Source organism: Pleurodeles waltl, chromosome 7, assembly GCF_031143425.1.
Source record: "Pleurodeles waltl isolate 20211129_DDA chromosome 7, aPleWal1.hap1.20221129, whole genome shotgun sequence".
Taxonomy (NCBI): Eukaryota; Metazoa; Chordata; class Amphibia; order Caudata; family Salamandridae; genus Pleurodeles; species Pleurodeles waltl.
In genome coordinates, this window is record NC_090446.1 from 1002073286 (window position 1) to 1002217464 (window position 144179).

A 144179-nucleotide genomic window follows, 5' to 3' on the forward strand; every position below is an offset into this window, starting at 1 on the left:
CCCGCAGTGCGAAGGGGATGCCTTGACTGGGGGCTGCACCGCGCCATGCCTGGGACCAGTGGAGGAGTGAGTATAGGCCATTGGCGTGGCCCACGGCCGAGGGCTGTGAACGTGGTGCGGTGCGCCACCTGCGGGGATCGTGGGGAGGTCTTTGCTGCGCTCGAGAGCTCCCCCCTTCAGCTTGAATTGTATCTGGCACTGGGGCTAAATGTGCCGAGGAAGGGGGTGATCCAGCTGCCTAGAAGACCCTGTGGTTGGAAAGGGTGCACGTCTCGAGTCACCACGCGGAGTACATAATACCGGCTCATGGGGCCGGGTCTGGATGTGAAGCGCGTGCCTTGCGCCACAAAAGAAGCGGACTGTGGCTTATGTCCTCGCCACTTACGGTGATGGGGGGGCAATAAATTGGATAGATCGCACTTGACAGGGCAGGGTCCATGTGTGCTAAAGGCACAGAGGGACCCTGGGGGCCCCCCCTGATTCCTCTGTGACAGCTATCTTAGTGGCGCACACACAGAAATTTGATAACATCCTTAACGCAGTAGAGAGTATAAAATCCACTTTGGAACCTAAAATTGATGCTCTGCATATTGATGTGGGCCACTTGCGTGAGGAACATAAGAAACTGAAGGACCGAGTTACAACCACTGAAAGCACAATATCGGAATTGTGCCCCTCTCTGGCGAACGCCACCAAGCACATCAATGACTTACAGAAAGAGGTTCTGCATTTGCACCAATGTCTCGAGGACCTGGAGGGAAGGTCCCGCTGCAACAATATTCGTGTCGTGGGTCTCCCAGAGCAGGAGGGGGGCCATAACATGGACCTATAAATGGAGCAGTGGCTGTCCCAGACAGTCCTGCAAGGGAAACATTCGTCTTTTTTCTCAGTAGAGAGAGCGCATAGGGTCCCTGGTAGACCCCCTCTGGCCGCCCCCCCCGTTCAGTGGTGATTCGACTCTTTAATTATAGGGACAGAGACCACATCCTGCAGAGAGCTCACGCTGGTGGACCCTGGAGAATCAATAATGCACAGGTACACCTTTACCCTGACTATACTCTTGAGGTGCAACGTAAACGTTCCTCTTTTCTTGCGGTAAAGCACACGCTGAGAGAGCATAACATTAGATACGCGCTGCAATTCCTAGCGACTCTCCAAATTATAACAGACACTAACAAGATATTCTGTGCCACACCGGAGGAGCCCTAGACATGGCAAGAAAGCAGCAGCATGGCTCCAGTGCCATTGTCATTACCCCCTCAACCAAGGAGGCCCAGATCAAGAGGGAGCCTCTTTGGGAGAGCCCGGCGTACTCGCACTGCCCCTACCATGGAGCAAGCTACCATGGAACGGGAGCAGGCATGCGCAGAGGTGGAAATGAGAGTGGGCTCTCCTGCATCGTCGGTGGGAAGTGTGGAGCAGCAGGATGCTAGATGAGGAACAGCTTAGGGCGGCCCTGGGCGGGGTCCCGAAGGTGATGCCACAGACCGCAGAGGACGTGCTATAGATCATGCGGTGCCTAGGTGGCATGGTTCTCACTGTTCAGAACTCGCACAGTATATTTGGAAGGCTCGTAAATGTCAGCTTCACTAAGGGCTGTGAGAGGCTAATGTGTTGTTTTTCCTTATCAATAGTACTACAAGTGCCTGTAATTTGTCTGTACTGCATTTGCCCACCCCCCCTTTTACACCTTGGTGTATTCATAAATGAACAATAATGTTTTCGTTGGGTAGCAGCATTTCAGTGCTATTGGCTGACCATCAGTTTTTGACTCAGCCGGGGAAGAGTTGTTCCATGTTATGTTTACACTTTCTTCATGGGTTTATTTGTTGGGTTTCTGGCTGGGATTGCATGGGTGTGCGGCACGAGTTCTGGGCTGCGTGGGGGGGACTGTGGCCGGGGCGATATATGGTGGGGTGGTATCTGGCATCCTGAGTTGCTTGTATGCATAGCCGCACCTACTGGACACTTCTTATAATATTAACTCCCATTTAAATGACACAGTACTCTTTTATAACATGGAATATTAGGGGACTGGAGGGCTTTATCAAGCGACACAGGGTCTACCAATTCCTGTGTCACCACAAGGTACATGTAGCTCTGCTTCAGGAGACACACCTCACAGCACCAGACCTGGGACACGTGTGAAAGCATTGGGGGACACACTGATTGGGACCACATATTCCAGATATGCCAGGGGTGCTTTGATATGGATGGCCCCGGGGTACCATTGTTGATACAAAAAACTCTGATAGACCCAGATGGGCGTTTCGTCATATTAGAGGGGTCACTATACGAATCACCAATCTCATTAGTTTCACTATACGCCCCCATGTCTGTCCATGTCACTTCTCCTTAATCCGGCGGCACCATGTTACTGGGGAGGTGATTTTAATGGCATGCCTTGCATCGAATTGGACAGATCTCGCCCTCCGGTGCGGGGAGCCCAGTCAGTTGCGCTCGCACACCAGTTGCGCTTGTGGGCCAGAAATAATCAACTGCACGAACTGTGGTCTAATCTGCACCCTACCGACCGGGTGTACTAGTTTTACTCTAGCCTACACGCCCTACACACTTGGATCGATTTGGTTTACTGCAACCCTGAAGCATTGCTAAAGGTTGCCAGCGCGGAGTACCTTGGGCGTGCCTTATCCGACCATTTGCCCTTTCAGGTAGGGATACAATGGAGCCGCAGTCCCCCGGGTATACCAACTTGGAGACTGCCTTTTACGGTATTATATGACACAGTTTACAGGGAGAGCTTGAGAAGGCATATTGAGTCTTACTACGAACTTAATGAGAACACTGCTTCGGACATGGGGATCGAATGGGACGCCTTTAAGGTGGTACTGAGAGGCCATGCGATTAAAACAAATTATGGGATGGCGCTGCTCTTGCGTCAGGAGCTCCAGGACCTAGAATTTATAGTTGCAACATTACGAGCAGCTTCTACCTATGGTTCCCGGAGAAGTCACATCACTGGCGAAAGTACGGATCGCCCATAGACAGACACTGGACAGATTGGCCCAGCTAAATTACAGCGACTACCAAGCTCACAAACATGCAGAGGGAGACAAAGGGGGCAAGCTGTTGGCGTGGCTGCTTCGGTCGGAGTGTGCCCAGACACCAATTACAGCACTACGGGGCAGAAATGGTCAACTACTGAACACACAGCAGGATATCAATGCAGCATTTTATGAATATTATTCTTCTCTTTACGTAGCCTCAGAGTCGGGGGAGTGCGCTGTGGCGGATGAGTTTCTGAGTCCCCTCTATATGCCAAGAGTGTCCCCTGCAGATAGGGAGGCATTAGAGGCTCCTTTGCAGCTTTCATCAAGGGCATGGCCCAGGGGTAGACACCCGGCACTAATGGTTGGACGATCTAATTTTATGCCACATATCAGGTAATGGTGGCCCCTAAACTGTTGAGAATGTATAATGCAGCATCCGCTAAGGGGATCCTCCCGGCCTCTCTGAGGGAAACGACGCTGGTGGTACTCCCCAAGCCAGGCAGGGACCCCTTACTACTGAGATCCTATTATCCGCTATCATTGCTCAATTCTGATTACAAGATCCTAAGTCGTATACTAGCAGATAAACTTATGCCCGTAAACTTTGGCCTAGTTCACTCTGACCAGAACGGATTCATCCCGAGCAGAAGCACCTTCCTTAACCTCCGCCTACTGTTTTCCATTATGGACTGGGCGAGTGTGAAGCGGGGGGATAATGTAGTGGCCTCATTGGACATAGAAAAAGCATTCGACACACTGGGGTGGGCCTATTTACTGAAGGTCCTACAAACAATGGGCTTTTGGCCTAGCTTCATGATGTCTCAGTGTCCTTTCCTCGGGATCTGCACGTTGCTGATCAAAAGGCCCACCTCCCGGCATCACCAACTCAGAAAGCTATTATAGCACAGAGTTATGATGAAGCCAGGTGGGGGAAGGGAATTAGGGTAAGGAACTGCAGGGAGAGAGACCTGAAAAGAAAAGGTTAGAACAAATATGCATATACTCATTCATAGCAGTATAACTCATCAATAGACTCTTGACTAAAGGCGTCTCCGTGATATCAGATTGAGACCTCTTTTGAAGTGAGGGCAAAGCCCCTTCTTTGAATCATGGAACAAGAACAAACTACAACCTCAGAACCAAGAGATGGCAAGAGCTTTGGACTGTGATCATACTCTGAATATCAATCCTGAAACAACTATGCATTCATAACATAAACTTTTGATCATAGCCTAGAAATTCTCAAAGACTTAAATATGCTTTCCACATATTATGCTTTCCAAAAAACAATGAAACTATAATTTGCTTATCTCCAAAAATGCTTTCACATTTACAACTATAGGCCTGAAAGTTTTACTCATTGAACTTGAAGCGCTTTATTCGTTGGGCAGAAGCACCTTGTTTATTGTTCATGAAGCGCTTTGATTATTATACATGAAATGCTTTGTTCCTTATGCCAGAAAGCGCTTTCACTTGTCATATCTGAAGTGCTACGCTCATTATGCTAAGGGGTTCTTTACTCATGTGGCCTGAATCACTTTGATTGTTGTGCCAAGGACGTTTTACGCATGTGGACTGAAGCACTTTGATTGCTGTGCCAAGGGTGCTTTCCTCATGTGGACTGAAGCGCTTTGATTGCCGGGTCAAGGGTGCTTTACTCAAGTGGACTAAAGCGCTTTGATTGCTGTGCCTACTGCGCTTTACTCATGCGGACTGAAGCGATTTGATTGCCGTGCCAAGGGCGCTTTACTCATGCGGACTGAATCGCTTTGATTGCCGTGTCAAGGGCGCTTTACTCATGCAGACTGAAGCGCTTTGATTGTTGTGCCAAGGGCGCTTTACTTATGTGGACTGAAGCGCTTTGATTGCCGTGCCAAGGGAGCTTTACTTATGTGGACTGAAGCACTTTGATTGTCGTGCCAAAGGCGATTTACTTGTATGGACTGAATCGCTTTGATTGTCGTGCCAAGGGAGCTTTACTTATGTGGACTGAAACGCTATGATTGCTGTGCCAAAGGCGCTTTACATGTTTATCCTGAAACGCTTTGCTCGTGGTGCTAAGGGGCGCTTTACTTCTGTGCTCCGAAGCACTTTGATCGTCGCGCCAAGGCTGCTTTACTCTGAAAACTGAAAATGCTTTGCTCGTTGTGCTAAGGGGCGCTTTACCTTTTGGAAGTAACAACTCCCTTCAAGATTGGGCTCATCAAGCCTTACCGCTACGAGTACGACCTACTCATATCTGAATTCACCATGGAAACAAGGATACTCCGATTTGCCGTCAATCTGCCATGCAGGAAATCTGCTCTTCTTCAGAGGAACCCCCACGAGGTCTGACTGCATCAAAGTCTTCAAAATAGTGAGCAACGTGCTTGGGTGTGGCTGGGCTTTATAGGCCTGCCACACCCCAAGATAGCTGCCGCCTCTAAAAACATGGGAATTGTAGTCCCTTCATAGAATAGCACTGATAAATGCATCTTGTCCACCAATGTCCTGACCCTGCAGCTCCATGAGCTTTACTACAGGGCAGACGACGCTGATCGCCACTTTTGGAACAAGAGGGGATGAGAAGTGGTGTGCATAAAGTGCCACAAATCTGCGCAACAGAGTTTCAGGCGGGACCTGGACCGTGCACAGCCTTATTTCTGAGAGATGAAATGGATAACTCTGCTATATCAGACACCATTAGCCCGGGTGAAGACGGGTGCTATGATCTCTAAACCCTTCGACATTGGGTGTGAAACACGTCAGGGCTGCCCCTTGTCCCCACTTCTATTCGCACTAGCAATGGAATCCTTGGCACAAGCCCTGAGAATGATAGTGTGCATGGAGGGGGTATGGCATGTTGTCTCGCTCTACACGGATGATGCGCTGGTGTACCTTCGCAATCCTGCCGCGGTTGTGCATCAGCTGATGGCGTTACTGCAAGGATTTGGCAGGGCATCCGGCCTTAGAGTTAATTGGACAAAGTCCTGCTTCTTCCATCTTACGCCTCTGACTATGGCTCAAAGCGTACAATTGCCCAACACCTCTCTGTCGTGGGAGTGTGACACCATCAAATACCTCGGAGTCAGGATATACCACGAGGAAAAGGATTTAATAGATGCAAATATAGGCAAAGTACTGGCAGGAGTGAGAACGTCGTTACAATTTTGGACCTCCCTCCGTCTCTCCCCAATGGGTAGACTAGCCATCTCTAAGGTGCTGGTCTTTCCACAACTGTTGTACCACTTACCGGCTCTCCCATTTTACCTCTCACGGAAATGGTTCACAGAGATGCGTTCTCTTCTTACTACATCGATATGGGGCAAAGGTAGAAACCGGGTAGCATCGTTTAAGCTCTATGCACCTACGTCGGAGGGTGGACTGGGGGCCCCAAATTTTAAGCACTATTATATGGCGGCCCAACTCCAATGGCCTATGCGCTGTTGGCAGGGCATAACCTGCACGAATTATCCACCACGTGCCAAACAGGAAGCACAGTTAGACTCTTAAGCTGGTTAATGTCACCAAACCCTGTTAAGTCTATCGGTGATAGTAATTTATTAATGAGAATTACCAGGAAATGCTGGTTCGGTTTCACGCATAAATCAAGACAAGAATTTCCATATGTGCCACAATTATCGCTGTGGGATTGGCCAGGGTACGCTAATTCTCTGCACAATCCGCCGATGAGGGTTTGTGAGGATGCGGGTATAGTGGAGTGGGGACATCTCTTTGAAGATCACATGCTGGTCCCCTTCAATAGCTTAGTGAACGATTTCAGTGTGTCACCGGGCACTTTCATGGCATACGCGGCGTTGACGAGACAAGCGACAGTCTACTGGGACACTATGCCCAGGGAACCTGATATATCGCTATTGTTTCAGACGCTGCTGACACATGGGGGTCGAGAGGAAGGCGATTACAAACATTTACAGAGCCCTACATATGGAGGATAGATGTCCCTTGACATTTCTCCGAACATATTGGGAGGAAGCACCCTGAGGGGAACTCACAGATGCACAATGGGGGCAGGCCCTCATGGTCCCGAAAATTAGCTCTGTGAATGCCCATTATAAGTACATTCAGTGCTGGAAGTCTGCCTCGGCCCCCCCAGTGTTGCGATGGCTTGCCGACCTAAGCAATGGAGTCCTTGCAGAACAACGATCATTAATGTTGCAGCATGCCCAGGTGGGCCCCCTTCCCAGCCCCCCAGATTGGACAGCACTTCTTGAGGGTGTTGAGAGCCTACTCGGTCCACAGCCAGCTGAGGGGGATGTCAGTTGAGGTGGGGGGTTTTCTCCCCACCTCTGGGCCCACGCCCGTCCCCTACCCCCCACCCACTGGCCACCTGTACTAGGACCTCCTAGGTTCCCCGTCCGCTGGGCCGGTTCGAGCCCTGAATGCTTTTTCTTTTTCTGCCGCACCCCAATTGCACACCTAGTTAATTGTAGTTTTGTTATGCTTTGGGTTATTTTATTTTTGGTTGTAATATGGAATAAGTACATTATCCAGTGTTATCTAAAAGATATATCAGTGAAGGAATCCAATTGGTATACACTTGTCAATTTGATATGTCTGGCTTTATTACAATGGATATCAAATGTAACGCAATATGTGACATTTCCCATGTACATTCATTGATATGTTGCAGCTGAACAATTGATCTAATGTACAGTTTTACACTTGGTAATGACTTATAAAGTTCAAAATAAAGAAATATGGAATAAAAAAAATGCAGGTGGCTACCATTATGCCAGAGATTGGAACAGCTAGGCCACGAATACCTACTACATGTCAAAGATATGCCTCTATGAGCTGATTGAAAAGCAAAATTCCAAAATAAACTAAGTGTCACCATTATTATGCGAGGGCTACACTTTCACTCTGGCTGCTGCAGTTCTATACTGTTCTAACTCCACTTTGCTGGCACTCTTTTCCTCTTGGTGGAATGTTCACACACACCGAATTGGGACTGGTAAAGTGACGCCCAAAACATAATCAATCTCCATGTGACTTTCCTGGATTAAAAGTGTGCTCATGATTTATGATGCAGTTTACATAAGTGACACAAAGGGAAATATTTATGATGCCCCTAGCTTCACTTTGCTCCACATGTGCGTCATTTTTTCACGCAAATGTAAAGTTAAGGTGCCATTTCCCATGCACCATATTTACATTGCATTGCGCCACTTTGTAAACTCTTGCACCACATTATACCTGCGCCAGGCAAAATGTATGCAAAGGGGGCGTTCCCACATAGGAAAATCCAGAAAAATGGCATAGTGAAATTTACTAGTTTTAACTGCGCCATTTTGAGTGTCATTATTCATGCCTGCCTAAGACAGGCATTAAGATGACACTCCCATTGAAAACACTGGGCCTCTCTGTGCTTTGCTGCATTAGTAGACTTCTGTAATATGCCCTGATTCTCTGAACAATGTGCTGGGTCAGACTTCATTTCTGAAAGCTACTTCTTGGATGGTTGGGAGCTACTACTAGGTCCCGAGCTACTCATTGGAAACTCAGCATACCACTCCTGTTAGGCACAGACCACTATTTATGAGAATTTTCCATTTTAAAGCAGTGTAAGGTAGTTATGTCTATAACCTGGACTGGTAGAGTCCTTAGAAGGAATAGTGAACCCTAGTACACAGTTAATAATGATGCATGAATTAGGTTATGTTGGTGAAATAGAGCCACTGTAATTAATGTCACTTTCCACATTCTCTAAAAAAAGATACTGTTTAAAGCATATCTTTGGCACTTTCTGACCAAAATTAACTGAATTAAAAAAAACTGAAACCGTTCTTGAATTTCATAGTGTTTGAGCATGGGAAGTTTGAAGGACTTTAGTAAAGAGCTGCAGAATTAAAAACACATATTTTGTGGTGGAACAGCACTTTTATGACAAACGTAATAGTAAAGCAATGGCAGTGGAAAAGAGCAAGTGAAATATTGTGCAGGGCTCGTCCTTTTATACATGCAAGCCCCATGTACACAACAGCTGCCCCATGCCTGGAACTAGACAAGTCTGATGGTTGGGTGGGTGGATTTGTTCTGCCCCAACTAGAATTAAGCCCACCGCTCCTCTTTTCTTCTGATCAGTATCCCTCCCACAAGATAGAGGATTGCCACATCCACCTGCGTCAGCATAAACCATCTTAGGAAAGACAGCAGAGCAGAATGCCCACACACTTGGGCTCCAAGAGTGGGACAAATGCTCCACTGGAGAGGGAGCACTAGGACAGTTTCTCACACTAGCTTAGGCTAGGCACCAGAGGAGGATAAGTACTGGCCTGCTTAGACAGTGGTTTGCTCAATGTTTGGTCGCAGAGAAGCTCATGTGTATTATTAGCGCGTCAAACCTCAATAAGTGTACTTACAAGGGGACGTAAATAGGTCGCTGAACCTTTTGACTCCCTCGTCTGTCGAGTGACTGAACCATCCCCAACGAGCTCATATCCGGTCTCAGTTACACTTTGTGCTTCTTCCGGCCCTGAGACTTGTCTCACTGTTGTTGGTACTCTCAACAACGCTTTTTCATGTTCCAGTGGACATGCCACTTTCTTCCTGTGACTGCTGTGAAACCAGTTCGGGATCCCAGCACACTTCACAGCTGTAGTAGTCGTCAGGACCGGTTGGTATGGTCCCTTCCAACGAGGCTCCAATCACATCTTTCTCACATGCTTTCGGATGACAACCCAGTCCCCAGGTCTCAGGTTGTGCCCTGGGTCATGGATTGGTGGCAGTGCGGTAGCCTCCACCTGCTGAGAAAAAGAGTGGACTACCTCAGCCAGACCCTTGCAGTAATCCAACACCATATCATCTGTAATGTTGAAAAGTGCATTTGCTTGCACTGCTGGTAACCTCATTGCTCTGCCCATGAGGATCTTATGAGGCGACAGTCCTGTCTTCCTGTCAGGTGTGTTTCTGATTGACATCAACACTACAGGCAACACATCGGGCCATTTCAAATTCGTAGCTGCACACATCATTGCAACTCTTGAATTCAGGGTACCGTTCATCTGCTCCACTAGTCCTGATGCTTCAGGGCGGTAACTACAATGCAACTTCTGATCAATGTTCAATGCTGCACACAGTAATTTAATTACTTCGTTATTGAAGTGACTTCCCCTATCTGATTCTAAAGAGATCAGAAACTCAAAACGGGGTATCAGTTCCCTAATCAGTAGTTTCGCTACTGTGGGGCTATCATTTCTTCGTGTAGGGCACGCTTCAACCCAGTGACTAAAGATGCATACAATCACCAACATATATCTCAAACCTCCACACACAGGCATCTCAATGAAATCCATTTGCATTCTGCTGAATGAACCACCTGCCCTTCCAATGTGGCTCAAGTTAACCACTGTTCCTTTCCCCACGTTTAACTATTGGCAATTGACACAACAATGGCAAACTGCTTCAGCAACTTGTCTAAACTTTGGGCTGAACCAATCATGCTTGAACAGACGTACCATGGCATCCCTTCCAATATGTGCTTGACCATGATAGTACCTTGCCATTTGAGACAACAGGCTGTTTGCAAAAAAACAATTGACCCTCCTCAGAAACCCACAATTCATCTTGTCTTTGAACACATTTCAGTTTGCTCCATGAACGCTTTTCCTCCTTGTCTACATTATTCTGCAAAGATTTTAATTCTTCCAAAGTGTCAGTTACTTTCAATGCATAGCTTGCACAAGTTTTGTCTTCTTCAGGTAACAGTTCCCATTTGTCTTTGAACGATATACAGTACAGTTCAATGCGCAAACCTTGCAACTTGATCTGCATATCTATTTCCCAATGACACATAGTCCTGCGACTTCAGATGTGCAGCGGATTTCACCAAGGCAATCTTTTCAGGCATTTGAATTGCATATAATAGTTCTTTGATTCTGTCACCAATTTTTAGTGGTGAACCAGAAGAGGTCAGGAAACATTTCTGTGACCATAATTGACCAAACTCATGAACTATTCCAAATCAGAACTGGCTATCCATATAGATAGTAACTCTCTGTTGAGCAGAAACATGGCACGCTCTAATAAGGGCGACCAGTTATGCTACCTAGGCAGATTATAGTCCTCGAAGCCAGGAAGCTTCCCAGGTACCTGTAATGGTGCACACAGCATATCCTGCTCTCAGTGTCCCTGTATTGTCTCTTAGACAAGAACCATCAACAAAAATAATTTGGTCATTTTCTTCCAATAGGGTATCTCTAATGTCAGGTCTCGGTTTTGTGCACAACTCAGTTACTTCGATACAGTCATGTTCAGCATCTTCCTTTTTTTCAATTTCAGCATTTTCACTCCGAAGTAAGGTTGCCAGGTTCAGCACTGTACACCTTTTCAATGTTACATTAGGTGACCCCAAAATATTCGTTTCATATCTAGCCAACCTCGCACCAGTCAAGTACTGGGTTTTCGTCCTTGTCAGTAAAATCTCAATAGAGTGAGGGACCATTACAATCAGGGGATATCCCATCACCATGCCTTTGTACTATGAAAGACTTTGACCAACTGTGGCAACTGCACGCAAACAACCTGGTAAGGCTGCTGCAACTGGGTCCAAAGTAGCTGAAAAATATGTTATTGGGTGATGAGTGCTTCCATGGACCTGCATCACAACAGATAATGAACATGTATCACGCTCATGACAAAACAATGTGAAAGGCTTTGTGTAGTCAGGCATACCCAACGCTGGAGCTCTGCACAAACTCTCAGCTCAGTGAATGCTCTCATTTCATCCTGGTCTAACACTATGGGATCGGTGCCCTCCTTATGAGTCAGCTTCTGCAATGCTCTTGAAATGACTGAAACATTTGGGATCCATTTACGACAATAGCCCACCATTCCCATGAACATCCTGACATCTCTTTGTGAGGTTGGGGGACTTATCTGCAATAGCGTTGTAATCCTTTCTCTGGAAATCTTCCTCGACCCTTTCTCAATCTGGTGACCCAAATACTTCACTATTTTCTGACAGTACTGCAACTTCAGTGGAGACACTTTATGACCATTCTTTCCCAAATGGTTCAACAGGGCAATCGTATCATACTTCCACTCGTTCCTTGTTTCGGATGCAATCATTAAGTCATCAATGTATTGCACCAAAGTCGATGACTCCAAATTCTTTTTCAAGATCTGATTGAATAAGGAAGGTGACTCTGAATACCCTTGAGGTATTCTGTGCCAGCAATAGACTGGATCCAGGAATTTGAAACAGAAGAGAAACTGTCCATCCACATGAAGAGACACAGAGAATAACGCTTGTGACAAATTAATGACCGTGAACCACTTTACATCACATGGAATCTGCAACAGTATCACAGCTGGATTGGGCACTACGGGACAACATTTGACCACAATCTCATTTATTTTTCTCAAATCCTGAACAATCCGAACCTTCTCACAGGGCTTCTTCAGACCCATTATTGGTGAGTTACATGGACTGCTCAACATTTCCTTCAGAACCTCTTGCTTCACAAAATCTGCAATTATCTGAGCCACTTTCATCAGAACATCTTGTGGAATGTGGTACTGCAGAAGTTGGGGAAGAACTGTATTCGGTTTTATGGTAACTTTGACTGGCTCCACCCCTTTAACTAGAACTACTTTTTTCCTGTCAAATACCACAACTTCTCTTGCACTGTTCTCTGTAAATCAGGATGGAGCTCTTTCACTGTGAACATGGGGAAAAACTCAATCAAACGGTACTCCTCATATGTATTTTCACACTCTATTTCTGGGGCTTGGTCTTCCTCATCATCACTATTTGTCTAAATCTCAAGCCTGTCATTTGAGTAAGTAATCAAACATTTTGCCTTATGCAGCAAGTCTCTTCCTAGTATGGATGCCGGACTTGAATCACAAGCTACAAACTTATGCAATCCCTGAAAATTGCCAAATCTCAATTTGAACTGGATCTGTAATCGGGTTTGTCAAATACTGGTTTGCTGCCTCCCAACCTGTACTGTTCTACCTGAAAGGGCAAAATTTGGAACCTCTGCACTTCACACTGTAGAGCGTGTAACTCCCGTGTCCACCAAGAATGAAACTCTGTGACCCATAACCTTTCCCCTCACATAGGGTCCTCTCTGATCTACTTCTAAAGAAGCCGCAAGCACACATGGCTCCTCATCTGAACTTTCACTCGTCCATTAACCATTTATTCCATCCTCACTGTGTAAGGGGAATTGGTGCACTGTGTTACTACTTCTGTTTTGTCTCTGACCTGTGACCTGTTGAGAAAGCATCATCTGTTGCTGCTCCATCGGGGCTTGAGGTATTTGCATTTGCTGTTTAGGTACCATGGGAACCTGCTGCTGCATCGGCTGCAATTGGGACACTTGTTCACAGGGCATTTGCACCTGCTGCATGGGTTGAAAATTCTGCATTTGATTCACATTATTCTGAAAATTTGAATTAGGATCCCTTAGTCTCTGTCCTCATACATTCTGGAATGAATTGATGTCATGATTCTGCTGAACAACACCTTCCTGCACCATCATCGGACACTCCCGTTGCCAATGTCCCCCGGCTCCGCAAATGTGTCACAGCAATAGCTCCTTCATTTCCTACATATCATTCTGAACCACCACAGTTTTCAAATCCGGAGCACAATTCATTTCACCTCTGCGACCTCTACCTCTCATTTGTGGCTGAAACATGACATTTCCCTGATGCTGTGGCATCAGCTTCACAAAATTCCCTTGCACTCCCGATTGAGCTGCTTTAATCTTTATCACCATTTCATTCTCTTTCAAGTTTTTCTGCTTCAGTTCAATCTTGTCACTACAGAATTTTGCATACTGCAACACCTCATCAATCATCTTCGATTGCCAGCAAATCACATGGCTCCTAATCATCTGGCTAATTTCAGGTCTCAGGCATTCCACAAATCTGAAAACAAAATGTAGCATGTCTTTTGCCTCAATTGTTTCTGTACCATTGTAATGCTTGAATTCCTGCAACAATCTCTCATAATACGCATGTATCGACTCCTTCACTTCCTGAGCTGCCCTGTCAATCCTCTGCCTCAATATTCTTGGATGAAATCCTCAATTTCAGGAACTCAATCACCTTATAGTAATAATTCATTACTTCAGGTGACGGTGCACCTGTACTCTTGTCTCTTTCTGGTTTACTTGTTGGCCAGTCTACACTCCTTTTACACTTGACCCTCAAGTCAGCTGGAACCACTATCTCTAGTAAGGTGTTCAACTACTCCCACAAACACTTCGCAAGTTTCACAAACCTGTCTGTCTGCCATACCACTCTACTGGCGTTTCTCTCAATTTTGGATAATCATTTGTAAATGATAGAATGTCACTTCTTCTCCAAGGGGTGTGAACAAAATTTCCCCCCTGGAATCTCCCTCATTGGTAAAATCTTTACTGGATCTTTCTCCTGCTGCACATTTTCAGTCAGCTCCAAAGAATCTAAACCAGACAAATTACAACTTATAACTAAGGTGGTCATTCTGACCCTGGCGGTCTTTGACCGCCAGGGCGGAGGACCGCGGGAGCACCGCCGACAGGCCGGCGGTGCTCCAATGGGGATTCCGACCGCGGCGGTAAAGCCGCGGTCGGACCGGCACCACTGGCGGGCTCCCGCCAGTGTACCGCCGCCCCATTGAATCCTCCACGGCGGCGCAGCTTGCTGCACCGCCGCGGGGATTCCGACCCCCCCTACCGCCATCCAGATCCCGGCGGTCGGACCGCCGGGATCCGGATGGCGGTAGGGGGGGTCGCGGGGCCCCTGGGGGCCCCTGCAGTGCCCATGCCACTGGCATGGGCATTGCAGGGGCCCCCATAAGAGGGCCCCTACATGTATTTCGAAATACGCGACGGGTGCAACTGCACCCGTCGCACAGCTTCCACTCCGCCGGCTCGATTCCGAGCCGGCTTCATCGTGGAAGCCTCTTTCCCGCTGGGCTGGCGGGCGGTCTGAAGGCGACCGCCCGCCAGCCCAGCGGGAAAGTCAGAATGACCGCCGCGGTCTTTCGACCGCGGAACGGTAATCTGACGGCGGGACTTTGGCGGGCGGCCTCCGCCGCCCGCCAAGGTCAGAATGAGGGCCTAAGTGTCTCATACACTTTCCAATATACTCCAGAGTCTTAGACCACACAGGGACCGTACATCAACAACCACGTGGACAATTTTTGACCACAATGCGCCACACACATGTGAAGTTCGGCAAATTCCCTACTCTCACACTGCGGAGTATGCACACTCCTACTAAAACTTCATTTGATTTACGCAAACTCCCTAAGATCCTCACAAACCTCACAATTCACCTGCAATTTGCATAAACATAGGTAAGCGGGACCTATTTCACTCACTCTATCACTAGAATGTCGGGAACATTCTCAACAACCTTTAGCAGGATCCAGGATCTGGGAAAGTCATTTCTAGGCTTAAGCGAACATCATTTTCTCTCCAAATATCATTATTAAAAAACAAAATCCAAATCTCAATAATGATGGATTTTTTAAAGGACCAACTTCAAACTGCTACCATAAACGGGGGCACCTGTCCATCAGTCTCTTACCATAATGGTTAACACCTGTCACTCGGCTATGGCAAGCTCTACAATAACTGTTAGCGCGTCAAACCTTAATAAGTATACTTAAAAGGGGACGCAAATAGGTCAATGAACCTTTTCACTCGCAATTAAAAAGTTCTTACCATAGCTCCAGTACGTCATCAATAATCAATACATAATAATCATCAATCATTAATAATCAATACAATCAATTACCGATGGGGTCAGTAATTGTCACGCACCATGACCTTTCAGCCATGAACAACCACACCTTTATCAAAAGTTTAGTAAGTTTATTTCCCTATATTAACAATGCTAAGGTCATGTAGCTTAATCTGAAGATCAAATGAAATACATACTGGTTGTCCAAAGCGGAGGAAGAAACGCAATCTAATCAAAGCTTGGATTACGACACATTCTAAGGTTACAGTACAAATCAATAGCAGAGTCAACTGCGACCAGGTTATAACATACATGAAGTTCAGCAAAATAATTCATCAGGCATTAGTCCCTGTGATTGTCAGTCATTTATGAAGGCCCTTAACTAACGTTAGATTAGCATCAGCATGTTGGTCTTCATGCAAAACAATTTAGTAACACAAAAATGGAAACCATCTAACTATGGATCTATCAAAACAGCAAAGTTGGTACCTAGAAAGAAAAAGCAAAATATGCATAACAGTCACAATTTATCATTGTATACCTATCCTCAGTATGGGTCAGAAAAGCAGAATAAGCCTTCGTCCTCAGATCATCAGTCAATCAGCAAATCATCAGGCTCTCAGTCAGTGAATATGAGCCCAATGAATATCTCTCAAAATCGGAATAAGTCTCTCAAAGTCTGCATCATCATCTTCTCAAGTCTGAATCTTTTCCCCTCTGTGGCGTTGTTATATCAAAGTCACCTAAACTATCCCCTAATTCCCTGTTGGTCAGTTAATCGTATGTTCATGCTTTGTCCAATAATATTTCTATGTCAAATCTATAAATTCTAATATTTCACCATTCACATACAGTTGATTGGTCCACTTTATGATGTTCTCATCATTCGGCTTGTGAGGTAACAATATTGTTGCAGCTTCCACTCCAGTCAGTATCTTCATTGTTCTTGTCCTGGGAAAGTCTGTCTCACACACATTACACATAAAATGTTACACCAGCGAGAACATCATCTCCTAGCAGTCGGTTCTCAGAAAGACATCTGTTAAGCACTTTTAACAAGACAATGTACAATTCACAGTTGAATTTACTCTGTCAGCATTTTCATTAAACGCTAAGAAATACAGCTTCTGCATGAGGCCTGACAAAATAGGTCAAGACACTCGCTAAATTAAGGCCTACAATTAATAAAGCTAAAGCATACTTCATAACCCTTAATATGACCTATTACTGCATTAGCCTAGTATACATTTGATATTTCATAAGTATTAATCATTAATTAGTACATTTCGTGAACATTGGTGGCCATTCTTCGATGTCACGTTTTCAAATGTGTGTGTTATTTTTCTACATTATTTCATTTTCTACATAAACTCATTATCCAAAATACATAAACATTCATTAATAAACTTTGTTAAAGACACCTGCGCAAACAGTATCAGCAGCTGGTAAGAAGACAAAGTAAAATTCAGAAAAGGAATCTCTGCAAGTTTTCATTCTCCATTAGAACTGGAAAAACCTTTGGAAGCTTTTGCACTCCTTTCCCATGCATGATGAACATGAAGCTCAGTTGTTGCTCCCAATGCGTACCATGCAACCGGAAAACCTGTAGTGAGAACGGTAGATTCTGAGATACAGACCTCGGCAAAGACACCTTTCAATACAAATACTGTGAACTGGCCCAGGAATTTGCTAACTGATCCAACTAAGAGTCCACTGATGGAAAGGACTTTGGTGTCCCGACTATGAAAAAATGCATGTGCATGCTTTTTCATGTCTCTAAAACGTGGGCTATAACATATCTTCTCTCCTTGTTTTTCAGATGTAAGCACACATAGTTATACTATTTGGCCAAATTGACAGTCAGATTGCATTTTTTTTACCCCATGAGCATCTACATCTATTACAATTGACAAGTTGCATATATCTACTGGGCTCCCTGTGAGATTTTGCATTTACTCAAACACAATACTAGCAACAAAATGCGGCAATAAATTAAAGTTAAGAAGAAAGCCGGACAACTTAAATTTTTTGATGCAAAATCAATGGCACTCACGTTCACTGACTGAAGTATACCATTTAATATTGCAGACTCATCACATTTGTGTGGTTTTATCCTAATGATCTTCCTTACAGAATCACAGTCAACTGCTGGAAGGCCACTATACTAAAGAGACCATTGTGATTCGCAAGGAAGAAATGTTGAAAAAGGCATCCTTGCTTCCTTTTGAATTTCAAGGCTATGCATCAACGCTTTGTGACCACAAACCTGGTTGCAAATCGGTGATATGGAACTGACATCTCACAGGGCGTGGTATTCATTCACAAAGTGGAATCTGTCTGTGATGGACACTTTCCTCTTTGTGAGTGCAAATGTCAGCACTGATGGGTCTTTGGGACTGTTGCAGATCTCAACAATGTCCATTCACTTCATCCGAAATTGCAACTCTTGCCCCTTTAAGAGTTAGGGTCTGCCATGTTGGCATTCTGCAAATACGAATGCAAGGATGAAGTTCTATGGTCCCACAAGTCCCTTCGCACCTGCATTTTCAGGCACTCGGAAAGATTTACTATAAGGAATCATCCTTATTAATATTAAAAGAGCAGATAATGAGTATTTTCTACCTCATGCCATCTAAACATCGTTATAAATTAACATATCCGTCGGAGCTCAAAAATATTCTCAGGTTATATTGCAAACACTGTGCAAAATTTGCACCACTGTTGCAACTGGAGAATGGTACAACCATCGGGCTCTAATTTAATTTCCTGTCTCGCTTATTCTAGTCCTAATTTAGTATTACACTACGATCTTTATGTATTTAAAGGATCGTTGGGCTAGGGTTGTGGCCTGTGTGCAAAACAAACTGACAATTGAAGAGCAAAGTCATTGTTTTTATTGCTAATAACTTTGAATTCCAACGAGGAAATGGCACAAACCTTGCACAACAAAATTGCTCCATTATATTTGAAGCTGGAAAGAATAACGTGATACAAATGATTATTTTTTCATTGATGTTTCCTGAGGGATTTACTTGAAAGTGAGAATTGAAAAGGCCACATTCCAACGGGTACTGCATTAACTAGTGTGGGGGGGGGGGGGGTGGAGTTACTGAGTATATACATGGCCTGCGACCATGAGTAAAGGGAACTATAATGGTCCTAGACTATGGCAGTAAGACAAAATCTGTTCTCGCTCTGAGTGGCATAGATACTGTTTAGCAAGGAATAGTTCATGGATGTAAGGGCACAAGGTACTACTGTACTATTATGTGCCCAGTGTCTGCTGGGCATGAACATAGCGATACGATATGCAGAGTTTAAAAGACATTCGCACAGGTGATGCTCACAGGGGTCAGGCTACCAAGTACATGACATGCCTGACACTACTGTATTCCCTATTCTCAGTGTCTATTTGGCATTGCCACTAAGCATGCCCAACAAGTACTGTGATTGGGTTACAAGGCATGCAGCATGAAGGAATCCCACATACTGTGTATAGTCGCTGCCGTTGCTAGAAACTAGGCAAAGGGTGTGGTAGAATACACCAGTGGTACTGGGTCTAGCGCAAGTACAAATACCACACAACTTGTCAGCGAACATCTTCTATCTATTATGCAGACCCGTTCTCAGTTACAGCACAAACGTCTGAACACACCAAATCTGGCATTAAATTAGAATTTACTCAGTGGAGACGCTTATTGAGGTTTGGTACAAAAATCTATTCAGATGTTTTTGAGATATCTGCCTTACAAAAAGGTGTCAGATGGATTTGAAGATTTAAATTATAGATCTAATTTAACCATTAACCATGGATGCTGCAAACCAGAAACAAAAATATGAATCTGATGAAGGGACAATTTTTCTCTTTATCCAATAGAAGATTTGTGAATCGTGCATGAAGCCACAAACTTGCGCGATTTGAATGACAGACCATAACAGAAATATTTTATGGGATCCTCATTCCATGAATGCCAATACACAAAAGAACTGGAGAAAAGGGTCGGACAACAAGAGATTAGGTGATACACACCATGACTAATGAAGGAAGACGAATAAAACAGAGAAGCAAATTATAGTCTTAGAAAAAAAGAAATGCTCTTTTTTCAATTCAACCAGCGCTCCATTCATCAAATTAGAGATGTACAAACTGCAATTTTAGGTGCAATGGAGCTGCAGAACCAGCACTGAATTCATGGATGCAAACTGAAGAACAAAAGAAGGAAAATGGTAGATATGTTTTGTTATTTATAAAACGTGAAGTTAAATGGACAAAAACGGAGTGCTCTACGGGAGTTCCTTTGGGGATCAGTAGGGGTGGTAGGGAGCATAGAAAGGTGGTAGAGCTAGGAAAAGGATGAGAGGTATGTATGCCTATCTATGGTAGTTTTCCTTGAAGAGGTGACTTCTCAGTTTCTTACTGAATTGCAGGAGAATTGAGGCTGTTCTGATTACGGAGGGGGTGTTTTGATGTCGGAGGTCACTGTGCAACAACAGTGTTGAATGGGAAGTAGGTGCAGAGTCTGGCAATGAACCAAAAAGTTGTGCCCAGCACAGTTGATCAACCTTCCATGCCCTGCTGGCACCATCCAAAAAACAGCTATGCACATGGAATGTGGTCCCCTGAAATATTGAGGCATGGCCATGTGGCCAACCACCCGGGCCCATGGCCAAAGATTGCATGAGCGGTTGAGCACAGACATTGCCACACTAAGTTGGTCTCACAGGTGAGTGGGTGCAGCTGTTGGACCCAGACACCAACTCCTGTTGCACACAACCAAAACTTTTTCTCAACAATGTTGATCACATAAGAGGTTAGAGACAGGGATCAGCCACAGACTTTCACAAAGTGGCTGGTAGAATGCAAGAGTAAAATGTTTGTTGGTGTCACCATCACAAGATGCAAGGAACAAACTGTGTGAGCTATAATGTGTTAGGGAAGGTGCTTCCTGGTGGTGGAAGCTGACCCCCAAAATAGAAAAAACATGTTTTTAGTGTAGGATTCAAGGCATTTGCCATCAATCCAAAAATCCATGTCAGCATGTTAAGTATGCTGAATCCATTGATGCAGTGCCAAATCCTCAGTTCCAGAGAGTGAAAAGGGAACAAACACTTCATCTGGGTGTCATACGCTGAGTCCCAACCCTGCTTTTTTCCACAGTCAGGTGCAGCTCTTTGGCTGCTCTCTTTGTTATTATTCCTGGTTTGTTCCTACTACTAATGTCCTTGATTATTCCATTGCTATAGCTCTTGCCTTTTTCCCACAGTCTACTAGATGTTACCACTTGTTTATGTTCCCTTGATTGATGATTTTCTTGCAGTCTCTAATTCCCTTGAAGTTGCAGTCTCTTGTGTTTTCCTTTTTCTAGAATTCTTGTGCTTTACTTCCTTTTTTTTCCTCCAGTTTTTCCGTGAATGCACTGCTCCTGTCTATTTGCTACAGATATTAGAATCCTTTCTAGTGCTTGTTCTGCATTCCCCACTTGGGCTCTTCTGTCTGGTAAGTGAGCTAAAAATGCTCACCTGTTTATAAGTCTATTTCTATAGAAGGGGTTGACTCCTAGACTCTAGGAGGCAATTCCTGCACCATCCTTTGTCTTGTGTTCATTTAGTTTTAAGTGTCTCAAGTGTGACAATGTGGCATTTCTTTTCTCTTGGGAATAGCCACTGTATTTCCTGTTGGACCCATAACTGATTGTCTTGGGTATGTAAGTACAATCCTTGTTTGTAATGTATGGCACAGATACAGAATCACTTATGCTGCCTACTTTCTATAGGGTGTGCAGGATGACTATCTGCATGAGTAATCTGCACAGAGTCATTGACATTCCTTGTGGCTGTGGGAAGTTATGAGTCTTACGTGTGTGCAACCATAGTATTAACCATGTGTGTTTGTCTATTATTGGTTCTGTTCCCTGCTTGTTCATATAAAGGTTGCTTGCCTTATCTGTCCCGCTCCTGTTCTTTAACTTGCTTGTGTCTGTTCTTTCCTGTGTATGCATTGCCTGCTCCTCTGTATTGGTATACTACTTTCTTAGGTAGCTATTCCTTGACTTTGATGTGTATTTCACCCAGAATCCTTGACATAGGGAGAAACTGAATACATTTAATTCCCATGGTACCTACCAAATTGAACATGTCCATTCACAGGTAATTTGGCAAGATGCGCTGTGGGTTGTCAGCCAGTGGATCCACTAATCATTATTAACAATATAAACACAACTCAAGGTCATCCTTTTGTCAGGTGAATAGCTGCACAATAAATTATTATTTCTAAAACAGTCATACACAGCTATTAGATTGGTGATGTGCTCTCTGCTGCAGAATAAAAATTGGATACAGGTGTGAAAATTAGGAAATGTATCTAATAGAAATATATTGTGAGTAATGTTTTTAATGAGCAAAGGTTTTGTTGGTTCAGAAAATACAACAAGACTGCATATTGTTTGGGTACAAGCTACATAAAAGTAAAATTTAAAACATTTCTATCATTGAAAGGACTTTAAAAGGTCATTGTTTCTTCAACAGTCAATCAACAATGGCTCTCTGTTTGCAAAATGCACTTGTACATTGATATTTTCACATCAGTGCTGGATCCTATTTCATACTGGAGTTCCATATTATGACCCACCTTGGATCAAGATAAGAAAAAAGTGGCACCTACTGCAATACATTGATTGGTATTAAACTTGATAGTTTATGAGATGGTAGAGTTATTAACACATTTTTCCATATGCCAAATACCTACAAACAATACATAAGAGTGGATTAGAGTCATATTGGTGTCTATTATGTCAATATTTGATGTACTTAGCCCTCTTGAGTGGGTTTAAAAGCCCTTAAGAAACTACCCATTGCAATGGATTGAGCCTGCAATTAGTGAACCACATGGCTAGGCCCTGCAGCCATTGTCCTTCCGGACATGCAGAAAACATTGCTGGAAACCAATATCTGTGGTTAGATCCTGCTTGATTATTTTAATGTTTAGAACAGAAGACTGTCACCCGCAGTGTCCCTCAAGGTTCCAAGAATGCAGGTAATTCACCATGCAAACAGTTCCCTATTAAATTCAGCAGCTGTTAAATTCCTTTAAATTTCTACCTAAAAGTGCATTTTTTTATTACGTAGTCCACTACACCCGCCTGCCTAGATATTTCTGTGTTCTACAAGTCTTCTATTTCTTCCTGTAAGATCCGAAATGAAACAGTTCTGTTCCCTCAACCAATAGTGTAGGGTAAAATGAGGTAGTTGAAGAGCCACAACACAAAAAGAAAAACAACTTTGGCTTCCTTGACCCACATCTTTGTTGTAGGTTAGTTTTGCTTTTTGAAAGGGTTTTTATGGTGTATACTCTGTATTCCTGTCTCAAATGTTTATGTTTTAAAGAGGGGTTTCACCCTGTTAACTCTTGAGTAGTCTTTCCAGAAGGTGAGTGCAATGGACTTGGCAGTGATGATGAAAGAATGAAGAGGAGGGACAGGTGCTGCATTCAACGTAGGCAAAATGACTATGTTGATGAAAATTTGCCGACTATCCCAAGAATCTTCAGTGATATTATTATTTTTTGCTTATTTTTGGTGAGTACAAAAAGTGTTCACAATAAAACAACAAAAAATGCAAAATTTGAAGGAAAAACAAAATCATTGCCAAGTAATGGGGAAAATATAATGGAGCTGTAAACAGACCACTGCACTCTTGTCATGGTGAATATCCAGATTTCTAATTTGGTTTTGTGCATTTTCCAGCCATACAAACATGTTGCACTTCATGTAGTAATTCTCATGTTCCTACAATGCTCATCATTCTCTGATGATCACTCTGCAGATTCTCTCTTGGCACACACCATCCTTGTTTTACTAACTTGTCTGAAGTACTGTCAGCTGCTCTTCCAGCTCACAACGGTATGCTTTGTTATACTTTAGTGTGAGATGCTTCCATTATCTAGAAGTGTTAAAGGAATGTCGGCTGTTTACTTTGTTGCAGCTCAACATGCCTTTGCAAAATGTTCTTTCATCAACTTAGTTATTTTGCTTCCATTGGAATGGTAAAAACTTTCAGACAACAGAATTTACAGGTCTTGAAAAAGCAGGATCATGGTTTTACATGTCTCTGATACTGACATGACCATTGGCCTCTACCACAGTAGCTTCTCCTCACTTCAAAGGCACAACAGTGTATAAAAGAAGGACCTCAGACATCACCACTTCATTAAACGTCTGGACATGTGGATACTCTGCCAGGAAGAAGGACTGCTGTGCTGCTACAAGGAATGCCACTCTGCTGGACTGCTGCTTTAAAGGAATGGCTGCCTTGCTGTGCTGATCTGCTCTCTGTTGTCCTCTCTGCCTGGGAAAGAAGAACTGGACCTGAAACTTCATGTTAAACCCACCACCCCGGATCAACTCAAAGGGCAAGTCTGCTGGCCTTCTAATCTGAACCTCAGGGACATGAAAGGCTCCCCAACTGCTCCTGGACCCATCTTCAGTATGTTTTTGACTCCCTAAGTGGTGCCTCTCAGGTCCTTCACCTTTAGTGTGGCCATTGAGCTCTTGAAATCAAGCATTTGGAGTCTTTGTGACTGTGAACAGGCCCGTTCACATTGAAACTGTGGAGTTTGCTCAGAAAATCAGCAAAAGCTGCTGCCATCCTGTTTTTTTATTGTACTGAGGCACCAACAGCATGCGGGGGATCACCAATGTGAAGCTCCAGCCTACCCTTCTGAGAGGCCGGCCTGCTCTTTGCAACATGTCTATTGCTACCTATAACATTCTCCTTGCTCCTCGCAACCCTCTCCAACATGAACACGACTCTTAGCACAAAACATGAGATGGTAAACCTTCAGCATGACTTATCTGGGACTGTATCCAACCCGCGCTGCATTAGGGTCGTCCTGAACTTTTGACTTTGACATTGTCCAGTGCTACCAGATTGCCATGGTTGGTGCTTTATGCTTTTAGGTGCTATACTACAGTTTATTCTTTAAAAAGTCAGAACCCTGCTTCTAATGATTGCATTTTTGCTGTTTTGGTCTTGTTATATTATTAAGTTTTGCTCTATTTTTCTAACCTGTCTGGGATCTGTTTTTCACTGTTTTACTGTTTGAAGTGTTGCACACATACTTTACACATTGTGTCTAAGTTAAGCCTAACTGCTCTCTGCCAAGCTAACAGAGGGCTGAGCACAGGTTAATTTGGGCTTTGCTTGTGCCATACCCTGACTTGGATTGTGGTTGCTGGTTGACTAGAGCTCACACCACAGTCAACCAGTAACCCAATTTCAAACGGAAGGTGTTGTCAGTATCCTAAAACCACTTCCTTTCACCAGTGACTAAATGAAGCCATTCTTCTCTACTAAAAAAGTGATGGAAAAAGTTTCATACTTGCAGCCCAATAATAGATACTTGATTTGAACTAATGAAAGAGTTGCAGTAATTAGAACATGAAAATGTGGGCATCATTGCATACGTAACTGAGGAAGAATTGATTATGGAGCCAATGTTTTCTGTTTAAGAAGGAAAGACTGACTTTAAACCATCCACACGATTTTGTCTGAGCATGCAGAGGGAAGTCATTGGCATTTATTCTGAATTAGTTACACAGCACATCAAAAAATGTTATGTTATTATTTGTGCCAACAGGCCAAATGTGCCACAAAGACATAAACAAGAAATGCAATTCATACAAAAAAGAGAAATAGAAAGGACTGTGTCATAAGAGGGGCAGATAAAGAAGGGAACATTGTTCTTTGGCCAATACAAATGTACATTGGAGAAGCTTATAAACAATTAAATGATATGATATGTTATGTTAGATCAACAAGGGAAGCAGTCAGTGAAGCTAGAATTAATTATTATTGTGAATCAATGAAATTGAGTAATATGGGCTTATTAAGCCAAGATGAATATATATTCCTATGTAAGGTTTACCAGAAGGTATCAGCATTCTACTTGATTCTAAAGATCCACAAAAGAGTCATAAGCCCACAGGGTCGGCCAATAATTTCAACTAATGATGGGATTTTTGAGAATACATCCAAATGTATTGACTATATTCTGCAGTATCATGTAAAAATCTACTTCATATATACCGGACATTGGAGAGTTCTTAAAACATATATTTGATATGTCTTGGGACAATGACTATATGCTGATGACTTTGGATATAACTATGCTAAATGCTAGTGTTTGCATGTACGTGGTTTGGGAGCTGTAAAACTCTTCCTAGGCCTGAATCCATTAAAATTGTTATAGCATAAGCAGATGTTACTTAGTATGATTAAGTGATGCCTCACTAACAATTTATTTATTTTCAATAATTTAGTGTTTCAACAGAAGACAGGTACAACTATGGCTTCTGGTTCACTCCCAGTTATGCTAATTTGCATATGGGCTGGTGGGAGGAGCAGGTGCGTCAGACAAATCACTTAGAAGATTGATCACAACATGTGACAGTGTGTGTCTGATACATAGACAATTTGTTTGTCATTTGGAGGGGGTCTGAGGAGAGTGCAGAAAACTTGAACGAAAGATTAATGACAATATTATTAACATATGGTCGACTAATATGAGAAGCAAATCTGAAGTAAATTGTTTTGGTTTAACAATCTATAAACCAAGAAGGAAATATCCACTCTAAAACATATGGAAACCCTACAGCTTGAAATACTCCATTGCATGCAAATAGGTTTCATCCAGAATGTGTGAAAATAAATATCCCTTATGGGAAACAACTGCATATGATTAGAAACTGCAGTGAGGTAGAGGAACAGAAAGTTGCCCAAGTGGAATTGGGGAAGAGATTTCAGAAAAGGGGGTAATAATTACAAGTAATAGAGGTTGCAAGACATAGAGCCAGCCAACCAAATATGACCTGCTGTTTGTCACTAAAAAGAAAAAGAAAAAAAGCGGACAGATGTGTATCTAAAACTAGGTTTCTAAGCATCTCTTGCAGGCAAGAAATCCAGTTGAGAAGCATAGCATTTCAATAGTGGCATTTGATCAGTCACTACCATATTTTTTGGGAGTTAGTTTCAAGGAGGCCAGGGTTTACATATAGAAGATCTAGATCCATGAGAGATGACTGGGTAAAGTCTAGTTCAGAAATGACAACAAGATTAAGGGCCTGATTTCAGAAAAGTGGCGCTGCACCAAGTGCAGTGCCACTTTTCTTGAGCCCATTAGCGCCCCTCTAACACCACCATGTGTGCACCGTATCTAGGTGGTAGTTAAAAGAACTAGTGTAAAAGTTGTCGATGCTAGTTCGAAGCTTTGCAGGAGTAGCATCACAAATGTTGATGCTAATCCTGCAAAGTCTATTGAGGACCTTTGTATACAGTGGTGTGCCTCCTTTTAAGGCCTGCTCTGAGCAGGTGTTAAAAGTGTAAAAAAAAAAAAATGATGCAAAGAAATCTCTGAGATTTCTTTGTGTCATTTTTTCAGCCTCCAAACGGGGAAACACCCCCTTTGCAAACATTATTTCGGGCATAGGCATCTTCAGCGCAAAGGGTTACGAAGTGGTGCAATGTATGTATTGCTCCACTTTGTAAATTTGGCATGGCAATTTTGGCCTTGTTGGGCCACATTAACGTAAAAGATGGTGCTAATGTGGCACAAGGAGGTGCTAGAGGCTCTTAAATCTGCCCCTAAATTGGTTAAATAAATGTAGAGGCTATATCAAGTGTAGTAAGTGTAAAGCTCCCCTCGCCACTGTGTAAGAAACCTATGAAGATCTTGGGGGCATGTCATTGTAAGACTGATTACGCTGTACATATACTAACTTGCCCTTGTACTTTGGAATATATGAGAAGCACTATCCACCAAGTACGTAAGCATATTTTGTAGCATGTTAGGCAATTAAGAACAAGAACAGGGCATATCCAGTCGCTCGCCATTTCACTTAAGTGCATTTTAGTGATGTTGATAAGCTAATATAATACTATGTAATTGATGTCATGCCCAGACATTACAAAGGTAGCCATAAGGAGAGAGAACTGCATAAACCTGAGTTGAGATACATAATAGAACTGGATAACAAAACCCTAGGGGAACTGGATATAGATGAAAAATTACTTATCTATTTTGCTATACCCCTAGCGTTCATGGATTCTTTTAACTTTGTTGGATGGGCATATGTAGTAAGGTTGTGATACAGTGATTTTAAGAGGTAGAAGCACTGGACTTTAAGTAATTTGGAATGAACTATTTCCCACTTGGGATCAATGTATTTGATATATACTATATAAAAGTCATACTAGTGCTTTAAATTAGTTTTTTACATATTCTTGTCATATCTTCCAATGTGCTTCACTGTAAAAGTATTTCTTACGTGATGTGATGGAACATGTCTGAATTGTTATACTTTACTTCTTTTATAATCTAGCAAAATTACTTGTTTATTTTTTTTATTATTTGCCATTTGCAAATGCATTGTGCACTTTAGTGGTTATAGAAACTGGGTCTGTATGTCGTATGCTTCCTATTTTTATGGCTGGGTTATCATGTAAGCACGTATTTACAAAAATAATTTCATGGCATCCTATGTGTGAATAAGGCCATGTGTGCAGCCAAAAGGCATTGTGACAGCCTTTTTTTTAACCAATAACTCAAATTGTTGTGAGCCTTGGAGCATTGGTGCTTGTTTTGACACACATGGATGGGATTAGTGTGACTGATGTACAGAGGGAGCTGCCTTTTGGTTTTGATGACACCCTCCCACACACTTACACCCTGTCAGGTGCACAACGGAATTTGCAGCCACAATACAAGAAGAAAACACTAATAGAAACTGCACTATTTTATTTGAAGCATGTCACACCTTTTTATACAGTGGAAAAGCTGCTCTCTTTTCCATGTGACAAAATCTGACTAAAGTGATTAGATAGCTTTAGATTTTGAGGATTGACAGTGGCAAGTCTTTGTGCCTGAAATCCACATTTCATGGAAGATAGCACAGGGAGGTGGTGATTTAAAGGATCAATGCCTTCTGAAAACCTTCAATTTGTGCAAAATTAAAGAGAGAAAATTGGTAACAAACCCCTATGTTCTTTCTTCAAAAACCACAACCATGTGATATTATTATTCATGAGAAGAAGCAGAAAATTAGCAGGTCCTAAAGAGAAGCAGGGAAGAGGGAATTCAATTTTTGGACACCAATTTCGGTAAAATATTTGCAAGTATTGATACATCTAAACTTTAATTATTTTACAAAAAGGAATTTTCATTGTTTTGGAATTTTCTTTGAATACCTTTAGCCTTTACCTGGCACAAACAAAGTCTTTCATAAGAAAGGACACCTTCATCTATTCATATCTGTAGATAGCTTCCAGGAACCACAGATCCCAGATGAGAAGTTCCATTCCTGCAACTGCTTGAGATCCAAGGACATCTAATCAGTATCCACAGATACCCTCCTATACAAAGAAAGGTTTTTCTATTGTCTTAAAAAGCTGTAGCCATGACATCCATGGAACCAGAATTTACATTTGTTGACATTTAATGAACCATACATGTCAGTGTTTAGTTTGATTTTTCCTCCCAACAATGTGGGTGGACATTTAAATCTGTAACTCATATTTGGCGTGTGACTATAAATCTGTGATATACGGTTCATGCATTTCTTGGGTGGTTGAATATGAGTCTGCAGTGTAGTCAAAAGGTACTTCTGTTCTCTTCCTAGATAGTGTTTCCCCCTATGGACACCATATATTACATGGAGACACCTGTAGAAGAATGGTAGATGCACCAACTGAACATAAATTGCCTCGACCTATGAAAATGTGTCTGCCACATTCCCTGGCATCTTCCAAATGCAAAATTTGTATTGGGGCAAGATGCAAGTCTATTTCTAGACATATACCAACTATTGCATTATGTATTTTATTTCAATTTTGAAATGTGCAATATGGGCTGCGTTCTCGGTTTACACAGCCACAATTAGTAGAAAATATATTTCATATTAATAGAAGAATGTCTCTTCACAATTCCTAATTCAAATAATGTGCAATGCAGCAAATGACACCGGTGCAGTGAAAAATATTTATTGATGATTCTTTAGTCTGAAGCCCTAACACGGCAAAATCTAATATATTTAGCAAGATAGCCAACTACATTCAAACAATTACAGTCCGCTAATTAACAAGCTATTGCAAACCAATTTTTAGAAAAATAAACTTTTGCAACCCACCTAGCTTTAATGGACATGAGGCAGGAATTTTTTTTATGTACCTAACGCACTGTGAGGTAGTGTACTGTCATTTACCGACAGCATATTTTCCATTGAAATGGTCACTAAATTTGTTCAGACATACGTACATTATATTGCACACAAATGATAATATGTGGAGATTGGGTTTCGGTAACTATTCATCATTTGTGTATCACCTAGTAAAATGTCTTTATTTGTTTTAATCCTATTAAAATCTTTGTTTGCATCACACTTCAGAATTTAAATGAAATGTTCTTCACTTCTGCTTTCCTCTACTGCTGCTGTACGGTTTATTTACGGTGTTACAAAAAATGGCATCCTACAGCCTTTCCTTTAAGGCCCCCCCACCATAGCAATATTATCATATAATTCACTTTGCTTTTCTTTCTCTGACTGCAAAGTGAATGGAGTTTGTAGACACCAATCCCCATGTTACAAAATATGTAGCAATTTGTCAGAAGACATAGCCTGATATTTGATGTCTGCCTTTTAAGCACATCAAACATAACAGGTTAAATGCAAAACTTAAAGGCATCTTTATTTATAGCTTGGACTTTTGTGATCCACCAAAAAACGGCTCGCGACCCACCAGTGGCATTATCTAAAGTTTGTGAAACACTACCCTAGAGTGTTTTGAATATGCATGGTTGTCTTTTTTTTAGTTTTATACAGCATAAACTCGGCCCAAATGTATTGAAGCACTTCACATGAGCTCCAATTACATTACACAAGGTTACATTCATTTTTAAGTTCTGAGATATGTTGAGCCTAGCTGAGACTAAAGTCTGGTTCCCAGCTCATGAGTCTACATCTCTGTTTGTATTGCCACATCTTTTATTTGAAAATAAAATACCTTATTTAAAGTTTGGTGTATGAGATATTCTGTGACAATGTGTCGTATATCTAGCCCACAGTATTACAAGTGCCATAGGCTCTAATACAGTGGACGCAACAATGCCACGTTTGCATACACTCTGACAGAGTTTGGCCCTACTATGATCCTAGCGATCATTGAGGGTCCCAGAACGCCCTGAAAAGGGGACTTTAACAGGGAACGAGACCAGTTCAATTACGATTAAGAAACTCGCAGCTGCAGTACTGACAGATTCATTTTCTACCACATCTGGGAACAAGTAGGGATACGTTAGACTTTAAGCCGCCCTAATTCTGCCTCTTTGAGTTGACAGTTGTTTATCTGAAGGGCCTAGCACTGTAAATAAAGTTTACGGTTCATTAGAAGGGTTTTGGCACAGGCCCCGATGTCGTGGATCCTACACTTACATGCTAAGCTGTGTATACATCATGCCCCGCTGGCGTGTCCATACATCAGCCAAAACATGTATTCCCATGAGAACCCTGCAACTGGCTCGTTCAACATGCAAAAAACCCACGCATGTGCAGCCAGACAGGAGGGCGACATTCTCTATATCGAACATGACCATAGAAACGGGAAAATGATATTAAACCACAAAATAGGAAGTGTAATCAAAGCGAGATTCCAGGTAATTATAATTGTCTTCGGCTATAAAAGGCACTTCTGACCAATACATCGTGTAAACACTGTCACGATAGAGGCACATTCCCCTGCCTTACTGACAGAATAGCTCCAAATATCTATTCACAAGTTCCATGGAAAACTTGGAGGTGTGGAAAGACAACCTAGCAGTGCTGCGAAGGCTGCTTGTTTGCTACACAAATGCCAAACAATAATAACTCCAAATTTGTCACTGTATTATTCAGCAAACAATACCCTTTATCTGCATTTCTAACTAGGGGTGGGGGGGGCGGAGCCTACATAAAGGGTAAAATATGTAGAATGCATGTTTCTATTCTCTTATGATACATTAGATAAGAAAATTCACTTGTCATATACATTAACTAATAATAACCTAACACAATTAGAATGAACACCTTCGTGCAGTGTCATAGTGATAACCAGTGGTGCCCAGTATAAAAGAGGAAATGAGTCAAGTACAGAATATTAGTGGCAACTAATTGCGTGAAGCACTACAGCCTAGTCAAATAGTTGTACTGATTTCAAATACAAGTGTTTTACTTTACGAAAACTACAGAAATAGCTAATAAATGACAGGAATTTACAGTCAAGAAACACTCTAGACTGTTGGAGGAAAACTAGGCTGGGAGGCATTAAATTTATAGTAAGAGTCAACCATGTGCTTGGGCAACATATACTAGGACCAAAAGTGTTATTTCTCTATCCTTTGTTATGACTTAGGAAAGAGGCATACGAATGTGGAAACCAGTAAAGGCTATTTGGTATTGGTGTTTCAAATAAATATTCATTGACCAACCTGCCCAACGTCTAGAGAAGAGGACGTGTTGTGCCCTTGTTTTTTGGGTGTAGGAGGAGTGGAAGAACAGGTGAAGAAAATCAAGTTTAAACCTACCTTCTTTGCTTCGTGGATCATTGCCAAGACACCGGCTCTCTGAAGGAATATGTAAAAGGGCTTCAGTAGGGCCACCAGAACAGATAAAGAATGATTGGCACACATATTGTTGCAATTAAAAGACATCTCTCACTCTTCTCTGAGCTTAACCACCATATCATTATCTCCCTTATTTTAACAGAAGAGTTCATCTCACGTGTCAATTCAAATCATTGTGTATCCTCAACTACCTTTTTGTGTTGAAATGAGTCTTGTGATTTATAATGGGTCAAATGATTTTTAAATATTTTTATCTGAGACCAGGGCCTGGCACGTCCCAAGAAGGCTGCCATTATTTGAAGCTCCTAACTGTGTTCCTGTGTCCTCTGCCAACAGCAACACATGTGAAGGTTGTGAGACCCAGGTGCTTTGTGGCAGTGACAGGTTTGAAGCTCTGTAACCAGAGGTTAAGCTTTGGCATCCAACACCTCCACCATTGTAAAGAACAGTATATAGGGATGAAGTCCACCAATGATGATGAAGGACTTACAAGGGGTGAATGCTTATTGTTGACCTCTTGATCCTAAAAACTGAACCGGTTAAAAAGATTACACCTGTAGAAACACTAACCCAAACTATGGAAATCAGCTGGGGGACCACAATAAAAAATAATAACAGTGGAATGGAGAACTAGGGGCCAGATGTAGCAAAGGTTTTTACCCATTCTGTGTCTATGGGAAAAAGTGTTCGTACATATGGCCCTTGATGTGTGGAGGGCAGAATACAGGCACTGTAATTCTTGATGGTAGCAAGCACTAATGAGATGAAAGAACTGTCAGCCTTCAAACTCAATACACCTGAAACCTTGTTGAAACTTGACTCAAAGTTGAAAGTGCTGGCTATGAAGAAATAATTGGTTGTGGCTGAGGACATCATGAACGAAGCCAATGCATAGATGAAGACCGACCTGAGTAATTTACTTGGTGTGCTGGGGATGAGGTCACCTCATCAATCGGGAGACTATACCTGAAAGCATGAAGGTGCCTCTCCTGGCAGTGGTTGAATGGTAATGATGGTGGTGCATTCACAGGATATGAGAGGTCAGATTATTTGCCTAACCTTGCAGAGGAAAGTGGTGAAAATGGGAGGGGCCCGACCTGAATATGAGTGTGAACTGTTAGAGCTTAAAAGGACTTTGAGGCAAAAATGCAGTCTAGTGGCTTTGGTGGGATTTACAGCCTGTTTATGAGTGGAACATCAGAGAAATAGATATGTTTTTATTCAAGCAGATTCAGCTAGAACTTTCAGGAATGGGTGGCTTCATGATAATGGGTGACTCCTTGACAATGTGACTCTTGATCCAATGGAGCAGTAGTGCTCGAGAGGCCTGGTGGGGACCAGGTTTAGGGTGTTGATGCCAAGAGAGCTCTCTAGGAGGAGGGTGTCATACGTCACCTATCAAGTGTCTTTTCCAACCCATCCACAAACGCACATATTTTGAAGCTGGGCATGGTGTAAGAGGAGCATTAGCAAAGAGATCAGCCATGCATGGATGGTGAGGTTAGCATACCACACCCATGCCTGACTTCTCATTTGTGACACTAGTGAACACAGCCTGCCCCAAGCTACACTGGCGATGAAGAAGTAGGCACAACCAGCTGCCACTCCTGATTACTATGGCCACCTGGCAGTCCATTAGTACGAGTGCACATGGGGTTGGCACATCCCACCTAGGTCCCTGGCCACTGATGAATGTTGCATGCCATGCACAGTTAAGCTGCAGCCCACATGTAGCTCCTTGCACCACATATAGTGCATATGGTGCCTAGGGCCACAAGACTCTACCTGCATCATTTGTGGTGGATACCTGGGGCATAACCAAATCCAAATCCTCCAAGGCATGGGAATGCTGCAATGCACATGTTGATCCCCACATCTACATCTCAACACATGACTTAGCTGCCCCCACAGCACCTCTTGTCCACCACCAAGGTAACACAATGAGCAGCCCCGATGGCAATGCGACTGTGCCCCCCAACACCATAGTGGTAGTTCCACAGGCCACTCACCTGGACCCTCCGGCATGGCCTAAGCTACACCACAGTATTGGAGGATCAAGCAACCACATGCTGATGTTCAGGGAATGGAGTAACCCTGCCATGATAGCGCAGTGCTGGCAGGTGTGGATTGCCAGACTTGATAACTAATTCAAAGCCATGAAAGGAGTGAATGGGGAAACCAAGCATTTCCTCCTCTGTTGTTGTGCAGAAAAAAATATTTGCCACCTCTTCCAGCGGCTTCCTGATACAGGCACAGAAGCCAACTATAATGGTGCCATCCCAGCCCTCAACTGGCACTTTACCCCACAAATGAATCCTGATTTCAAACTATTTAATTTTCATCAAGCCCACCAGGTAGGAGAATCCATCAATATATATATGCCAGACTCAGGGACCTTCCAAGCACCTGTAAAGAGGGTGAACCTCAGAAGGAAGTTAGAGCACAACTCCTAAAAAGCTGCAGATCAGGTGCATTGAGATGACTCATCATCAGGAAACATGGCATCAAACCCGAAGAAATTCTTATGTTCGCTCACTCCTGTGAACTGTGCAATGAGAACAAATGTAACTGGTATTCACTAAATAGAGGATGAAATGCTGAACCACCAAACCCACAAGCCAAGCAAAACTGAACCTGTTGCTGTGACAGCAGGAGATCGCACACCACAAACCACATGCACACCAGCCCCAAGTAACTTACCAAGACACAGAAGTGTGGGCTTGACCAATTCCCACTTCAAGAAAGTCCTACCAAAGACAAAGGGGGTCATTATGATCCCGGTGGACGGCGGTAAAATGCAGAAAAGTACTGCCAACAGGCTGGTGGTACTTTTCCCAATATTAAGACATTGGCACCAGCCAATGTACGACACTGTCCCCCACGGCGGTAAAGACCACCAGGCTGGAGACTTCGCTCTCCAGCCCGGCGGCTGTCACTTGCCCACCTGCGGGATTATGACCCCGCCTACTGCCATAGATTTTGTGGCTCCCTTACCGCCACGAAAACCATGGCGGTAGGCACTATCAGTGACAGGAAATGCCTTCCCTGTCACTGATAGGGGTCTTCCCCGGCCCCCCTCCTCAGATTCCCCCACACCCTCTCCTCTTCCCCAGACCCCCCAACACATACACTCACCTTCATTCACACACGAACACACGCATACACACACTCATACCCACAGTCATCCACGCATCCATACATCCATTCACACACACATACACACACACTGACATACATTCATACACGCACTCATTCACACAACACCACATACAAGCACTCACACATCCATACATGCACACACAGACAACACGCATCACACACCCACATACACACACGCACAGACATACACCCCCACACACACACAACACCTCCCTTCCCCTTACCCGATGTCAGGGGGTCCTCCGGCAGGCGATGGGACATGATACATTCTGCGGCAGTCCACTGGCGTGGCGCTGTTGCTGATAGCAGCGCCACATTACCGCCATCCACCGGCATGGCCGCAGCTGGATTTCCGCCATCCTTCTGACGGAAATTCGTCTGTTGTCATAATACAGCTGATTACTGGTAGCCGTGGCGATGGTCTTTAGGAGGCCGTCACCGTGGCGGTAGGCCGTTTTTACCGCCAATGTCATAATGAGGGTCAAAGTCTGCTCCAGCTGTCAGTGACCCAATCATTTTGCCAGGATCTGCAGATGGGGGAGAAGCCTACCCACTTCACAAGCCTTGTTGACAAAGGGAGTGTGCCAGCAAATTTGTAAAAGAGCTGGGCACTGTAGAGTGAGATGTCCCACCCAAACTCGACGAGCTAGACGTGATTAAAAAACAATAACATATTCCTAATTTCCTGTAGGGATTAGGACTATACACGCCCAGAAAAGTGATGCCTTACCTTCCATCTCCTCTTGGGGGGCACACCAATCCTTCATTGACATGGGAACATCAGTGAATCTCATGAGCTCTTTGCAATTTGCCAAACTCAAGTCGAATTCGTGTCCCTACCTCACCAGGGTGAAAATCTCCACATATGGAGGAACCTTCCTGCTTCTGCCAGCAAATACCTTTGAGTGCACCATTTGGTATGGCAACTCATGCTATCCAGTGAAGTTCTTCATTGCCACACATGGAATTGAAGCCCTCATCAGCTCATTCAGTTCACAACTGCTATACACACACAGACCATGGACTCAGCTACCCAGTTCCCTCATCCCTCACCTCTTCTAAGGACTCACTAATCTATGGGCACCTTTGGGGGAGCATCAACATGCCCATTTGCCCAGTTGCCCTAGGACACCACAGGATTCCATTTCACTTGTGCCCAGATGTGGAAGCTGAACCACAGAAACTGAAAGAACTGAGTATCATCGAAAAAGTGTCAGGTCCAACCCTATCGGTCTCCTTGTTGGTCATTACCAGAAAGCTGAAGTAACCAGGATGCCTACACCTCAGCATCAACGTGAGGCTTCCAAGCAAAGCAACACACAGGGAATGCCACATACCCACAATGGACCATCTCATCAACAAAGTACATGGAGCTCAATGGTTCTCTAGATCTGACCTGAATGTGGAGTACCACAAACTAAAACTGAGCGAAGAGTGTTGCTACATCACAACTTTGTCGGACCAAACAGGTACCACTGCCTTAATTTTGTCATGTTGTCATTGGCTGGGGTTTTTCAAAATGCATCAAGAAGGTCCTGTGGGGACTAGAAGGCTTGCTCATTGTCAGCAACAACATTGTCATCTATGCACCAACCATTGTTGAATGCCAAAAACGATTCACGGCTGCCCTGCAAAGAATCAGTGACACCGGGGTTGACCTTCCACAACAACAAACGTTGCATTTTTTGGATACATATCCTCGGGTGATGGAACCACGGTCAATCCCAACAAGGTCTGATCTCATCCCCACTCCAGCTACAGTGGAAGGCCTGCTGTATGGAGCTAATGAAAGTGTCAAACATCTGAATGTGTGGCATAATGGAGGATACTGCTTTCCAACAAATGAAAAAGACCCTTGTCAGGAATAAGGCCAGGCGCGGTCCAGGTCTCACCCGAAACTCCGCTGCGCAACTCTGCGGAGCTTTATGCCCACCACTTGTCATCCCCTCTTGTTCCAAAGGTGACCATCAGCGTCGTCTGCCCTGTGGCAAAGCTCATAGAGCTGCAGGTTCAGGACATTGGTGGACAAGATGCACTTATCAGTGCTATTCTATGAAGGGACTACAATTCCCATGTTTTTAGAGGCAGCAGCCATCTTGGGGTGTGGCAGGCCTATAAAGCCCAGCCACACCCAAGCACGTTGCTCACTATTTTGAAGACTTCGATGCAGCCAGACCTTGTGGGGGTTTCTCTGGAGAAGAACAGAGTTCCTGAACTGCAGAATGTTGTCTAACCAAAGTATCCTTGTTTCCATGGTGCATTTAAAAACGAGTAGGTCGAATCCAAGTTTGGAGGAAGTCATTACTTCCAAAAGGTAAAGCACCCCTTAGCATAATGGGCAAAGTGTTTCCGTTCACAGATGCAAGCCGCTTTTGTGCATAGCAATTCAAAGCGTTTCCGTTCACAGATATAAAGTGCTTTTGTGCACAGCAATTCAAAGCGTTTCCGTTCACAGATGTAAAGCGCTCTTTTGTGCACAGCAATTCAAAGCGTTTCCATTCACAGATGTAAAGCGCTTTTTTGCACAGCAATTCAAAGCGTTTCAGTTCACAGATATAAAGCGCTCTTTTGCTCAGCAATTCAAAGCGTTTCAGTTCACTGATCTAAAGCGCTTTTGTGAACAGCAATTCAAAGCGTTTCAGTTCACAGATATAAAGCGCTCTTTTGCTCAGCAATTCAAAGCGTTTCAGTTCACTGATCGAAAGCTCTTTTGTGCACAGCAATTCAAAGTGTTTCCGTTCACAGATGTAAAGCGCTTTTTTTCACAACAGTTCAAAGCGCTTCAGTTCACAGATATAAAGCGCTCTGGGCATGACAATTCAGGCACTTCAGGTCACAGATGTAAAGCGCTCTTGGCACAACAATTCAAAGCGTTTCAGTTCACGGATGTAAAGCGCTCTTGACATAGCAATTCAGATGCTTCAGTCCTTAGGTTTAAGGCACTCTTGGCACGGCAATCAAAGCGCCTCAATTCACAGGAGTAAAAGGTTCTTGGCACAACAATCTACGTGATTCAGGCTACTTGAGTAAAAGCGCTTCCTGGTATTATTAAGTAAAGCGCTTCAAGGTCAATGAGTAAAACTTTTTGGCATTTATTTTTGTGAATGTGAAAGTATTTCCGGAGATAAGAAAATCATAGTTTTCATGTGAAAAGCATATTTAATTCTTTGAGATTTTCTAAGTCATGATTGAAGGTTTATGTTGTGAATACTTAGATGTTGCAGGACAGATATTCTGTGTATAATCATAGTTCAAAGTTCTTTCCATCTCTCGATTCTGAGGTCGTAGTTTACTCTTGTTCCATGTATCAAAGAAAAGGCTTTACCCTCATTTCAAAAGAGGTCTGAATCTAATATCTCAGAGATGCATTTAGTCAAGAGTCTATTGATGAGTTACATTTCTATGAATGAGTAAATGCATATTTATTCTAACTTTTACTTTTCAGATCTCTCCCCCTGCTGTTCCCTATCCTAATTCCCTTCCCCCCGAGTGGCTTCATCATAACTCTGTGCTATAATAGCTTTCTGAGTTGGTGACGCCGGAAGGTGGACCTTTTGTTCAGCGACGTGCAGATCCCGAGGAAAGGACACTGTGACCACCCTTTTCCATAACACCTTGATGGCCTACTTCAATTCAGGATATAACTGCACTCATAGTTAATTGAAGTCTCTTTGGGCTTGGCGCTGCCTTAATGCAGCACATCGGACATGAAATGTGAAAGCCCATTGCTTTCGCAAGCAGGGTGCTCACCATGACACAGAAACAATACACCCATATAAACCCACGCCCAATTAAAGGGGCACATGCACACTTTTATATCTATTTGTATGGATAAACCTTAATGGTCACAATAGATCGCAACCCCCTGATTCCCATCTTCACCAGTACAGCACCACATGTCCTTCCGAGAATAGAGAAAGGGGTCGATCAACTTCAGAAATACCAGCAACAAGTGTGGTATAAACCAGGGTGCACTGACCCTGCAGACTACCAATCTAGACACCCATGGAACTGTGGGTCAAAACCATAGTGATGATTACATAGTGTTGGTGGCCTTGGTAAGTTGCCCAAAATCATTGAGGCTATTGGAAATTGCAGATGCTACAAAACAGATCTCTGCCTTAGTAAAGCCTGTGCTGTGGCTGAGTCCAGCAAGTAGAGTGATGTTTTATGTAATGCTAGAAGCGTGATTATGCTGACCAAATGGAACTCTCCACCTTTCATGTGAGGGGGGAACTCAATGTCATGGAAGAGGGTGTTTTCCTAAGGAGACACTGCATTGTAATCCCTTGCAGCCTCTAACAGAGTACCATATGCTTAGCCCAAGCTGAGCACCAAGGGGCAAGCAAAACCAAGGACCGACTCAGACCCAAAGTCTGGTTCCTAAGGATTTTATGTTATGTTATGATATGTTAAATTAATTTGTTATTGCATAGGTATCACCCTGGGACGGGTATCTTGGCATGCCCCAGGTGCCAGAGAGTTTGATAAAAATTAAAACAGTGTTGCCTTGAGCTTTTTCTTGAATCAACAGTATTCCGTGCATGTTTGGATCTCATAGGACAATTTATTTCAGTAATGCGGGCCAAGTATGAGAAGGTTCTACCTCCTGATCTTGATTTTTTATGCAGGGAACCATCAGAAGTACTTTATCACCAGACCTCAAAAACGTCGATGGAATATAAAGAGTGAGCTTCTGGGAGAGGTAATAGAGGCCATTCCTCATGAGAGCTTTATTGGTAGGACAGCAGATTTTAAAGACTACTCCTTTTCTGAATGGCAGCCAATAAAGCGCTTTCAGAAGGGGTACTGATGCTGAGCCAGATGGAAGATTGCAGAGGAGGAGAGCTGATGTGTTTTGCACTACTTGGAGTTCTGCAAGTAATTTCTCATTTGCAGAGGCTAGAAGGGCATTACGATAATCTAGCCTACTGATAATGAGCCCTGGACCAGTGTTTTCCTTGCTGACAATGGTATAAAAGGGAGAGCTTTCCTCAGCAGTCGCAGTATGTGGAAACAGGAGCCTGCCGTTGCTATTGTCTGTTCTTGCATAGTTGGCGTATGGTCCAATCGGACTCCAAAGATTTTTTACTGACTGTTTGGATATGGGCACAGGACCCAGTTCGACCCTTCACCAGTCATCTGACCCAACCTATTGGGCCTTCCCAAACAGCATTATCTCTGTTTGAGCTGTGTTCAGTTGAAGGCAGTTGGAATACATTCAGGCTGAGATTGCTTTAATTCCCAAAATAAAGCACTCTTTGGTTATTACAGGATCTTTATTAAAGGAAATGACCAGCTGCATGTCGTCTGTGTATGACTGAATCACCAAACCATACGCTCTAACGATGTCAGCTAAAGGGGCCACATATATGTTAAAGAGTTTGGGGCTTAGACAAGAACCCTGTGGCACTCCCTTATCTATGAGCATAGTGTGTGATTTAAAAGAACCTTTCACATTGTTTGAGTTCGATTGCTTAATTAGCCTCTGAGACAATTTAAGGCCGTCCCGTGGATTCCACAGTCATGCACTCTTTGTAACAACTTCGTATGAGACACCTTGTCAAAAGCAGCGGATAAGCCTAACAACACGAGCATAGCTGGCAGGTCAGAGTCAATGGATGGTCTGATGTGATCCGTTACAGCCCTAAGGCTGTTTCTGTACTGTGTGAGGAGCGAAATGTGGATTGAGAAGGATCTAAGATCCTATTTTTCTCAAGGTAAGTGATTAGTTGATTACTGATTAGCTGTTCAAGAGTTTTGGTAGCAGATGAAGAAGAGAGATGGGATGAAAAATGGCTAAATTAGAAGCAGCAATGTGCACCTTCTTTTCTATGGGCCTTAATGGTGCTTCTATCAATGCCTGGGGTATTATTCCAGTGATAATTGACTGGTTGAATAAGGAGCATATGGCAGATGCCAGAGCTTCTGCAAGTAGAGCCACAATTCTAGGGGGGCATACATCGGAAGGTCAGCCTGACTTTCGTTTCTTAAGAACTTTTTTGATTTCCGCAGGAGTAACCAAATTGAAATTATATAGGCCTTTGAAGTTGATAGGAGGAGGGAAATTTAAAAAAGACTCAAAGTCCTTGAGGTAGATGTGCTTTGGAAAATTTACATATGTAATTTTCTGATTAAAAAAAGGCTGCTAAGGAGTTACATATATTTTGTGACACTGGCACTTCTGGATTGCAGGCCTGTGGGTTAGTAAATTCCTTCAGGATTTTATAAAGTGTTTTGGGAAAATTATCAGCTAAGTTAATTTGTTGAGTAACAAAGGTTTTGCGGGCTTCTTTAATATTTCTGTGGTAAACATTGACAGCTGATTTGTATGTTGGCTTGTCAATGGGGTTTTTTCTGGAGCTCCAGCAATGTTTTAACTGTATTCTTTCGCTAGGCGCAGTATGTACAGTTTCACGTTGCATGGATCTTGTGCCTGTTTTTTTAACAGTTTTTTTGGGGTGCTATTTGATTCAGGGGTTGAAGTTAAAGCCTTATGAAAGTCATCAAGTGCTTGGTTCAGGTCTAAGACCTCATCAGATAAAGTAAACTTGAACTCCTTAGAGAAGGACTCTACATTAATTTTGTGCCAGTGTCTAGATATGCCTCTACTGACACTATTCAACTTGTCACATCTCCAAGTTTTAGTAATCTGAAAACCGATCAAGTAGTAATCAGTCCAGATGAGTGGTAGTGGAGGTGCACAAGTGAGATCTTAGAAATTGATGAGCATAAGATTTAACATCTGTCTGTCTACTTGGGTTTGACCATTTCTGCTGTATACTCAGTATGTCTAGGTCTGAGAGAGGTTGGGCAAAATCAGAATCTGAAAAGTTCTCTTCATGATAATTGAAATAAGCAAGTAAAAGAAAATTCTGCGAGGTAAGTACGTGGGGAGCAATATATTCTGTTAGTTTCTGAGAAAAGTCTCTTTTTGGGCCAGTGGGTCTGAAAAATAAGGCTCCTTTCCAGCAGACATTCTGAAGGACATCTCTTTTAAAGATACAAATCTCTTTCCAGTCTGAGATAGGTTTGTCTATTAAATTTACCTTAACTGAGTCTTTATAGACAATAGTAATACCGCCTCCTGGCTTACTATCCCCATCAAACCTTAGGATGTGGCAGTTGTCAGGTATGGCTAGATTTATTGCTGGTGGAGAGGAAGAGCTCATCCAAGTTTCCATTAGGAATGTGATCTGGGGTCCTTGAAGAAAGCAGCTCCCAGAGCTCCGTGGCATGCTTGGGTAAGGACCCAATACAGCCTTAGAACCCGCCGTAGCGGGCTCTAGCAGCTATTAAAGGCCCGCTCCCGCGTTAAAGGCTCGAGCCGGTAGAGCCCGCTATGGTGGGTTCTAAGGCTATTAGAACATTCTGCCACTCAGGGCAGAATGTTCTATTAAGTAAAACAAATTCTGCACAAAGCCCAAGGAGATTAAAATCCCCCCGGGCTATGTGAGGCTTTGTTCACAGCTGCTGCTGTGAACAAAGAACACATTGGAATGTTATCTCCGGGCTTTTACCAGCCAGTAAAAGCCCAGAGCACTCCGTTTTCTGCAATGGAGCGCCCAACATTCCAATGTTCTAATATAGCCTTAGAACCCGCCGTAGCGGGCTCTAAGGCTATTAGAACATTCTGCCACTCAGGGCAGAATGTTCTATGAAATAAAACAAATTGCTCACGGAGCCCGAGGGGATGAAAATCCCCTCGGGCTCCGTCAGGCTTTGTTCACAGCTGTTGCTGTGAACAAAGCGAACATTGAAATGTTGGCGCTGCGGGCTTTTACCAGCCAGTGAATGGACAATGGAGTGCTGCGGGCTTTTACTGGCCGGTAAAAGCCCGCAGCGCCAACATTCCAATGTTCGCTTTGTTCACAACAACAGCTGTGAACAAAGCCTCACGGAGCCCGAGGGGATTTTAATCCCCTCGGGCTCCGTGAGCAATTTGTTTTATTTCATAGAACATTCTGCCCTGAGTGGCAGAATGTTCTAATAGCCTTAGAACCCGCCGTAGCGGGCTCTACTGGCTATTAAAGGCCCTTTCCCTTGTTAAATGCCCTCTCCTTCGGCTCGGGCATTTAACAAGGGAGCGGGCCTTTAATAGCGGTAGAGCCCGCTAGGGCGGGTTCTAAGGCTATAATAAAAGGCTATTGATGGCAATAGAGGTTGGCTGGGAATGTGTGTCACAAATTATAGTATTACCAGGATTGAGCCTATAATTAGATTGTAGGAGAGGGAGGGAGTTCTCTACCAGGGTGCTCAAATATGTGAGTCTTAACAAATTATTATTGTTAAAATGATGGATAAGCTAACAAATGAACTGGTAGCACAATGCCCATGGTGCTAGCCACACACCATGTGCAACAGGCCATCTGTAGTATAGTGCCTACATCTTCATAAATAAAAGAAGAATATCTTCAAACTGAGACGTTTATCGTATCTTATATGACAAGACTATACACTACACCAGCTCCTGCCGTTATTGAAGACCCTAGCGAATGGCCTCTGCAGGATGTCAGTGTCAATTTTGGCTCACTCCCTGACAGGCGACAAATGCTGGTGATATAAGACATGTACTCCCCATTCCCAGTTGTGGACATTGTGGCAAGCACAAACTTTGGGCAAGCACAAACTTTGTGCAAGCATGGAAGGCATTAGGCCAAGAATTTGCAATGTTCGGGTCCCTCAAAACCCTGAAGTTAGACAATGACCCACCATTTTAAGGTAGTGACTTTAGGAACCACATGAAATCTCTGCATATCAAGCACAGAAAATCACTCCAGGATGTTCCCAGGCCAATGGGGAAGTGGAAAGACTAATAAGAAACCTTAACAAAGTGATAAGGGTCAGAGACATGGATGTAGAAGAAGTCATCACTGAATTCTTGGAAGCCTATTGCTGAACTCCCCACAGTACAACCCATCGGCGACAGCTTTTATCTTGTTCATTGGGTATGTGACATCATTCCCCATGCCCTTTCATGGACACCTGTGGACGCACAGGCCAGTCAACAAATGGGACAAAACAACACCAGAGCTCTCAACTGGCCAGCCATGACTCCGCCATCTACGTCGAGGGTGCTCATAAATATGGATAGTGCTGGGACAAATTCTGCTTTCGGTTTGATGGCCCAACAAGGTACGACGGTCACTGCGTGGAGAGAAAATTGCATTGCCACAACAAATAAGTCTGCTTTCAAGAAGTGGCATGCCAACGCACCATCTGAAAGGGAGGAAGTGAAGAAACCAACCTTTCATCTAGAACGAAGGCGAGGCCGACTGCGGGAGAGATGACTAGGACGAATGACCAAGCCTCATGAGAAAGACCATCCAGACAGGAGAAAACACTGTTACTGTCACCCCCGGAATCCGGTGACAGACGTACAGCCGAGAGTGCCCAGACAAAAGGCTCCCCATACCACCTCAAGCCCCAGATTCATTGGCCGGTCCGCCTCTGTGACTATGTGAGTAGAGTGACCACTAGGAAATAAAGACTGAGGTGATTGTAGCTAAATGTTTATACTTAATCTACCTATCATGTGGCCGATAACATACACACTCGCACGCAACCTGATGCCAGGGAGTATTACTAAAGAGAAGAGACCGTGGTGCCCAGATGGCAAGGCTGGCGAACCAAACCGGTTTCTTGCCTCTGATCTGCAGCGCTGGTGAACGAGCGCTTAATTTGTAACTAAAAACGTGCCGGTGCTCACGCCCTCCACTTAAACACGCAGCTGCTGCAATGAAATGTGGGAGCACGGAGTACTGAGGCACCTTAATCCTGAAGCCATCTCGGGCCTCTTTAATCCATTTAAAGCCACTTCCTACCCCTTCAGCTCACTCTTGCAGTTTTCTGTTTTCTTCCATTGTTACGGGTTTTCGTTTTTCTCTTCCTCCGCCTTTCCAAATCTGTCTTTTGCTCGCAGAAAATGCTTGCGGCAGAAAACTAAGCGCCTGAGCTAAAAAATAAGTGCCGGTGCTCAGCACCGGAAACAACAAGCACAAATTAAGCACTGTCAGGCCCTATGCTACTGAGGGGATGGGAGGAGAACTACATCTGGAGTTGGCTGGTCCTAGATATGCTATGTGATTATCATTGTTTTCTTTTTGCGTCGCATTGCTATCTATTTATCTTTAAAGGCAGCTGTGAATAATGGAACTGAGTGTATCAGTGTGAAACAGGGTGATGCAGAATATCTGTATTACCAAAATTGCCATATTGGATTTCGTAATTTAAACTAGTTACAGACTGACGATTTTTGGGTAGACAGGGTGGTTTGTGGTTCTTTATGGGACAGAACGTGTAGACAAATGGTGTAAATTGGTATTGCTAATCGTCTTGGGAGATGTAACCAAATGCCTATATTACTCTGTAACTGCTATTTTGGAACAAACAAATAGACTGAAACCCTAATGTTGTTTTCTGTATGATACTATCAAATTACTTTTCTCTTTAATTATGTATTGCACACACGTTTAGGACCATATATAAGCAGCACATCACAATCAGCACATACACACTCAGAAAGCAACTTCGGATCATTAATAGAAAGTTAACATGAACACAGACATATATGATCCCTGGATGAAAATTGAACACATGCACTTTGGTTCATTTATAATGTCGCCGAAGCCTGAATTTATTTTCAATATCATGGTACTTTAGTGCTTACAACGCCTGTAAGGCTCTCAAACTTACACTCCCCGTTTTCAGTATTTTGAATTTACAGGGAATTGTAGAGCACCTTTTTGGAGTTTTTTGTGTTAATTTGTGTAAGTGACATAGGTTTGTAGTGCTTGTCTCTTATCTAAACGTCGCTGACGTCTACCTTTACAACCAACTTTGCAAAGTTAAATACACAAAACAATCAGAACCTTGTTCTTGAACCTAATTAGGCCTGGGGGCAATTCTCGTAAGTTCCTTTGATCAATTTAGGCAAAATTCCAGAAAAATTAATCAAAATAAACCAAAATTACGTAACATGCTTTTTTTTAGCTCGAAATGGATGTGAGGACACATTTTGCGCAAAAAAAATAATCTTAAATCTCATGGAGACGTCAACAACATCAGCTCACGTCATGTTCATCTGCACTGTTTCCTTGCTTCCTTAGTTGGGGGTAATCTATATCGTCTATCACTCAACATCTACATCCAAACTAAAAAATAAATATTACTAATTGCAACTGAAATATATTTGCCATATAATTTTTCAATATATAAATGAAAAGATAAACACTGCCATGACCAAGTCTGATTTACTGCTTTTTACGTGCAATCCAGATGATTGACAGCTAACATTCCATTTAAATCTATCGCGACTCAATCTCTGTTCTTTGATTATCTCTGACAGCCACGGAATACTCACATTGAGCTTATATGTCAACGTAACTGTCAAGATCTGGGCATATTAAAAACACAACTTCTAGACTTTTAAAAAAAAGAGTGAGAAAAAGATTGAGTCACTGTTGTGTTGGGATCAAAGAACATCAGAAAGTCCTTGCAGTGATCATGGGTCACACCATTGGCAAAAAAAACTACAGGGAAAATGTATTCACACTGAGGCAAAGGCTTCTCAAACAGAACTATACAACGTAGTTGAACCCGAGGATACTCAGCCACATACAATCAGTATTAACAGAGTTCCATTGACTCTCAGTAGATGTGAGTACTGGATTGAAAGTCGTCTCCATCAGATGATTTGGGACAAATACTACAATTTTTTTTTAAAAAGCTTGTGTTGATAAAGGACACGAGCTACACAGGTGCATGTATACCCCCCTCTGCTTCCTGCCACTTCAAGCATGAACACAGCTACTTTAATGTTTCAAAACAAGACGTGAATTCTGCTACTCCTCACACACAAAACAAAAACACTTCTGCCTAAGCCACTCCAATAACCTACACTAACATAAAGCTCATGCATTTGTTCCTCAGCTACCTGCCTAAGCTGTTCGATCTCAGGATAAGAACACTATTTTGGCCTATCACACAGACCCCCAGAACAATATTTTTGGGGATTAAAAAGTGAATTATAAATGCCCAGTAGGAACGCCTTATTAATTATTTACTGCTCCATGAAGGAGCACCTACGTAATGCCCTGCGAGGGCTGTTTACATTTCTTTTTAGCTTGGTGATTTCCCTAGAAGAGGTAGGGGCACCTCAAATAGTTTTTTAATGCTGGGGGATGGGGAGGTGCAGGGAGTAAGTCTCCTGGGTCATTAAATCCATGACCCCAGGAGTACTTACCATATTTTTTTAAAACACTCTTCGCTAGAGGTCTATGCTCTTCAGCTGTAGTGAACTGCCTTTTTGTGGTTGTTTTTATAATTGCATTTCGTAGGGTGAAAAATGTTAAAAAGAAAGACTCTGAAAAATATAGTTTTTTGTAAATACTACTTTTGATTCTTTTTTTTAAGCATTTTACAGCCCTCAAAATGAATCATAAAAACAATGTTAGGAGAAAAACTCATAGACTTCTTGATTTTATTTTACTCATTAAACCTTTGTATCAGTGCTGTCTCCTCTCCTCCCTGTTGGTCTTCCCACATGGTTCTTAGCACCCTCCACCACAAGCTATTATGTCCTCATTATTGCTTCCTCTATTCCTCCTTATTGCTTGCCCATCCCCACCCTTTCTCGCTTTACTGCTTAGCCCTTCTCTCCACTCATTTATCCAATAGCTGCTTGTACATATATCTCTGTCAACATGACAGTGTTGAAATAGATCACTGTCTCTGATTATCACTGGGATTTAAAGGTATCATTCGAAGGGGAAATGCTTTTCCTTGTATCTGGAACCCGTGGTGTTCACCGAGATGGAAATCTAAAAGCAAATCTGTGTTATGCAGAAGATGAAATGGCAAAGCATCAGCAAAGGCAGTAGGTTTCAACTATGTGAAATCTTATGGCCTTATCATTTATTTTTTTACATGTTGCATTGCAATTGAGCTGAGGAGCAACATGGCTTAAAGTTAAAAAAAACGCTATGAGGTGGTAACAAAGAAAAGCGCTTTGACTCTGCCAGCAGTGACTGCATCATAATGCGTTTTTTCACTTTGAGATCAACTGCTGTGCAACATGTAAAAAACATTGACTATTCCAATAGATGAGTGCTTTCCTATGGTGTTGAGAAGATGAACATAAAAATAGATGTAGGAAAACACACACCTTTGCACCTTGTAAGGTCTCTCCACCAGTTTAATATGAGATCCAACGTGTGCCCCATAAAACATTACTTCTATAGATGTTCTGAGTCTCGCAAGTTTCACAAATAAATATGCAGGGGACTATCTTAAAAGTGCCATACAAAAACCTTCCCTTCTATTCAGTAAAATACCGTTTGGGATTGGTTCAGCAAGTGCAAACAAATTTAAGTACAGTGTTTTCCTTCTTGATAAGGTTGTCAACCGTCAACATGCTCTTAAATCATGAAAATGTCAGAAAAGCAGTGTTTGCTTAATGTTCTGAAGCAGGCAGAGGACACACATCCCTCTATTTCATAGAAATTAGAGATCGCGCCAAGTGAATGTCAAAACTTTCCAACTTTTTTTTTCTCCAGTTACCAAGTTCGGAAAAATGAATACCTGCAAACAAACCAGCAATGAGTTGCTTGCTTGCATTGCCCTTTTGACCCACTAACCACCATGTCATCTGTGATCGGACAGTTTAATCCAAAACAAGGGAGGACACGTGACCCCCCACTCCAGTGAGCACTTCAGCAAAAAGATGACAAACTTGTTTACCCATAGATGAAATGGGCCCGTTGTAGCGGAAAGTGAAGTAAGTGTTGTATGTAAGAACGGGGAAAATATACTTGCAGTCTTGTCAACTCTGTCAACTAGCAAGGATTGCCCAAGATTCCTGGGAAGACAGTGTTTCGGAACGTGGAAACTTAAAGGCATGTTACGGTCAGAACGATGTATGAACAAAAGGCTGTCCTCTTCAAACTGTCAAACGTTACAAATGACTTTCATATTCATATGTGTTTTGTCGTTAACAGTGCCCTTTTTCATTGCCTTATTTATGTAGGGCTACACATTTCAGGTTTTTTCGTTTGTAGCATATTTTAAAGGACAACAGAAAAGGAAATAAATGAATCACTATTTGAGTTACATTAGTTACAGCGCCATCAAATCTTAAAACATTTTTAAACATTACCGTGGCTGTTGTGGCTTGTAATTTAAAGCTTCCTGGCAAGACTTGAGAACCTTTTGAATTGCTCCTCTTTCTACACATAGTGTGTATGAGGTTGAGTCGTGTTCAATAAACAGATGACCACACTGGCCCTTTGCATTTAACATATTTTAGCATTTTTCCTTGCAATAAGTGCACAGATGCTTAACATTTCCCCGGAAATCCTGGCTTTCAGGGCCCAAAGCTTCTTTCATTTCACTAGTGTTTTTTTCTTCTTTTATGTTTCTGAGGAATGATATGCGGAGGATCTCCAGCTTGCCTTGGACACATCCAGAAACGTACCCATTTTCTTTATTCATATGCACTAATGATTGCCTCACCAAGGACTGCAGGGAACCTGTGGAATGTGGGCTCAAGAAACAGAAATGTGAACTTACAGAGGATGACATTGATGGCATGTAGGAAAGTACCTCTTTTGGCATGGTTACCCCCCCACTTTTTGCCTGATATTGATGCTGACTTGACTGAGAGTGTGCTGGGATCCTACTAACCAGGTCCCAGCGCCAGAGTTCTTTTCCAAAAACTGTAGCATTGCTTTAACAATTGGCACACCCCTGGCACACAGTTAAGTCCCTTGTAAAAGATACTCATGGGACCAAGGGCCCTGTGGCCATGGAAGGTCCCTAGGGGCTGCAGTATGTATTATGCCATCCTGGGGGCACCCCTCACCAAGCACATGCACACTGCCATTGCAGCATGTGTGTGTTGGTGGGGACAAAAAGACAAAGTCGACATGGCACCTCTCTCTGCGTGCCATTCTCACAAACCACTGCCTGTGGCATAGGTAAGTCACCCCTTTAGCAGGCCTTACAGCCCTAAGGCAGGGTGCACTAAACCACAGGTGAGGGCACAGCTGCAGGATCAATATGCCCCTACAGTGTCTAAGTCCATTCTTAGATATTGTAAGTGCAGTGTGGCGATATAAAGTTCATGGGCTGGGAGTTTGTCATTACGAATTCTATGTCAGGACCGGAGGCTCCGATTATGCTTTCTCTTTCTTTACTGACTTAAACAGCAGCCAATCAAATACAAGTAACAGAAAAAACTACATCACCCAGGATACCTAACATCCTGTCACATGGTCCAATCACCATCCATGTCCTCTGCCATGAGTCCTTTGACCTATTAAGTCACTTCCACTTTCTTTGCTGCTTCGCAGCAGATAAATACACGTTTATTTTCTCTCTTATATTATGTAAGATTTATGAGTGTTAAACTGTAAGAAATTGCCTGGTTAAGCGTCGCGATTCAGCGCGCTTTCGTTTTATTTGTTTAAGCGCACTCGCGCTTCGTATTTTTGGCGTTTTGCCAAAAGATTTAGCCCGACTTGTTCGTTGAGCGGGAGCAGGAGCGGACCTGCTCTCAGGCAGTCTCCTTTCTATTTTTGGCGCGCACACGCGCCCGCACGCCTTATCGAGCCGATGTCCTTCCAGTTTTGGAATCGATCGGCTCGTGTGTGCTGCGTGTTCGTCTGTGCCTTCCTCTATAACAAAATCTTGCTCCCTGACGCTCAGCAGTTTAAAAAAGCTGACTGGGTTGTAAAATATCTATCAGGCTGCTGCCTAGAGTGCCTTTCAGGCTGCTCCCTCCACACTTTAATTCAAGGGCTCCTTTTTCCTTACCTGAACCTGGGGATTTTGCACTCCCCTGTTGAATTCCTGTTTTAAAAAAAATTCTCCTCAATATTAACCATGGCTCAATGGGATGAACAAGAAGCCGAGTACTATACAGAGGAGTTGGGCAATCAACTTGAAGTTGATCTGGTGGAAGCCCTTGATACCGGGGTCTAACAATCTGTTAATGATGCTCTAGTGAGAGCTCTGGGCCCAATTTCAGGGCAAATATTTGACTTCACTCGATCACAGGGTTGGACTCAGGGACATCAACCTCAACACGAACCCAAAAAAAGTAAAAGATAAAGCAAAAAATCTGGAATCTGGAGCAGAGGTCAGTGGTGTTCATGCTGACGCTTTCGTGAAACTGCGTAAAAAACGCAGTGGCAAACATAATTACAGTTCGAAAAAAGGAACCACCCTTTCTACCTCTTCATCTGATAAGAATTCCTCCTCTGACAATTCAGATGATTCTGATGCTCCTATACCGAGTAAGAAAAGTAAGAAAGTTCCCCCTCCGCTCCAGGTTTTGCACTTTGATCCTACGGAAATCATTCGCCCCAGGTCCTCCAATTGGGTTCCCCCTCCCGAAGTAGCGCAATATCTTCAAGCCAATTTGCGAAAAAGTTTTGATAAAGAAGTTAGGTCACTCTTGAAAGCAGAGTGTCCCAGACCTGACCTGGAGGGCAAGGTTTCTGATACTCCAGAGATAGACCCCACCATGGTTACCTTCATGAAAAAATTCGCTAAGGATCCCAAAAAAGGTTTAGACCACTCCTGGCGTAGTTGCCAAGACAAACTGTTGGATCTTTCAGGACCTTTGACTAAGATCCTTGAGTTGGCATATGTAGCCAAGGAATCTGGTTCTCCGGTGGACACTGATGTCCTTATCAGATGGGCACAAAGAGCGGCGTGCTTATTAGGAAACTCTAACTGTGCCATTTCAGCAGAACAAAAGAAATCTGTGCTTATGCGCATTGATCCCAAATTATCGGATCTTGCGTCCTCAGAAGCGGGACCTTCGGCTGAAGGACTGCTCTTTGGATCCTCATTTATCAAAGACTTAGCCAAGTTCTGCTCCACTTTTTCTTCCCTTGACAAAGCACAAATGTCACTCAAGAAGGTTTTCAAACGAGGCCTTTTTGGCAGGGCCGGTCGTTACGGGGGACGTATGTCCGGTCGCAGCTCCTTTAACAGTCCCCAAAACTACTACCCGAGAGGCAGAGGTGGCTGGGATGGAGATCAAGACCACACCTTCTACCCCACGCGACCCAGAGGGGGTCGACCCCGCTTCCGCAGGGGTCATTGCAGAGGGCAAAAAGGGGCCATTCAAGACTCAAGTTTCACAGGTGAGCATTATTCATTTTTCTCAGGTAAAACTTGGGGGCAGAGTTGCATCTTGCTTAGCAAATTGGAAATGGATATCCAGGGATCCATGGGTTCTCCAAACAGTAGAGGGATTTCGGCTGGAGTTCATCAGTACTCCCAAACAACTCTCCCGTCCTTTACTGATGTGTTTTTCCCAAGCAAATCAAGATTTTATAGACAAAGAAGTGCAAGCTCTATTAGACAAAGGGGCCGTACAATTTGCTTCCCCTCATCCTTCCGGTTTCCTCAGTCCTATTTTTGTAGTAGACAAGAAAGGAGGAGGTCACCGCTTAGTCTTGAACCTAAAGGAGTTCAACCAGTGGATCCTATACAGACACTTCAAGATGGAGGGTATCCACATGCTAATGGACATCCTGTTAGAAGGTGACTGGATGGCTCACCTGGATCTAAAAGATGCCTATTTGTCGATTCCAATTTTTCTTCCCCACAGGAGATTCCTACAATTCCAGTGGAAGGGTCGGTGCCTGGAGTTCCTGGCACTCCCATTCGGTCTATCGTCAGCCCCTTGGTGTTTCACGAAGCTACTGAGACCAGTGATGGAATGCCTTAGAACCAAGGGAGTCAGATTGATTATATATCTGGAAGATATTCTGCTGATGGCTCAGTCCCCTCAAGTCCTAATCTCGCACTTGGATTGGACCATCAGTCTCCTACAGGATCTAGGTTTCCTGATCAATGTACAGAAGTCATTGTTGAAACCTTCACAGGTATTAGAGTTCCTGGGATTTCAGATAAATTCCACTTTATGCCAACTTCTTCTTCCCTCTCAGAAGATAGGAAACATCAAGAGGGAATTGAGATCGGTTTTAGCCTGCCAGACCGTCTCATTGAGGACTATAGCCAGAGTAGTGGGCTTACTTGCTTCATCTATTCAGGCGATATTTACTGCACACCTACATTATCGAGCACTTCAAAGACTCAAGATTAGACATTTGCAACAGGGTCTGAGTTACTCAGAACTAATCCCTTTGACTGCCGAAGTAAGATCGGAAGTTCAGTGGTGGCTTCATCACATGGAAGCTTGGAATGGAGGGCAATCTTCGGCTCTCGCCCGGAGTTAGTGATAGAATCCGATGCCAGCAGATGGGGTTGGGGAGCTCGTTGCAACTCCCTAGTGACGGGGGGCAGATGGTCAGAATGGGAACAATCCCTTCACATCAATTGCCTGGAACTTCTAGCGGGTTCCTTTGAAATAAAGAGCCTCTCCCCACAGAAAACAGATTGTTGCATACTATTACAGATGGACAATGTATCAGCAGTAAGGTATGTCAACAAATTGAGAGGCACAAAGTCCAGAATCCTGGCGGAGATTGCCAAGGATTTCTGGCATTATTGCCTAACTCAACGATTAGTAGTCATAGCGGAATACCTGCCTGGGGACCAGAATATCATAGCAGACTGGAATTCCAGATACCTATCAGACTCCAGTGACTGGAAACTGGATCCCCTGATTTTTGCTCAGATAGTGAAGGAATGGGGCAATTGCAAGGTGGACCTGTTTGCATCCCGGCTCAATTGTCAAATTCAAAAATTTTACAGTTGGCGTCCAGACCCTTATGCATTAAAGACAGATGCCTTTCTTCAGGACTGGTCCCAATTTCGGGGTTATGCATTTCCTCCATTTCTGATGATTGCCAGAGTTTTGTCTCAAGTGCGGAGACAGAAAACAGAGATTGTTCTGGTGACTCAGTTTTGGAGAGCACAGCCTTGGTTCCCCAGTGCTCATTTAGCCTGTGCCTCTCCTCTTCTGATTCCTCCTCGTCCGAATCTTCTCTTGAGTCCAGAGGGCCTTCAACATCCACTGGTCTTGTCAGGGAAGTTAACTCTTCTAGTCTGGTTCATTTCAGGTCGAGATTGAGTACCCCAGAGGTTTCGCAACAAGCTGAGGAGTACATTTCACAGGCCTGGGCCAGTAGTACACATAAGAGATATGATTCAGCCTGGCGCAGATGGTCTAGTTGGTGTGATGGAAGGGGTGCCAATCCAGTGGAAGTACACATTGGTTTGATTGTTAACTTTCTAGCGGAACTAGCTAGTTCGGGTTTAGCTTATCAGACGATCAACAATTTTAGATCTGCTATTTCAGCAGGACATTCCCAGTTAGAAGGTAAGCCCATTGGAGAACATCCACTAATTTGCAAGCTTTTGAGGGGTATACGTCTTTCAAAACCTCCTCAAGCTAAATGTACTGTGTTATGGGATGTTAGCATTATTTTAAAATTCCTAGATTCTTGGCCTACCAATAGGTATTTGTCTCGCAAGCAACTTTCAGCTAAGTTGACCATGCTTTTATGCCTTATTTCTTGTAAAAGAGTTTCGGACGTCAGAGCCTTAGATTTAGCAGGTAGAACCTTTTCACCAGAAAGAGTCTCCTTTTCGGTGACAAGAAGAACTAAAACAAATTGCAGGTCAGTATCCTATCCAGTTTATACTGAAAATTCGAAATTATGTGTTGTTCAGTGTTTAAAGGATTATGAAGTTGTCACAGAAGAATTTCGACAGGATGTTAAAGGTCAATTGTTAATTGCGTTGCAAAAACCTTTTAAACCAGTTTCCTGAGCTACTTTAGCTAGATGGATGAGATGGCTGATGAGTGAAGCAGGTATTGATACCTCTGTATTTGGGGCCCATTCTGCTAGAGGGGCTATGGCTTCAAAATCATTTGCCTTAGGTTCCCGTTTAGAGGACATTATGAAAGCGGCAGATTGGTCATCAGAAAATACTTTTCGTAAGTTTTATCATAAACCGGTATTAGATGTAGCAAGTGTTGTGATGGAACAGCTTTAAACTAGCATAATCGGAGCCTCCGGTCCTGACATAGAATAAAAAAAAATCTAGCTATCGCGTCAAGAATTTTCAGTTCTATTAAGGACACGGAGGCGAGGATTATCCCTCCCTTATATATACAATAAATATTGAATATCAATTATTGTGCATATTATGATGTATAGTCATTTAACCCTCCCATTTATTGTCAATTATAAGGTTGAGACATGTCTATTTTATTGGGATATTACCTACTTGTTTGTTGTTACAGCTTCTGATTAGAAGAACACCTGAAATTCGTAACCTCTAGGAAGTTTGGTTTTAATGTTCTACCCGGTTGTTTCTCCGGCATGGAGCTATCCAAGATTCGGTTCTTCAGTAAGGAGAAGAAGTTCATGACTCCAGATTTCGGGATGGCGTAAGAAGTTTAGTTTTCAAGTTGATCTTATCTGTTCTGACCAAAGAAAGAGGAAGTGACTTAATAGGTCAAAGGACTCATGGCAGAGGACATGGATGGTGATTGGACCATGTGACAGGATGTTAGGTATCCTGGGTGATGTAGTTTTTTCTGTTACTTGTATTTAATTGGCTGCTGTTTAAGTCAGTAAAGAAAGAGAAAGCATAATCCTCGCCTCCGTGTCCTTAATAGAATTGAAAATTCTTGACGCGATCGCTAGAAATTTGTTTACTCCACAGCTCTACGATGGCTCAACTGAAGTTTGGGAAGTTTAGTATTAAACTTCTCAGCACAATAAACCTACACTGATGCCAGTGTTGGATGTATTGAAAAATGGACCCAGAGGCATCTTAGAGATGTCCTCTGTATTTTAGCCAAACCTCTAGTGCAGGACTGACCGGTCTGTGGCAGCCTGCCACTTCCAGATGAGTTTCTGACCAAAAGGGGTGAGAGCCTTTGAGCTCTCTGTGGCCAGAAACAAGGACTGCACTGGGTGGAGGTGCTTCACACCCTTCCCCCCTACAGGAATTGTAACACCTGGCAGAGAGTCTCAAAATCTCAGGCCTGCCTCTTGTTACAGTGACCCAGGGCACGCCAGTTAGTGGAGGTGCCCACCCACAGAACAAAGCCCCAATTTTGGCAGCAAGTCCAGTGGAAAAATTGGGAAAAACAAGTAGGTCTGACTACTTCAGCTGGGACCACCCCTAAGGTGTCCAGAGCTGAAGTGACCCCCTCCTTGCAGAATTCTCCATCTCGGTTTCGAGGACAGGGACCAATAGGGTTAGGTTTTTGACCCCCTCCCCAATGGAAGTGGACACCGGAACGGTGTAGACCATCTTCAGGGACAGTAGCCATTGGCTAGTGCCCCTTGACCCCTGTAACCCTCCTAAATCCAGTATTTAAGGGCCTTCCAGAACCCTGGTCACCGGTTTCCTGGTGACCTCAAGAAGACAACAAGAAGAAGAACTGCTAAGCTGACCCCGAGTAGAGAAGACTGAAGACACAAACTGATTTGGCCCCAGGTGTATATGCCTGTCTCTAGCTTCTGATGCCCCTTAAAAGCCTCAAGAGGACTGCCTGCACACCAGAGGACCAAGATCCTCTGTGGACAATGACCCTCTCCAAAACAAACCACCAACAAAGGACTCCAGAACAACCCCGGATCCACGAGTCCTGCCCACTCTGCACCCGACACCCACAGCCCATGTCCAGGTGGCCCAATGGACTAGAGCTGGTCCCCAGGTGATTCTGACCTAGTGTCCACCCTAGGTCGACCCCTCCTTTCCCCCACAATGACGCCTGCAGACTAAATCCAGAGGACCCCTCTGCCTGTGAAGGATCCAGACGAAGATACCCAAAGCCAAAATGTACCCTGCACCCACAGCCCCCTGGCATTGGGGAACCCGACAGCTGGTGCAGCAATGTGCAGCAGGCAGCCCTTCTCACTGTCCAGCCTTTGGTTTCTCTGAACCGACCCCCTGGACCAGGCTGCAGCCTACTTGTGACCCCGAGGTCCGCCGTTGGAAAGCATGGGAAACCAGACACTAAGGGGGTCATTCCGACCCTGGCGGAAAAGCCACGGTCATACCGCAGGCCCCTCCACTTTCCCGCCAGGCTTCCGCCTGGCGGGCATAATCCCCAGGGCAGCGGTGCAAGCACCGCTGCCCTGGGGACTATGAGTCCCCGACCGCCAGCCTGTCCATGGCAGTAAACACCGCCATTGAAAGGCTGGCGGTAAGGGGCCTGGGGGTGCCCCTGGGGGCCCCTGCACTGCCCATGCACTTGGCATGGGCAGTGCAGGGGCCCCCAGGCATAGCCCCATCGCGCAGTTCACTGCCCGAATTTCGGGCAGTGAAATGCGCGACGGGTGCTACTGCACCCGCTGCACATCAACATTGCCGCCGGCTCTATTATGAGCCAGCGGCAGTGTTGATGTACCATTTCCACTGGGCCAGCGGACGGTAACGCTGTTACCGTCCGCTGGCCCAGCGGAAATGTTGGAATAGGGAGGCATGAATACCGCCGGCAATGGCGGTATTCTGTCTCCCCCGGCCTCGGCGGTCTGGAGAAAAGACCGCCGACGTCGGAATGACCACCTAAGTTTGCACCCTGCACCCATCCACCCCTCTGCCGCTGAGGGTGTGTGTTTGATGCTGACCTGTGCCCACTCTGTGCTCACCTAAACCCCCCAGGTCTGCCCTCCGAAGACGCAGGTACATACCTGCAAGCAGGCCTGATTCCAAGTGCCCCCAGTCTCCATATGAATCTATTTTAAATCTTGCCTCATCTTTGACCTCTGCACCCGGCCAGCCCCGTGTTGCTGGTGGTGGGTGTTTGGGGTTAACTTGAACCCCCACCTGTAGACATCCTAACCCCCAGAGACTGGAACTGTAAGTCTTTTACTTACCTCAGAACCATACTAACATTTCTTCCCCCAATATCTGTCTCTAAAAAAAAGGCACTCTCAACTTTTCAACCAGATATTTGCTATTTTCTTGAAAACTGTTTACCTTGCCAAATTGAAACAAAGTGGTGTTGATCCATATGTTTGATACTTGCAAATGTACTAACTGGCAAACTGAATCTTGTGGTTCTAGAAATAAAGTAACAAATTACATTTTTGCTATATAAAAACTATTGCCTGGAGTTAGTCATTGAGGGTGTTCTTCCTTTATTGCCTGTGTGTGTACAGCAAATGCTTTGCACTACCCTCTGATAAGCCTAACCGCTTGACCACAATACCACAAAAGAGAACATTAATATTATGTACTTTAGCATCTGTTAAGCCTCTGGGGAACCCCTAGACTCTGTGCACACTATGGAGGTCATTACTTTTTGGTGGTACCAGGACAATGGGCTGGCGGAGAAGACCGCCAAATTATGTACATGGCGGTCTTCCCAACAGAAGACAGCCAAACCACTGCCTGTACCGCCAGTGCAGTCATGCCTCCACGGACAGCAGTAGCCACCTTTAGGCCGGCGGACACCATGGTCCCCATGGACATTTTACGAGGCTGCACACCGCCAAGGTTTCCGCCAAGGTCGCACCACCATGAAAACCCTGGCAGAAACTAACTCCATAAAAGGAGACACTCACCTTCTGGAATACATACCTATCTGGAGCCACCATGGAACCTGAACTGCACGTTCTCCCACTGCTCCTGCTCACACAATGACTCCGGAACCAGCAACGATGACAACAAGAGTGAGTACGCACACCTACCTGACACTGTAAGGATAATCCAAAGTACACAGGGACACACAACATACATATCCGGAACGGCAGGTGATGGCAACACACACACGTAACCACACACCCTTATGCACACACACACACACACACACACACAACCATACTACACACACCACAGCTAACACACACGTACAATACACACACCACCCCGCACACACACAGCACAGACACAGTCCAACACAACAATACACAACATCACCGATTCACACAACTACACCACAACCGCAACAACATGAACGCTACGGCAAGCTAACACATTACACACCTCCACATGACACTACATACATGTAACAACATGTTACAACACCTGACAAGCAATATACACAATCACACAGCCATACAACGAGGCATACGTCGTACCATGCTAACACAACACAGAACACATCTGACATACCCATCGCCACACACACACATGCACATACAACAACCACACAAGGCCACACAACACTACCATTACACATGTCAGCAGAAACAATACACAAATTATCAATATATATGCATGTTACAAACACAAACATATCCTACACACAACACACAGCCATCACAGCTGGGCACACGCCAGGGCCACACTCTCACATGCTGCCCAGACACAAGAACTAGCACAACCAACACATACACACGTCACTCACACACAAACCAAAGCAGGCAACACCAAAACAGCCATGTGGAAAGAAAGGTAGGACAAATATGTTACCATCAAAACAACAACTGGTTGGCCCATCTATAATAAATAGAAATATGAATAAATGTCAATAAATAAAAAACTATGTACAAAGAGAAGCCCATTGGCCAGTCCAAAGTCCAAAGTGCACAAGCCACAAATGGAACTTCTGTGTGCCCCTACATGAATCCTGACTGCTAGATGACATCCACAGGGTAGGGGCATCAAGGGAGCAGGCAGACACCCTTGCGCATGGATGGTTGCCTATTGAGTTGACCCTGTTGACTATTCTTTGCCACAACTCCATTTTTCTGGCTATCAAGGTTCCTGGACCCTTGTTCCAAACAGTTATGACTGACAATTTCATCCACCATGACCCCCAACAGTTCGTCTTTGAACCATGGGAGCTCTTATGGGGACATGGTAGAGGTTGTGTTGAGGGTGGGGGGTTGTTGTGTGTGTAAAGGTGCAGAGTAGGGTGATTGATGGGGTGTCGGTGGTGCATGGTGAGTGATGGATGCTTGTGGTGTGTATGTATGCTCGTTATGTGTATTTTGTATTGGTTATACAGTTGTGTGGTGAGTGCTGAGTAAGATGTATATATGTGCTTATGGTTAAGTGTATTTGCCTGCACTCGGTGTTTGCGTAAAGCAAATTTGTAGCAAAGGATTGTGGGTTTTGGGGCTGAATGTTATATAATGCAGTGAGGAGGTGTGTCTGGTGTGTGTATGTGTGTCAGGTGTGGGTTATCCAATCTGTTCAATGTGGTGGTGTGTTCTGACAGTGGTTGGTTCTGAGCGTGCTGGTTTGCACCACCAATGGGTTTCCATCGTGAAAGAACTGATGTGGTGATTTGTGCCTCGTAATTAGGTGGGTGGAATTCTGTCGGGCTGGCGGTGCTGCTGGTGGAACCGCCTCTTTACCACCCTCCTGTCTCCAGGCGGTGTTGGATTTGTGGCTGTTTTTTGGCGGCCTTCACGGTGTGAATCGTAATACAGCAGTTGGATTGCTGCCAACATGGCAGTCTTTTGGCAGACATCACCACAGCAGTCTTCCGAAGAGACCGCCAAAGTCATAATGAGGCCCCATATCTCATTTTGATATAGTATATATAGAGTCAGCTTCCTACATGGCACTTCTAATTATAATACTCTTAGGATGCAAGGAGCTGGTGGTGAACACTACAAATGGTAGTTTGTTACGCCATGATGATCCTGTTCAGCACGTCTTACAGATATGTTATGTGTTATGATTTTGTTTGCTTTTTTGTGATCTGTACAAAAGTGTTGACCTTTCATAGACCTCTAAGAAAACATTGACGAGCGGCTCCGGTTGGTAAACATGCTGGCCTAGGTGTGCCAGAGAATGGAGGGTCATACTCCAGAGAAGTATGTGACTTTTGTATATTGGCATCTTTACCTAAAAACTCTGTGGATTTGTGTATATGTAAATGTCGAAAATAGGCTGAAATTATATTTCTTCTCTGTCATATTTCTCCATGTATTTTAAAATTTAATTTAATGGTTCATCTATCAATAGGCCTCTTTTTATTATGGTCATTCTTGTCTGAATAAATATATTTTCACTGGTTCAGGCGCATCATTGTTTGTTGTTTTTCCTTGGTCTTTTCTAAGTCATTTCCCTATCAGGATTTTAAGGAAATGACTGACTTGTAGATCACAAGGGCTAAAGTTATGGTTTGCCTTATGAAACCAGAGAGGTCACTTGTTTGGATATTAAAGATGCTTAATGTTTGAGAAGGCGTGCTGATACCTTAGTACGTTGCTTTATCTTATGAGTTGCTTGTAGAAAGCCTTTTGCAAAATGTTAAGCTGTGGTTTTGCTGCATAAAACTTTACCAAGGCACTCATATGCCCAATAGAATAATTATATTTCTCATTCACCTCTCTTACAAATGCTTCTTGTTCACACTTCCATTCCATTGACACCAATAGAGGTGGTTTGTACTACCACAGGCCTGCTAGTTAACCACTCTGAATACCATGTGGTACCTTGCTGTAGTTTGCTAGGTACTAAGGAGTCACAGTAGCTACTTAAATTTGTTTATTACATTTAATTCACTGAAATGTGGCATGAATTAAACATTTAAAGCAAAATTGATTTTGTTGCTTGTGCTTCCTTTTCTTTTTCAGGATCTGATTGATCTCATTGATTTTGAAGCATTCTACCAATCATGCCAGCTTGCATTTTGTTATTCAGGGAGTGACCTTGATCTAAAGGACATGAATATCTCCAGTTTTGGTGTTTTAGGCCTGTCTACTCGTGGTGTTGGTAAGAAACTGTGAGTTGAATGTTGCAATTTGGTTTTGTGAAAAAAGTACCCATCTCTTGATGTAGCGCAGCAATCAGAGCGACTGACTCTTGGGCTGGAGGTCTGGGTTTGAACCTTGGTGTTGGTGCAGCGTCCCGTGATTTTGGGAAAATCACTTAATCTCCCTGTGCCTATGGACAGTGCCTTGAGACCCTCGCAGGTGATAAGCTGTGCTATGTAAATCTACATTTCACATTAATGCCATTCTTGATTAATTGAGCCTGTTTTCATGCTCTTTGTTCCTTGATTTACTCCTTTTTCAAGAACACATAAGAGAGTTGTAACATTCTCTGAATGGGCAAGATGAATTGGATTAGGTGGTGATAATCTCAGCCTGTTGAACACACATATCCTTCTCACACTTCTTTAGAGACTTTGTTTAGCAACTGGATCATTCTATCTTACTAGTGCCCTAAATAATCATCTAGCACTGGGTAGCCACTAGAGTCCTTTCTGAAGCATTTGGTGGTTTTAGGTGCATATTCTTTGCTGTAGTAGGTCAACCTACTTACATACTATGTGCATTCAGACTGCATGTTCTAAGCCAGCTTTGCTGCTTCTGGTTGCTCCCATATGGCATCATGGTCGCTATGTTTAAACAGTGTCTATGAAGAAACAGTTAATTTTCTTTACTCACATATAAGTGCTACTTCAGCTTCCGGTGTTTGTCACTTGGCCGCTGTGCCTTGATCATTCCTAGAGCTGTTAGTCTAATGGAGATGATTTTCTGCGTCTGATGTGACAAGACAGTTTGTGTTCACTATGCTACAGTGCTCCTTGCTTTTGACTTGTCTGTGTTCATCTGCTATTCTGACTGTAGTCAATAAGAAAGACAGAGTTTGCCTCTTAGGTTCTCATATGGGTATTCATGCTTCTTATGTCATGTAGTCTCTGTGGGGGGTTCATATTCCTTGAGATATGAGAAGACAGTATTCCCCAACATTCCATTTATCTGTGTCACTATGCTGGGAAATAAATCCCTGTCTGGACAGCAGAAGTATAATAGCCTTTTGATTTGTTTTTGCATAATTTGAAACATTGCTTTTGTTTTGCTGTGCTGGTGTCTCCTAGTTTTTGTGGTTACTGTAACTTCATTTTCCTTTCATTTTGGTGACGTTTGGTCTCAGTCGGTTTGATATGTTTGTCACTAACTGGTTATCGGACCACAAATTATCAAAGGTGTCCTGTACTGCCCTATGGCTATAATACAGGAAGCATCAGTATATTGGAGCGTTGTTGAAAAATATGCATTTTGTCCTTCTATTTTTTGTTTTATGTCTTCTGGCATCCACTGAAAAATCTTGTTTACTCTAATGCTTTGAAAACAGTACTCGAGGAGGACTGGGGGCGGGAGGGCATTTACAGAGGGATAACATTGTAAATCTGATATAAATTGGTGGATTTCCCATTCCACCACACTTGTGGTTCCCCCTGAGTCATTTCAAGCTTCTAGAGGGTAGGTCCAGGTGAAGACAGATTCCCCATAGACATCTATAAAATCACATCAGAATAGCCCATTGCCATAGTAATTGATCTCGAAGTAGACCTGCTACGCTCTACAAATTATATACCCATTTAACTTCTGAATAGTGATATTAAAATAATGGCAAAAGTCACTGGGAGCAGCTTATGGACTGTAATTACCTTCCTTGTTCATAAAAATCAAGTGATATTTACCTGGGGCGTTCATTGGGAAACCATTTGAGAACTCTCCTACACCTTCTCTGACAGTAGTATGCAGTTGACCAAGGAAAGAGTGGCCATCTCCTTTAATACGAAGAAGGTCTTTGATTGTGTGGAGTGGGGGTATTTATTTAGTCATGAAAAGAATGAGCTTTGGAGCTTACCTCAAAATGATCCAGGAGTTTACATCCTCCCCACAGCCCAGGTTAAAGTAATAATTTCCTTTCTGATCCAACTTTTGTTGGTCGAGGGACTTGGCAGGCCTGCCCCATGTCTCCACTCCTGTTCCTGACTGTCCTGGAACCATCACTGGTTGGTGTACAGAACCACGTTGCAATAAAGGGGATACAAAACCTTGTCAGTTACTAAAACTTATGGTATATGCTGATGACATAGTAATGACTCTATCCTCCCCGTCACCTTTATTCTTGCTCTTCTGACTATGATTACTAGGTTCTCCTCATACTCCGATTATAAAATAAATTGAACTAAGAGTCAAGCCATGCTGATGACATGATCGACGATGGTGGCCTCAATGGGAGGTCTCCACTACAAATAGTTACTGGACAAGATTAAATAGAGTCATGCTAGTCAGTGGTGATATTAACAGGATGGCACTATGGGTTTGACATGCTCCCTCTTGGTACCCCCGCAAAACGTTACTATCAATAGATGGTAAGGTCAAAACTTATGTATGCAGATCCATGAAACCCAGATTAGCTGTGTTCAAACTGTATTCTGACACTACAGCTGAAAGCCTTAGACTACTCCATGGCACATTACAAATATCAACTAATGCATCATTTTCATGATGACCTGGAGACCCCAAACTATGTCATTATCAATCTAACTTAGCAAGCAGTTGCCTCAAGCTCACAGATTCTCTACCAACAGCACCGAAAGTCTAAGGGCCCGATAAGCCAATCATGGGAAAACACAACACAAAGTTTTTACCTGCAGTGTTTTTTTCTACCTTGAAGCCTTTGGTGCTTTTTTCATGAGGGCAGGGGAGTGTCACCCCCCCACCCGCTGCGAGCCGCGTTCAGTGTTAAATATAAAATGGCAATGAGATGATTTAATTGCCATTATATTTTTAACCAAGGTGTGCTGCCAGCTTGCCCCCGAGCTAGGAGGGTGCATCCTCTGCTGCCGATTGCCATCATGGAGGACTGGGATAGACATGGCCAGATGCTTCAAATTGTGCATGTCACTTTGGCTGGCTGCCTTGCGCCAGCCAAAGTGAGATGCACAATATGAAGCTCTCCACCCAGCTGTCCTTGACAGCTGGGTGGAGACCAAACACAGGCCTCTAGAGCCTGAAGGAGCATCAGGCCAACCTGCTCCATCCAATCCTGGCACTGCTCTCATGCTGGTTGACAGTATGAGAACAGCATCTGGATTGGTTAGGGCGTTCTTCATTCCAGTCTTCTGAAGAACAGTGAGGACGATGCGTAGCTAGTGGGTAAGTACAATTTAATTTTATTTCATTGATATAAAATATGTAATGCATGTACTTTAGTGTATGTTTGTTTTATTTTGGAGGGAGGAGTTGTTTGTATTTGGACTTTTGAGGGAGGAATTTTTTAGTATGGAGGGAAAATGTGCTTTTGTTTTTTGGAGGTGGTGGGGCACTTCACTCGCCCCACCACTTTGAAAGGTCACCAGCTGCTCCTGTTTGAAGCCCCACCCTAGTGTAACGCTAATTTGCTGCTTGATGGATCTTTTTTCTACTGGCTATCATGGCTACCAAAGGAATCACACTTATTCAACAACTCTTTGCAGAAGACCATGTAAAACTTTTTCAGGATCTGAGAACTGAATTTGGTCTCACACCATATTTGGAACTATCCACAACTGAAATATATATTTAATAAGACACTGGGACTACAGGTGACAATGCCAGTCTCTTCTCTCAACAACAAACCCTTGGTTCTGTGGGAAGCATACAAAAAGTTAATTTCAGGTCTATACTCCTTACTCACAGAGGAACGATTCTCAAAATACACAGAGGAATTGCTTCACCTCTTCTGGTCAGACAAATACCTATGCTAATGTATTCTTCAGCTATGACCAAGTTGTGTATTTTACTCCTTTGGAAAGGAACATTGCTCCCCTCTCTGACGGACTGGACAAGCGCAATGATCATACTGGTCACATTTGAAAAGATAATATATAAACTGAATGACCAAATGGCAGACTACAATAACACTTGGGATCCCATTCTTCGATAGCCTCTCACAAGGTATTGATAGATAAAGGTGACATCGGTTGATCTTATGTCATGTACTTGATCACTTGAGGCAGGACAGGTCTTGATAGTTCAGACCCTAAAGGCAGTGTGCACCTTGTCTAGCTGACCATCTCTATTCATGCCAGTCCAATGGCTTCATAAACTATTGACAGAGGCCTTTAGCTCATACAATTATAGTCTGATAGTGATGATCAGGGCACTGATGACTATCCCTTCCACTGCAATGAATATCCACTCCTTCCAGACTCTTCTTCTTGTATTAACTAATGTTTGCTTCTGTGAGGATGCTTACTGCTATAGCTTAAATTTAAGTTTTCTTGCATAATGGAAAATTTTTTGGTTTTATGTCTTTTTTCTGGTTGTTAACCCTAACAGTCAATAAAAATATTCAACCCTTTTAGAGCTGGAAGAAACGTTAGGTTTTCAATAGCAGAGTGTCCACTGTTGTCTGCTGCCTAACCATCCACCACAGGGCTGGCAGCTGCAGTGAATTAGAAAGGCCATATTACTTTTTTCACCCGGGCCTGCTATGTTTGGCATGATGGTCCCAGACAGAAAATATCAGCAATGAAACATTCTAGAATAAAACTCACTGTCATTGCTAGTATGCCCAGGATCGCATTGTTTTCTGAATGTGCTTCTGCCGTATGGCATCCAAAACAGTGGATGGGTCTATGCTGGTCTGGTGGATGCGGGCCGTTATCAGTCCCAGTGACTTGGTGGTCAGTCCATTGCCAAGGGCTATACTGGCTGTTAAAGGCATTGAACCCAAATTATGGGCTAGAGATGCAGGTGAGGGACTGTCACAAGAGAGACGGCCTTTAACACCCAGTGTGGTCGGGCACAAGGGCTATAAGGCTATCAGAACATTCCACCCACTGATGGTAGAATGATCTAAATTAAAAATGGAGAAATAGAAAGACAAATTTAGGAATGTCAGAGCAGAAGCTTTAAAACAGTCATTATTAGTCCTGAGCCACTTCATTATCTTCAGTGAAGCTCTGAACATTGCAACGTTCCAATAGATATATTATACTGACCGTATTCTAGAATTGGTGAAAGTCAAAATTTATGCACCTTATGCCTTTTTCAAAGGTGCTAACAATAAAGACCATTCACAAAAAGTACATCCAAATTAATAGTTAAAGAGAATTTGCAAAAACAAACGTAGAGATACACTTGGAATGCTACAACATGGATAGATTTCTAAGCATGAAGAATGAACACTTAGCCTTGTAATCCTCCTAAACATAGCAGCAGTTGGTTTTGGAACAAGATTAACATTGTGTTTTGAAATTTCAGATAAAATCAGTTTATTTTTGAGGAAGAGTATTTACTCCCTAGAGATATGCTTTTTTCAGAGCCCCTATTAGATATGTTCCCTTCCTTTCTCACACAGAAACACATTCATGGCTTACTTCTAATACCATTCTGTGTCTTGAGAAGATATCTATTCAAAGAAGTTTTTTTAATGTGATTCAAATTAGAGGACAATTTTCCAAATTATGTGACTAAAAAGCAATAGGTTTCAATGAGGTTCTGAAAGGGCATCATGAGCTGTTTTAATATTGTGATAGTGCACTAAATCTCGCTAGGTAGTATGTGGTGGTAATTCATCCTTATACGAAGGAAACTATGATTGTTGCTAGTGAACCTTGAAAGTTCTAAAACTTGATGGATAAAGCAAAACAAACAAATCCCATTTGCCCTGTGAGAAAACCTGCAGGAACAATGATGCATTTTCTGTTTATTTTTCAGACAATGCTGAAACCATGGGATTTGCAGGTATATGAAATTGGGTTATTAGTTGTGAAGGATATGAGTCATTCATACATAATCAAGCCTTTTTACTGGGAGAAAACACCCCATGGTATCCCTTGACTCTTTAAGGGTGTCCAAGCAGGGCAGTCCAATGCCTAATCAGGGGAAGTGGCATGGGTTAGTAATCCTAGCTTTCTCTACATAACAGCAAACTCAATAAATCACTGTTCGGTTAGTGTTTTTTTTTAAAGGAAAGTACGTTTATTACACACACAAGTAAATAGTATGCATTAGTTTACAAATATGTACTTCTGGTATGGTCTTTGGTGACACCCTGATATCACATTTCACCCTTAGTGGGTCCCGAGCCTCATAATACCAATAACTCTGTACCTATCCCAGATGCATCATCACCATATATGAGGCTATCATTAAACATAAGACGGCTAATGAGGTTGTCAGAGTGTTATAACATTAGTAAAAGCAGCCATGTCAAGTGTCAACTTTGCACCACCGTTAAAATTAATGGGGACACTAAACATATTCAAATGCAACATTATCTAGAAAGTACTCTACATTCAAAATATGTCTGTCAAAGTTTTCCTTTTACTATTTTTGGACTACAACTTCAGTCATAGGACGGACTACAAGGGGTTCCTGGTTTCCAGAGCCAAAGAGTAAAAGCTTCAGTACTGGGAATGCTTAAAATCAATGAAAAGTCTTCCCAGGTTATTCATTTTAAGGCCATAGAAGTCTTAGGGTGGTAAGGAAAAAAAACATTTGAGGAGGCTGCTGCACATCATGTAACCCCTCCTATCTCCCCCACCCAGAGTTTGTGACCTTCCCCTCATTGGGGCACCAGAAAGAGAGTTATGAACATTATTAGCCCCCTCACAGGGCATTAGGGGTAACTTCCTTGCAGAGGAAATGTTTATGAGCAACTGGCTGGCTCTCATCTCATTTGTTTTGCAGCCTTGTGCCATACTCATTTCTTCTTGGAGGTTTGAAGGCTCATTGGGAAAATGAGGAAGGAGGTCCACTGCCTCTGTAGCCCCTGTAGCCCCATCAGCTCCTACATGCAGCCCCCATCCTCTGGTACCTTCCTGTGCTTGCGATTAGGGTTGGTAGGGGTATATGAGGTCGGCCAACCATCCCACCCAGATAGGTGCACAGGGAGGAAGCAACAGGCCTGTCCCAGGGGACATGTGCTGTTCTTGTTATGGGGTCCCTGGAACCCATTGTTATTGCGCTTGCCCCAGGGCGCTAGGACATAAAATTAGAATGGAGAAGTGGCACCAAACATACTCTTATCACATGGAAATTAAATGTTTAAGACCGTGCCTCTCCCCAGGTCCTGGCTCAACCCGTGGATAGTTTTGGAAACATGAAGCAGAGTACTACACACTTGATTTTTCATTCCTTTTCCCCCTGGGAGCCACAATTTGCAGCCCTGTTTCTCAGATGCAAATGGCCTAATTTACACAAATTGTGGCTCAATGTACTCCTTCTGCCCAGCCCTAGCCTCTTGAGCATTTTCTTCAGGCCACCTGGAATCTACACAGGGTGCTTTTTACGGCATGGCTTCTTGTGCTCTTCTTATGCTAGTGGGAGCATCTTGCACAGCCTCTCTGCAGCCAGCCGGGAGAGTACCCTTCTGCCTCCTGGTTTCTTGAAGAGCACATGTGGATCAGCAGAGTCCAGGAGCAATCCACAGACATCTCTGGGGGAATCATCAAGGATCTCTCAGCAGGTTAATTTCCCCAACTGCTCCAACAAATATAAGGGGGGCAGCACCACTGACTCTGGAGATACCCTCCTAGTCCTGAGACTCAGCTGGAGTTAAAGTATTTTAGTACATGTTTAAGCTGCATCAGGAGGCTACTTCTTGCAGCTGGACATCATTTTACCATCATCACTCCCAAATCTGGGGTATTTTGTATCCATCTCTCCCTTCTGAAAGCCCAGTCACAAAGCCCATGCACAGGATTCTGGTACAAACCAATATGACAGTTTCAAGTTGTCTGTTCGAATAGTTGCCCTCAGAGCCTCATCTCTGCCTCTACATAACATAGCTGCATGACCTCTTGCCACTAAAACATCAGAGGCAAGTCTTTTGTGAATTAGCTCAAGAGATCTAGCACTCCTCCTTTGAGACAAGCTATTAACAGATGCAGATTTTGCCCTTACCCATTCATCTCTCAGCAACTGCGTGACGTATGTTAATAGTTCTATTGTGTGAGGAGGTTTTTGATCCCTATGTTGGGGAGCATAGTAATTAACATGGCCCAGTAAGGGGGGAACAAAGGCTTGAATCTGATCTAAGCTGCGTCAGGGAAAAATGACAAATGTTAATGTGCCATAGTGTGTTTATGTGGGATGTGGGGGGCTGTAAATTCTGACTTTGGGGTGCACGTTTATCCCCAGATTGGTACTTCCCTGGACCCTATAGGGCTAAGCAGAGTGAGACTGTATTTGGGGCAGATTAGGCCTATAATGTGCCCACAGGTTAAAACTCCATATTGTAGTCAGTAAAGACTAAAGACCTACACTATGAATGTTCACTCACATTATAATGCGAAATCCTCATCAGTACCAAGCTATGATGAGTCCTTTCTGTGACAGGTTACCTGTGAGCAGGTACCAGGCGATGCAAGACGGAAGTCTCACACATGCAGCCCACACATACACGCACATGCGTGTGCACGGGTTCATGTGTAACCACCCAGAGTCTCTTTTTCCATTGCTGCATAGCAGTGGCTTTATCTTGAAAGGTGGACACAGGCAGTTAGCATGCTTAGTCCAATTACTGTGAATTTACCATGAGGGATAGTTAGGTTGTGAGTCTTACTCACATTAAAGTTTCAAAAAGCTGGTAGTCAAGAAAGAAAAATCCTCAGTGACTAAGGCCCATATTTATACTTTTTTAGAGCCAAATTTGTGTAATTTTTTTTACGCAAAAGCGGCACAAACTTACAAAACACAATTATATTTTGTAAGTTTGATCCGCTTTTGCGTCAAACAATGATGCAAATGCGGCGCTAAAAAAAGTATAAATATGGGCCTAAATGGGCAAAACACATTTGCTACAATATGTTTTTTCACATAACCTGATTATGCAATTTTGGCATTATCTAAACGGTGATTGAAATTACATTTTATTCAAAAAGTACATTTAATGTTTGCAAATTACACATATTTCACAAAATGTACTTGGCCAGTGTCCTAAGTGAAAATTGAACAGTAGCACATAGATAGCTCACATGCAAGTCATGTAGGATCCTGGGACAAAAATGGTTCAAGGAGAACATATTTCTTGGATATGGCTCTACTGGAACAATTTCTGCTCAAACAAGTGTTCCATGAGCTAAAAGGAAGAAGTCAAGTGTGTGAAATGATGAGAAAGGTTTTGCAATGTGTGTAACACAAAATAGATGAATTAACATGCATCATTAAAATGTCACAATGGGCTACATAGCTTACTATCATTATTAACTTTTACCTTCCATTTCCCTTCATTTACCTGCCCTGATGCATTCCGTAGTTTTTTCAAAAAGGTAACATTGTGAATTGTAGGGTCAGTGAAAATAAAAGGTCTTTGTACATCAGGCCTGAAGTCCCTAAATGTCATTTCAACATGTTTTGTAAGTACACACCATTCAAACCGAAATACCAGCATTTTATTTTTTTAAACAAACTCAAATCACCAAAGTAAAAGATTGATATTTTTTTAAATAACATTTTTGTATTATTATTTAGCACATCATTTCAAACATCACTATGTTCATGTTCATGTACTACTGACTCACACAAAAAAATTGATTACACATTCCAATGTGTGACAAGCATCTGACAAGCATCTGATAGGAACGAGCATTATATTAGCTTTGGCTCCGTCTCTATGCTGGACTTTGAAGACTTCTGGTGGATGAACCCTTAAACTTCATACATGACTTTACATGAAGTTGAATACATCATCCTTTGCAAATGCAGGCGCTGTGTTCCAATTTCTGCTTGCTCAGCTCCAACAAAGGTGAAGTTATGTTGCTCTGCCCTTTGATGGAGACATTTTTTACAATCAGATGTCCTAACCAAATATCATTACTTTTTCCTCATTGACCAATCATTTAATATTGTGCCCTATTGACAGGCCTTTAGCAGGGGTAGGTAGAACTCACAGAGTTCTACTCTGCGGTATTCCATGGAGTTGCATACAAACTCAGCAAGAAACAGCGGAGTTCAACCAACAGGTGGAAAATATGTATGTTGCATGGCAATTTAGTGCCCTTATCATGAGCAGCACTGAAAAATCAATGTGAACGGCATCATACATCGTATAAGAGCGCATGGTCATTCAAGTTGATTTTGCTGCCAAGCCAGTATAAAATCTACTTGGGCAGCAGCACATCTACTTGGCAAGCAGACCTATCTGCCTGCACCCACCTGTGTTCGAATATTACATAGGGGAGGCCAAATCTTGCTTACGCTCACAAGCTCCCATTGTGGGAGCCTCACAGGAAAAAATCACGCCGTGCGGTGATTAGTGGAATTGGCCAGAATTCCATGTTACAAGAGTAACACGGATTTGCTAAATGTTGCCAAATTCCACGGGCACAATGAAACATTCCGCTCATACCTAGTCTTTAGTGGTTTGTCTCCAATATGTCTTTATCCTCTGGAAATATGACCTCCAGTACTATGCGCAGTATTCAAGATGTGGCCTCCAGAACAGGTTACAACGGGAAAAGGATGCTTCATCATATTAGGCTTTGAGAACAGGCATACATAGCCTGGACGACACATTTATACCCACACAAAAAAACCCATACAGGCCGTTCTCTCTAAGGGTATCTAGTAAGAAAAAGTATAATTCTACTTTCTGTTTAGTGACTTTTAGATTCCTATCTCCAACTCAGGCCCTCAGCACTTCTGATTCAACTTGTTCAGAGTTCAGAGAAGTTGTATTGCTGAAGGATACCCTGAGAAAAATGCATACATCACAGCTGCTGATCTGGCTGTAATCCCATGAGAGAAGCAGGACCTACACAATTTAAAAAATAACTTCTCATCATTCACTATTGAGGCTGGCCAATAAGTCACTCAGATCCATCTCGATCTCTCTGCAGCATAGGTCTCAAATATAATAATTTTTACTGTCAGCGGTATGTGTAAATTAATCACTGGGCAAAATCGGTATTTCTGAGACCCAACATCTCGCAAATGGAAAACAATGGAAACAAAGGTAGGTGGTCTCCCAAAGTGGACTGTAATATTTTGCAAGATTACAAGACCATTCTTTCTGGACAGGTCTGGGACAGCATCAATGTGAGTGGATGCTGAGCAGTCAGTCAGAACTTTCTAAACATAGAGAATAACTGATTTGCCTACGGGCAGAAGATTTTTAATTACTGAAATAGGAAGTTGTTTCTGCAATTTTGATTGAACAGAATATGCTATAACAGATTATAACGGAATATGCCTTTAGGTTTACATTACTCTGATTGCTCTGATTGCTAATCGCAATAGCCATGGTCAATTAGGGCCTCCATATTGTATCTTGGGTTCTAAAGATGCACATAAAGAAAATGTGTTTAACTGTGTATGTAGGAGCAGATCAGTATCTACACATTTGTGACACATGGCCATTCTTCTAATCTCCTCTGTTGTCATGGAGCTGGGGAGGAACATCTTTTGTCAAAATGGAAATAAGATAGAACCTGCCATGGTCTTGGTTGACCCGCAAAGCATTTTTCATATAAGAAACCTTCCACCAAATCCTGATAAAAAATAGAGGTTCTTTTCCCAAACATGGAAAGCTGCATGTGTAAATCCTTTATGTGCATCTTTGGAACCAAAATAACTTTGGGTATTTACACAAAGTCCCAGAAATTATCCATCTGAAGGGTATGTTAACATAAATATATACATGCAAACTAGGGTTCCTTGCAGAACACTGTAAGATGTATTCCTCTCTTCAATGCTGTTCTACACCTTTATACATGTACCGGCATACATATCAGAGCAGCATTGCCTGTTTGTGAAAGACACTGGGCCTGATTTACAAGGCCCGTGGCACTGGGCGGCACAGCAAGTGCCTTGCTGCACCGCCCTGCACCACAGTGCCACTTGAAAAGGGCAGAAATGTGCTATATCTACAATATACAGCGCATTTCTGTCCTCTCCCCCTGCACTGATGCACAAATTAGTGGCATGCACCAGCGCAGGCACAATTACACCACGGTGCAAGGTTGCCTGTGGTGTGGGGATGATTTTTTTGTGAAGGAAGGGACACTATGCAGCACACACAGAAAGAGGAAAAATGGGGAGAAACATAGATATTACTCCTTGTTGCATCACTCTTACTCCACCCCTGAGGTGGCATAGGAATCTGACACATTCCCAGACTTGTAGATCTGGGAAGGCATCAGAGTCCTTCGGGTTCCATTGCTGTTGCATGGGAACACCCCAAGCAACACCCATGGAATATCCCTTTTCATGAAATGCTATGCGTGAAAGGGCTCCATATTTACAAGGTCATGAAAAGTCACACAAGGTGGCTCTGCATGGTCTTGTAAAGAGGCGCTGGCACACTACACCAAAGGAGTGTCAAAAGAAATGAAGGTACAGTGATGCAGTGTGCCACTAGGGCCTTCTAAATGAGGTCCTGTATTTCACATACATTTGTGAATGAGTCAGAAAATGTCAGCATCACCAAATGCTCATCCCATGCATTAATTTGGAGAAAAGAGTGTTTTTTCTTCCTGGATTCAAGAAAAACACCTGTCTTTTTCTTGGGAAAGGGAATGTGCGGACCCCACCAGCCACCTTTTAAAATTGCAAAAACCTGTGTATCATAATAAATCAGACTCATTAATTGCACCTAAAGGAATGCTAGGAAGTGAGTAAATCCACAGTTTTGCATGCAGCAGCATTACAATAATATTATAACCTAAAAGAGAATGCAATTCCTGTAAAAATCCCTATCTCTCATGTCCTTATAACAAGCGAGATGTGTCATATATATTCACCTGTCATAAAGATATTAGAAGCTGCCCAACTATAATAAATTATTTCTATTGAGTTCTGACTTCATGATGTCTGCTGACAGAGCCAGCAGCCAGGGTGAACAGTTTGTAACAAAGCATTTGTACAGTGACAGTTTATGCAAGGAAAACAGGAACTGGCTTTTCCTTCTGCTGATATATTTGCTAAAAAGAAAAAGTGATAAGCAGACTACATCTTATTTTACACACAAATTGAACAATGAAGGACAGATATATTATCTGGCTTTTTCTACAATCTTGAGCACAGCATTTTTAAAAATCTGACTTAAACTGATTCTAGTATATTTTGCAAAAATGACTGTTTCTTGGTGCGGTTCATTTCTTAATAAAGATTATGCTTTTATTCTTCTTTTCTGCAATTAAGAGGAAACAGTAAGACACTGAGGATAAAAGCGAATTTGGAAAGAGTTATGTGATGATCATGTATTATAAAAAGTAAAATACTCCCTGCCATACATCAAATGGATTTTGCAACTCACTTCTGAGTTCCAAGACCTTTTAAAATAACCTATCCTTTTGTCTCATTCATCTGTATGGCCACGGAACTCTGTGCCTTGCAGTACCATTATAATGAAAGGGAGCAGTTACTTTATTCCATATATCTAACGAGCGCTCCCAACAGAGCTTATCATAAAGGCTGAAAAAACTACAAATACAAGCTACCTCTTTGTTATGTGATGTTAATTGGTACCTGATAAAGCGAGTAAAGCGCAACGACTCAGTGCAAAGTGTAATCTCAATGCTGTGACCGGCAGATAGGTGAAAAAGCAGCTGATCAAAGCAAAACCCAGAGAGACTGGGGCATGCATGGGTGAAAAGAGGAAGTCTATTACAGTGGTAAGGGACAGGATAGGATTACCAAATTGTGACCTTCAAATACGCTGAGAACATAGAAGAAGTTGATTTTTGGATCTTAAAATTCTGTCAAGGTAGTGGAGAGTGAGTCTGTCCGGTAGGTATTATGGGCCTATGCCTTACACAGATTTGTAGGTCAGGCAGAGCAGGATGAACAGTGCTCTCCTAATAGGGAGCCAATGAAGGATTGTAAGTGTGGGGGCTGAACGCGTCTGCGGAGGCAATTTGTTGATCAGGCAGGCAGCGGTATTTTGAACATCTACATTTTGGGTAGAAGGGACTCATTTGATGCGAGAATTAGGGAACTGCCATAATCCAGGTGACTGATGATTAGTGCCCTGGTGAGTGTCTTCCAGGAGCTCAAAGGAAGCCACAGAAAGATTCTCCCAAGAAGGTGCAATAGGCCGAAGCAAGTGATTTAGGTTGAGATGATCCGGTTTCTCATAAATAGCTTGTCACCTAAAAGTATGCCAAGGTTCCAGGCTGTTCTAATTGGTGAAGGGGCACAGCCAAGCTCAGCCGGTCACCTGTTGTCCATCCAGTGGAGCTGGGCTTTGCCAAACAGGAGAATCTCTGTTTTGTCCCCATACAATTGAAGACAGTTGGGGGATATTCAGGTGGCAATTTTTCTCATGCAGATGACAAATTGCTGTTTGACGTTCTTAATGTCCTGCCCAAATGAGATGACTAGTTGGGTGTTGTCTGAATATAAAAGTATTTCAAACCCGCAGGACATGACCAACTGGGCAAGGGAGGTTAAATAAATGTTGAAAAAGGTAGGGCTCAAGGAAGAACCCTGAGGGACCCCCTTGTCCAGGGAAATGGTTTTGAAATGGGAAGCGCTCATGGATTCTGGTTGGACCTATCTTTGAGGAAAGCTTTGAACCAGTCAAGGACGGCACCCTGGATACCAATCTGGCAAAGATGCTGTATCAAAATGGAGTATGAGATGGTACCAAAAGCTGCCGACAGGTCAAGCAAAACCAGCGTGGCAGGATTTGTGGCATTAAGCGGTAACCTGATCATATCTACAGGTGCTAATAGGGCAGTTTTAGTGCTGTGGGGAGGTCGGAAGCCCGATTGAGAGGTGTCCAGCAAACTATGATTATCCAAATAGGAGGAGAGCTGTTTGTTGACATAGGATTCCAGAAATTTGCCCAACGGGGGAAGGAGAGATATTGGGTAATAGTTAGCTGGTTCCTTGGGATCTGCATTGTTTTTTTTTTTTATATAGGTGTGGCATGTGCTGCTTTCTACAACCATGGAATGGTGGCTAGGGTCAGAGACTGGTTACACAGTGATGTAATAGCTGGCTCAAGAAGAGTGGATAAGTGGTAATGATGTATGGAGGGCAGAGATTGGAAGGGGAGCTAGATTTGACTTCAGCTAGCAAGTTGAGCTTCTGAGATTGAGAGATAGGCTTGAACCTTTCACATACTACCGACATAATTTTTTGGGGTAGACCACAAGTGCAGGAATGGGTAAAAGGTCTAGCCAAGGAGTGGAAGCTATGATAGATGTAGTCGATTTTGGTTTGGAAGTGGCTGGCTAAGGTGTCCCAAAGTGTCTGGGAAGCAGGGATGACTGAGGAACAAGCTTAGGGTTTGGTAAAGTCATTTAGGATTTTGAATGATTCCTTCGTGGAGTTGTCTGCTTGATCTACCCTGTTGAACATATAATGCCTACATGCTGTCCTTATTTTGCAATAAGCACTTAGTACTAGTTTGTAAGTTAATTTATCAGTGCTAGATTTTGATGCTTTCCATTTGTGTTACAATATTTTCCAGCTTGAATCATCAGTTTTCAGTTCTTCAAAGTGCCATGAAGCATTGAGTCTGCATGATTTAGAGGGGGGTTGTTTATGGAGAGCAATGATATCAGGAGCACTGGAGAAGGTGTCATGGTACAGGGCCTCTATGTAACTGAATTTGCTGAAAGAATAAATAGCTGGAATTTGAGCACAAAATATACTGCCCTTAAATTCTGCGCAAAACCTCTCCTGATTTAGTACTCTCTCACCAAATGTAAAATGAGCGGTGGTGTAGTCTACATTTTCCAAAATATGTAGGTGTTCCATCCATCAATCACTAGCAATGGCAAGCTCATAGGAAGTTCATCTTATGCATATCAAAATGTGTTTTTGTGAGACATCTGTAAACATGACCTCATGTTGTTTTTGATCAGCTGAGTACAAGTGTATAAATTAACGCTGACTGGATTTTTCCTGTGGAGCTCGAAAATGGTGACTGGGCCTGAATTTAAACTGGAACCTCTCCTCTGCAATACGTTTTGACCTCTTGCAGGGGTTTCCCTGATACAAATGTGTGCCCTTTTTAATAACTGCTCTGAGGAAATGTATTGCTGAGGAAGCTCTAGAGCTGTAAATTGATGCTCAAAACAATTCAGCTAAGAAATCTACTTTTACATGTGTTGAGTTACCTGTGTACTGAAACGACAATCAGCTTATTTTACCAAATGTTCCGGCCCAGTAACTCAGTTGCAATGCGCTAAAACGTCATGTGCTGGATTGTATTTGCATGCTTGGAATGCCGCTATGCCACCCTTTTGTGGGTTGCCTGTCATTATGTAACGTGGGAACGTAAGGCTCCAGTATGACAGATGGAGATGAAGGCTAAAGGAGGAAGGCTGCGCTTCCTCGGTTAGTGTGTTCTTTGATTAATAGAACTCCTTACTGGCATCTATGCATGTCTCCCATGTCGGAGCTTTACAACAATGACGACGCCAATAAAAACATTTTTCTGTTAGTTTGTAAACTATATACTGGGCATATTTTGTGGCTGCTATATTTTCCGCATATTTATTAAGTTGCCACAATTCCCTTGTTATGCACCCTCTGTTGTACTGGTCCTAGATTTCGATAAAATATGTTTTTCTAGCTCAGATGAATATAAAGATACTAAAAGTGCCACACATGGAGGGTAACATTGGTTGTAACTTTTTGCAAAATTTAACTGATGACGTATAACTATTTAATGCTGGATTCAAACACTAAAGCCATGCAAATGTTGCCCAGGCAGTGTTCATTTACCCATTTCTGAAGCAAAGGAAATGTGTTACAGAAAGTATATCCTACATATTCCATTGCGATTCAGATAGGGTACACATCAAAACGTTTCCTTTGATACAAAAATGTTTTCTTTCACTAGAGATGCAAATATATGTTTGTATCACAATATAGTGAAAGTTGAAGTTATTTCAACAATGCACACATCCCAAACATGTTTGACCTCTCTTTAAGGTGAGATGTCTTAAATTTGTTAGATTTTTATATGTGAGACAACCAAAGCAATATGTTATAACTATACAGTGAGTCGACCCCAGAAACTAGTGGAAATCTTACATCCGGAAATGTCGTTGTAATGAATTCACCCCATAGTTCTAATAGCACCATCCAAAAATTAAACATATAAGTTAAGTGTTGTTAGGAAGCCATGTTGTTAGTGTTCAAATCATGTTTTGTGTGTTGGATGTATCTCTGTTTTTCAGTGACATAGTATCCCCATCTCCTAATGTGAAAGGATATTGATGATAAAGTCAGATAAGTTGTGGAAAAGTGCTATTCTAATTGCCAATACGATAACAGTGTCTACATCTATGTTTCTTTACATTTTTAAACCGACTATCATGCGAAAGCTGTACATTTCTCATCCATAGGATATGGACTATATCTCAATTTAAGTCACTCCATTTCCAGCATTGTGACTTTTGAGGCAATTTTGTCTGTTGCAAATTGGCCGATGCCAGTGGTGCAGAATCTTAAAATAACTGAATTTTAGTGGGCCTTCTCTTAAAATGTTATTATAGTCTTCCATCAATGATTCATAATCTACCTGTATGTCTTAAAATCTTACTAAATATACATAAAATGTATATAAATCATGAGCTATGGGGGGTTTCAGTAGTTCAATATGTATTTACCCAAGGCTCTACATATGACAATGAGATAATTGGACATATTTCTATTACTGCGATTGTGGTAATACGACGTCCTGTTTTAGCAAGTTCATCTGTCTGATAATACTGTTCAGTACAAGGTCTTCTGGGTATGTTGTCCCTCTATGCTGACTATTCAATCTCTTATTCCCCAATTTGTAACACTCGGTTTTTCACAAAGGTGTGTGTGTGTGTGCGCACACACATACACAAAAAAAGAAGGGGATGGGAGCACAATGCCTCTCATCCCTGCCCAGCACTCAATTTGCCTCAATGCTTCATGGTAAATGCAGTGCCTTATAACACTTAGTTCAGAAATAGTGCTACATTTTTTCACCCTTATTGGTGCAGCCTGTGCCATCTAACTCTAGACACGTGTTTCAAAATGTATTCCTTCATCAGTAGAGAACAACAAGTTGTTTTGGGGTGCTGGAAATGCTGCTCAAGTTCCTCTCAAGTCTCTGCAACACTCACTGGGCAGAGGTGCATCAACACAGGCTTGTAAGTTCAGTAGTACAAGGGAGCTTTTTCAAACAGAAGGGGATGGGAGCACATTGCCTCACATCCCAGCACTCAGTTTTCCCCAAATGCTTCATGGTAAATGCAGTGCATGATAACACTGACTTCAGTAGTAGCCTTTAAGTTTTCACCCTTTTTCGTGCAGCCTTTGCTGTGTAACTGTATACAAGTACTTCTGGATTCCTTCCTTCATCAGCAGAGAGCAATAAATCATTTAGTGAGTGTTGGAAATGTTCCCGAAATCTTCTCAGGTGTCTGTACCACTTACTAGGTGCAGATGCATCAATGCAAACTCGTCAGCTCAGTAGCTCAAGGGAACATTTTCAAACAGAAAGGGGTGGTAGGAACACACTGTCTCACATCCCAGCACTCAATTTGCCCCAATGCATCATGATAAATGCAGTGCATGATAACACTTAATTTAGTAGTAGTCCTTAATTTGTCACCCTTGTTGGTGCAGCCTGTGCTCTGTAGCACTAGGCACATGTTTTTGTGGATTCCTTCCTTCATCAGTTGGAAACAACAAGTTATTTTGGCGGGTGCTGGAAATGCTGTGCAAAGTCTTCTCAGGTCTCTGCACCACGGGTGTAGGTGCATCAACACAAGCTCATTAGCTCAGTAGCTTCAGGGAATTCTGTCAAATATATATATTGCCAGAGCTATTTGGCTATCAATCCAATAGAATTCCATACTTGTGTGCTTGAGGCCTCATCATTTAGACTCTTGTCCCCCGAGTTTGTTAGCTCATACTATTGATCCTGCCCTTAACCAGGAATTTAACTCCTTTCTTAAGTATGGATTGGGTCTTAGTTTCTGGAAACAGGCAGTAGTTATCCCTGTATTGAAAAACACATCTGCAAATCCAACCATATCAGAAAACGTTTGGCACATTTCTTTACTTTTGGCACCAATTAAAAGATTACTTGGAGAGAAATAATTTGTTACATCCCTTGCAATTGGGTTTCTGCCCCAAACATAGCACCGAAACAGCTCTTCTGACGATAGCTGATGAGATTAAATACTGTCTCAAAAAAGGTCACTTTGTGGATTTGTCAGCAGCTTTTGACACCATTTCCCATCAATTAATACCCTCAAGGTTATCTAATCTGGGGACTGGTGGGTCAGTCTTGAAGTTGATTCAATTGTTTATTTCTAGCAGAGAATGAGAGGGCATGTGGAGACATTTTTCTCTGCACCTAATTTTTGAAGTATGGTGTCCCTCAGGGCTCTTCATTGAGCTCCATATTATGTAATCTGTATATGTCACCTCTAGCTTACATCGTGTAGAAATAAGGTTTTAAAGTAATTTCGTATGCCAATGATTACTCAGCTAGTCTTCTGCTTTGGGAAGCAAGCCCTAGACGAGCTGGCTCAAGTCAGGCAATGCCTGCTAGAAGTGGTTAAATGGATGACCAAGAATTGCCTAAAGTGCAGCCCCTCAAAAACCGAGATCTCACTTTTTGGTGGCTCTGTTTCTTCTTGGCTCAATAAGTAGTGGCCGGAAGAATTAGGCCCCCCTCCTTCACCCACAGTGGTGGCAAGGAATTTAGGTGTTAAATTTGACACCAACCTCTCTTTTAGCCATCAAATCTCTGCAGTGGTGGCATCCTGTTTTGCCATGTTAAGGTCTTAGATGTTCAGAAAACATTTACATGCTGCCATAACCTCAAGACTTGATTATGCAAATGCTTTATATTTGGGTCTTCCTGCGTGTCATCTCAATTGGAAACAGAAAAAGAACTAGCGGAGCACTCAAATCAAAAACAACAATTTTTTAAAGTGAAAAGCAATGTAAGATGCACAGAATTCCTAGAATGGCATTCTTGCATTCTCAACACAGGTGTCAGTTCTTTTAGCAACATATACCTATACAAGAAATAATATTTTTAAATAGCCAAATATTTATTAATACAGAAAATACAAAATAATAAAAAAAAAAAAATACTATACAAAGGTTAATACAACTTAACCACATAGAAAATATCTAACAAAGCAATCCTAAATGATACTGAGGCTGATGCTTCATGTGGGCTCAATGCACATCTTCTAGGCCTGCATAGTCTAAGATTCGATTATCCAAAGAGATCATTTAGGATTGCTTTGTTAGATATTGTCTATGTGGTTGAGTTGTATTAACCTTTTATTTGTGTGCTCCGCTAGTTCTTTTTCTGTTCCTTTTACTGGCTTTCCTGTATAGGAATTCTGGGATGCACATTATGGCAACAATGTGCTTTAGTGTCTGAGCACCCTGAGCTATTGTTATATTTATTTAAGGATTACTATGGGAATGTGCATTGATTTGTTTTCTTAGTGTTGCCAGAAATGTTCTTATATCTCTCTATCAATTGGAAACAAGTGGTGTGAAATGCAGCTGCAAGGCTGAGTTTAAGATTTCCAAATCTCATTTGATCCAGTCTGAAAGGACTTCACTGGCTTCTGATGAATAAACATATTGTTTTTAAAACATTAGTTATCGCATTTCAGGCCTTCACCAAATGACCCCCAGATATCAGTTATCTGCCAAGTCGCACTCTTCACCCAGAAAATGCTCTTTTTCTAAAATGCACTTGGTTCCATTTGAAACCAGAAGAGGCCACTCCTTCTTGTTGTTACCCTCCAAGGCCTGGAACAAGTTTCTGTTAGCGCTTCATCGTAATGAGAAGGAATGCCTGTTTAGGTCACAACTAAAGACCTGGCTCTTTGACCACGAGTAGTCCATTAGGTTTTGGGTCCTTTCTTGTGCTCTAGCTCTGGGAGGACAGTTGGCAGCTGTGAGCTTTACAAAATTGATGATTGGTTGATTGATCCTCTTGTGTCAATATGTACTTTATGACTGTTCAAACTATTTTGTTTACCTCCCCACAAAAATGATCTAACCTTTCCCTCAATTGATTTTATAATATCCTGTGGAAGATTTAGTTGGATCATTCCAAATTAATAGTTACACTTGCTGAAAATGTTCATTTTTTGTTACTGTACTCTTCTTTGTGCGAAGGTTGTAATATTGATCACTTGTGCAGTCCAATTGTCAGTTTGTTAAGTATTGTATTAATTTTATCTCTGACCATGTTTTCCAGTCCTTTGTTTATATATATTCTTAAGTACTTTTATTTTGATGGGTTCTAACTGAAAGATAAATTCCTGAGTGAAGCTTTTGTCATGCATGTGTTCTTTAGTAACTTTTCAGATTTGGACATGTTCATTTTTTATCCTGAAAATGCAGAAAAGAAATCAATTAGAGACGTCATTGCTCAGGTATTAATTGTCATTATATCTTCAGCATAATACTTTGCTTTATTTTCTCCCACTTCTGTAGGAATGCCGTTTTTCTTTTCATCTTTGCAAAAGGAGAATGTGGGCATTCCTGTCTTGTCCCTCACTGAATATCAATGTACAGGGATTTAAATCCTCCACAATTCGATGCTGGCTTCTAGTAATCGTGTAGCGATTTGACTTGGTTATTGAATGGATCACTTGGCCCCAACCTAACCATCGTGCAGAATATGCAGTTCTAATCTACTCGATCAAACCTTTTTTCAGCATCAGGAAATACTACTGTTTTTTCATCTTTATCATTTCTAGTTTGCTATAAAAGATTTGAGAGGGCTTTTAGGTGGTTAATAAAAGAACAGCCTGTCAGAAATCTGTACTAGATGAGTATAACGGTTTTGGGCAGGTTGATAGATGGGTCGATAATTGGCACATTTTAAAAGACTATTGTCTGACTTAAGCATCGATCATACCTTAGGTCTGTAGTATTAATTGAAGACTCTTCCTATTTCTGATGCTTCTCAAAACATTTTAAAGTAACGTGGCACCATGAGGGCTGTACTAATTTTGTAAACTTCTATAGGGAAATCATCTTCTCCTGGTGCTTTGCTCAAAAGCATTTTGTCCATAGCTACTGCTCTTTTGGCTTCTAAAATGGTGGTCCCTAAAGTCTCTCGCTTGGTATTTGTGAGGTATGATAAGTCACAGTGCTGCATGACAAGGTCTTCACTTGTACACTCATGTTTCTGACATGTAGAGTTATTTTTACAAAAAAGGCAAATTCCTCCATAGTTTCAACTGGTTACACCAACCGTATATCTCTGTTATCTCTTGCAGGGGGTTAGTTCTCTAGCTCATCGAGTTGTGCTGCTATTTTCAGCTCTCTAGTAATTTGATGCTGTAACTAGAAAAGGGTTCTTTCAATTCAGGTAGCATATACCATATTAAGGTAATATTTAGCTTTAATGATTGCTCTCAGAGCTATAGGTTTGGGAGAGGTATTACATTCTATTTTAAGGTATTACACTAGACTCTCTAATTAGTTTTCTCCTATTTGGTCTGTCTTTTTATTTAACTCTGTGTCTTTCAGTAAAACATTTTTAAGGTAATCATTATTAGCTGCCCATAATATTGCACAGTGTTTTCAAAAACGTCCGTATATGTTTTCTTAAGAAGGAATACAGCTATTCTATTTTCTGCTGTTGTTTGTGTTTCTCGACATTCATACGCCACTGGCCCAGTGCTGTTGGAGGTAGACCTGAGTTGAAACACACTGTAATTCATAAAGGTAAGTCTACTTTTGTAGATTTACATCAAGTAAATGCACACACACTTTTGAGTAAATTTACTACTTTGGGCTTTTTACCATTTGGAAGTGTAAAGCTACTGACAATTCTAGACTGACATAATGCCCACCTCCTGAATTCATGGGGTTGAAACTTTATTTACAAATGTAAAGTTCCTTGTAACTTTTCACATGTACGCTGATATTAATGTAAATTAATTAAAAATACTTAATTTAAATGTAGAACCAAGTAAAATGAAGGTTACAGCATTATTAACTTATGTTGTAATGAAATATTTAATTACTTGTAATATATTAACCTAAAATAACATTTCTTAACACGTAAATTAAACAAATCCCCCAAATTATGAAAATGTATATTTAAATAATATGTAGGAAAATGTAATTAAAGATTGTTGAGAATTAATTTAAATTAATTTATTTTTAAATAATGTTAATTTTTTAGTTTAAAAAAGAAGATACCAAAATTTTTAATAAACAGATAATTATTTTTTATTTAGATATTATTAACATGAAAGTAATCTTATTTTTCAATGTATTTAACATTAGTTCCTATATGGTAGTAATGCAAGTTCCTGCCTCCATTATTTTCTATTATTGTATTGCGGTACCAGTGGTTGGCCATTTGTGGTGATGAACTTACTTCAGCTCAGCACTTCAGTACATTTACTACTTGTCAGAAATGAGGTTCTTAAGTTGGGGAAGGACTACACTTACCAACTCAATAAATCTAATGTGGTTAGGTTAAAAGATAGTTCTGAAAGAATCTATAACCTTGTGGCAATTGCACAAGAAGCAGGCGATCTCCAGTGAAGTGTGTGTTACATGTGAGCAGTAACAACAATTTCAAAGTAAAAAATGCAACAAAAACAATCCCAAACCAATTTAGGAAAAAAATGAATATTTAATGAGCGCAAAGTTTTAAGGCAAACGCACCAAGAAAAGGCAAGCACTTTAGAAGAAAAACAGTTTGCATTGGGCTGGAACTGGCACAATGTTAGTCGGACCACAATAGTTTGGATACACCAAGTTGGTTGCCCTGTTCAAAGACTTTATATTAAGATTTAAGTCTCCAACTGTTGGGAACACTTCTTCTGGTCAGTCCTGCAGGCCCTAGCTATTAAGGGCAATCTTCTGGGACCAAGTGTCTCTCCTGTAGTGTCTAGCCCTTATTAGTCAGCTGGGTCCTCTTGGAGTAAGGAGTCCTTGTGCTTTTTGTCCTGAAGCAGGTAACCAGGAGGCCAATGAATTGAACCCTTGGAGTGCAGTTTCAGTCTCTGTGTCCCAACAGGAATCAATGGTTCTTGGATCCTTGTGTGAGTTTTTCATCCAACAGGAGCCAGGAGTCAGATGTCAGTATTCTTTCAGCTGCGCCTCTTCTTAAGATGTAGCCTTCCTTGGTCCAGAAATGCTATGTGTCAGTGGTAGTGGAGGTTTGAGATTTATCATGAGTGCTAGCCAGTGATTAGAGGAATTCTACCACCCAATTCTAATAATTTTCCCACAGCCCTCGCCCCCTTCTGCATTTCTGTCATTCACCACAAATGTCATAGATTACAGAAAGCAGTGGAAAAGCATTATGATTAGCAGGGTGAAACCAATTTTTCCAAAAGACAAAATGAATTTTGAAGTTGAATGGGTAACAACTAATGAAACCAACAATGCATTTTACTTTCTAATTTAATTTAGGCGGCAGTACCTTATAAAGTACCCAGTATTCTAACCATCAAATGCATTCAGTACTTAAGATGCTCTCAATGTTTTTGAGAAAATCTTGATTGTCTCTGAGTAGAGTGTATTTTCTGTGCCTGGGTCTTGCATCCTTACCTACATCTATGTCACTTTCTGTAGACTCTGTGTCTTCATGATCATATTTTGTGGATCTGTCCATGCTTCAGAAGGTATTGATTTGATGATCCATCTTCTAGGAACATTTACATTCCTCAAGGTTCTATTGCAGCCACATATTTTCTAGGTCTTCAGGTTCTCAGTGCTCTTTCATCTTTCCAGCCATTCCATTGAAAGTAAGAAGCATAATTGCAGGATCAAGTAAGCAACATTGAATACAAAGTTTGCAGATATGTAGTCTAAATGACGAAAACCATCTCCTTTTAGCATTAGAGTCTTGTGGTTAACCTACAGCGAAATAAATCTGATGATTATTAAATGTGTGGGTCCGTGTTTCTTTGTTGTTGTAATAGCTTGGCAAGCCTGCTGATAATATACAAAAAAGGCTAGAGTCTCTCTAGATCTTGTGATGGGACATCCTTTGATACTCCACCGATACCAGTAGAATAGGCCGTAATCGGGAAATCCATCATCAATTACAATCTGTCTTTTAGTTCTCAAATTCCCAGCTTCATATTCACGTATCATTTCATGCTGAAGGTACTCAGGAAGATTGGCCCTCTTCTGCTTTTTCATTCCTGAAAGAGCCTGGTGCAATTCTTAATATTTAGTAAGATAGACTACTGCAATTCGGTCTACATGTATGTTTCTGAGTTTATGATCCACAATTTACAACATGTGCACAATGCAGCAGCTCGACTGATTTACAATGTGCCAAAATTTGCTTCTGCTTCATCACTGCTCTGCTATTTATATTGGTTTTCTGTTCATAGATGTATTACTTTCAAAACACTATGCTTATGTCACAAAGCTGTATTCCCCTCATGGTCATCTTCTTGCATGATGGCTTTAATAATTTGTTTTTTTAACAAACCCAGAAGTAACTTGGGATCTTCTTTCTCTTAAATGGTTACCCTCCCCAGTTTGAAAAATCCCATATTATCGAAATGCCTTTTAAATAATTACAGTCTACTTGTGGAACAATCTCCCTCTTAGTCCATGATGCCTGCCTCACTTACTCCAATTTCGTAAAGCTTTAAAGACTTGGGCCACAAGTATCAAGCTTTTTTCAGGTCGCAAATTGGGTGTTTCAGAGATTTGGCTAATTTTTTAGTGGAAAAAAGCAATTTGGCACGTATCAAGCCAAAACGATGATTTGGTAGCAAGCTATGTAATCACAATTTTGGTTTGCAAATAAATACCAATTCGATATTTGTAAGGGGCGTCTCTACCAAATACAGAATCGGAATGCTATGTAATAATGTTTTGCAACCAAATTCTAGTTGCAAAACATTAATAATTGACCAACAACAGAAGTGTAGTGGTAATGCATTTGTAAAGGAGAAGGAGTCCCCAAGGGACCTCTTCCCCATTGAGAATGTAAATATTAATACTTTTTAAGATTGGGCAGTGGCCCCTCTGGCCAATGTCTACTCTTAAAAAATGAAACTACATAGTTGAATTTCTCCTTTTTAAATTCATACTGTTTTCTGTTAAGGAAAACGGGCTGCATTAAAAAAAATGCTTTATTTAAAAGCAATCACAGACATGGTGGTCTGCTGACCTCAGCAGGCCACCATCCATGCGATGACTGTGATTCCTAATGAGTCGCAAATTGTGACCTTCCCCTTTAATATTCATGAGGTAGGTCTATTTGTGATGCACTAGGAATTGGAGAGAATAGCAATTGGGAAATCGGTATTCCTAATGTAAATACATCTGGCCCTTACTTCTGTTCACAATGATACCATCTTGCTGTAAGTGTGGTGTATATATATATATCTTCCTAGCACCAGGACACTCAAAAGTAACCACATGCTTTGCACACTCACTAACATAATATAGCACACAACATAATATTCTTGCATGTCGATCTTACTCTATATGAAATTCCTTTGTAATGCCAAAAGTTACGTTCAGTATTTGTGGCAAGAAGCTTTGAGGGAAGAATAACATGACTATTTATTTGGTTCTCTGTTATTCCAGTTATCCTCACATTATTTATTGTGCTTCAATCCACTAAATCAATAACTTTCTTGTGCATTGTCCATAGCTCTGGGCTCCATTTGGGAAGTTTGTCCTGTGTCATCTCTGTTTCTTGATTCTAATGATTTTAGTCACATTTGAACACAGTGACGTTGATTCATAAGACTTGCATTTCTTGTGTATTCTAAGTGGTTGCAGAGTTAACTGGCCCTGGCAAAAGCTGTATAGTTGTGCTGCCTGGTCCTCCATAAACACACTCTTTGTTTAGGTTTCCTTCTGTTAGACAATGCTTCTTAAGACCTCCTACTCTTCAGAAAAAACCTCAAGACATGGCTGTTCGAACAGTAACCCTCCCTTACCCCCCCCCCCCCAATAGCACCCTGAGACCCTCACGGGTGAGTAGCGCGCTCTATACATTTTTTGGATTGATTGATTAAAAAGAAGCTCTCTGACATGGTTTTTTTTAGGGCATTGGATGATATTTCTACGTACCATACTGTTTGCTGGGGTCTTTTAGTCAGATATTGTGTAAACGTGGTTCATATTGCTTATTTTCTCCCAGAGCCACCTTCCCTGTTATGTCTCTATAAGAAATGAAGTACAATTCCAGGTTTGCTGTTATATGTAGCCTATTATTGTTCCTCGTTCAGTATGGATGCAATTGACTATCCTCCCTCTATGACTGATGGCATCAAGTCCCAGTGCTCCCATTAAGAACTACCTGAGTGGCTTAGGTATTTTATTTTATTTTATGCCCCCGTCCCTTCCTATTTCAGTGCTGCCATGCCCACACCGCCTAGTCTCTCTTGCTTCCCTGTGAACTTGCGTGGTGGAATGTGAAGGTGCGATCTTGGTCTTTGGACTAGAAATGCCAGTGCCCTGCAGCTTGCTCTGTACCCCTTCCTTGTCATACAAATAGTGCAAGGCTATATCAGGCCACCAGATTGTGAGTCTCAAAACATGCTGTTGCAAGTCCATGTTCAGGCTGTGCCTTAAAGAGCTCTTAAATCAAATATTTACATGATGATTATGCTACTTACCATACAGTTCTTAGGGGATATTTTTTATTTTTTTTATTTTTGACCCTGTGCCTTCACTGACAAGAATGCATGACTCCAGTCCTGCAGTTGCTACTTTAGGTAGAAGTGCAATGCTTTAGGCACTCTACATTGTCCATAGAACCTCCCAAGGAAAAGGACAGCTACACCTCCAAGTTAAGTTCAGGCAATACAAAACAAACAGAACACTGCTCTCCGGGCTTGCACCACTTATCATTGTATCACTTTACCATAAGAAATTGTCAGGAAGCACTGCTTCCTCAGTATATGTTGGCACATTCTGGAACTCACTACAAACCATCATTAAAAGCAACCAGTAGCATATACACTTCTGAGGACAGTTGAAAACAGGGCGGTTTTCTGGTAACTGCATCACCTGCATTCAAGTAATGGAATTCAGAAAACAGTCACACCCTTCGTTTTACAACCCATGAAGTGCAAGCATCACAACAAGGAAACTGCTTCGGTATGCAGGTAAGCTAAAAAGGGCTGACCCATGGTTTGCCATGGTAGTATATAGTTATGCACTTCCACATATAACAGTTATGGCCCACAATGATATAAAGACCACAATATGCAGTGGTCAGCAACAAACTGTATTTTATACCTCTTAATTCACATAAGACATGTGCTTAAGGGTTGTATATCCCTAGCACTGTACAGCCAACAAAGTAGCCATCATCAAGTGAACAGACATGACATAACTGAAGAGATCTACTACACATTGCTAGGCATTTGGGAGCAGATGGCAAAACAAATCATTGATCGTAGTTTTGCTTAAGACATACTCCATGCATGGATACATTATAACCACAAACATGCGGACTGCTATATTATAATTTCAATAGGCTAGGACACACTTCTAACACCGCTGACAGAACATTTGTCATGTTTGTGATGGAGTTTCCTGTCTGCTAAACTCTAAATCAGGCCCATGATCGTTAAATAACATCTCACCCCATGCTAATGAACCTATCCCTCCGGCTGAATATGGGATGCATTTGGGCCCATACACACTAAACTCGTCTATCTATTCTTCAGTGGAGAGTTTGTGTCATCCCTTCAGGAAAGCAGCCGTTAAATTTAGTGGCAGCCATGAGAAGATAGTTAGCACTATTGGCAAATACTGCTTGTTAAGTCAACAACAGCCATTTTCTGTCTAAATCACCCCATTTTGTGCAGCACATACAGGCTTCCTTCTTTAAAGTCACCTTTGTTCTTTGGCCTTCCAAATGAGCTGATTTCGGGATAATTGGCTTCAACAAACTCTGAACGGGAGTTTTACTGTCTCGAATAACAAGGCAGATGTGTGTACACAGAGCAGGCTGAAAAACTCGTTTCCGTATTATAAGAGTTATTTGACATAAACTGTACCGGCACAGGAGGATGTCAAGGATGACATCACCCGTTGTGAAATGATTGAAGTCATGGCGGAAGGGGAGGCAGTTAGGAAGCTCATTTCAGGCACGGGAAGGTATGATGGCTGGCTGTTTGGTACCCATTGCTCAAATAATAGAGACCAGATTTTATGGAAATGTAAATGGCCCAATACAGCAATTGCAAATTGTGTGGATTCCTAGTAGTAACCCTACACGACTTTCATTTTCATAATGCTGCCACTATGTAAAATTATGAATGAAGACCTGTCAAAGATGGAGCGGCCTCAAAGAGTGTATGCAGCTGGGCTGTGGCTCAACTGGAAAAGAAGCCGCAACATCATAAGCGCACTAAAGACGCTCTACTACCAAGAGAATAGAGGATCAAGTTCAGAGCCCACAGTGCATTCGTCTCCAGTGCAAAAAGAGGGCCTAGTAGGGCAACTACTCAGCCAGTCTATTCAGTCTCGTTAACGAAACACTAAGATGAGAAATCTAGGATCATGACCACACTCTTTTACCTAGCAAATTTAAAGCAACAAAAAACAAGCAGTTTCAGTAACATCCAGCAACCTTCTCCAAGCACTCAACTCATCCTTCCCATTTCATGAAGGATTCGATGATCCTGCAATCTGCAGTGTGGCATCACTAACTGGTGAACAACCTCATGATATATAATTAATGTCGTTCTCTGACTATCAAATGTATCCAAGAGGCTTTCTAAACTTAAGTATTTTCTCCAGACACTATTAGTTTAGTCAATATCATAGCGAGCATGTCATGGGCCCTAGTGCAAGCAAGTATTAAAAAAATATAACAATAACCAGAGTTCCATGTGCCCATCATGGCACTGGTTTTGGTTCCACTGCACCTGCTGCATCACTGATAACTGCACTCCAAAGGTGAGGTCGCATGATCTCTGGATTGGTACACTAGCATTGCAGTGGTGAGGTCGTGCTCACTATTCCATTCACTCTGTTTTTGCAGACAATCGACCAGTCACAGTAAGGCACATGAAGCTGGTGCCAGATGAAACATATCTCAATGAAGTACACCATATACAAAGATCAGTGTACAGTCAGAGTTAATATTTTTCAATACAACACAGCTTTAAGACACACAGAGATAAATAAAACTGTTAAAATGAAGACAATCCAAGAATACTTCAAGGCTTTAGCACTACCTGCTACAAAGAAATCTCATCAAAGAGCACTGAGCAAAAGTGGGAGCTAGCTAACAATCCCACATAAATGCATGGAGCAAAATCAACCTGTGAGGAGTTGGTGCTTTCCATAGTGTATGGATGTATTTGATGATCCTTATAGTTTAAACACAGAAATAATTAATCTTACGTTGCAGTCCAATGTAGCTTCGGAGATTGTATTTGCAGTATTCTCATGGTAGACACTCCAATCAATCAATCAATACATTTATAAAGCGCACTACATACCCGTGAGGGTCTCAAGGCGCTGGGGAAAAAAAAGGGGGGGGTGCTGCTACTGCTCGAAGAGCCAGGTCTTGAGGTATCTTCTGAAGGTGAGCAGGTGGATCTGTCTTAGGTCAGACGGGAGGGTATTCCAGGTCTTGGCGGCGAGGTAGGAAAAAGATCTTTTTATCTTTTGGAATCAGAGTCCTTATGGAGAGTTTCTATACTGATTAAGTCAAAGTCAGAAAAAGACAGGCGTGTTGTTCTCAGGGCTGCCATTTTAATCTGCTTGAATGAACCTAGACTGAGTTACATCACTGCCATCTATAGCTTCATATTGTTAGAATGCTAAAACTTATTAAATGTTTTCTAAGTGTACTACACCAATCTTCTTTTGAAGGACGTTTGAGTTCCTTTAAATCCATTTGAGTTTTATAATGTGTGCCATTTTCAAAGACGGAAGTCTCTGTATAAGTCATTCACTTCTTAATGGATCGTGCCTCTGCCATAGTCCTGCTTATTTGCATTTGTCTCTGACTAGAGAAGGTAGTTGAAAAAATGTGTATTGGCTCAGTTTTATCACTATTGCATGAACTCCAGAAATCTTCCATTACTGGGCTAGGGAAGATTACATTTCTTATGAAACAGGATAATCAATCAGTCAATCAATCATGGATTTGTAGAGAGCGGCTAATCAGACGCTGTATGTTGGCGTGCTGCTCAGTCGAAGAGCCAGGTCTTGAGATCCTTTCTAAACTACTTCAGTGATCCAGTCTGCCTGAGCTTGAGAGGTAGTGCATTCCATGTCCGGGCTGCTTGGTAGGAGAAGGATCTTCCTCCTGTTGTTCTTTTCCGGATCTTGAGATGGCTGCAAGGGCAAGCTGGGAGGAACAGAGACATCTGCTGGGTACAATGTGAGGTATGCCGGTTCTATGTTGTGCAGTGCCTTAAAGGTGTTAATCAGTAGTTTGTATGTGATGCGCTTGTTGACTGTGAACCAGTGTAGGTCTCTGAGGTGGGAGGAGATGTGGCTGTGTTGCGAGATGTCCAGGATAAGTCTGACTGCTGCATTCTGGACTCTTTGTAGTCTTGTTTGAAACTTCTTGGTTATGCCGCCATAGAGTGTGTTGTCATAATCCAGTTTGCAGGTGATGAGTGCGTGGGTGACTGTCTTCCTCGTGTCAGGGGGAATCCATTTGAAAATCTTCCGCAGGAGTCAGAGGGTGCGGAAGAGACGGTGTTGACTTGGCAGGTCATCAATAGAGAGGAGTCCAGGATGATCCACAGGTTGCGCACATGGTAAGTGGGGGTGGGGGCGTTACCCAGAGCGGTGGGCCACCAGCAGTCATTCCAGGCAGAAGGGGTGGAGCCAATCATGAGGATCTCTGTCGTGTCCGAGTTGAGTTTGAGGCAGCTGGCCTCCATCCAGTCGGCAACTGCTCTCATCCCATTGTGGAAATTCCTCTTTGATTGAGCTGAGTTTCGGACAGGGAGAGGAGCAGTTGGGTGTCATCGGCATAAAAGACTATGTTTAGCTAGTGTTGTTTGGTGATCTTGGCAAGAGGGGCCATGTAGACGTTGAAAAGTGTTGAGCTGAGTGAAGATCCTTGGGGCACTGTACAGCAAGTCTCTTTAGTTTCTGACATGAAAGGAAGTAGGCTGACCCTCTGAGTTCTTCCTGGGAGGAAGGAACCGATCCAGTCCAGGGCTTTGTCAAATCAAAAACAGCTTTATTAGGTTATTTGTAACCATAAAAGCAAACACGAAATGTAAAAAGTTTTTAAAATGTTAAAAGTTATATACACAACTAAAATCATACCCTTTTAAAACAATTCAATCCTAGAATCATCTTTCAAGTAAATCTATTACATCCTAAAACGTCATAAACCCACTCCCACAACCCAATACATCACGTTGGGACCTGCCCTTCTCTTCCATCTCATCTTTGTCACTAGAAAAATAATGATCTAAACCACTTCCTGCACACTGCTCAGCATCTGGAGGTATAACAAAGATGGTATAATTTGTATGAACCCCTTCCCCTTCAGCAGAGGTACAATAAAATAACAGGATCATTCACAGTAGCACTGCTCTTGTCATTCATTCCAGAAAAGTACACAGTGGGTGTCTGTCCTATATTGTCATTTTTCCTTTCTCATCAATTGCTTTTGTGAGTATGCTTTGTTGGAGGTAACAGTAAAGCAAAATCTATGTTAGTTTTATATAGATTGATATTGACTAGAGCATTGACAAATTTTCTGTCCTCCAGCTGCGCTCTTTTAGAGACCTTAGTAACTGTCCCATGGAGAAGGTCCTCACCACTTAGGCTTTGGGTGGGCAAAAGATTACATTTTAGACCTTCCTTTTGACCCTTGACACTACTTTCATAAGCATTCAATATGTGTCTAAGAAAGGTAGCGCCCTGATATATATTGGACAACTGTTGCATTTAACTGCTCAACAAAAGGGCAACATTTTGCATCTCAGTTCAGTCATTAGGAAAGCACTTACTGAAATAATCTGCTGTCAACATATCCTACAGCCTTTCAGAAAAATAATGGAAACTATCTGACACCATTACCCCAGGCTGAAGTTCTAGGACTATACAAAAAGGAAATCTACACACAGTCCTTCAAGTGTGGCAGAATCGAGTACAATTATAAGGACCCCTTTCCTCTCCTTGGAAAGGGTGTGCGTTGGTTGTTGAAGTAAATATGCCCTCAAAGCAATTCAGAGTCTAAACATGTTAATTAACAAAATAAAATACAAGAGGATCCCCCAGCACCCAAATGAGCATAAGCTTTTAAGCAGATATAAGATCCATATTTAAAGGATTATACATGTGCACGTGCTAATGAGTTAAACAAATGTAAGTTGTGACCAATGAGAAAGGTAGTGAGAAAAGCATGGAACTGAGGCTTTACACATGAGATGATCACAACTTGAAGGCATAGTAAGCATGATATCTCACACTGTGAAAGTTTGGACATCCTGTTTAGTAAGCCAAAAAGGTTGGAGGAGTGAGCTCTATTCATGCTACCGCACTGACCCTGTTCCATGGATTATCGTAGATTTCCATCATGGAAAAATGTCCATCCAGCACCTTCTCCCCTAACCCAAGGTAATGTTTTTAGGTCTAGTATAGTTCAAAGTCTATTGATTTTACTAATTGATATACGTGATATTTTTACCCATAGTGAATTTTAGCCAGCTCAATTCATACATTAGTCTGTTGATGTGTAATTCACAGTTTTATTCGGCCCACTACAGCACGAGTCAAAGGGTCAGCCCATTTCAGCCAATGGCTAACTTCATTGTGAGTGATGGCAATTTGTTCTTTTACCAGGAGCACAACCACGCAAAGTAGTTCCCTTCAGTGCCAGAGACTACTATAGCAAAACATGCCTTTTGGGACCAAAAACTATTGTTGCTTTTAGCCAAAAGCCTATTTACATCATATCAGTGAGGGCCCAGGAGCTCTCCCAACAATAAAGTTTTATTAAACAAAAACACGCAAAACAAATATTGACAAAACCAAAAGACTAGCACCCAATGTTAAACATTTGCCAATGCTTGCTTACAGTGTTTTGAGTGCAGTGAAATTTGCAGAGGTCTAATTGTTCACCTAAAGATTATATGTTCCTTTGCTGAGGTAAATTTACTTCATCTCAAAATTTCGATTGTGAGTTGGAAGGTTTGCAAACAGGATAAGTAGATGACTAGATTCTAGCATTGTCCTCTCAGGGCAGAAACCCCAAGCCAGAATCGTTATTCTTTTCACAGTCTGAACCTCAGTGTTTCATATTAAAGGAGGTGCAGCCACCTGGTTTACTAGTTACTTTGCTATAAGGCTGGGCACAGATCCTTCCTGTCTTCTGTGGAAGTTTTTTAAATGATTGATGAGCGTTCTTAGCAGAAGTTTTTGAGTTTGGCAAATGAGGATACCAAAAGATTTCGTTTTTTCGAGCTCTGCAAACTGCTGTTGTATGGTTAGGATCTTGTTTAAAACGCTTGTTAGTTTTTCCCTTCAGTTATGTTTTTTTCTTCTCTGTTTCTGGAACTCCTTTGACTTAATGATGCCTGACATCCCTATGATAATAATGCCTCTGTCCTTCTGCATGTGTATACATTTAAACGTCTATAACCGCTTCAAATGCACTGAGTGTTCACGTTTCAGTAGAAAACCCACTGAATCGGTATGCTGCCTCTTTGACAAAAGTCAGGTGAGATCTATGGATATCCCGTCCTTAGGACTGACTATTCATGTTATAGCTATAAATTAAGCGCAGGTGAAATTTCCATTTGACTGCGTAATTTAGCGTGATTTCAGACTGCTTGCATTACTCCTTTTATGCGAAATTCCTGAAATGATGCTATTATGCCACGTCACGTTATTACGTGCCATTTGCTGTAGATATTTACCATAAACAGGCTGTTCGTTGTAAATTTGACCACCACTGTCCAGGAACAACGGAACATGGGTGGCTTTTGTTCACGGTGCTTTTGTTTCTGCACCTCTTTTTAGCACGCAATTCCTTCTCAAGTGGACGTGAGGGAGCACTATGCGCTAAAATAAATACAGATGACAGTTTTGCATTTCATGAAATTATGCTATTAATTAGGGGTGAACTCAAGAGCTCGCGGCATCAGGCTGTTAGGAGTGTATTTAGAAAGCTAATTAGCCATACCAAGGGAACTTGAGGTACCGTTGTTTTGTGGAAGTATACTTCTGCTGGCACTGGTTATACTGGCTTTGGGGGTGCAATGGTTTTGCCTCTCAGCATAGCTGCCATGGTAGCATTCTGAGTGCATGCAGACATAAATAGTGTAGGTGAGCGCTCAACACTCGGCTGTGCCAAGTGTACTAGGTCCAGGTGTGGCTAGCTGCTCCAGTACAGGTTTTCGTTTTGCATTCTGGTTCTTGTGGTCCGGTACTAATGTAACCTTTGTGTGTGCGGGTCAGGTGATCCATATTTCATTTTGCCAAGTTGCTCTTCAGAGTGCTGCCATCACCGTGCTTAAATGGGGCAAGCCACTCACCAGCATTATTCACAGGAATAGTTTTTGTGTTCCCCAGTAGCAATTTTTGCTGCCCTTGAGGATGGTCCGTGCAGTTTTCTCCCCTAAGCATGTCACCATACTTTCCTGTTCAATGCGTTGACAGAGTGGAGCAGTATATCAGGGTGTGGTTCATCCCATCCACCTCTCAGCATCCCACACCCTCACTTGCTTCCTTGCTTGCTGCATTGTGATTGAGTGTGTTGGTTCCAATTCCACCCAAAGGCTTCAGCTTTGTTGCACCACTGTATGTGCACAAGAGGAAGTGCTGACCTCCCTCTGTATATGTTCGCAGGAGGAAGATGACAAGAGTCAGAGGAGGTTTGTTAGATCTTTGCCTTTTTCCACTTTGTTAAGCACACAAACTACCAAAGTGGTCATCATATGTTGGATCTTATCTTTTCTGCTCATGCTCTTTGTTTGGAGGTGCCCCTTTATTTGATTTGGCCGGATTACTTCTTTATCCCTTTTCGTTGGAAGAGAGAAATTAGGAAAGCTCACCTTACTTCCCAAGACCTAACAGAAGTGCAGCTCTGATCTAAAATCAAGGGGCAGATTTAAGAAAAGTGGTGCTGCACCTAGTGCAGCGCCACTTTCCTTGAGCCTCTGAATGCCCCCTACCGCCACCATGTGTGCACCGTATTTAAAATATGGCTCACTGTGGCGCAGTGTAGGGGGCAATAGCATAATTTCTTTTACGCTGTTGATGTACTCTGCACCAGTAGTGCCAACATTTTGGCACTACTCCTGCAGATTATATAGGTGCCCATTATAGATAATGGTATGCTCCCTTTTAATGCCTGCTCTGAGCAGGTGTTAAAACTGCAGAAAAAAATGGTGCAAGGAAATCTTTTGGATTTTCTTGCTCCATTTTTTCGGCTCCCCTAACAGGGGAATGGCCTCCTTGCATACATTATGCCTGGTGCAGGCATAATGTGGCACAAGGGGTTACAAAGTGGCACAATGCATGCATTGCACCACTTTGTAAATATGGTCCAGGGAAAATGCCACGTTAACACCACCTTAGCATCAAAATAATTATGCTATGGAGGTTCTAAGGTGGCGCTAGGGGCTCCTGAATATGCCCCCAAGTCAGATGATATACATGTGTTTTTTACTTCAACTCAACTGGCTTTGTCTGGTAAAATGAATGATGATGTCACATTATTTAGCAACTGGTTCCAGGAGGCTGTTACATATTCTGTTCCTATCGAGTACACTTATTACAAACCCAGAAAGGCATTCTTCACCTTGGTTCTCATAAGATCTTCTGGCCAGGAGTGCAAACACTTAGAGAAACATTGATGTCTGGATAATAGCCCTACCAGCAAGATTCGTTATAAAGGTGCTATGAAGGAATATCATAAGGCAATCATTCTTGTCAAACGCTCCTTCTATATGGCCCATACTGCTTCCACCAAGAATTATCCTAAGGAAATTCTTAAACTTGTTAAATCTTTTCTGAAGCCCGCTGCCTGCAAACCACAAATTAAGTTCTCCAATGAATGGTGCGAGCAGTTATCCTCATTCTTTGTGGATAAGGTATTGCACAATTATGTTGGGTTTTCTATGTCAGTATGCCTATAGTAACTGCTGATTGGACTAAATCCAAAGATGTCCTGCTCCTTGAACAACTGTCATTCGAGCTTTCTGATGGAGATTCAGTCAGCCTTACCGCACTGCCATCCAGGTACTCCATCGGAACCTATTCCACTTTTGCTATTTATGCAGGTTGCTACCTTAATAGCTCTAATGTTAAATGAGCTTCTGAACCTCTCTCTGGTGGTAGATGTAGATGCTGGAAAAATGCAAAATTGATACCATTCCTGAAAATTTTCTCTTCTGGTGTGTCTATTTTCTCAAATTATCTGGATGAGGGGAAAATTGTTGTGGTTGATACTTTCTCCCACCTAGTGATTTGCAGGGGATGGTAGACATAGACATTGGGGGTCAGACATGACTTTGGCTTAAGTCTTTTCTTGAAGGGTGATTGCAAGAGATTTGAGTGGCACTGCGTTTCTCCTAAAAAAAATTCTTGCTTTTGGAGAATTACAGGACTTTTCTTTGAGTTCTACCTTGCTTAAAATTAATTTGACTCCATTATCTTCTCTTATTGAAGCTTATGGAGTGGCCACCACATTTTACATGGATGATATCCAGCTGCTTCTTACTTTTTATAATTTGACCCCACATAAACTTCTCTCCTTTGCTGCTTCGTAATACTGGTAAGACCGATATTCTCCTGTTTGGTAAAGCAAGAGATTTATGGGCCAGCTGTAATTGGCCAGAAGACATCCCTTCTTTTCCCTCTCTGGGAAAGACAGCTTAGAATTTGGGAGTTATAATTGATCTTTTGACACTCACATCTGGTCACTAGCAAAGACCTGTTATAGTCTCCTACGTTCCTTGAGGACATTTGTGGATTTTCTCCCAGTCAAAACACGTAGGACAGTGGTCCATACCTTGCTCAATTACACAGTGGACCACTCTAACTGTCTTCACATTGGTTTGCCCAACTATAAGATCAGAAAAATTCAGATTGACCAAAAGCAGCTGCCCAACTTATTTTGGGCCTTTTCTAGGAGATGCTGTGTTTCTGCGGTCCTTCGTGAACTTCACTGACTACCCAGCAAAAAACAGGATGTTGTCCAAAGCCCCCCTTTTTATGTATCATGGCTTAATTGGTCGAGGACCTGCTTATTTGATGAAGAAAATCTTTCACTATACCTCCTCCAGAGTTTTAAGGATTGCCTCATCCCTATTAGTTCAGATTCCTAAGTCCTGCTAAGTTAGACCTGGTGGTCGTTCCTTCTCTGTGTTGGCAGGCAGGGTTTGGAACAAGCTCTCACTCTTCCTGTGTTCCATTCAGTGTGAGACACATTTCAGGAAAGAACTGAAAACTCATCTATACTGCTAAATTAGTAGGAAATTGCAGATTGATCTTTCAAAGTAGCACTGGGCCACTCCTTTGGAGTAGCAGTAAGCGCTATAGTTTCATTCATTCATTCATTTGTTCATACATTCATTTATTAATTTACTTTGAGCGTGAAGTGTGAATTGAAGGAGTAGTCATCAGTTCACTGTTACTATTACACTCACAAGTGCTGGGGTGGGTGTTATGAGAAAGAGGTCATTGATGAAATGTGAAGGTTGGAGAGGCCGTGTCATGAGGTCGTCCTACTCACCCTATTTTGTGATGGTATGTATGCATTAATTCTGCCACTGAAATGTAACAGTATCCTTGCTTACTTTGTTGCCCACAAAAATACAACATTTCACAAAGATTCTGTTATATTTTATTACAGAAACAAATCATCTCTTTTTCCTGCATAAAAGCGTGACACATTTTACAGTATAGTAAACATGCTGCTTTTTTGATCAGCCGCATATTTTCTGTATACGGACTAAAATGATCACCTTTGCTAACAGCAACACCCATTTTCAGGAACTTCCCATGTGAAAGTGAATGACTTGATTACAAAGCACCACATATGGGCTGGCATTGCCGATGTCTGTTGCCTGAAACCCCCTTTTCCATTCGCCTCCATAAGACCCCTCTCCCCCTCTCACACCATGTCACACCCAGCATGGCAATACTTCACCTTTAACAATGACAACTCATTGGAATTGGGAGTTGCAAACTTCCGTACGTATTTTTATTTAATAAAACAAAATTTGGCAACAAAAATCTTTCCATGATACCCCCATATTATTTACACAGTAGGTACATTGTCAAGATACCTAGTCTTAACAAAGTCCGCTATTACATCAAAATTCCTGCCACTGACTTAATCAGTTCCTGCGCATCCCAAATATCAAATATCAATGACTGCGGATGAGTATATGACAGCCTAGTGTGTCACACGTCCCCAACCTCCGGATTTAAGGCCCCACGGATAGTATCTCCATATTTGATTGCATTGCTCCATCCCCTCCTCCAAACACTTCCAGTTGCATGTCAACCATGTGGATGGGACCCTCCTGCTAGCAAGGATACCTACCTAGGGCACCCCTTCTACCGACAGACTCTTGTGCTCTACCCCCCTCCCCAGGGCCTGTGATGGCTTCATGTCTCTGCATATGCGTGGGTGGTTGGCCCTAGGGACCAGATGCCAGTGACTGATCGCAAACCCCCACGCCTGCTGTGGTAATGAAAAGGCATCCAATTGTCCCCCCAGTCATGATCTCACCCTGCCACAGGCCAGCATAGTAGACCGACTATCTGGTTCATCACCCACAATTATTCTTCCACTGTGGACAATGGACCAACCACGCTAAAAAATCCTCAAGTAACATGTTGTTCCCCATCTTAGTAAGGTGCATCCTATCCTGGAGAAAGAAACAGTCCGCTTGTATGTGTCCATGTGGGATGATGGCCAGCCTCGGCAACCTGAACAACCTGGTGATTTTATTACTGATTCTTCGAACCGAGTCATTGAGCGCTCTCACTGAGATGCCATCTCTCCACTGCAAATGGGGGAGGATCTTTGACCATGCAAGTACCGGCTGCCGAATTGTTTTGGCCAGCCAGCCAAAATCAGAAACCACTAGCTTGAATAGGTGACATTGACTCAGGAGGACAAAGTCATTCCCCCTAAGATGCATTGTGATGATTTCTGCTTGAAGGGAACCTCGCGGGATCTTTGAGTCCAAAGCCAATCTCTGCTCCATGATGTGCAACCTTCCTCTTCCCAAAAAGGACACACGGAGTCCAGCTTGGGCCACGCGTGATGCAACTCCAGTCTTTAAATACCACTCAGCAGCATGACAAACATACGAGTGGCTGATTACCCAAACCTCTGCGACGCTCGGTGTTCCTGCGCAAACCAGGAACCTCAGGACCCCTAGAGAAGAAGACAAGACAGAAGGACGGTGTAAATAACCAGTATTTATAGCATGTGCAATTTCACTTATCTCTTATAGCAGTCTGAGGACCACCTGCCAATTTGCTGAACAGCCGCACCCGATAAACTTGTTGCCACCACAGCTGTTGCATCCCCGAATCTGAGTGAATGAGTCCCGAATTCAGATGAGTCAAAACCCGTTGTGCTCATACTGCGTGTGAGAATAAGCATAAACTGGTACTTAGTTAGGGGAGAGCCGTCAGCATGCACCAAGACAGTACCGTGCGGCCCAGTAGGGCGCAAGGCTAAGAAACACTCTAAATTAGAAACCGGACAGCTGTGGGACCTACTCAGCAGTACATGGTTACCCTTCCCTTCCTGGCCCATTTTGGAATGAGGTGTATTGATCACCAAGGACCCAGACCCCGCCAGCCAGTGATGGTCCCCCATCTGCAACCCCCCCTGTTACATCTTTCTTGCTGCTGTCCACCAATTCACCCAGTCTGAAGGCCCCACAGAAGGCTAAGGTAAATGTTACTTTAAACAGGGCGAACTCTGCACAAATCTGACCAAGGACCCCCAATATGGCACCCAGCTTCCCTATGTCAATGGGTCGCCTATTTTATTATTTATTATTTTATTTATTGGATTTATATACTGTAGCACACAGCTACCCGAAGGTTTCCCGGCACCTAGGACAATGCAAGGCAAAGGCAGGATTAGGAGATCAACTTGGACGATTACTGGTTAAAGAGCCATGTCTTAAGCTCCTTACGAAATCTAATGAACACCCTTTCATGACGTAAGTAAGAAGGAAGAGAATTCCAGAGAGAGGGAGCTAGGAAGGCAAAAGAACGTCCCCCCATTTTGGCACGTCTGATTCTGGGCACCTGGAATTTTAGTTGATTGGAAGATCGAAGCAAACGAGAGGGCCGGTAGTGTTGGACCAAAATTCTAAGGTAGTTGGGAGCTAGGCCCGTATTAATTCTATGCATGTAGCATAGGGCTTTGAATTTGGTGCGGTTCTCAATTCTCAGCCAATGTAGTTCACGAAGTGCACCAGAGGTAGGAGCACTTCTGGGAAGTTGGCAAAGAAGCCTGGCCGCAGAGTTCTGAACAACTTGAAGTTGTATCAGCCTAGTATCAGACTTGACCCCCTACAGGCGCTGCCATCCCTTAATGGCCCTCCTCACCAGAAAATATTTTGTACCATCCTGCACCCCTTGTAACTGGGCAAAAAAGGGAATTGCGGCCGTATGGCATTTCGCACATGCAATGCAACCGACCTCCCATTTCCCCATAATATTTCCAGGAAAGACAAAACTGATGAAGCGTCTGCCCAAGAGGGCCTCACCAATAACCCAAGCAATTAACATATGCCTCTCAGAAGCCTTTTATGTCTTTGGAGCTAAGCTGGCTGCAATGAAGCCTGATAGTCTTGGGCACCAATCAGCCAAAGATGCTCCGGGAATGCCATTAAGCATTCCTCTGCTTGTGGATGGTGGGACCTGAACACCTGCATCTTACAACAGGAGAGGGCATCAGCAGCATTATTTGAGACCCAGGGCACGTTTCACTCTAAAATTCACATTCAATCAGAGACACAGTAACACAATAATTTTTAAGACTCTCACAAACTTTCTACACCTGGCTGCCTGCTGATTTCTGCACATAACCACCGACTTATTGTCAGACCAAAAAATTACCAACTGATTATGGAATCTATCAGGCCAAATTGATAGCAACACCAGAATAGGGAATAACTCTAAGAAACCAATGTTAGTCACCAGTCCAGATTCCATCCAACCTGCAGGCCACCTCTGTGCACACCACGTGAGCCAAATATGCCACCAAAACCATGACTGTCTGCAGTGACAGTAAACAGGCAAAGCTCTTCACTGGACATGGGTGGGCTCGGCCATACGACCGTCCCATTGAAGTCACGTAGAAAGGCTTCCCAAATTCTCATGTCTTGCTTTACCTCACTGGAGAGCTTAGTGTGGTGGTTCTTAACCTTCAAGCCTGACATGGCTTGTGCAATGGACAGGGAGAAGGGGTGCACTATGGGAATTGTTAGAAATGGGGTCTTTGGTTGGCAGTCAGGTTACCCCCTGTCCAAGCAAGGACCCACACTCTAGTCATGGTAAAGGGAATCACCCTTAGCTAACCCCTGATCACCATCACCCCCTTGGTAGCTTGGCACAAGCAGTAGGCTTAACTTCAGAGTGCTTGGTGTAAAGTATTAGTACCAACACACACAGTAATTCAATAAAACACTACAAAATGACACAACACAGGGTTAGAACAATAGTAAATATTTATCTGAACAAAACAAGACCAAAATGACAAAAATCCACAATACACAAGTCAAGTTACTAATTAAAAACCAAAAAGAGTCTTCATGTAATTTTAAACACAACGCTAATGCTGTTAGCGTGAAAATGTACCTTGGGCATGTCAAAACCCAGCACGGGCGAGTGTGCGTCAAAAAGGGCTTGTGATGCGTCGATATCACTCACTCACAAGACCATGCGTTGTTTCTCCTTCAGTTGAGTCGCGTGCATCGTTTCTTCTCTCCACAGAGGAGAGCGATGTGTCACCTCGAACTGCACTCTCTGGTCCGGGCAGGCTGTGCGTAGTTTTAACACGCCCAGCAGTGCTTGAGTCAGAAATCCTGCTGCACGATGATCCGAAAACCATGCAGCGCGCGGTTGCGTTCTCACCAGCGTCCGTCAGCAATGGTGTTTGTCGTTTCTCCAGCCATGGGGATCGATCTTCCGGTAGCTTTGCAAGCGATCGTTGATTCTCAGTTGCAAAGCCGGCGGCGCGTCGATTTTTCAGCCACAGATTGGAGTTCTTTTCCCCGCACGGCGGTCAGTGCGTGGATTTCTCACTCTTGGCCTGCCAGCTTCTCCTTTCAGGGTCCTAGGAACTGGATGGGCACCACTTGGAAGAGTAGGAGTCTCAGCAGAGGCTCCAGGTGCTGGCAGAGAAAAGTCTTTGCTGTCCCTGAGACTTCAAACAACAGGAGGCAAGCTCTAAATCAAGCCCTTGGAGAGTCTTCACAAGAAGGAAGGCTCACAAAGTCTAGTCTTTGTCCTCTAGCACAGGCAGAAGCAGCAAATGCAGGATAGCTCCACAAAGCACAGCCACAGGCAGGGCAGCTCTTCTTCCTCAGCTCTTCAGCTCTTCTCCAGGCAGAGGTTCCTCTTGGGTTCCTGAAGTGTTCTAAAGTCTGTGGTTTTGGGTGCCCTTCTTAAACCCATTTTGCCCTTCGAAGCAGGCTGAATTCAAAGAAATGTCTCTCTTGTTTGTGAAATCATGCCTTGCCCAGGCTAGGCCTCAGACACACACCAGGGGGTTGGAGACTACATTGTGTGAGGGAAGGCACAGCCCTTTCAGGTGTGAGTGACCACGCCTCACCTACCACCTAGCACAGATGGCTCAACAGGATATGCAGGCTACACCCCAGCTCCTGTTGTGTTACTGTCTAGTAAGAGGTGCAACCAGCCCAACTGTTAAACTGACCCAGATAGGGAATCCACAAACAGGTAGAGTCACAGAAATGGTTTAAGCAAGAAAATGCTCACTTTCTAAAAGTGGCATTTTCAAACACACAATCTTAAAAGCAACTTTAATAAAAGATGTATTTTTAAATTGAGAGCTCAGAGACCCCAAACTCCACATGTCTATCCGCTCCCAAAGGGAATCTACACTTCATTCATATTTAAAGGTAGCCCCCATGTTAACCTATGACAGGGACAGACCTTGCAACAGTGAAAAACGAATTTAGCAATATTTCACCGTCAGGACATATAAAACACATTACTTTATGTCCTACCTTAACCCTACACTGCACCCTGCCCTTGGGGCTACCTAGGGCCTATCTTAGGGGTGGCTTATATGTAAGAAAAGGGAAGGTTTAGGCCTGGCAAATGGTTACACTTGCCAAGTCGAATTTACAGTTTAAAACTGCACACACAGACACTGCAGTGCCAAGTCTGAGCCATGTTTACAGAGCTACTAATGTTGGTGGGACAACCAGTGCTGCAGGCACTGGTTGTGCCACCCACAACCATTTGATTTACAGGCCCTGGGCACCTCTAGTGCATTGTACTAGGGACTTACTAGTAAATCAAATATGCCAATCATGGATAAACCAATTACATACACATTTTGTATAGAAGCACTTGCACTTTAGCACTGGTTAGTAGTGGTAAAGTGCCCAGAGTAACAAAAACAGCAAAACCAGAGTCCAGCATGCAGCAACAACCTGGGAAACAGAGGCAAAAAGTTAAGGGAGACCACAACAAGGATGAAAAGTCTAACAGGAATGATACGGAGGGCAAAATTGAGTTACCATACCAAGCACTGCAGTTGATGGAGAGTAACTTTCTTTGCACTCATACAGGTCCAGAGTGCTTGGGAGAAGGCAAGTACTTTGTCTCTTGGCAACCTGGACACTCCCGCAACAGAATCCAGTTCAATCCCCAAAAATTCCATTGTGGTGCAGGGACCCACAGTTTTGTCATGCACTAGAGGGACCCCGAGTTTATACATCAGGCTCTTAAAAACGCCCAATGCATTTGCACACTGATCGGACCCAGAAGGATCCAAGAATAGGAAATCATCCAAGTAATGCAGTACCCACTAATGCTGCACTTTGCACCTGAAAGCCCATTCTCGGAAGGTGCTAATTTTTTTAAATGGGAACATGACACCGCACAGCCCATGGGCATCCACTTGTCAAAGTAGAACTGCCCCTCAAACTCAAAACCCAAAAGATGAAAATCATCCAGGTGAACCAGTAGCAACCTAAAGGCGGATTCAATGTCTGATTTTGCCATCAATGCACCAGGTCCCAGCTGCCGCAGCATTTGAATTGCCTGATGTAAAGAAGCATACTTGACTGAACAAAAAGCCCCATCTATTGCATCATTCACGGATTGGCATTCGGGTGATGACAGTTTGTGGATCAATCTGTACTCTCCAGGTTGTTTCTTAGGGACAACCCCCAAAGGGAAAGAAACAAAATCCTGCATAGGGGCCCTAGCAAATGGACCTGCTATATGCCCCAAGCTTAACTCTTTGAGAATCTTTGTTCTAGCTACCTCTGGATTGGGCCGTAAGGAAAACTGGTTCTTACAGTGAGGGGATCCTGAGTAGCCCAGCGCTGGAATCCTGAAACCATACCTAAACCCCTCATGCAGATCTTGCATGGTTATGGATACCTGGTTATGTTATACATTAAGCCATGGGATGATAGCCAGTAACTGAATAGGAGTGTGTGCTTTAGTCAAAAAATGAGAAGGAGTGCAGACCTTGTTACAAACTGAGTCACCAACTACAAATCCTACTGAATCAGAGGGTTGACTACTGCTGGCAAATGTATCACAACTGCCAGCTCGCTCTATCAAAACCATTAATCTTGCTTCTTGTTCCCTTTATCTCTGGATTTTATTTTTTAAAACACTTAGACTCAGGACTTGAGGACTGAAGCAGAAGGAGCAGCAATGTTTAAAACAGCAGGTTCCAGCAGGACGGGTGCACGTGTGCCTGTTGAAATCCCAGCAAACCCCTTTCTTGGCACTACTCCCACTGGGTGAGCCTAATGCAGCCCCTGAACTTGCCCAAAAGTGGTGCAGCCCATTCCCATGTGGCCGGTTCGTGAACTGTAGCCATGCTATTATATCAATTTGGTCCCACCCCAGGCTGGGCTTATTCGCCTTGATCCTTCTGAACTCCCTTTCATAGTCCTTCCAAGAAGTACCCCCGTACTTTTCTTGAGCACCGACAATCCTATTCTGAGAGCAGGTCAGCTGAGCTCCCTGATCATTGAAGCGCTCTGCAATGATGGACTGGTAAATTGGGAAGGTTCTCACCCAATTGTTAAGTGACTCTTCTACCTTCCTCTTGTGAGGCCCATGTCCACACTCCCTTGAGTGCGCACACTCCTTTCAACTTTTAACCTCATCCCTCTCTGGTCTGTCAACTAGTAGATCAAAAATGTCAAAGTAAGCGCCTTTCCAGATCTTTTCTTTAACCTCCAAGGGCACATGCAACCCCAGATACTCATGCTCAGAACGGATGTTGCCGAGATCTAACAGGGGGGACAAGCGACGCAGACCTGAATCAATCGCTGATTGACTAGACGAAGATGCCACAGAAGTGCTTACCTCCGCTGAGGCCTTGGCTGGCTGTTGCGCAGCGCCGGTGCAGCCATGCAAGCCAACGTGGGTGAATGGGTCTCTTTCACACGATCACTGCTCACTCCCCCTAACGCCCTCCCTTGGGAGTTTTGACTGCCTTTTGAGATGTTAAGATGGGAAACCAAGCACTGTGACTTCTCCATCACGTCTTCCCCACGTGCCCTGGCTAGTGGACCACTAACCAAAGATGAGGACATCACTCCCACCTCCGACAACCAGGGTAATATTGATGCCAGATGCTCAACTATGTCCTGTTATGCTACACTCCTGTTAATGGCTGCTACTGAGGGAACTACTGGCAAGCCATTCACAGTTGACACTGCTACACTCCCTGGTGCTATCTGAATAGGGACCTGGCTGGATCCCGCCACCTCCTGTGGCATAGCATTGGTGAGGGGGCCCACTAACGCATGTGTCGCTTGCTGCTCTTGAGGAATCCTGGGCGCCGCCAAACTATCTGAGTTCACACCAGCTTGCGCTGAGACTGACTGCCCCATCTCAGACAATTCCATCCTGCTCTACCTTTCTTCTGCCCCTGAACCTTCTTTGGGATGGGGGAAATGCTCCCTAAGGGGGCACGCTTGCTTGCCTTGGTCTTACTCCTTGCTCACCAGAGCCAGCAGGCTGGGCCCTCAATGACGCTATGCCCTGGTCCATGACATCCATCCACAGCATTAAAGCTTCAAGTAATTCCTCAGTGTGTGATTGCTTTTCCCCTCTAGTTGCACTATCTGCCATTGTGTGGGAACCTATATTGGTATTTACCAAAAAACACAAACAAGCCCTCCACTAGCAGTCCGACGGCAAAGCAAAACATGCAGGAAACTGACCCAAACTACTAACGCAATGTAACAATGCATGCCACTAATGGGTTGCCAAGAATTAATGCAGCTTGGCACCAAACTATCCCCCCACTAGCAATTAATGCAGCTTGGCTCCTTACAAAGAAAACACTGTCCAACAGTCTAAGGCACTGCTGGGAACAAAACTCAGGACCACTTATTTGCCATATACACCAAATTAAGCCTCAGCGCTGCCCTTTCTAGCCCCCCTGTGTGACCTCTCCTGCAGCACCAGGGCCCCCACCAGAGCTGCCATAGAGATATACTCGGGTCGAGTGAGCAAGGCTCCAACTCGTACAGCTCCCGGTGAGGTGCACGCTGGGCTGCTTGTGCTGGCTTCAAAGCGTCAATGCTGGTTGGGCTTCTCTAAGACGATCAGATGCAACTCCTCACTTCCTAAAAAAGAAACAGAAAAGAAAAAAGAAAGCGGCTTAAAGCTCCTCGTCTCAGAGAAGTGCAGTAACTGGGAGGCGAGCGGCATTGAAGAGACCCGCTCGCCACCCGCTCCCTCCTTTAAGCAGGGGGGAGTACTGTGTGCGTCATCACAACATGCAACCCGGAAGCGCTCAAGTGCTTCTGGGCAGCGTGGCCGGCACCACCAATCAGGAGTAGCACGGTGAGGGTGGCCGGGGCACAATGCTGAGCATATTTGGGGCCCCCAGATGGGTGAGGGCCCCTTCCAGATATACATACTGCTATAGAAGTACACATTTGTGTGTTTAAATGGCACTTTCTACCTGTCAAATTAGTATCACTTTTATGATCAGTGAGTGTTACTACCTAACTCAGATGTACTCATTGATAGACCCTAGAAGAATGAAATGCTATATTGTAATAGTAAGATTAAAAAATGTGAGGATCAGATTGCCTTCAGATTACTACGCTTGGACCATTAACCCACAGCCGACCTTTCAATCTATATCAACTAGCCAAGTGTATCCCATGATAGAGTTTAGGTGGAGAAGGTGCATGCAGAGGAGATCTCTGCATTTTGAACAAGCCTCATTTATGACATTGGTAAGGTAATTCAGGAAGTTAGCGGACGTGCTGGAGGCCTGTGTAAAAGCTGATGTGATCAGGTTGTAATCATTATTATAACTATAGCTAAATTGCCTCTGCACAGAGCACTGTTTCCAACCAAGGGGTCACTGTTCAAATCCTAGTGAGATAGCTCCGTGCGATTATGTGTTTCACGCACAAATTCATTTGCAACTTTTAGATCATAATTTCCAGTCCTGGAAAACTAACTGAACTATGCACTCAACGCAAAACAACTGTGTGTTACTTTCTTTCTTGTAACATTGATTTTGCAAAGGATTTGCAAGTAAACAGTAATACTGAAAATACATGAGGTTCCGAGAAGTCATCCTGCAAACATTAATTGTACCTAAAACGTACACCCACAAGTATGATCCTGAGGAGATGTGTAAACCTCGATGGAGAAAGTATCCATGAGCCTAGTTTAAATTCTGAGCCAATTTTAGACTTCCGATCACCAGGATATCGTATACATCTGACATGGATAACAGATACAGAGAAAATTACCCAAAAGTCAAGGAGAAAAGATGAGTTTTTAATGATTTTCAGAATTTGATCTACTTGTTTTCTGGTCTTAGATAAAGGGGCAGTGAGGTACAGAGGGTGGGGCCCTGGAAAGAAAGGGTAATCCTCCCAGTCGCTTAAATCTGAATACCAGATAAATAATGTGCTCCCTGTGATGAATCTGAGGCTTCTAGATGTCCGTAGGAAGGAAACGCTTTGTGAGGTAGGATAGTGCACAGCCTTGTGAGGTAGGATAGTGCACAGCAAACCTTATGAATTCAACAGAGCTTTGTAGGATGTTCTTTTTTAGGGGCTAGCGCAAAGCACTCCGTCCCCTGTAGCAATCTCTCTTTGGGCTTTAAACCACACCTATGTCACGTCAGTCACTTTCATTGGTTCGTGGGCTTGCCTTTTAAAATTAGCTTGCTTTGATTTGTGAAAGGCATGCATACATCATGCCTTTTCTGGTGTTTAGCACACCTACACAGCGCCGGTAAACTACTAAAAACATACAAGGCTTGATGTTTTCAGCATGGTTTCCGGACTACTTTCTCTGTTTATTTTCCACGCAGCGCGATCACACTGGGGTTTACACAGCGCGATCGCGTCCGGATTTTCAGTTTTCAATTTCAGCACGATTGCGCTGCATTTTACATAGTGTGATCGGGCTGTGTTTTTTTTTCCTTTTAATTTGTGTGACAAGAAAAGTCCAGTTAGATGTTTACAACGCTAATAGCGCTAACTCAAGCAAATGTGAGACCCGTTGCATTGAAAGTGCTTGTTATACTGGGAGACAGTAAAGGGATTTTAGGGAAGGGGATACATTTCTGTTGTCGTTCTGAAAAAGAGAATAAGGGTGGGAAGGAGTGCGAAATTCTGGTAGTTTGCTTTTTGAAAATTACCCTAAATATCAGAAACGTTATGCAAAATGTTAAACTGGAATTTAATGCTACATTTTAGTGCGAAGTGGACATAAGTGATCATTTCACGGTCTGCCCGCCGGCCTAGCAGGAAACCTATAATAGCTCGGGCAGGGAGGTTGCTTTGTTGGTCAGCGGCCACCCTGTCGGGAGTTTGGGGTACAGAGTTTTCCATCCACCAAACTCATAATGGGGCCCTAAGACACAGATTTACTTAAATATAGCACAAAGCCATGCAGCAAGAAAATGTGCCACGCTGCATGAAATGGAGAAAGCAGGAATGTGCCATATTTACTAAGATATGGCACATTCCTGCTCTCTCTCTGTGTTGGTGCACTGAGGACCAGATTTACAAAGGGTTTACATTGCCATGCATCATGCAAGGTGGCACAAGGCAACACCCCTTAATAGGATTTACCAAGCCATGCAAAACCATTTTTCATGGCTGTTCGTGGCTTAGTAAATCTAGAGCAACCCAAGGTGCTGCAATTCGGTGTCTGGCATTGCTTTGCAGTGGGAAGGTGTTCCATGGGTAGAGAATGGTTGTTCCCAAACATTGCCCATGCTCCACCTAAGGGTTTTGGTACATTTCCAGATTTAAAAAGATTTATAAACCTGGGAATGTGTCAAAAAGGTACACCTTCCCGGAGGGGTAATGAGGAGAAAAATGCTAATTTCTCTTCGATAGTTCCTCTTTCTGTGTGCAATTTGCAGCACATATAGAAAGAGTAGAAGACCTCAAAGGATTTCTGCACAATACTAATCCTGCCTGCAACACAGGGACCTTTACTCCATAAAGCTAGGCAGCACTCAGGGTAACGGACAGAGCAGGAATGCATCATTTCTTAGTGGTTGAGCCATTTCTGCTCGCTCCCTGTCATGCAGTGCAGCAAATTATCTTGCTGAATTACATGAAAATTTGATATATCTGAGCCTAGGTGTTGCCTAGCACCCATGCAAGCACCCTTGTTTGTCCAGGAAGGAACACCTTCATGTAAAAAAAAATAAACAATCCTCAGAGTAATTTTCCTCTTTTTATGTGTGGTGCAAAATGCAGCACGCAAAGGATATAAAAAAGAGAAATAAACATATTTCTCCTGATTATGCCTCTGTTAAGCTGTTGTATCATTTTGACGCAGTCCCAGGTTTGCTACCCTTAGTAATCTGGGAATGCACCAAAATCCAATGGTGGATGTGTCAGAACATCCACCTTCCACCCATTCAACACCTTCTGAATGCAGAGCAATGCAAAACAGTGGTTTATGGTGCCTTGCGTTACTCTGGAGTTACAAAGCCACGCAGAGCCCCATAAGGTGGCTTCCCATGGCTTCCTGTGGCTTACTAAATATCACTTAAGACCTTGTGTTGCCTTGCGTCAACCTATGTGATGCAATGGCAACACAAAGGCTTAGTTAATGTAGGCCTAAGTGTTGTGCTGCAGTGTAAGGGTGCCAGTGGTATCTTGCATGAGGTTTGTAGTAAGGGTACACCTTCCTGTCCACATATCATGCAAGGACAACCACCAAAGTGTACGAGGCATTAGATGTTTACTTTTATGATGTTACACTTCTTGCACATAGGAAATTCACTTAAAATTCCACTTGACCCTTGTTTGCCCCTTGTTTGGTTTCGTGTCATGCAGGCTATGTAATTCGGTTAACCTGGCCTGGAGTGGATTCTGTGGATGTTTGTGCTGTTCTAACACTAGTAGATCTTCTTTTCATATATTTCAGGGGTGTGACACTACAGGGCACAAAGGGATTTTGTGTGCCTTGCTCATACTGTTTGGCACAAAAATGTTTATGCAAACAAAAGTTCATTGACATTTCTGTTTCTTTCATGATGTACTGCAAAGTCAGACTTGAGAGGTCCTCATCCTCACCCAAGGTTCAAGGTAGAAACATTGCACATAGTCAAAAAAACTCCACATCTACATAGCGTACAGGGCAGAAACACTGCACAAAGACATGAAGACTTGCAAATTCCCTTCCAATAGAATATCCAGAACAGCAAAGTACACCGTATAAACACCTAGCCCCTCAATCTTTCAGTGCACGCTCAGAAGATAATACACTAAGGGGCAGATTTAAGATCCCCTAGTTTCTCCTTGCGCCACATTAGCATATTTGTTTTTAGGCTGATGTGGCCCAACAAGGCAAAAATTGCAGCGCCAAATTTACAAAGTGGCGAAATGCATGCATTATGCCACCTCGTAACCCTTTGCTCTACATTATGCCTGTGCCAGGCATAATGTATGCAAAGAGGGCATTTCTCTGTTAGGGGGGCTGAAAACATGTCGCAAAGAAATCTAAAAGGTTTCTTTGCATCATTTGTTTCAGTACTTTTAACTCCTGCTCAAAGCAGGAAGTAAAAAGAGGCACACCATTGTTTACAGTGGGCCTCAGTGGGCTTTGCAGGATTAGTATTAATATTTTTTACGTTAATCCTGCAAAGCTCACGAATAAGCATCAACGATTTTGACACTAGTTCCCCTAAATATCTCCATGGTGCGCTGTATCTTGAACACAGTGCACACATAGTGGCATTAGGGAGCGCTAAGGGATGCAAGAAAAGTAGTGCTGCACTGGGTGCAGAGCCACTTCTCTTAGATCATGCCCTAAGTATACATACCTAAAGCCCACTAATTAATCCTTTCTCACCCACACACAGGCTGAAAAGTTTTACTGGAGCTTTTGTGGTGTTAGATGTACATTTATTTACCATGCGATATTACAAGAAGCATAACCCAAGCCACTCAAGAGGAGTCCTGTCTGTGTCCTGGTCACTTTATCAAAGGACCATCCCTCAATGTGGGTTAAATTATGTGAGGGGGTGTAGTATTGAAGCTGCAGTAAATTTGCAGAATATAGAGTAATGCAAAATGACCAAAAAAACGAGATTACAGCAGTGTAATGAACATCACTCCCATCTTTGATGTTCATTCCATCCAGGCAAAGTACTGTTGAGGGGTGGAGAATGTGCAAGCTGACAATCTATGTTGGATATTTCCTTTTTCAATGAACTATTCATTCTGGCCCAAAGATCTCATGGTGCATGCTCAAAATGAATACACTAAGGGGCTTACTTAAGAGTCCCTAGCACCTTCTAGCGCCACATTAGCCTAATTTAGTTTAGGCTGATGTGGCCCAACGAGGCCAAAATTGGAGTGCCTAATTTAAAAAGTGGTGCAATTAATGCATTGCACCACTTTGTAACATTCTGTGCTACATTATGCCTGTGCCAGGCATAATGTATGCAAAGGGGGCATTCCCCCTTAGGGAGGCGGAAAAATGGCGCAAAGATATCTAAGTGATTTCTTTGCATAATTTTTTTTTGGTACTTTCAACGCCTGCTCAAAGCAGGCATTAAACGAAGGCACACCATTGTTTAGAATGGGCCTCAGTGGGCTTTGCAGGAATAGCATCAACAGTTTTGACACTAATCCTGCAAAGCTCGGAGTTAGTGTAAAAAAATGTGAGGCTAGTTCTCCTAACTACCGTCAATTTGCGCCATATCTAGAATACGGCACACACATTGTGGCGTTAGGGGGCACTAAGTCGTGCAACACCACTTTTCTTAAATCATGCTTTAAGTATACATAGCTGCAGTCCATTAATGAATCCTTTCTCCTCCACACACAGGCTGAAAGTTTTGCTGAAGCTTTTGTGGTGTTGGAGAGACATTTATTTGCCTTCCGATATTACAAGAAGCATAACCCATCCCACTCAAGAGGAGTCCTATCTGTGTTCTGGTCACTTTATCAAAGGACCATCCCTCAATGGCGGTTAAATTACGTGATGGGGTTTAATATTAAAACCGCATTAAATACAAAATGACCAAAAATACGAGATTGTGGCAGTGTAATGAATATTGCTCCCCCCTTGATGTGCATTTCATCCAGGCAAAGTATCGTCCAGGAGAGGAGAATGTTCAAGTTTATGTTGAATATTTCCTTTTTCAATTAACTATTCACTCTGGCCCAAAGATCTCATGGAGATCATGACACATCTAGGGGAACTTGGATGAACATGTTCACTACCAGACTGGATGTTCTGTCTACTGCCTCTTATCTGCTGAAGGTGAAGGATGCAGAGTGATTAAAGAGTGGATGTCCTTTTCGTGGGGTATTGTTTTTGACCTTTCTCTTCTTTCCCTGATCCCTAGAGCTGCGCAAAAGATAAGAGGAACGGGCCATCAGTAATTCTAGTCACTTCATTTTAGCCTACAAATAAAAATCTTCCCATCTCTATCTGTTGAGTGTTTTTTCCGGGGATGGGAGTCTCTGCTATCCATTGCCTTTGCGGTGGCCTGTCATACTGTGGTGTAACTCTTTTATAGTTGGACCAGTTGAAGCTGAAGATTTGGAGGTTTAGTAACTATTTATTAATAGTGTAGGAATGCCTTCTGAGGCATAAGAGTTTTTGCAACTATGCAGAAGACCTTCTAACATGAAGCCAGACTGACTTTACTGGAAGTATTTCTATAGTTGATGTGAGTCCCAGCTTAGTTCTAATTTACATTGTAGACCTTTATGTATTTTAGATTTCTTTTGTAGAAAACATGCGTGGTGAGGTTTGCGTTATTTGTTAGGAGACTATTGGCAGAGACGAAATCTTTGAAATGTTGGTAAAAACAAATAAGCAATCGTTTGTAATGGGAAAACACCTTTTAGTGTAGCTATTATATTTGCATAGCACTGTTAATAAGTAAGTCAAGATTGTATTGCATCTTAGATTATGGTATCATCTATAATGCCTGCGATCTCTAACAAATATTCTACAATGGGAATTAGAGCAGTAATATATATTGTACACCAATATTAATGGGAAAATAATAACTTAATTTTGAAATACATATTTTCAAACTAATAATTTCAACTAGAGCATTACTTAAAATTAAATGGCATAGTTTCCTCCAACACAATTTCAATAAAAAATCAAATCAGGGTTTATAAAGCTTAATTACTCACCTATAAGGGTCTCAAAGTGCTAAGGGTGTTTGTCCTCTGAGCCTCAGTTGAAGAGCCAGGTTTTGAGGTCCTGGTGAGTGCCTGAGGTGCAGGGTGATCTAGCTCTTTGCTGCAAGGTAGGCGAAGGATCTTCCACCAGCTGAGGTCTTCATTATGCAGGGAATGGTGGTTAGTGTTTGTTGAGCGGAGAGGTCTGGTGGAGGAGTAGAAGGTGATGCAGTGGTTGAGGTAGGCAGGTCCTAGGTCATGGAGGGCCTTGTAAGCATGGACGAGGAGCTTGAAGTTAATTCTTTTCTCTATAGGAAACCAGTGGAGGTCTCTTAGGTGATTGGAGATATGTTTGCAGCAGGGATGAGTCTGGCGGAGGCGTTTTGGATGTGCTGTAGTTTCTTCAGGTTCTTCTGGGTGGTACCGGTGTAAAATGACTCTCTAAAAATAGTTTTTGGTCAATTCTTTTTAATAGAATTGTGCAACCTTGTAAGATAAAGAGCAGAGAAAGTACCAAGCAATTGTATGTTAGACTAACCCACAGGAACAAGAAGCTGTGCATTTAATTGGCATTAGCAACATATTGAAAGTGAGCGGTTCCTTGGCTGAAAAAGTCACATGGGGGATCTGCATTTCCTCACTCCTGCAGGGAAAATAACAAGCAACTTGCTGAAAAGGTGTTCTATGTTATCCCAGTAAGACAGTGTGTGATTCAGATGCCAAAAACCCTACGTAGGGTGGTTCCAGCTAATCAGAACAAAAATAACATGGTGCCAGGCCCCTCACAGTGAGAAAGTCTAGTAGCCCATCATCCTACCTTGGGATCGTGGCTTGCGTTACCGAGGATAAACTTGCAAAACATATGTCACGTGGCTTTGTTGGCACAGCAGAAATCAAGGAAAGAATTAGGATTAAATTATTATTTTTGACTCACTTTCTCTGCTTTTGGACTGCTTGTGTTAACTCTTCAGGGACTGTGTCTTAGAAAAGTTGTGTTGGATCCTTGCTAGGCTTTTGGAATAAATATTTCTTACATTTACTTCTCTTTCTGCTGACACTTTTGTACCCTCCTATAACACTTTCAAGGCAAACATCCAATAAACTCACGGACTGATGAGATGAAATGCTCCTGCATGTGATTGAGGAGTGGCTTCCTCAAAGAAATCAAGAGGGGGTAAAAGCATACCTTCCTAACATTTACATTTATACTTTTACAAGCCAGACAACCAGATGCAGGAAATCTTCAATAACTCGTAGGAGCTACCAAATACAGATAATTCAGTTGCCTCTCCAAATTCTGTGAAGACTTTTTTGAGTTCTTTGGATCCAAAATGGACAACATTTATAAATGTATCACCAAAACCTAGGAGATGCCACGATAACTTCAATTTTTTACATTTTTTCTTCGCCTTCTTCACTCTCCTGGAAACTGCTGATTTTTTAAAGCTGTCCCCCATAACAAGAATCAAGTTCACAGACTCCTGCTGAGAACAGGACCCAGACAGCTCCTCGCCATCTTGAAGCAAACAGAGCCCGCATGATATATGGTTCTCTTCTCTCTGGTAGCATACTTAACTCCTTGAAGTATGCCATCCTTATTCTGATCCTTTAGAAACAATTGCTGACCCCAAACTTCTGGCTAACTACACGCTTGTCACTATCCTTCATTTTCGTAAGACAATCATTGAAAAGCAGGGAACATCTATGAAGAAGGCTGGCTTTTAAAGAGCTTCATGACTGACTGCTTCATTGCTGATAAATTATGGATTCAGAGGTCTTTTTTTTATTTAACATTTCTTCAGAATTCTGCCTTGTGTGCTGTGAACGATCTGAGCTATTTGAGGCTACAGCAGAAGGCCCCACGACACTGCTTGCAAACTTCGGACTGGTGGGCAATACCTTGAAGAGCAGACCGTGGTTGTAGCAGCATATGAAGAATATCTAGACACCAAGACTGCACATATCATTAAGCATGGTGTGGGCTTGGTGCTGTGTGACAAGATCCTTTCATTTTAGTAGAAATTTTAAGTTCTACGACAGCTTCTAAAACAGAGAGATATTAGTGGGCCCTTTAACAGTGCTGCTGATTACAAATGGCGGAACACAAAAATTCCTTGATTCACAAGATCTGGATCACTTTCTGGAAACTCTAGAGCATGTAGCCATTAAAGTTGCACCTACAAGTCGAAATGCTGCCTTCCCACAAACAACACATTTATTAGAAATCGGGTCTCTAGTTGGCAGAGGTTTGCTCTCTGTCCAAGTAGGGACTATAGTACTAGTCGGTGTATGTAAGATACACACTAAGGCCCATATTTATACTGTTTTAGAGCTGCATTTGCATCATTTTTTGATGCAAAAGCTGCACAAACTTGCAAAATACAATTGTATTTTGTACGTTTGTGCCGTTATTGCATCAAAAAGCGGCGCAAATGCGGTGCTAAATAAGTATAAATGTGGGCCTAAAAGTTTGCCTGTGCTCACCCTCAGGTACCTTGGCACGGAGCATTCAGGCTAAACTAAAGAGGCAATGCGTAAAATATTCTTTCACACTCAGAGTAACACAGTGGAAACACCACATCAGTTTAGAAAAATAGCCAATATTTATACGAGTCAAACAAGACCAAAACAACAAAAAGCCAACATACACAAACCAAGTTCTGAATTTTCAATGATCAAATCAAAATGCAGTGCTTAGAAGACAATAGCTCCAACTGGGACTATGTGGTTGTGCTGAACCGGGGCAAATTCAAAAGAGCAGTCCAACCGGGATGGAGCACAGACTGGGTACAGGAGTCACGCACACCCACTGTACATTTTTTGCATTAATTCTCGGTGACAATGTGTTGATCCAGAGGAGGGGATGGGTCGTATTTGAAGCCGATGCGTTGTTTCCTGATCGGGCAAAGTCGTTGATGCGTCGATGTCCAGAAGCGATGAGTACTGGTTCTGATGCATCAGTGCTTTGTCGGCCAAGCCCTGCATTGTAAGTTGTGGTCATTGCTCAGTCGGTGAGCTGTGTGCGCAGCTTCGGTGCAGGCAGTGGCAAAGCAGCGTTTCAGCAGTGGAATGCAACAGTTCCAAGTGATGCGCCGGTGTCGTTGCGTCAGTTCTGGGGTTGCAGCACAACGCTCATCTCCAAGGGTCCAGGAATGGATGTGGCACAAATGGCAGAGCAGGGCTCTAAGCAGAGGAGTCCAGTTGCTGGTAGCAAGATGCAGATGAAGTCTTTGAAAGTCCCTGAGACTTCAGTAACAGAAGGCAAGCTCATAAAGGCCCTTGGAAAAACCTAAGATTGCAGGATGTACAGAGTTAAATCTAGTTCTCTCACTCTCAGGCAAGAAGTAGCAGGCAGCAGGCCAACACAGTGGAGCAAACAGCAAAGTGACAGTCCCTCCTGACAGCCATATGTTCCTTCTTCCTGGTAGAAAGTTCTTAGTCCAAAAGTGTTCCGAGTATATGGTGTCAGAGGTCCAGTACCCAAATGTGCCTTTGAACTGGGAGAGACTTCAGAGAGTGGTTTTGAAGTGTCCCAGTCATTCAGCCCAGTCCTGTCTGCCAGATGGTCTGTGGGGGGTTATCAGTACATTGGGCAGGGGTCAGACCACTACTCTTTGACATGTGACTGAGAGCCCCTCCACCCTTCCAGCCAAGAAAGACCCACAAGTATGCAGATGGAACGCAGGGCAGTGGAGTGTCCTGTGTTTTATGACTGTCTGGATGATATGCACAGATGTAGCTGTCACCTAAACTTTACACAGAACAGACTTGGATTGGAGGCAGGCTAAGGCACAGAATGCTGAAAGTAAGAAAATGCCAACTTTCTAAAAGTGTCATTTTCAAATTGTGAGTACAGAGACACCAAACTCCATTTTTCTACCTTTTCCCAATTGGAAATTACACTTAAAAGATGTTTTAAGACAATCCATATACTAGCCTATGGGATAGTCCTTGCAATAGTGAAAAAACTAATTTAAGAGTTTTTCACTAGTTGGACATGTTAAACTTAAAAGTACATGTCTGGGGGGGTGGCCAACTGTCATGGCCATGTGGACATAATCCAAAGTGGCTCGGCAGTACTCTGCGATAAATGAAGTTAAACGCTCTCTTTTAGACAACACACAGGACCCTATTGAATATATAATGTGAGCATAAGAGCTGGGATGATTCTACTGACCCAAACAGCCAGTTGGAGGTCACTGAAAGAAGAATTCCCTGTAGCGGCCTAGTGACGATGTGGCAACATGGCTGACGCTGGACCGCGCCGAGAATCCTAATTGGAGTGAAGAGACGATTGCTGACCAAGAAGAAAATATACCCAGTGGTTCTGGAGAATAGAAGACACTTACCCACAGACTGCAGAGAACAAAGTGCTGCGAGTAAATGAGTCACCACACCTCGGTCTGTCCTCAACATGGCGCTGACAGTGAAGCACTCAAGGTTATGGGCGTGATCACTTGAACCCGGCGGTGCCCCCGTACAACATAAATATGAGTTGAGCTAGGAGCTGAGCATGACCCTTGAGCATGATTCTCTATCAGGTGGCCCCACCAGCAACAAAAGTGCTAGAAGCCTGCACTGCTATACTATGGAGGGAGGAGACCCAGCCTGGGCCTTTACTGGGAGTAGCGCAGTTCCCATCAAACACGAGATTTGCTTCAACTGGCCTTGTACGCCTGTGAGGCCCATTGCTGTATGCCCTGCAGACTCTGAGAGTTTGAGCTTCTGTGGCCCTCCCCTGATGGACCTTAAGAGGTCCCAAGCATGACCAGTACTTATTGCTCTTGCTGCCCCGGGAGCCTGAAACTGGAATCCTTCTACATACTCACCTGATTTAGGCCCCATGGATTGTCCCTCCCATGCACTTCGACATTGTCAAGACCCATAGTTGAGGAGGTGTGGAGGGGGTCCACATGTTGCTGGCTCTCCTGGCTTGTCAAGTCTTGTCAAGTCAGTAGAGTCTGAAATGCTGGCTCCTGCTTGACTAGATCCCAATACTGTCTCACATCCTAGGAGCAACACACTAACGCCAAAGCCCTTCTCACTCTGCAGTGAAACTTTGAGAACATCAAATCCATTATTATCCTCAAAGAATTGGTCTGCTCATCTTGGAAGCTCTTAGGACCAGTAGCCTATCTGCCACCAAAGAGGGCCCAGTCAAACAGAGTCACTAGCTACTTCACCTAGACAATAGACCTAAGTCGTGAGTGTACCGGAGGAGAGATGGCACTGACAAAAGACAACTTCCTAGGCTTGCTCAGGGACATTAAAAAACAACTCAGAGAGAAATTGTGCACAGACTTAAACTCATCACTAGATATCCTGAGGAAAGATATCAATGCCCGAATGTCCTCCCTTCAAGCAGATGTTGACTCCATGGGGTCTGGACTCTAGACCTCGAAGCAAAATTTCTAGACCTTGATAAATGCATGGCTCCTCTAGAAAACCTGCTGAGTGACAATCATCCTGAGGTGCGATTAGAGCGAGTCCACGGGGCAAGGCCACAAAAAACTGGAGAGGGCAATCTGGCCAGAGACATTTTACCAAAACTACACTCCTTCAAGACAAAAGAGAATATCCTCCTGGAAGGCTACAATTGGGACTCCATCTCCGTTCAGGGAGCTACTTGTTCTTTATAGCAAGACGTGACCACAACTACATTAGCGTGGAAAATACATATCAAACCAGTCACAGCTCATCTACGAAAAGATCGTGAGATACAGATGGACATTCCCGTTTGGTGTAGCCTTAGATCTAAATATCGAATCACTTCACTGAACTGGAAGGGGCAGCAGCTCTGCTGGATCGAAACGTCTCCAACCCACAGGAAGAGAATGGATCAAAGGGAGACCAACCCTCAGAATGATCATAGGTTAAAATAACCAGTCCACTGCAACAGCAGCACAAGGGATGACAATCAGGAAAATGAAGAAACAATGATATTCCATCTTGATGCCTCAGAGTTGATAGTAAGGTGGGGATGAGGAGGACAGCAGATCTTACTTACCTTGACTGAAGTGAGGTGGCCTAGACCTCATCCCCCTATTCCATGATCACATCTGGATGGCCTCCCAGACCCGGAGAGCTGATTGAATTACTCCTGCAACCCGAAGAAGTCACAAGTGATAGACTTTGGACCCTTTGGGTCCACTAAGCCAGAGCCTGAGTTCTCAAGGCAACTATTCAATCCTATGCAGTGTGCCTACGGAACTGGACCAAAGTCCCCAGAGACATGATCCAATGGGTATGTTTTTTCTATAGTGAAGAGCTCCAACTCCTAAGTTCTATGTTACTGAATTATACTTTGCTTATGACTGCATGTCTAGGGCTACTGGCTGGGAAGGGCGAGGGGATGGACTGGGAGAAGGGGAGGAAAATGCGAGAGGAAATCATGCAGAGCTATTCAACTGCCTCCTTTTTTTTTTACATTTGAGGTACCATATTATATAGAACAACATATGTTCTTGTGACTCCATGACAGTCACCATATGTACCTGGAATTTTAAAGGCCTCAATTCCCCCTACAAACAGTCCCAGTTCTGGCATTCCATCTTAGACCATAGGTTTGAGTTAGTGGCCCTGCAGGAAGCTCACTGAAGAAAACAGACTAAAACACAAATCCTACCCTCTGGTTTATAAGTCATCAGCCGCTTCTAAACACAATGGAGTGGCCCTTCTATTCCACTCCTCTCTCAAATTTGAAACATCTACTGTAAAAACCGACAAGGAGGGGAGAGTGCCTATGGTATAAGGTCTTATACATGGACGTATATATGCAATAGCCATGATCTATGTCGCAAATGCCAATCAGACAGAATTCATCCTCTCCTTTCTAAACTAATTAGCTGGTTTTGCCGAAGAAGATATAATGATTATGGGAGATTTTAATCTTGTGTGGGACCCATATTTAGGCAGTATCCATCCACAGGGGTCGCAGACGGGCATCTTTTCCCACTCTGAAGCACAAATTCACACAACTGGATGCCTGGAGTTTGTCCCACCCCACCACTAAAGTCTGCACCTTCTTCTCACACTCACACAGAACTTACTCCCGGCTTAACCACATCTTCATGAGCCAAACATTACAGCAGGAAATTTGGTGTGCGACTATCCATCCTATAATAATCTCCAATCATGCTATGGTGGAGGTAGTCTTGGACTGGCCACCTCCGAGGCCCTCCTTCTGTAGGTGTTTTTTTCCAGCCTCCCTGACTGGAGACCACCTCCTCTGAGATGAGCTTAGAACAAGGCTTAGAGAATACTTTCAAATGAACAACCTTCAAGACACTATTTTGACCATGACCTGGGATGCCTTTAAAGTGGTGATCCGCAGAAATGCATATCACTCATGATTACACTCATGAGACAAAAGCCCAAGGAATGGTTGACAATGGAGGAAGAACTCCTTCATACAGAAAAACCCAACAGAGACTCCCTTACCCTTGCTGTACAGCAGAAAATGATAGCACTTAAGGGCAAAGTGGCAGCTACGTATGCCAACAGAGCAGAACTTACTCTTCTATGCATCAGGCAGATCGCATACGAGAAGGGGAACAAAGTAGGCACACATTTAGCTTGACAGCTAAAGATGAAGCAGGAAAAAGACTATATAGGTCTAATTCAAGCTTCATCCGGGGAGTTGACTTACATGGAAAAGGGGAAGGCAGGGAACCTTTGAGACTTTTGCAAGACTCTCTACCTCAAAGACCCAAACAGTAAACCCACACACATCTCAACTATTTGGTCAACGCCATGCTTCCAAGAGCCCAACATCAACTACTGGATGAGCCCATTTGGCCAGATGAGGTCCAAGATGCAATTCACTCTCTAAAGCTACACAAATCCCCAGCTGCAGACAGGCTTATGGCCCAATTTTATAAAACATTTGGAACCGATCTGACCCCCTTAAACTCTTTTGTGGAATTGCGTTTGGCCACCCAGTCCAAGGGGGAAGCTCTCATAACAGTAATCCTAAAACCGGGGAAAGATCTAAAGATCTGAACACTTGTTCCTCATACAGGCCGATAGCTTTGTTAAACCTTGATATGAAACTATTCACCAAAATACTAGCCAATCGACTTAAAGATGTCATTCTAGATTTGATCCACCCGGATCTGTTGGGTTTTACCAAAGGACGACAGACACATGATAATCTCTGGCGAGTGAGCCACCTCATAGAAAAAGCCACCGGTAAAAAGATCCCCGCAATACTTCTGCCGTAGATGCCAATAAGATGTTCAACCAACTTGATTGGTCATTCCTGTTCCGCAAACTGTGACATTTTGGGTTGGGGGATAGATTTATGACACAGATTCAGCCCATTATTCTCACTCAAGAGTCCTAAAAATAGCCTGTAACTACTTCTCGCTAGAACGAGGTACACAACAGGAATGCCCTCTTTTCCCCCTAGTGTTTGCTCTCAGTATTGGACCCTTAGTTGCTAGAATTTTTGATTCCCCTTTCATCCAAGGCATCCCCTTTTGGTCGACCAATCACAAACGTTCACTTTTTGAAGACACTGTCCTTCTTACTTTAATCTCCCCTCAGACTTCACTGACAGCCCTGCAAACAGAACTTCGAGAGTTTGAACCAGTGGCCTGATTTAAGGTTAACTTCACCAAATCTGTTTCTACGCAATCTGACGGTCCCATCTAGAGAAATAGATAGACTGCCTCTCAATACACCTCTCTGCACAGTGAAAAGAGAGGTCAGATACTTAGGCATTAACTCACACTTCAGGTGTAAGAACTATATGATGCTAATTATCCCCCAGTCTTACCCCAGCTGCAACAAGATCTGAAGAAATGGGCCTCCCTCTACTTAACCTTGTTAGGTCAATTAAATGCCATTAAAATGAAGGTGCTGCCATGTCTTTTATATCTCTTTCAAGGACTTCCTGTGGAAGTCGACAGGCAGTTCTTTATCTCTCTGCGATCAATGGTCACAGCCTTCATATGGCAGAAGCGCAGAGCCCATCTCCCAAATAAAATTCTGTCCCTACCCAAGATGGCAGGCGACTTAACACTTCCAAATGTCCCCCTTTATTAAAAAGCAGCACAACTCTGAGTAATCGTGGAGTAGTCTTTGAGGGAGTCGGACAAACACTGGCTCCATATGAACAGGATGATCGCAGGGAGAACGATATGGGACCTCCTTTGGAAGTCTAAAGCTAACTGCCCACTTAACGCTCATCTGAACATCACAATTAAAACCACTCTGAAAGCATGGGACAAGGTTACACATCGGCATAGAGTGACAACCTTTCCTTCTCCATACACCTCTATTAACTTTAACAAAGATTCTATGTCTTTTCTATACCCGGGCCCCTTCAATGCATTGAGTGAAGGAGGGTGCCTAGCCACCTCTGACTTGTTCCATGGCTGGGACAATATTGCTTTCGAGAACTGCCGCTGGGACTTTATTCTGCATGCTGCAGAGATATACCACTACGATCAATTCAAACATTGGGTAACATTTCCTGAAATTCACCAGGCAGCCACACAGGAGCTACTCCCAGTTGAGAAATTTGTGTGCAAGCAGGGACGCTCTAGGGGACTATCTCATTCCTGTGTTCTCTCCTGGTCTCCTCGAATGAGGTTCCCTTTCTGACACACAGAAATCTCTGGGATCAGATCCTGGGAAAATCTTTCACCATAGAGCAATGGCAGAAATTATGGAGGGACATACCGAGATTTAACTGATCGCTAGGCCTAAGAGAAGCCTACTATAAAGTACTTTATGATTGGTATCTACACCCTGTTAAGCATAACAAAAATATACTTTGAAAGATCTGACAGATACTGGAGCGGCTGTGGGTTACTTGGCAACCTCTGCCACATATGGTGGGGTGGTACCACAATTTGACCTTACTGGAATGAGATACTCATCCACCTGAAAGACATCTTGGGCTACCCCTACCACAAATGCCTGAGTTTACCATACTAGGTCTATGTGATCCTTCCCTTAAACACGAGACAACTGTAGATAGCTCTATCATGTGGCTCTGTCTAGGGGTAGCCAAGATGGCTCTGACTGCCGCCAGGAAGAAGCAGACGGACCCCCCCTCTTTGTCTCAATGGCATGCTTGCCTCTGGCAGGGTGTCACCATGGAGTGCTTGACAGACAAACTCACAACCCTAGCCTTAACCATTGGATAACAGTTGATATCTTCTTGCACTAGCCATGCAGCCTTTTAGTTGATTTATGTGTTGAGGTGTGTTTTTATTTATTCCTCTTATTTATGTTTTTTTCTTGTTCATGGATTGGAGGGGGTTATTTTCGGACTTATGCTAACCCTTTTGTAGGGTACTACATTGGAATGATTATTGATGACTTCCATCGTCCATTATCAACATACGCATCCAAGGTTAAACACTGATCTGTGTTACAGAAAGACTTTGGATGGTGCCTACTGCAAAAGTCCAATGCCATTGCTTTTTGTATTTACTCAAACCTAATAAAAACAGTTTGAAAAAAAGTACATGTCTAACTTTCTAAATACACTGCAACCTGCCCTTGGGGTTAACCAGGGGCTGCCTTAGGAGTGTCTAACATGTAATAAAAAGGAAGGTTTGGGTGTGGTAAATGAGTATCCTTGCCAGGTCGAGTTGGCTGTTAAAACTGCAAGCGCAGGCTTAGCAGTGACAGGCCTGAGACAATTTTGAAAGGCGACTGTAGCATGTGGCACAACCAGTGCTGCAGGCCCACTAGTAGCATTTGGCTTACAGGCCCTGGGCACACATAGTGCACTTTGCAAGGGACTAACTAGTAAATAAAGGGGCATATTTATAGAAAAGTGATGCATCGATTCATGATGCATAATTTCTAACGCCAGATTGTGTCCCCCTAACAATACCATGTGTGCGCCGTACTTCCAATTCGCACACCATGGAGGTTGAGTCCACATCAGCGTCATAATTTATGGGGCTAATGTGGTGGTTTGCTAGATTATAATCATAAGCTATAGCGCTAATACAGCAATGCACAAGGGGGCCCATTGTTAGCCTTAGGCAGGCTTTAATAATGATGCTAAAAAGGGTGCAGTGAAATCTAATAAATTTCACTGCGTCATTTTTCTGAGCCTCCCTACATGGGAACACCCCTGTTTTCATACAATATGCCAGACACAGGCATAAATTTGGTGCAAGGGTTTATATAGTGGTGCAATGCTTGCATTGTGCTTCTTTGTATATATGGCACGTGGGAAATGCCACCTTAATGCCACATTTGTGTAAACAAAATTCGAAAATGTGGTGCGGGTGGTGCTAGGGGCATCATAAATATGCCCCTAAATATGCCAATCGTGGAGAAGCCAAGGTCACCATGTTTTGGGCACTGAGCACATGCACTTAAGCACTGGATAGTAGTAGTAAAGTGCTCAGATACATAAAGCCAGCAAAAGTAAAGTTCTAACAACACTATTGAGACCGCAGCCATTATATATGATAAACAAGTACCATGGTAAACATAAAAAATCAAGAAGAACTGCGATTGAGAGATAGAGATAAATTCAGATTGCTCCCTCAAAACTTGACGACGGACACTATCCTAAATCATTTAACCATTTGAGGGGAATGAGTCATAATATTTTGAACAAATCTCTCTTTTGATTTGTTACAATTCCTACCAAAGCGATCATATCTTTAGCCTTGATGAGGAGGATAACTAGACTGCTAAGCACTTAGCACAGTGTTCAAAGAACAGTCCACCTTTGCAAAGATAGAGATACCCAGTGAACCGTGGTGTTACTAGTGCTATTGTATTAGCTTTCTGCTTCCATTAACACTTTCATACTTTTCAGATAAATAGGATTCAATAATCTCTTGCTACTTGAACACACCAATACCCAATATTTATCCCTGTCAATCAACTGTTCTAAAGAATGCCCACAACTGGAACAGTATTGTTCTGTCTCTTAATGTGAACAGCCTTAGGGGCTACGTAAGAAACTTAAATGTTAGATTTGGCATTCTTGGCGTGGTCTCCCCTATCATTTTGCCTATGTTTCCCAGGTTGTTGATGTGTGCTGGACTCTGTTTTTGCTGTTTTTGATGTTCTGGGCACTTTACCACTGCTATCCAGTGCTAAAGTGAAAGTGAAAGTGCTCCTATGTAATATTTATGTGTAATTGGCTTTCCATGACTGGCATATTTGATTTACTAGTAAGTCCCTAGTACAGGTGCACTAGAGGTACCCCGGGCCTGTAAATCAAATGCTAATAGTGAGCCTGCAGTACTGGCTGTGCCACCTGCATTAGTAGCCCTGTAAACAGAGCTCAGACCTGCCACTGCAGTGTCTGTGTGTGCAATTTTAAACTGCCAATTCGACTTTGCAAGTGTACCCACTTGCCAGGCCTAAAACCTCCCTTTTTATACACGTATGGCACCCCTAAAGTAGGCCCTAGGTAGCCCCAAGGGCAGGGTGCAGTGTATATTAAAGGTGGGGCACGTACTTATGTGTTGTCCATGTCCTAACAGTGAAATACTGCCAAATTCGTTTTTCACTGTTACAAGGCCTATCTCTCGCACAAGTTAACAAGGGGGCTGCCTTTAATTGTTATTAAAATGCAGATTCCCTTTGGGAAAATATGGAATTCAGGGTCTCTGAGATCACAAGTTAAAAATACATCTTTTAACAAAGTTGATTTTTAGATTATGTATTTGAACATGCCAGTTTTCGAAAGTAGGCATTTTCTTGTTTAAACCATTCTGTGACTCTGCCTGTTTGTGGATTTCCTGCCTAGGTCAATTTGACAGTAGGGCTACTTGCACCTCTCTACAGACAGTGACACAAAGGGGGCTGGGGGTGTAGCCCGCATATCCTGATGAGCCATCTGTGCTGGGGGGGAGGGGAGGAGTGGTCACTCACATCTGAAAGGACTGTGCCTGCCTTCACACAATGCAGTCTCCAACCCCCTGGTGTGTGTGGCTGGGACCTTTCCTGGACCTTACAAACACTTGAGACTTTACTTTGAAGTTTGCGAACTTCAAAGGCAAAAAGGGGAATGGGAATTCGACCCAAAATCCCTGCAGATAAGATCACTTCTGGATTCAAAAGGAACCTCTGCCAAGGAGAAGAGATGAAGAGCTGAGGAGAAGTGTTGCACCTGCCTGTGACTGTGCTTTGTTGGGCTATCCTGCAGTTGCTCCTTCTGCCTATGAAATGAGACAAAAACTAGACATTGTGGTACATTCCTGCTTGGGAAGGATCTCCAAGGGCTTCGACTGAGCTTGCATCATGTTCTGAAGTCTCAGGGACATCAAAGACTTTCTCTGCCAGCACCAGGAATCTCTGCTAAGACTCCTGCCACATGGTGCCTATCCCAGTACCTCGGCCTTGTATGGAGAAGTTGGTGAAAATCCAAGAAAACCGACTTCAGACAACTCCAGACCAAAACTGCTGCTGCATCCTATGACACTCACTGCAACCAAAGCTGTGGTCCGCTCTGGAGTGCAACGATCCTCACAGGCCTGACACCGCTGAAGCCCTGCCGAAGTCCAAGACTCTGTGTAAGTCTCTGCGTCACATCGTGACCACCGGATATCGACTCCGCCCGAAGTGCGTTGGTCCCACGCTTTGCACTGCTGCCGCCTTACATCCATTGCCCCACAGCAAGAATCCAACACCTCTTTGTGACGCCTCCGCTCCTTCGCCCCGCAGCACCAGAACCGATGCAGCCTCGTATCAAGCGGCGCCTGTCAACATCAGGGCAGTGCACGCTCTACGGGCAACTAGAATACAAAAACCTAGCACTTTCATGATAACATAATTCATGCATTGTGCTGATATGCTGTTGTTTAACCTTTTGCATTTCAGAGTTTAACTCTGAAGACTTATGTTCAAGGTGCTTATAAATATTGTTCATTTGCAATGTACTGCTGCAGGTTTTCAGAGTGTGTTAGGGTGTGGTCCCTTTCCAGGGCCTTCTAGAAGCTTTCCCTGCAGCATGCCTGGGTGTGGTTTGTGGGCTGGGCCAAGACTTTATAAAAGAGAGCCAGCCCATCTCCACGTGCTCACTATTCAGAGGTCCCGGTGAAGAGCAGCAGCAACTTCCTGAGCTCCTGTTCCGGAGGCCTACTTTGATCTTCCAGGCCTTGCCCTTTCACTTTGTCGGTAATTCTTGATCAGGGCTGTAAGACGGAGGTCGGGCTGGGCCCCCAATCCCGTTCTTCAAGGCTTTCGAGTTCTTGGGCCTAATTTGCATGATAAAAAATGTTGCTCTTATGTGTGTGAAGTTGCACTCGAAGTTTTATGGCATTTTCATGCTGACACTCGAATCGGCAAGACGCGTGATTCATTTCCTGTGCTTAATCCATGTTATTCATTGTGCGCTACCATTTTATGGCATTTACTAGGTAGAATTCGAATCGGCAAGACGCGCAATTCATTTCCTGTGCTTAATTCATGTTAATCATTGTACGCTACCATTTCTTGACATTCATATGGTGGTATTCAAATCGGCAAAACGCGCAATTCATTTCTTGTGCTTAGTTCATGATATTCAGTGTGCGCTACCATTTCATGGCATTTACGTGGTGACATTCGAATCGTCAGAACGCGCAATTCATTTCTTGTGTTGAACTCATGCTACTCATCGTGCGCTACCATTTCATGGCATTCACTTGGTGGTACTCGAATCGGCAATACGCGCAATTCATTTCTTGTGTTTAAATTACGATGTTCATTGTGTGCTACCACTTCTTGGCATTTACTTGGTGGCCTTCGAATCGGCAAGACACGCGATTCATTTCTCGAGTCTAACTCATGTTATTCATTGTGCACAATCATTTCATGGCATTTACAAACCTTTGTGAAAATCTGCAATGTGCGCAATTCTTGTTCCTGCATTTTAAGAAAACTAAAGTGTTAGAATTCTAGATGTTATATTGTATATGCATAATAATTCCCTCAAGTACAATTCATATGGTGTTATAGAAATCATTCAGATTATTTCCTGATCCTCATGCAAAAGACTATACTTGAATTTGAAAGCATAATTCTAGAAGGTTCTGATGTTTCTAATTCATGTGTAATATTTAATTGAGTGGTTCATTGGAAAGTTGTATTCATCTTTCTTGATTCCCTCACAGGTATCCAGTTGTCTTGAGGCCTAGTTATTTAAGTCCATGCGTAAGTTATCCATGTTTCCAGTATGACAATGCTTAGAGTCATAGCCTAGTAATGATTAATATGATATAATCTTGATATTGTGTGTTTTAACCTTTTGCTTCCTACAGGTCTCCTTCCCAGCTGTTCCCTACCTAATCCCCTTTTCCCCACTTAGACTCTCTTAGACTCTGTGACATTCTAATCAGAGTATTGGAGCTGTCTTGTGTTGGACGTGTTGGGAACGTGCACAGACCCCGAGGAGCTGGTGAGTCTGACAGAATAGTGAGCCCACAAATTAATAATCCTCCTGGTTTGTGTATGTTCTCAGAATGGCCACACTGGACGAGCAAGTTAAGGCTATCACGCAGCTCCGAGCAGAGGTGGTGTCATCAAAAGATTTGGCAGCTAGGCTAGCTGAGAGAGTGAGTCAGTTACAGGATAAGGTAGAGAAGAAGGAACAAAATCCCACAGGTGTGTCTTGGCCAGGTCCTTCTTCTCAGACTTCTGGAGGTAATCCTACAAACATTTCCCTCAATGTTCCTTCAGCCATTCCTTTAGCTCCTCCAGAACGTTTCTCAGGCGATCCCTTGAAAGCGCAATCTTTCCTGGTTCAAGTGGAATTACACTTCACCTGCCAACCATATACTTTCCCTGATGCCCAGTCCAAAGTAGATTTCTTGTTATCATATCTGACTGGAGATGCAGCTACCTGGGCTATTCCTCTTGTGCGTAAAGACAGTCCCCTGCTTTACAACTGGAGAAATTTTGTTCGCGAGTTTGAATCAGTTTTTGATCGTAGAACTGTAACATTGTCGACAGATCGTGAATTATTAGACTTACGACAAGGTAATCAGGACTTAGTGTCATTTTTAGCCAACTTTAATCGGCTGGTAGCAGAGACATCCTGGCCTGCAGAAAAGCAAGCGGCCTTGTTCTACAAGGGACTCAAAGAGGAGCTAAAAGATATTCTAGCTCAAATAGACCCGCAGCCTACAGACTGTCAAGATTTGATAAACCTCATTTTGAGACTGGATAATCGTTTAGCAGAACGAAGGGGAACACGCAAAAAGACTGAAAAATATTCCTGGCGTGTTCACGATAATAGAGACTCAAGAACTCAGAAAGAAAAAACGCCAGAACCTATGGAAATTGGAACAATCAGGAGACCATTGACCAAAGTCGAAAAGGACCTACATAGAAAGAATGGACAATGTCTCTATTGTGGGCGCAATGGTCATTTTGCCAAAGAATGTCCAATCAAACCAAAGAACAACCAAGGTCCTGTCCAGAAGGTTGCAGCCAATGCACAAGTCTAGTCGGAAAACTAAAACACCCAAGATGTAAAGAAGGGTTGCTCTTCGGTGTCACCATGGACCCTTCACAATCTAGACATCTCAAGCTGGGTATAAATGTTCAGGTAAAAAAAAAGACCTATTTCAAGAAGGCTCTAGTAGATTGTGGGGCTACCGGGAACTTTGTTAACGCCCAATTGGTTTGTGCATGGGGGATCCCATGTATTGAGAAAAAGACCCCAGAAATAATCCAGGCAGTAAATGGAAAACTCTTGACTTGAGGTCCAGTTACTCTTCAGACTGTCCCCTTGTTGGTGATCTGTGAGAATAAGAACCAAAGAAAGAAACATAAAGAGAAACTCATCCTTGACTTGAACCATGCTCCCCAGTATGGAATTATCCTTGGCTTACCCTGGTTAACTCATCACAATCCTGAGATTAATTGGGCTGAACAAAAGGTCGTGTCCTCATCAGCGCGATGTAAAGAACAATGCCTCCAAAAGTCTCAAGTACCAAAAGTTTGCAACTCTTACATAGCCACTGGCCCGGAGAAAGACGTTAAATTGCCCAAACAGTATTCATCCTATGAAGATGTATTCGATGAGAAAGAAGCCAAAAACGTGCCTCCTCATAGATCTTATGACTGTCAAATTGAAAGAATCCCAGGTGCGATACTCCCCAACTGTCGTGTATATGCCCTGTCAGAACATGAAAATCAGCATTTGTGAAAGTATCTAGATCAATTTTTGGAGAATGGTTTCATCCGCCCTTCTAAGTCTCCTGCAGCCTCTCCTTTGTTTTTTGTTCCAAAGGCGAATGGAGATCTTCGAACTTGTATCGACTATAGGGGTTTGAACAAAGTCACCATCAAGAATAAATATCCCTTGCCTCTAATTCCAGTCTTGTTGGAACAAGTAAAGAAAGCAAAAATCTACACGAAGCTTGATCTACGAGGTGCTTATCATTTGGTCAGAATGAGAGAGGGCGACAAATGGAAAACAGCATTCAATACAAGATATGGCCTCTTTGAATACACCGTCTTGCCTTTTGGTCTGTGTAATGGTCCAGCAGCATTTACATTTTTCTTGAATGACGTTCTTAGAGAGTATCTCTACATATTTGCCATAGTCTACATCAATGACATTTTGATCTACTCTGACAATGAAAATGAACATGTACAACATGTCAAGAAAATTCTGGCAGCACTTCGAAAGCACCATTTATATTGCAAACTAACCAAGTGTGAGTTTCATGTTACCACAGTTGAGTTTTTAGGGGTTATCCTTACCCCTCAAAGTATGGTGATGGCAGAAAAGAGAGTAAAAGCCGTATCTGATTGGCCCACTCCAAAGACTGTTCGTGATGTACAATGTTTCCTGGGGTTTGCAAATTTTTACCGGAGATTCATAAATCACTTCTCCCAGACAGTGGCCTGAATCGCTAAGCTACTAAGAAAGAAAGAAAAATTTGTATGGTCCTCAGAAGCTGACCAAGCCTTCTCAACTTTGAAGGAAGCATTTTCCACTGCCCCAGTCCTGACTCACTCAGATGCGGATCGTCCCTTCATAGTGGAAGCTGATGCTTCAGATGTGGCAATAGGTTCAGTCTTGTCGCAACAAAGCAAAGACACTGGGCAACTTCATCCTGTAGCTTATATATCTCGAAAACTGAATGAAGCCGAACAGAACTATGTCATTGCTGAAAAAGAGCTTCTAGCAATTTGTGACGCCTTTAAAGAATGGAGACATTATTTGTTGGGTGCCAAATACACTCTCACAGTATATACTGATCATCGCAATCTCCAGTTCATGAGTTCCGCCAGACTTTTGACACCTTGGCAATTACGCTGGATGTTGTTTTTTTTCCAAATTTGATTTTGTGGTAACTTTCCGGCCTGGTAAAGACAATTGCAAAGCTGATGCCTTGTCCCGCCAACAGTCTACCACGTTGCCTGCAGTTCAAACCTCCAGAGCTATCATTGCTCCAGACAAAGTCCTATGTATCATAAAAACTGAAGATTTCTTTGAAGACATCTGTAATTCTTTCACTGTTGAGAAATGGCAGACATGGGCCCAAGCAAATCCAAAAGGTCAATCAAGCAAGGATTGCTTTTTCATGAGGCTCGCTTGTTTGTGCCCACTACCAAACTTCGCAGGATAGTTTTTCATTGGTTGCATGTTATACCTATGGTAGGTTATCCAGGTACTCCTAAGACTCTTAAATTAATCCAATGCTATTTTTGGTGGCCTACCCTGACAAAAGATGTAAAAACAAAGGTAAACAACTGCGAAGTCTGTGCTCCCATAAAACAAGCCATTCAAAACCGAAAGGGTTGTTGCATCCACTCCCAACTCCAAGTCGTCCTTGGGAGCACATTTCTTTAGACTTTATTACAGGTCTACCAGTGGTTCAACAACATTCAGTAATCCTGGTGGTAGTAGATAGTCTCACGAAATATGGACATTTCATTGCCTGTAAGAAATTGCCTACCTCCAGTGAACTGGCAACTATTTTAGTGAATAGAGTGGTTCGTTATCATGGACTTCCGAAAATGATCCTCTCCGATCGAGGGTTGCAATTTGCCTCCAATTTCTGGAAGACATGATGCAAAACACTTCAAGTGACATCCACACTATCTACTAGCCACCATCCTCAAACAGATGGTCAAACTGAGAGACTAAATCAGACTTTGAAGCAATACCTGCGTGCTTACGCTGAAAAAGCACTTCATTCTTGGACATCAAGGCTCTGGTTAGCTGAGTTAGCCTACAATAACTCATTCCACACTCCTACTGGTGTTAAACCCTTTTTTGGCTTGTTTGGCTATCATCCTGACACCTTGCTCATCACGATCCCTCAAGAAAGTTCTCTTACACCAGCTGTGTCAGAAACCATTCAACATCTTCATCAAACCCAGAAATTGATTTAACAGCATTTAGAAAAGGCCAAACAAAAATACAAAAAGCATTATGACAAGAAACATGGTGAGGTACCGCAGTAACAACCAGGTGATAAAGTGTGGCTTTCCACAAAACATATAGACTTCAAGAAGAAGCACATGTTCAACCCTAAATTCATAGGTCCTTACACTGTCCTTCAACAAATAAATCCTGTGACCTATAAACTGCAATTGCCGAGATCATTACGGATTCATCCAGTGTTCCACACTTTCCTCTTGAAAAAGACAGTCCAGAAGGTCCGCCCTCATCCAGCTCCAGTTCTAGTACAGGGGGAAGTAGAATACGAAGTCAAGAAAGTGTTGGATTCCAAGCTGAGAGGGCGTAATCTATGGTACATAATCTCATGGAAAGGTTATGGCCCTGAAAGTAACTCATGTGTTTCCGCATCTGATATTCATGCTCCAGTACTTGTGAGGCGTTTTCATTGTCTCAATCTAGACAAACCAGGCCCTAGAGCGCATCTGGGAGAGGGGAGTACTGTCAACATCAGGGCAGTGCGCGCTCTACGGGTGACTAGAATGTAAAAACACTTTCAAGATAACGTAATTCATGCATTGTGCTGATATGCTGTTGTTTAACCTGTTGCATTGCAGAGTTTAACCCTGAAGACTTATGTTCAAGGTGCTTATAAATACTGTTCATTTGCAATGTACTGCTGCAGGTTTTCAGAGTGTGTTGGATGTGGTCCCCTTCCAGGGCCTTCTAGAAGCTTTCCTGCAGCATGCCTGTGTGTGGTTTGTGGGCTGGGCCAAAACTCTATAAAAGGGAGCCAGCCCAGCTTCACATGCTCACTTTTCAGAGGTCCCGGTGCAGAGCTGCAGCAACTTCCTGAGCTCCTGTTCCGGAGGCCTACTTTGATCTTCCAGGTCTTGCCCTTTCACTTTGTCGGTGATTCTTGATCAGGGCGGTAAGACGCAGGTTGTGCTGGGCCCCCAATCCCGTTGTCGAAGGCTTTCGAGTTCTTGGGCCTAATTTGCATGATAAAACAATTTTGCTCTGATGTGTGTGAATGTGCGCTCGAAGTTTTATGGCATTTTCATGCTGACACTCGAATCAGCAAGACGTGCGATTCATTTCCTGTGCTTAATTCCTGTTATTCATTGTGCGCTACCATTTTATTGGATTTTCCCAGGTAGCATACAAATTGGCAAGCCGTGCAAATCATTTCCTGTGCTTAAATCATGTAATTCATTGTGCGCTACAATTTTATGGCATTTACTAGGTAGCATTCGAATCAGCAAGACGCGCAATTCATTTCCTGTGCTTAATTCATGTTATTCATTGTGCGCTACCATTTTATGGCATTTACTAGGTAGCATTCGAATCGGCAAGAGGCGAGACATATTTACTGTGCTTAATTCATGTTATTCATTGTACGCTACCATTTCTTGGCATTCATATGGTAGCCTTCCAATCGGCAAGACGCGCAATTCCTTTCTTGTGCTTAGTTCATGATATTCAGTGTGCGCTACCATTCCTTGGCATTCACATGGTGGCCTTTGAATCGGTAAGACGCGCGATTCATTTCTTGTGTCTAATTCATGATATTCATTTTGTGTTACCATTTCATGGCATTTACGTGGTGACATTCGAATCGGCAGAACACGCTATTCATTTCTTGTGTTGAACTCATGCTACTCATCGTGCGCTACCATTTCATGGCATTCACTTGGTACTCGAATCGGCAATACGCGCGATTAATTTCTTGTGTTTAAATCACGATGTTCATTGTGCGCTACCGCTTCATGGCATTTACTTGGTGGCCTTCGAATCGGCAAGACGCCGATTCATTTCTCGAGTCTAACTCATGTTATTCATTGTGCACAATCATTTCATGGCATTTACAAACCTTTGTGAAAATCTGCAATGTGCGCAGTTCATGTTCCTGCATTTTAAGAAAACTAAATTGTTAGAATTCTAGATGTTATATTTTATGTGCATAATAATTCCCTCAAGTACAACTCATATGGTGTTATGGAAATCATTCAGATTATTTCCTGATCCTCATGCAAAGACTATACTTGAATTTGAAAGCGTAATTCTAGAAGGTTCTGTTGTTTCTAATTCATGTGTAATATTTCATTGAGTGGTTCATTGGAAAGTTATTATTAATCTTTCTTGATTCCCTCACAGGTATCCTGTCGTCTTGAGGCCTATTTATTTAAGTCCATGCTTAAATTATCCATGTTTCCATTATGACAATGCTTAGAGTCATAGCCTAGTAAGGATTAATATCATATAATCTTGATATTGTGTGTTTTAACCTTTTGCTTCCTACAGGTCTCCTTCCCAGCTGTTCCCTACCTAATCCCCTTTTCCCCACTTGGACTCTCTCAGACTCTGTGACATTCTAATCAGAGTATTGGAGCTATCTTGTGGTGGACGTGTTGGGAACATGCACAGACCCCGAGGATCTGGTGACTCTGACACCGCCGCGATCCTCGACTCTGTGCATCGGCTTGTTTCCACATTTTACTAAAGTATTGTACCCAGGGTTCTGCGTGACTCCGTAACCGGTGCCATTAGTGTCGGATTGTTGGGAATGACTCCGTCACGATGCAGTGTTATCACCTTATCAAAGCATTTGTGTTTCTAAGTGCTGTTTTTGAGTTTAATCTTTAAAAATTCATAACTTGACTTGTGTATTTCAGATTTTTGTTGTTTTGGTTTGTTCAGATAACTATTGGCTATTTACCTAACCGGGTGTTGAGTCATTTTGTAGTGTTTGTACTGTATTACTGTGTGTGTTGGTACAAATACTTTACGCATTGTCCCTGTAGTTAAGCCTACCTGCTCATGCCAAGCTACCAAGGGGGTGAGCGGGGGTTAACTGAGTGTGATTCTCCTTTACCCTGACTAGAGCGAGGGTCCTTGCTTGGACAGTGGATAATCTGACTGCCAACCAAAGACCCCATTTCTAACAGTAAGAAAATACTCATATATCCCAAAGAGAGGCAGAGAAATGTAAAAGAGACTGGATAAGAACAGTGATAGTGGCCTCAGGAACTGCACATCTGCCTGAAATCTTCAACTTTACAATATTACCCTATAAAACGTGAATGGTAGAAATCACAACTTGTGAGAATGCATAAGTGATGGCAAGACTCTGCAGGCCATTATGACTTTGTCAAAGTTACAGTTTGAGACCAGATCCTCTTACTTTGCTCTGTGCGTGCACCCAATTCAGCGAAATTGGACTATTTTGTGAGATGGAAACCTGCAAAACACCTATTGGTGGTTGGGGACAAACTGAACTTCTCTTTTGATCCAATTCTCGACCACTCATGCCATCTGGATCATTGAAGTCACACTCCCTTCTCAATCCCTGGAGAGTTAAACACCTCATGGAAAGAAAGTGCACCTTCACACAGCACAGAGACCAGAAACAACTATTTTCTGGTATATACCAGATTACTTTTGAAGATTACCAAATGCTCAATAGGCATAAGCTCTGTTTCTGAATCACAATTGTACCACCTTGCAGCTGGAGCTTCAGTTTGAAGTCTCAGTTGATAAAATCTTCGAGAATCCACATGGCATAATATCAGAGTCCCGATGTAAAAAGCTTAGCTACTTGCAGGAAAACTTAGGGGCATAGTTACAAGAAAGTGGTGCATCAGCTCTGATGCGCCACTTTTCTTGTGTCACCCTGCATCCCTGTATTTACTATACTGTGCACCATGGCGCATGTTAGCACAATATTGTCATAATTTATCACGTTATTGTGGTACTTAGCTAGATTAAAACCATAAATGATGGTGCTAATTCAGCAAAGTATCACAATAGCGTCATTATTGTGGCGCTAGTCCAGCAAAGCACAGGGAGGCTCATAGATTATCATGGGAGTGTCAATTTAATGCCTGTCCTGAGCAGGGGTTAAAAATGAAGGGGAAAAGTGGTGCATTGAAATCTTGTAAATTTCACTGCGCCATCATTTGGGCCTCCCTGTGCGGGAATGCCCCCTTGCATACATTATACCTGGCACAGGTCTAATATGGCCCAAGGGGTTACATAGTGACGCAATGTATGCATTGCACTACTTTGTAAATATGGTGCACGGTGGGGGCCTTCTTAACACCTCTTTATCATAAAATAAATGAAGTTAGAGTGGCACAAGGGGCTTGTAAATATGCCCCTAAGACTTGAACGATCAGTCAATGTACACTGCGTATCTTTGTGGGCACCAAGATAGGCATATATTAGAGGCAAAATGATATGCAATGTTCCAAGAGTATGTAAGGCAGCTGAAACCAAAAAACTGAAGCTTGAGGCTAAGACACTAGAACTAAATAAGACCTACTGAACAGCAGAGATGGGCACCAGACCTCTCCGTTCCCCCAACAGACCTTTCTGCTCCGCTCAACAAGCACTAACCACCGTACACCACATATGAAAGGCCTCAGCTGGGGGGTGATCCTTAGCCTACCTCACAGCAAAGAGCTGGAACACCCTGCCCCTGCACCTCAGGCAGTCACCATTATTAACCCAATTCAGAAAGGACCTTAAAACCTGTCTCTTTGTCTGAAGCTCAGAGGGTGAGTAGTTGCACTTTACAAACTCTGATTGATTGACTGGTTGAGACCAATCTAGAAGCCCTCGCAATGAAGGAATATAAATAACAACATGCTTATACTACAGGCAGAGAAAGCACTTTATTGTATCAAAGGGTGCCAATATGAACACTGTGAAAAAGCCTGCAAGCTTTTTGTCCTACAGCTGAAGCAAAGGAGCATAAGATCAGCTGTTCTGGAGACCTACTATGAAAATTGTTCAGTTCGTATCCGTCTATGAACCATTACCTGACAACGTGCTGTATTTTTCTCTTGTCAATATACCTTTGAAGCACTGGCAGATAATGCTTCCAATAAGGTCTTCTTCAAAAAACCTGCTTACCCCACTTTTAACAGAAAAACTCAGTGAAGGGCAAAGTGGGGAGATAATGAAGAAATCACAGAGGCCATGAAGACAATGCCATCTGGGAAATCACCATGAAAAGAAGACTTTAAAATGGAATATATAAATACACAGTGAGGCTATCTACCCCCATTCAAGGAAAGATGTTCAGAAAGGCCAGAAAGATAGTAGGCTTGAATGCTGACTTCAGTAGCGCCATAATCACTCTCATTCCTAAACCAGGAAAGGACCCACTGAACTATGCATACCACAGACAATATTCATTAATATATGTAGATGTTAAAATTCTTGAAAGCTATTAATGAATAAATCCCTTCACTCATACAGAAGCCAAGATCCCAGACTAATCTTATCAGAATCATATGTGCATACTCCTGCATCGAGGGTTGCACTCTCAAGAGGAAGAACAAGTGGTGGCCATCTCCCTTGATGCCCTACTTTTAACCTGGCCCTCATGCCTTCTACTTTTCCAAAAGTAGAGGCTATAGAGATTCTCTTTTGATTCCATTTTCCATAATTGCAGTAACAAAGGCACAAACCTGCACTCCTCGCTTCACTAACACTTTTCCACACTGAAGTCAAAGCTGAATTTATAAGAACCCTTATCCTTGAACCACTCAACAACTATATTATCTACTCTGGTCTCCCAAATAAATGCATTGTCAGACCCCGCCAACTTCAGACTAATCAGCAAGAGTGCATCTCATCCTCCAAAAGAGATACTTGCCCTAAAAGCACTCAGTTGCCTCTCTATTGATTCAGAGAATAAATATAGAATATTGTGCACATAATTTTACAGTGAGCTGCAGTGTAATGACATGATGTGGCATAATGGTGTAATTTTGCTAACTTCGCACAAGATGCTTAATACGAAATTACCAAAATTACACAATTATCTAGGCATAATTTATATTTCTCCTTGGCCTAGTTCTGACCATAAAACATATTTGTGCTAAAGTGTTAATATACCTTCAGAAACTCACACCTCAGTATATCCCAACCATACATTTTCATTCTATGTCAGTCTACTCGATCAACTTACGATTGTTCTAGGGAGTGAACAATGGAGGCAGACCACTGTGCAAGGATTTAATTATCTAGAGTCTGGAATACCCTTAACCAAAATCTGAGATCTCAACCCAAGTACAAGTGGTTGAGAAAACATTTAAAAACTAAATTTTTCTGACTTTTGATTAACCACTGTACTGCTTTGCATTTTCTCCCTGGTGCAGAGCCGTTTTCTGGCTATTTGTGGTAGCTTACACTTATGGCTCCATAATAGTTTTTCCACATAAGGGATCCTCACCAAATCTGTGTCTTTTTTTCCAACATCCTGGGGATTCTAAAATCACCCAGGGTTTGTGGGTTCCACTGGCGGGGACAGAGAAAATAGGCAAGATTTAGCTAAATGTTGAGTTTTTGGGGGAAAATTGGAAAAAGTGCTCTGGATAAAAGTGTCTGTTTTTTCCCTAAATAATGGCACCAATGATCGGTTTGCTATTCTAAAGTTACCATCTTCCCAGTTTTCAAGAACATGCAGAGCTCAATATAAAATTACACATTTTGTACCACAGGTTTGGCATTTTTCAAAGATGTAGCCCATTGTCCTATTTTTTGTGCTCTCAACCTACTTCTAGTTTGTGTTAGAACCCAGTAAGAAACCCATAAATGAACTAGAAAGGCTATAGATTTCTGAAATGTAGATACAATTCTGAATTGAGCAAGGGGTCATGTGTGTAGATTCTTCATGGCTTTGCCAAAGAAACTAAGGCCCTCATTACACATTGGCGGTAAATGCCGCTTACTGCCGTGCAGAAGAGCACCAACACACCGGCGCGGCTGTGGAATTCCACCACAGGTATTATGACCCACAGCTCAGAATCTGTCAAAATCTAGACACCCACACAAGTCCACCACACCAAAGGTCAGTGATAAACTGGTGATACCAAAACCTCCACCGTCACGCCAACAGGAATACGCCCACACTATCACGACCCATGAATCCACGCGGCGGTCTTTCAACCGTGGTATTCCATTTGCGGTACACACCGCCACGCTCAAAATACACACACATCTACAAAACACAATCACATTGGACAATTCCAAATACACACACCTGATACACATACACACACCACTCCCACACACCCAATACAGTATAAAACACACACCCACATTACCCACAAACCCTCACTACCAAAATTCTGACGAAGGCCAGAGAGACAGCACAGCAAAGACAACACCAGCATGCAGAGGCACACAACACCATCACACATACACACCCACGCACAAAACACCACACCACCCTAAACATCACCCCACACATCACAACACACACCACCTCACTCATCACCCACACCACCCCATGGCACCGCAAAGACACCCCAGGTTTTTTGAGCAGGAGCTCAGGGTCATGGTGGAGGAAATCATCTGGGTAGAGACACAGCTATTCGGATCACAGGTGCAGCACACCACCATAGCTAGGAAGATGGAGCTATGGCGCAGAATCGTGGACAGGGTCAATGCAGTGGGACAGCACCCAAGAACACTGGATGACATCAGGAAGAGTTGGAACGACCTACGGGGAAAGGTGCGTTCCGTGGTCTCAAGACACCACATCGCAGTACAGAGGACAGGCGGCGGACCCTCACCTCCTCCCCCACAACTAACAACATGGGAGGAGCAGGTCTTGGCTATATTGCATCCTGAGGGCCTCGCAGGAGTAGCATAAGGAATGGACTCTGGTAAATAAAATCTTAACTATTACAGCACCCACCCTACCTGCATGCTATCACATACCCCCACCCTCACCCCCATCACTCCAACTCCTCACAGGTGTCACAAACCACACATCCCAACACCAGGCACTGCATGCAACAACAAGGCATGGACACCCATCACCAATGCATGGCCAATACACATACCAACACAGACCCCTAAACAATTAGCACACAAGGTCCTACACAGCAATGGAAGCACTGGGATACAGGGTCACCCACCCTTTGCACACCA